Source organism: Myxine glutinosa, chromosome 6 (assembly GCF_964187855.1).
Source record: "Myxine glutinosa chromosome 6, kmMyxGlut1.1, whole genome shotgun sequence".
Classification (NCBI taxonomy): Eukaryota; Metazoa; Chordata; class Myxini; order Myxiniformes; family Myxinidae; genus Myxine; species Myxine glutinosa.
In genome coordinates this window covers 96,636,311-96,780,489 of record NC_136266.1, presented here as the reverse complement: position 1 = coordinate 96,780,489, position 144,179 = coordinate 96,636,311, and the positions used below count along the sequence as shown (strand labels likewise).

Sequence of the window (144,179 nt, the reverse complement as noted above, 5' to 3'; positions counted from 1 at the left end):
AAGGCTTTCATCCGCAGCTCAATGGAATACTGCTCTCTCCTCTGGGCTGGTGCTCCTGCCTCACACCTAGCTCGTCTTCATGCTGTTGAAACCAAAGCATTCAGAATCATTGGAATCTCCCGCGATGAAGCTAACTCCAAGGGCCTCTCACTCACTCACCGCAGGCAGGTTGGTGGTCTTTCCGTCTTCTACCGACTCCTCTCTGGCCTTGCCCCCCCCCCCCAGCTCTCTCTGGGCTCTGTCCCGCAAATATTCCTACAGGTCGCACAAAATCTGCCTGCAACCCTCTTATGGTCAAACTGCCAAAATCAAGACTCTCTGCTCACCTTCACTCCTTCATTCCTCTTTTCTCCGGCCTCTGGAACAAACTCCCTCACTCTCTTCAATCCCACTCCACCCTCCAGGTCTTTAAAACAGCTGTTCACCACCATCTCTTATCTTCCCCCATCCAAAACCTTGATCTTTTCTATGCCCGCTAATTTCACCCCAATTCCACTTTTTTGAAATACCAACTTCTGTCCTGGAAGTCCTTGGTGTCCTTGTGTTTTATACTTCTCCCTCCCCCTTCCCACGCCTCCTCCCCCCTCCACACATCTCGCTGCTCTCAAATGTTGTGTTTGTGTGCTTCCCCTTCTCTCCCCATCTTGTTTTCCGCTCCCTCTTTTTATATATTTTGTTTATCTGGTTGATTTGTTTGTGAAGTAAATGTTAGCTCTTTCACGAGCCTCGATTCAGTATACAAAAAAAAAAAAAAAAAAAAAAAAAAAAACCCCCAAATACCCAAAATTTTGGAAAGACCCAAAGACCCTAAGACCTCAAGGACCCAGAAGACCCCGAAGACCAAATAGATCCTAATCACCCAAAATACCCAAAGACACAAAATACCCTGTAGACTGTTAAAGACACAAAAGACTATGAATACCCAGAAGTCACCAAAGGCCCAAAAGACAGAAAAGTCATTGAAAATGCAATTAACCCCAAACACCCAAAATACCTCGAAGACCCAAAATATCCCGAAGACTCTTAAATACCCAAAAGACCACAACACCCCAAAAGACACTGAAGACACCAAATTCCCCAAAGACCCATAAAGACCCTGAAGACCCAAAATACACCAAATACCATTAAAGACCACAAAGACACAAAAGACACCCAAAGACCCTTAAATACCCAAAAGACCCCAAAGACCCTTAAATATCTAGAAGACCCAAAAGACCCAAAATACCCCAAAGACCACAAGACCCTTAAATACCCAAAATACAACAAAAACCCAAAAGGCCCTGAAGACCCAAAATTCCCCAAAGACCCATAAGGATACTGTCAGGGAATTTGTAGTGGGGGACTCACAGGACTCCAATGACCGGACACAGGTTACAAAAGGTCTAGTTTATTAACTGTATTCACTTCATCCAATTACCAAAATGATACCGCATAATATAATGGATCAGGTTAACTCTTTTCGCTGGTCCTTCTCGTTCATCCGACACTCCCGTTCGGTCAGCGCTTCACGTAGCAAGTACTGTCGACTCCACGTTTGCTCTAGTTTATATGGACGAACTGGACTTAATCCTCTGTCCGCTGAAACGTTAATCCTTCTTCCGCTGATGCCCCGAGGTCATGTATTGCACCAAGCCCTGGCATCAACTCGCTCCCCTCCTGCTGTGATTTCCATTTACACAGTAGGAGGGTGCTCCAGCCTGGGGCTGTGACCAGGTGGACAAGAGATTACCATGTTCGGGCACATTCCTGACACTCATTTACGAACTCGGCTTTCACAGAGGTTGCAGGTAAAATGTATCTGCTTCGTTACCAGTCTTAATCAATAAGTTACCAGTGCCAATCAATAAGTTACACTGAATTACACTTCCACAATTCCCTCATCTTTTTGTTTTTGTTTATATTAACCATTAATCTAAACATCAATATAAGTAAACAATCAATCACTACAAGTAAACATCATTACAAGTATAAGTAAATAATCAATCACTGCAAGTAAACATCATTACAAGTATAAGTAAATAATCATAACTTTGGTAATCAAATTCCCTTAGGCATACACCGTCATCCTGCAAGAATCACAAAACATTTCGTTGGTCATTGACTTCTTCCATATCGTTCAATCTATTGCATTTGCATCACAAATATATTTTCAAAACAACACTTCACCATCACCAAGATACAACAATTTCACTTCATTTTCAAGTTTTGTAAAGCATCTGCACCATCTGGCAAAAAACGTTTGCCTCCACACAAATGTTGACTTTGTTTGAAAGGAAGGGCTGATCACTTGTGTTTGAATCCAGGTATGAAACATTTTCTCCTAATGTCTTCATAGCTCCTGCACTACTTCGTGTAGGATTTCGCTGTTGTGGTAACACTGCGGAGTCATAGACTGACCCTTCTCTCCATGTAGCATTCTTGCCACTTTTTGCTGTGAACCATAATGATTCCTTGAACAAGGCCTTCACCCAGTTGTAGTCGACTTGCCTCCTCCCTCATTGTGAGTGGGCAGCAAGTATTGGTGTGACGTTGATTGGCCAGCAAGATGTGGAACAGGGATGCCGGATGCATCCACACTGATGTTGGGACCATGGTGTTCAGGTCATTCATGGTCCTTACCAGGAGCAACCAGCAGAATCGTGCACAGCTGTTGTGACAAGGGCACAGCCGTTTTTGCAGCTCCATGCTGGTTCCCCGGACGTTGGTGAAGTAATAACATATGTCCCCGCATTTCACAGAGGTTGCAGGTAAAATGTCGTTGTCCTGCAACTTCTGATGTGGTGAATGTTCGAAGTCTTCGAACAAGAGTAAGTGATCGCCTTTCTTTCATATGTTGCAGTGTGATCCAGGCAAATGGTCACATAAATTTCCTTGGTGAAGGTAAGCATTCATCTCCAAGTTACACGGGAGAATGTCTTCATCATTCTTTGAGAAAGAGGGTGTATGCCACGATTAACTTCATTTTTTAGCCACAAATTTTCTTTCTCGAACTTCTTCCCAATTCCGTTAGCAATCCCTCCAAAATGTGATCTCGTCTTATCTTTATGCTCAGTCATATCTGAATCTGCTTTCCGCACACACTGAATCAGATAGGGTACATCTTACCATGAAATCAGCATAATCATGTATATCTTCCGACAGTTTCACATTCAACAATTTGTTGTTTTTCCTTAACTCAAAAAGTTATATTCATTTATATGCGTCACACAAATAATATTCAATCAGGTATGTATTTTATTACTAAACTAAGAATAGCAGTGTATATGATTACAATCACAAACGGGAATACCTAATTCCCAACAACAATTTTCCCAAACCAACAAATTAAGCATAATGTATTATTACCATAATTCCTCTCCACTTTTTCTTTTCCCTCTTTTTTTTTTTTTTTTTTTTTTTTAACAGTGTGTCACTCGTGGTGATATGAGTTCATTGATATTGTAATTGACACAACTCATAACATTGTCGTTATGCCATTATCTTAATTCTACTGTTTATGTTGCCATAAAAGTCTTCCTTTTCTGGTTCCACATTTCTTTCCTCATTTGTCACTTCATGCGTTATCATCGTGTTGTTGGTTACCTTATTCAAACACACCGTCACTAAGGCTTTCAAGCAAGCCACCACTAAAACAATTGCCAATATAACTACTAAACCAACAAACAAGTCTGCTACTCCTTGTATATGTTCATACCTATGACATAGTTATATGTCGATGACATTTAACATTATATACCAAACTAACAAGCTTCCTAAAAGGTAAATAAAGAAAATCCCTTAATATGTAACATAATCAGATTATTTGTCTTACCCTGATCCCCCTATCTCCCGGGGTTGAACTCAATCCCCTGATCATGAGTGTAGTTGTGATACATTTTTTTCACTCATGCTGTATTAATATCAGTAGATAATTGTATGTCATGTAGGCAAATAAATGTCACTATTCCAAGTAGGAATATCACATGTTGAAAATGTAATGTTTATCAATGCAAGGGGTGTTAAAATGTAATTCAAATGACTGTAAATCACGACTATCATTTTTCTACCACTGAATGTTCTGCTGGGCTGCTAGGTGCAGCCTCATTTTCTGTGGGATCGTCCACCTTAGCCCCATGTGCTTGCTTGCAATGAGAGGCATGAATCCAACTTTCTATTTTGGGTCCATATTTGTTTCTATTCTTATCAATCTCCTATGGTTTATCAATTCGTTCCAAGATACCGCAACCAAAGGTTTTAACCAAAGCTCTACCAAACTATTTCCAATTTGAACAAAAATGCCAGTGAAACAATGATTCGAGGAATTAACTTCAAGGGGTCAATAAATTTATTCTATAACCAGATCTAATTTTCCCATCCAATAGTTTGCCTTGCCACATGTCATATTATAACACCTTAATAAACCTTCGAAAAAATGTTTCCCATCTCAACAAATTTCCTTTTTTACAAATAGCCATGTGTAACTTACGTATTTAACTACAATTTCCTCTCAATTTGTTTGGCCTAACTGGCCGCAAAAGTGGCTGCCAGCATGCAGTACCGTTTTTTATCTACCAAGGAAGTGTTCCACACAAGACCTCTACCAAAATGTTGTTTGTAAAAACAAATCTGGGATTTCTGATTACATGGATGCACACTCTCAGGACATTTTCAGGCTGCTGTTAACAATCCACTACGATGACTTAATTCCTTTACCCACAATCAAATAATTAGTACAAATTGAGGATATTATCCCTATCACATTCTTTTATAGATTCATTATGTTGGATCTAATTTTTTCCAATAATTTTCCACTGCTGTAAGGCGGAACAATAGCTCTCATAAGTCTTAGTAATATCGTACTTAATTTGCCCAGCAGAGAATAATTTATTTACTATCCTTTCTCATCTGTTAACCAGTGACTTTGTTTAAACTCCAGAACTGAAAACCCACAATAGTTCAAACCAGCAAAATTTTCTTTACTCTTTTCCCATATCATCTATGCCTAAAACACATCCATACATACAGCACAATTTATATGCTGATAAAATTCAAGTTTATATATATAAAATCCATGAGCAGAGTATTCTGGGAAGTCAGTGTAAGACCTCTCCCAAATTTGGATGATTTTGTACTTCCTCATTTCCTTTTATGAAGCTCATATCCATAAATAGATGTTATTCTCATATACATTCTATCAAAAATGGAATCCCAAAATTACTCACAATTTTACTATTAATTAATGGCTGCTCATAACCCAGCACATCAAATTTTTATATTCCATTTCCCTTGACAAAAGAGATAATGTTCATAATCAAATTATATTTCTATTTTATTTTACGGATTCTCTGGATATTCAATCCCATCCACATATCCCAATCCCATCCACATATAACTATCCATTTCCAGACAGGCACACTGTCGGTGTCAACAATCTTGTAAGATTGATACACAAAAACACTCACACACATGCATTATGCATATTTGTTTGCGTTGGAACCATTATTTACAGATCAGATGGGTGTCAATTTTATTTCAATTTCATAAAATTTGTCAATCAAATTAAAAATGCTTATAGACAAATAAACCAAAAGTCCATTCTTAGAAAACCCTTATGATGTCACATTGAAATTACCCTTTCTGCCTTCACAATAATCTATCCAAATTTTGACTACACACCCATTTGCATGTCAGTCGACCATTGACCTATCAATCGTGCGGAACAATAGTCCGAAATTCCCACCTGATCATCATGTGACTCTTGTTACTTGGTTTGCCAAAAATTGCAACGCAATTATTCCAAACTTTGTAAATTTAAAATTGCTGTGCCCAAAATAGAAGATCCAATTTTGGCATTTGATCAATTAATTATTAATTTGTTAACAAGCAAAAAGAAAAAATGAATCATTCTTGCTCTGAAAACTTTTCAGACACAAGAATCATCGACAGTTATTCATGTTTGTCCAGTAATCGAATCTGTTGAGGCCAATCATCATTTGGGATTTGCAGCAATGAAGGCCTAATCATTGTCTGAGGTACCGGTAAGCACTGGTACCCTTGATCTTGGTTTGCCCCATGACCTTGTCTTCCTGTTGACATACGGACATCTTCTTCTCCAATGTCCCATCTTTCCACACTCGAAACACCGGTTTCTGTCGTTGTCTGATCTGTGCACCTGTGCACTTGTATTGCTGGGCTGCATCTCTACATCCCTGAGTTGCCACTGCAATCTCTCGTTATCTCCTGAAACACGAAAAAATTCTCTGTACCGTCCTTTTTGGGGAGACAACTGGAAATCAGATGGGACAACTGTGACTTTCATTCCTAATTTCGAGGGCAGTTGTGCATTTGTCTCCTCCACTGTATCCTGTATCCTTTTTATTTTAAGTTCTAGTTCCGTTATCCGTTCTTGCTGTTCCCGTTGTCTGGATTCACCATCCCAAAGATGGAATGCAAGCCAGTCTACCGTTAGATTCTGTCTCTTCCTGGCTTTCAATCTTTGTTCCAATCTTTCCAATCGACTTCGCTCAAATGTACCATCTCTTGGAAACTCCTCATCATGTCCCTTTGTCCACAAATACCAATTCTCGACCTGCCTTATAGCTTCTGCACCATAACGGTCGTACATATGATGTGTACAAGTACCTTTTTTTGGAATCTCTGGTTGTCCTTGTGTATTCTTGCAGGCTCCATTTCCCATTCTGCCTTTTATCAAAGTAGCGTTGGATGTGTTGTAGCTTGTTCCTCTAAAGCTTCACTCGTACCTCCAGGAAGGGTCTCTCCACCTGTTCGCACGGTGATTTCCAGAGAATCTCCCTCAGCCGTGGCTTTTGCACAATCCAATCTCACAGATCAGTATTTGCAGATGAGCCGGAGGGTCAGTATGAAATGGGTGAATCCTCAGGTGTCCGCTCTGTTGACGGGGAAATCACACAATGGTAACCGCACATATATATCTGTATATAAACTCACCACCTTGCTCAATATTCCCAGGTTGTCTCCACATTGTTAATATCACGCAAAGATATCAAAGCTTCTTTCTTGAGACCGCATTTTCATCAATCAAACAATCAATATATTCAATTCAATTTATTCAGTTCAATTTATGCAATTAAATTCAATCAATTAGATTCAATCAATTAACAATTCAATCAATTATTCAATTTCAATTAATTCATCAATATTCATCAATAAATCAAATTAATCATTTTGAATGACTCCTTGCATAAGCCCTTTCCCCAATGATGTCAGGACAGGTCCATCCATTGACTGAGATCGACTCATCGGTCGTCACCTCTGGTTCGTACCTCATGTCAATTGATGAATCACCGTCCTGTCCTAGGGTCATATCTGACATATTTCCCCATTTTGCCTGGTCTCCACAAATTTTCTTTGCAACCACTAAAGGCAACTCATCCTTCATTCGTGAGACAGCCAAAATGGATGGCAGATATTAAAGTTCATTGGGAAAAATATCTCATCATTTTTCTTTTAATAGTATCCAAAATCTCTTGGCAATATAAATTTCGTAAAACTCCTGAAATAAGACTGTAAAATTTCTTCAATCATGCTAAATTTTGAAACTCCATCGCTTGTAATACCCAATTTATCCCATAGGGCTTGAAAGTTCTTTCCCAAGTTCATGCAGCATTCTGCATTTGAACCCTATGATATCATTCATAATAATCATCATGATTTTATAGTCATGGTCCTATCATAATCATCTATTTAAAACGAACATTTCCTTTATCACCACAGCTATGTGGTATAATCAACAATAGAATAAAACTGTACATAGCAACAGGCTACCTCATGGCCACTTAGTATACCTATTGACAATAAGTCATAACAATATCGAATAATCACTGAACAATTCAAAAATCGCTTCCCCTGCTCCAGCCGCAGCATCCGTGATATTTGTTTGCTCATTCACTATTCCTGATTCGTCATCAAGGATCTCCATCATCAACACAGCGTACTTAATTCCGCATTCTAATGAGAATTCAACAGGATTTTACGACTCAAAGGAAAAGAACGAGCAGACCTTTTGCAGGATGATCGTTACAAAAATCGTTACATATATTAAAGTATTTATGATGTCGACAAATCATATCTTAATTCTTACAAGATTTTGGTTCTTTGAATAAATCACAGCACCGGGAGAACCAGCTCCAAAAATGGATCTTTGTGTTTATTCAGCACCCTAGTAATTGGTTCTTTGTGTACTAATTACACAGCACCCAGGCCCCGCTCATATGGATCTTTGTGCAGCGCTACACAGCACCTGAGCAAAAGGGGTTTCATCTACATTTTCCCTATCTGGTGTACCATCCGTGATATTTGTCTGCTCATTCACTATTCCTGATTCGTCATCAAGGATCTCCATCATCACACAGCATACTTAATTCCGCTTTTTAATGAGAATTCAACAGGAATTTACGACTCAAAGGAAAAGAACGAGCAGACCTTTTGCAGGACGATAACTGGAATTAGTCGTGAAAATATATCCAAATACACAAAAATACACACCCACACAAATAAACAACATTTATTCCGTTTAACAGAACAAACATTTCCTCTATCATGACATGCATGTCTTCAAAATTATATGCCCAAGAGAAAAAGTAAAATTAATTAAAACTGCGGGCAGTGATGATCCGGGGACCATACCGCTCCATCCTGATTGGACGAGTGCGTGCTAGAGTCGTTAACAACGACAGTCCAGATCCGATTGTTCAAAATTTCAACTCAATCGATCGAAAAATGAACGCAGGGATGCATTTTAAAGGTGCAGTGGCACTAACTGAGTTGCCACGAATATGGCCACGAAATTGCCAATATGGCCATCGCAAAATATTTTCCTTAATCAATTGGCTCATAGCATAACCAATCTGCAAGTATTTCATCCGAAGATGTATCTCTGAGGAATTTTAATTAAATAAGTCATTTATAAATCAACGAGTTAATTTATTAAATGATTAATCAATAAATCAATATTTTCCTTGACAGCCACATCACTTGGTCAGTGTCATGTCCAAATATCAGCTTCCTTACTCAAAAGGTGCCTGAGTTAATGTAATGTAATTACTGTAATAAGATTACTGCAATTACTGTAATGATTACTGTAATTACTGTAATTACCGGAACTGTAATTACTGTAATTACCTCAGGTAATTACTGTAATGTAATTACTGTAATGTAATAAGAAATGTAATTAATTAAATAAGTACTTCATTAATCGTTAATAATGAAATAATTCGTGATTTCTCATTCGATTCACTTGACATTCGAATGTCCCCAAAACGTTGGAGCAAAACGTTGCAACAACGAAAGTGAAACGTTGTAGCGACGTTGTGGAAACGTCGGCAAAACACAACATTTGAATGTTCCCAAAACGTTGGAGCAAAACGTTGCAACAACGAAAGTGAAACGTTGTAGCGACGTTGTGGAAACGTTAGCACAACCCAACATTTAAATGTTCACAAAACGTTGGAGCAAAACGTTGCCACAACGAAAGTGAAACGTTGTGGCGACGTTGTGGAAACGTTAGCACAACCCAACATTTAAATGTTCACAAAACGTTGGAGCAAAACGTTGCCACAACGAAAGTGAAACGTTGTGGCGACGTTGTGGAAACGTTAGCACAACCCAACCTTTGAATGGTCCCAAACGTTTCAACAACAAATGGTCACAAGTCATTATCACATTGCAATGACCTCTAAACATTCCTAAACCAATATCCCATTAAAAAATCCCATTAAAATCCCATATTTTATCACCCTTTGCATTGTTGAAAGCAATTAATTCCATAACTTAATATTACCTCAATTTATATATACTAGGGCGTGCCCGCACGTACGTGCTCGCCCGTACGTGCTTGCAAAAAACATGCGTGCAAACAACAACAACAAAACTTTGAAACCACGTGGCAGTAACGACCACAGAACCCCCCCTTCTATTTACATGCAATGGTTTGGTCCATTCGCAAAGCCAAAGCGAACGACCACAGAACCCCCCTTCTATTTACATGCAATGGTTCGGTCCATCCGCAGAGCCAAAGCGAACGGCTTGCGAGTACGGTGACCATACCTTGGGACCCCCTTGTCCGATTAATTTCAAACCTTGACAAATTTTCCATTCCTTCCCTTCCTGATCTTTCGATGTAGGGCTGGGTTCTTTTTTTAGGATCATGTTGCATCGAGCATTATTTTCCAAAACAGTGTGAACATTAACCCACACCAAAACCTCTGACATCCCACCATTAACACCTATTGTAAGCGTGCCGAATCAGTAAGCATCACCCCTTCTATGAGCCTCGACCAGAGGGTGGTTGTCACCCACAAACACTCGTCGCGAGCTGTTCCATTGTCTGTTGATTCCCATTCTGCTGTTTTTTGTCTCATAATCAAGATAAATTTGGAACAGCCCTTAAACTAACACCAAGCAGATCAATTTTTATATTTAAATATAAAATCATTTCCTCATTAATTCATAATCATAAAATCATTTAATCCGTGTCACCCATGCTATTTATCTAGCAAATTTCGTCAAAAAAAAACAGCACTGGTTCCGTGTCACCCATGCTATTTATCTAGCAAATTTCGTCAAAAAAAAAACAGCACTGGTTCCGTGGAAGCGTCCTGCAAAACGCTTTGCTTCTCGCAAAACGTCCGCCAACGGGAAGTAAAGGGAGGGAAAAAGAGCGGGAGGAAGAGACAGGGTGCCGGAATGGACATGAGGGACAATGAGGGACAGTGAGGGAGTGTTGGTATGCAATTTTTTTTCCCAATCGCCATCTTTCACAGTAATTCTGGACCGGCATGAGGTGGGATTGTCTGTCATGAATTTATTTGTTGATCGAACGAGTTTTAGTTATGGTGGGAAAACTGAAAAAAAATTCTCTATTTAAAACGGGTGTACACGATTGTACACGTGTACGGACCTTACCGAACCGGCAAACAAGTCGCTTCATGCACATCAGTGGTGCGTTTCTTCGTGGCGCGTGTCAGAAGAATTACACAGCGCAGGAAAAATACGTATTTACAGAAATCGTTAAAAAAAAACTCGGATAATCGCTAAAATCGTTGTGGCCGGTGTACCATATTGGAAATATATATATATATAAATATAATTCCGTTTCCCGGTTCCCTGTCGCTCGCCGAGCGCCGAGCAAGTCAAGTGCTTCGAACAAGTGCAAAAAAAAAAAAGTAGTACTTTATACGTGTGCGGGTGGGTAAACGAGTGTACCGGCCTTACACGTCCTGGAAGCAAGCGGTCGCAAGGTGCACACTTGCTCCGTTTGCTTCCAGGTCACAGTAAGGCCCTTTAATAACCAGCGCAAAAATACGTATTTACAGAAATCATTTAGAAAAAAAACGAATAAATTGCTACAGTCGTTTATCGAAATCCCATTCGTGATGGCTCACGCCACCTATATCGCGGCATCGGTGCGCAAAGAAGCCCCAGACCACCTGCTCCCCCATGTATGTACCCATAACTTCCAAGTTCGTAAATCATATTGGACCAAACAAGACACACTCACCTTTTAAAGACTTGTTTGTGTCCAGTTGATGTCAGCGGTGCCTCCAAGATTGTCAGGGAATTTGTAGTGGGGGACTCACAGGACTCCAATGACCGGACACAGGTTACAAAAGGTCTAGTTTATTAACTGTATTCACTTCATCCAATTACCAAAATGATACCGCATAATATAATGGATCAGGTTAACTCTTTTCGCTGGTCCTTCTCGTTCATCCGACACTCCCGTTCGGTCAGCGCTTCACGTAGCAAGTACTGTCGACTCCACGTTTGCTCTAGTTTATATGGACGAACTGGACTTAATCCTCTGTCCGCTGAAACGTTAATCCTTCTTCCGCTGATGCCCCGAGGTCATGTATTGCACCAAGCCCTGGCATCAACTCGCTCCCCTCCTGCTGTGATTTCCATTTACACAGTAGGAGGGTGCTCCAGCCTGGGGCTGTGACCAGGTGGACAAGAGATTACCATGTTCGGGCACATTCCTGACACTCATTTACGAACTCGGCTTTCACAGAGGTTGCAGGTAAAATGTATCTGCTTCGTTACCAGTCTTAATCAATAAGTTACCAGTGCCAATCAATAAGTTACACTGAATTACACTTCCACAATACCAAAGACCCAAAACACTGAAAAGACCCCAAGACCCTTAAAAACCCATAAAGACCCCAAATACCCAAAACACTGAAAAGACCCCAATACCCTTAAATACCCAAAAGACCCAAAATACCACAAAGACCCTGAAGATCCAAAGACCCCAAAGACCATTAAATACCCAGAAGACCGAAAAGACTCCAAAGACCAAAAAGGCCCAAAAACCCAAAAGACCCCAGAGACCCAAAATATCCCAAAGACACCCCAAAAAATCGAAAAGACCCAGAAGACCAAAAAGTTCCTGAAAACACAAAATACCCCAAAGACCCCTAACAACCCCACAGAACCAAACAATCCAAAACACCAAAAACACCCTTAAATACCAGGACCCAGTGGAGCCCAAAGACCCAAATTACCCCCAAAAGACCCAAAATACCTAGATGACTGAAAAGACCCGAGGACCCCAAAGAGGCAGAGAATGCAAAGGACTCAAATTACCTAAAATACCCTGAAGACCCAAATGAACCTGAAAATCCCAAGGATGCAAAAGAGCTTGAGCACCCAAAAGACCCAAATTAACCAGAGGACCCAAAAGACCCCAAGGACTCCGAAGACCCAAAAGAAGAGTAATTATGTCTCTTACATTGGAATTGTAGACGGTGGCTTGCAAAACGAGCCTCAAGGTCGGTGTATGGAAGCGCTTTTTTTATCACAATAAATACAAGGCACAGGGAGGTGACATTCGCTGAACGTGACGTGCAAAGTGCGCAGAGTAAAACAAGTGTGCATTTACGTCTGTAGGATGTCTAACAAATAAAGACTAGCGGAGTCACCCGTGGGAATCCCACGGGCATGGATGTGTGTGACATTTCGACATATTGAGTTAGATGCTGCACATTCATTTTTACAAAATGGTTACTGGCAAGTCATCAGATCCAGAAATGGTGTGATGAACACAATTTATTTATTTCACATAATATGTGACCCCTCACTCCTCTCCACCTGACACTCTCCTGTCTCCACCTGACACTCTCCTCTCTCCACCTAGCACTCCTCTCCTCTCCAATCCCTCACATTCCTCTCCTTTCCAATCCATCACCTCTCCAATCCCTCACACTCCTCTCCTCTCCAATCCCTCACACGCCTCTCCAATCGCGCCTCACACTCCTCTCCAATCGCTCCTCACACTCCTCTCCAATCGCTCCTCACACTCCTCTCCAATCGCGCCTCACACTCCTCTCCAATCGCGCCTCACACTTCCCTCCAATCACTCCTCTGCATTCGCGCCTCACTCCTCTCCAATCGTGCCTCACACTCCTCTCCAATCGCGCCTCACACTCCTCTCCAATCGCGCCTCACACTCCTCTCCAATCGCGCCTCACACACCTCTCCAATCATGCCTCACACTCCTCTCCAATCGTGCCTCACACTCCTCTCCAATCGCACCTCACACTCCTCTCCAATCGCGCCTCACACTCCCCTCCAATCGCTCCTCACTCTCCTCTCCAATCGCTCCTCACTCGCCTCTCCAATCGCTCCTCACTCGCCTGTCCAATCGCTCCTCACTCGCCTGTCCAATCGCTCCTCACTCGCCTCTCCAATCGCTCCTCACTCGCCTCTCCAATCGCTCCTCACTCGCCTCTCCAATCGCTCCTCACTCTCCTCTCCAATCGCTCCTCACTCGCCTCTCCAATCGTTCCTCACTCGCCTCTCCAATCGCGCCTCACAGGCCTCTCCAATCGCTCCTCACTCACCTCTCCAATCGCTCCTCACTCGCCTCTCCAATCGCTCCTCACTCGCCTCTCCAATCGCTCCTCACTCGCCTCTCCAATCGCTCCTCACTCGCCTCTCCAATCGGCTTTCCCCGTCTCGTTTTTCTCGTTTTTCCCCCGTCTCGTTCTTTTTCTTGCTCCAAATCGGCCCGTCTCGCCCGTCGGCCCGTCGGAATCGGAAATCGGCCCGTCTTGCTTTCGTGCTTGCGCGTAAATAAATTGTGTTCATTACACCATTTCTGGATCTGATGACTTGCCAGTAACCATTTTGTAAAAATGAATGTGCAGCATCTAACTCAATATGTCGAAATGTCACACACATCCATGCCCGTGGGATTCCCACGGGTGACCCCGCAAGTTTGCATTGACGTTCGTCGATGGACTCGTTCGCCCGTCTCATTCGTTTTCTTGCTGCATCCTGTTCAAGTCTGCGTTCTTCATCGATCGTCTCATTCATTTTGGAAATAGAAGTTTCCACGCAGCGCATGAATTGTCACGATCCTCAAGAGGAATTTGTCTCGTAATCATCAAATGATAAATGGCAAGTAAATTATATTGTGGAAAATTAAAGATTTCAAATAAACCTATTTAAAGTGAATGCGCACATAACTAATTTTAAAAAACGAAGAAATATCTCTCGGTAATTTCCTGAAACATATTTTACTTCCGGATAATAATGTTGAATGAAATAAAAACGAAGAAATATAGTGGGGTCACCCGTGGGACATTTCGACATATTGAGTTCGATGCTGCACATTCAAAATGGTTACTGGCAATTCATCAGATCCAGAAATGGTGTAATGAACACAATTTATTTATTTCACATAATATGTGACCCCTCACTCCTCTCCACCTGACACTCTCCTCTCTCCACCTGACACTCTCCTCTCTCCACCTGACACTCTCCTCTCTCCACCTGACACTCTCCTCTCTCCACCTAGCACTCCTCTCCTCTCCAATCCCTCACCTCTCCAATCCCTCACACTCCTCTCCTCTCCAATCCCTCACTCTCCTCTCCAATCGCTCCTCACTCGCCTCTCCAATTGCTCCTCACTCGCCTCTCCAATTGCTCCTCACTCGCCTCTCCAATCGCTCCTCACTCGCCTCTCCAATCGCTCCTCACTCGCCTCTCCAATCGCTCCTCACTCGCCTCTCCAATCGCTCGTCACTCGCCTCTCCAATCGCTCCTCACTCGCCTCTCCAATCGCTCCTCACTCGCCTCTCCAATCGCTCCTCACTCGCCTCTCCAATCGCTCCTCACTCGCCTCTCCAATCGCTCCTCACTCGCCTCTCCAATCGGCTTTCCCCGTCTCGTTTCTCTCGTTTTTCTCCCGTCTCGTTCTTTTTCTTGCTCCAAATCGGCCCGTCTCGCCCGTCGGCCCGTCTCGCCCGTCGGCCCGTCTCGCCCGTCGGCCCCTCGGCCCGTCTCGCCCGTCGGAATCGGAAATCGGGCCGTCTTGCTTTCTTGCTTGCGCGTAAATAAATTGTGTTCATTACACCATTTCTGGATCTGATGACTTGCCAGTAACCATTTTGTAAAAATGAATGTGCAGCATCTAACTCAATATGTCGAAATGTCACACACATCCATGCCCGTGGGATTCCCACGGGTGACCCCGCAAGTTTGCATTGACGTTCGTCGATGGACTCGTTCGCCCGTCTCATTCGTTTTCTTGCTACATCCTGTTCAAGTCTGCGTTCTTCATTGAGCGTCTCATTCATTTTGGAAATAGAAGTTTCCACGCAGCGCATGAATTGTCACGATCCTCAAGAGGAATTTGTCTCGTAATCATCAAATGATAAATGGCAAGTAAATTATATTGTGGAAAATTAAAGATTTCAAATAAACCTATTTAAAGTGAATGCGCACATAACTAATTTTAAAAAACGAAGAAATATCTCTCGGTAATTTCCTGAAACATATTTTACTTCCGGATAATAATGTTGAATGAAATAAAAACGAAGAAATATATGTCGGCATCATTGTTGACGTTTTTGTGACGACTGTCATCAAACGAAAAAGTAATATATTGTTGCGGATATGAGGATGGTATTTTTTTTATTGTGTGCTTTATTATTATTATTGTCTATTCTGCGCCTCCTGCCTCCAGAGTTGTGTAAAGGTAAAAAGGGCGTCCCGGTAGTTAATTCCATGAAACACCACATTGAAGGACACTATAATACCCTTGTTCAGTAGTTTATATCCTTATTATGTGTTTTAGGGTAAGGCCTTGTCTTCCATTAACATGACACTCCATTGTACCAAGTGAGAGATAGATTCCCTTCATTCCCATTCCCAAAAACCTCCATTTCCCCGTTCGTAATGGCCAAGCCTCAAATTGTCAATTACATCCCCTCCAATTGCCGCCATTGACCACGAGGCAGGGTTGGGGAAGAAAGGCGGGTCCCCACCTCGTCATAGAGGGGAGGAGTGAGTCAGCCCCACTCAACCAACCACGAACAAGGGGTTGGACTTGGAGAGGGTGTGGCGAGAAACATCAAGGAGGTTCGCGAAGGTTGAGGGGCGGGGCCTATATAACCCGCCGCGGGACGTTCCCCAAAGAGAGTGGCAAAAAGGTCCAAGGCTGAGCTGAGCTGCGTGGTGGTGCAAAGCAGATGAGCTGAGAAGGGAGATGAGCTTTTATGAGATGAGCTGAGAAGAGAGATGAGCTATGACAAGAGCTGAGTTGTGAGGTCCAAAAGCAGAGATCATCCAGGGAAGCGCAAAAGCCTGCTATTCGTCACCTTGTTCGCCAGCGGCAGCGTCCCCAGCAGCAACACTCGACAGCCGTTTGGGGCCTGGACGGCGGTTTTGAGCAGGGCCGCGAAGGGACGGCGGCTGCCGAACGCGCCGATCGTGCTGCCAGCTCCGGACCTTCCTCTCCTTTCCAGCCATTCCTGCCTGCAAGTTACCCATTCGTGTACGTGAGTTTGTTTTGTTCGTTCTGTCCTGGGTAGTCAATTAAGTCTGTATAAGCTAGTAATTTGCACTGTGTCACCTGCTATTTCATGTCCCTGTACATAACCGTGACTGCTCCTTTTTGCTTGTGTGTGTAATAATAAATCCCGTTACTCTTCTGTACGTCTTCTTCTTCCTCTTTGCATTCGGTCGCTTTAGAGTTTTCCCACATTGAATAGCTGTGGCGCGATACGGCCAACGTCTGGGTGAATCGGGTGAGTCGGGAAAAAACTGTTCGGCCGCGGTGCCTCCGCTCGGTAAATAACATCTAATCCGCGGACCGTAACAATATCTTAACGGAAAAGCAAAAGCGAATTTTTAATATATGTCGACACGTTGCCGTCGGTGTCATGTTGGGCGGTGTATGATACACCATGACGCGATTTTTAAAAATATATCTCTGCATTTTCCCGCGTGTGTGGAATGTTCTCAATTATTGCTGACACCGAGTCTAAAACCATCGATAAAAATGAAATCATATGGTGAGTTAGATTGGAGATAAAGGCGTGAGAGAGACTCAATGGCCTTGAAGTTACAGGCGTTTGAGAATTCATTTCGTTCTATAAAGGGCAACTTTCATCGGATTTTCTTCCCGTTTTTTTTTCAACCGAGTCTAAAACTATGTTAGCGACTGTGAAAAATGAAATGATATATCGAATTTGATTTGAAATAAAACTGGGAGAGAGAGCAAGACACCACGGGCCTACAAAACAGGCCTCAAAGCTATGCGAGTTAATAAAATGGTGGATATTTGTTTATAATTATATGAAGCCTCTCCCAGAATGGGTGGAGCTATGGGTGGAGCTACTCTGCAAACCGAGTAAGCCACACCCCGGACAGACACCCAACAGACAGATAGACAGACAGACAGACAGAATCATCTACGGCTATTATAATATAGATGATATAAGCACCCCTGACACTAGGCCCAGACTTCGGCATGCTCACGCCGCTGTACCGTCAAAAACTGTTTCAACCCGTCATTTTTGACAGGCTTCATACTCGTCTATATATAATAAAACCAAAAAACACAATAGGTAGGTTTATGCTTCAGTCACATTTGGCTCGGCGGCCGTAGGGTCTAAAAAATCTACGGCCACTAGCAATTATAGGGCGGCCGCAGTATTTCCACGGTCACACAATGTAGCAGTCACATATGTTTTTATTTTTCGGGTAGCCGCACGGGGTATTTAGAAATTTGGGAGACCGAAAACGTGGGGGTGCCATACGGTCTTTGATTTGATGTCGCACGGTGACCTTAGGGCGTCCCTGCAGCGGCCATATAATTTTCAAGGCAGACGCAAGGTAGCCTCAAGGTGCCCGCAAGGTGACCGCAGGGGGGCCCTAAGGCGAACGTGCGGCCAGACGGACGGTAACGAGTGGGTATATATACCAGTTCTTTTTCATATGTATAACAGCACTTACAGTTGTCATGGCTATGGCCTGTCGGATTGCTACGGCCGACCTAGAAATGAAAAAAGTTATAACTCCGCGCTATAATTCCACGGCGACCCCTACGGCCTGTAAAAGATAGCCATACGCCCTAGGGCCACCCTGAGGCCACCTCAGAAACTCTGCGGCCGCCGCACGTTTCTGTCAATTTAGGGGGGGGTACGGCCGCCGTATCCTAGCCGTAGAGCAAATGTGACTGAGGAGTTAATCATCAACTGCGATGTAGCATATAGTGCCAACTGGTGGTGATAGTGGGTATTACAATGCAGCTGTGGTGTAGTGCAAGTTCATTACTGCATTTCGCCAGAAGGAGGGGGTATTACTCTATCGGAGGGGATGTTTCATACCAGTACCATCCTGAGTTTCCCTGCCTTATTCATTTCGTATTAAAATATTGTTTTGAATCAATCAAAAAATGTCTCTCTTAATTTTCATGGCTTATAATACAAACGACATCACACCAACTAATCTTTCCCTTTAAATAATGACCCTCGTAATGAAATCCTTCAGTTCTCGTGTTTTTTTTTGTTTGTTTTTTGTATACAGTATCGAGGCTCGTGAAAGAGCGAACATTTATTTCACAAACAAATCAAACAGACAAACAAAATATATAAAAAGAGGGAGCGGAAGACAAGATGGGGAGAGAAGGGGAAGCACACAAACACAACATTTGAGAGCAGGGAGATGTGTGGGTGGGAGAGGGCTTGGGGCGAGGAGGTGTGGGAAGGGGGGGGGGGTGGGAGAAGTATAAAACATAAGGATACCAAGGACTTCCAGGACAGAAGTTGGTATTTCAAAAAAGTGGATTTGGGGTGAAATTAGCGGGGGTAGAAAAGATCAAGGTTTTGGATGGGGGAAGATAAGAGATGGTGGTGATCAGCTGTTTTAAAGACCTGGAGGGTGGAGTGGGATTGAAGAGAGTGAGGGAGTTTGTTCCAGAGGTGGGAGAAAAGAGGAATGAAGGAGTGAAGGTGAGCAGAGAGTCTTGATTTTGGCAGTTTAACCATAAGAGGGTTGCAGGCAGATCTTGTGCGATCTGTAGGAATATTTTGGGGACAGAGCCCAGAGAGAGCTGGGGGGGCAAGGCCAGAGAGGAGTCGGTAGCAGACGGAAAGACCACCAACCTGCCTGCGGTGAGTGAGTGAAAGGCCCTTGGAGTTAGCTTCATCGCGGGAGATTCCAATGATTCTGAACGCTTTGGTTTCAACAGCGTGAAGACGAGCTAGGTGTGAGGCAGGAGCACCAGCCCAAAGGGGAGAGCAGTATTCCATTGTGCTGCGGATGAAAGCCTTGTATGTGGTGAGGAGCTCAGGTGTGCCAAGGAAGGACTTCGCACGACGGAGGATGCCCAGGCGGCGACTGGCTTTGGAGGCCAGATTTGAAATGTGGTTTTCCCAGGAAAGATCGTGGCAGATATTGAGACCCAAAAGCTTGAGTGACAGAACTTCTTGGAGAGGATTATTCAGAAAGTGGATGGGAGGGTTGTCCAGTCGGTCTTTTCGGAGAGACATCGTAAGAGTGTGAGATTTGTCAGGATTGAAAGACATGTTCCACTTGTCAAGGGAGACAGCTCTAATTTCCTGTTTGGCATTGAGGACCTCCATCCATTGTTGAGAAAGCAGAAGCAGCATGTCCAGAGTAGAGTGACCAGGTCTGAAACCAAATTGATGATCAGAGATCAGGCCATTGGAGAAGAGGAAAGATTTCATATCCGAAGCAATGATGGATTCCATGACTTTGCTGATAATTAGGAGAAGGCTGATTGGTCTGTAGTTGCTAGGATCTGTTTTTGCACCTTTTTTGTGCAAAGCGGTGATGTTGGCTGATTTCCAAGCAGATGGCAGATGACCTTGAGCAAAAGAGAGGGTGAAGAGAACAGAGAGAGGGAGTGAAAGAGCGGAAGAACAGAATTTTAGGACCCGTGGGCTGATGCCGTCAAGGTTAGACATTAATTTACTGCTGTCTATAGTCACTCTCGAGGCTTCTGACAGGGAAAACAACAAGAACATTCAGATGCCACGCCTGACATCTGAACAACGTTTAAGGGCAATTGGGATGCTTGAGGCTGGTGTAAGCCAGCGAACAATTGCCCAACGTCTTGGTTGCTCACAGCCTGAAATTTCCAACCTGGCCAGGCATTATGGTGAAATTGGAACTGTGAATGATGGTCCACGAAGAGGAAGATGATGGGTAACCACCCCAAACCAAGACCGCTGGATTGTGCTGCAGCATCTTCGTGATCGTTTCCGCCCTGCGACGCAAACAGCTGCAGTGACAAAAGGTCGCCACAACAATCGCATCAGTGCGTCTACTGTGCGGAGGCGCTTGAGAAGTTGGGGCCTGGTGGCAAGACGTCCTTGCAGAGATCCAGTGCTGAACACAGTGCATCGGCAGAACAGACTATTAACATGGTGTCTGCAGCATCGCCGCTGGACACAGCAGCAGTGGAGTGCAGTTTTGTTCAGCGATGAGTCCAGATTTTGCCTCCATGCTGCTGATGGGCATCAACGGGTATGGCGCAGAGGTGGGGAAAGGTATGCATCATGCTGTATTCGCCAGATCAATCGTTGGGGAGGACCCAGTGTGATGGTATGGGCCAGCATTTCCACCCATTTCAGGACATCAAAGTCGTCATCAAAGTGGTCATCATCAAAGGCAATCTCACGAGTCAACGTTATGTCAATAAAGGTTTGAGACCTCATCTGCTGCCATTTCTCCAGACTCATCCTGACATCGCAGTTTTCCAGCAAGACAAGGCTCGACCCCATGCTGCTCGCCTGACCACCAACTTCCTCCAGGAACAGGGTGTTGAAGTGATGCCTTATTCTCCTGACCTCAATCCCATTGAGCATTTATGGGATGAGCTTGGTCGACGTCTTGCATCGAGGAGATCAACGGCTGTCAATCGGCAAATGCTCATTCAAGGCTTGCAAGAGGAGTGAGACAGACTTCCCCAGTACCGCATCAGACACCTGGTACAGAGCATGCGTCGATTGCGTCGGTGTACACCCTGCATCACAGCTCAGGGAGGACACACACGATATTGAGGACTGCTGTCATTCCGTCCTTGACTGTTAGGAGTGTTGTGTCCATTCCTGTGTCATTTTGTTTTGACTGTATTCAGGTGCGTGCCTTTGTGTTGCAGTGCTGTGACTTTTGTTGCACCACCTGTTACGGGGAGCCTCACCGATCTCCTGGTCTCAGTAAACCTCCAAACCCCGTGAGGAGCCCCGGCAGAAAAAAATATGTTATCCGGTGTCAAAAACAAATCAATGGGGGAACCACACCCAAAGATTGTAAATGAACCGATTGTATTAAAAGCACACAGGAAAAACATACAGCAATGAAAGCAATCAGTCATACAATTAACCTCAATATGGTACCACCTTATTACGTAACATAAACTCACAGATCCCAGTCCCAGCTCAGCAGCAGCTCGGCAGTGATCCGCGCTCCCAGTGAATGGAGCCCAACCCTTCAATGTCTCTATAACTCAACGGAGATGAGGCGAAGATGCGGATGCGGGTACGGCGGTGTAGGGGCATGGACCGTCACGTGGTCTAATCCAACAGCAACCTGACCGTGGACAGGGAATCCCAAATAAGCGATCCGGATGTGCACCTTCCCCGTTCAGTCAACGAACCGCAGGTATCTCCCAATCTTCCGACAACGCTTTAGTGCACACACCTATTTCGGTAAATCACTGGATGGCGGGACCCGCGGATGTGGCCAACCCAAGGTTCCGCGAACGACCCGTGAGGTCCCGGTAATGGCGGCTGGCTCGTCCTCGAGCCGTCACTGCCAGGCGAAGATTCCCCGGAATCACACCTGTACCTGGCTTCGCCGGCTTTTCCACAATTCCAGCGATCACCAATCGCTCAAGATTCCCTTCCCAGACTCAAAGTTCTCTCGCCATGCAAGCTCGCCCAAGCCAGGTGCGGAGCTTTGTCAGACCTCCTTTTCCTTTTTCTCACGTCCTCCTCCTCTTCCCTCGACCTCTTCCGGCCCACTATGCCATTTCCGGTATTATTTTATCATGAGCGCTGTTAAACCTTTTAACTATAATAACCCTTTCTCTTCAACCACAATCACCAGAATACTTAGAACCAACAACAATAATCATAACAACAATCATGAGGGCCGAATCCGTAACACTTCCCCCCCTCAAGAAAGAAAGCTTGAACACAGCGAAAACTTTCTTTGCATGCCCTCTTCAAACAAGCAAGAGTAAATTCACAACCCAAATCAGCAATCACCGTGGGCAACAATATTCAACCTTTCCCAAAAATAAAGCAACACAATTTTACACAACCCCAAGAGCTTTCCAAAGTTAATTCCCTCTGGACCAAGCGTCAACAACGACATCGTCCCTGCCCCTCTGATTTTTACTTCTAGTTTCTCTTGAATGAAGGTTAAGGGGTTGTGATCAAAAACCCAAAGCCAGCAAATCTATAGCACTTTCCCCGGGAGGCCGAGCTGAAAGCCAGGTTCCAGGGTGGTTGGGTGGTGAGGCCTGGAAGTATTCACTACATGGACGCCTTTAGGAACGTGGAGTTCACGGTTAGTCCGTGCAGGAAAGTTCACTACCTGGACGCCTTTAGGAACGTGGCGTTCACGGTTAGTCCGTGTAGGAATCTTGGCTCGGCGGCTCCGCAGCATTCAGTGCTTCAACTTTTCCGGACTCCTAATAATTACGGTGGGACCACTTGTCACAGTAGTCACCTGACTGGCTGTCTCCTTCTCGGCCACTGCTCTGATAATCCTTCCTTCGGGAGCTGTCATAACTCTGGAAGCCTCCATAATAATATCGCTTGCGGCCACCACCACTACTACTCCGTGGTCCTCCTCTGTAGCCCCCTCGACCCCTAGGAAATGCCTTCCCTACTGTGATGGTCCGACCCTCCAACTCCTTGCTGTTCAGATCCTTTTCTGCCTCTCTGGCGTCCTTTGAGTTTTCAAACGTGACAAAGCCAAACCCTCTGGACTTTCATGTCTCCCTGTCTTTTATCAGCCGCACTTCCAAAAGCAGACCATAGTTGCTGAAGGCAGACTCCAAAACATCTTCCTTTGTTTTGAAGTTCAGTCCACCTTCAAATAACTTGCTAAACTTGTCGCCATCCCTAACTGGTGTGGTGTTATTTTCCCTACTGGGCTTTTTAACAACCATCGGGTTACCATAAACTTGACCACCGGCCAAATCATTCCCGATAACAACCGATACTCCCTCTACAGGAAGCGTGGCTTGTAAACCGACGGTGACCGGTCCTGACACCAAATCGGACTCCAAATGGATGACATGAAGTGGAGCACTAACACAGCCACCAATTCCCTGTAAACGAACACTATCCCCAGTTTCCGTCTCCTCGGACCATGGCAAGATGCCTTCAAGCATTAAAGATTGATGTGCTCCTGTGTCCATCAATATCCTAACCGGTCTCCGGTTAGTCGAGGCTCCATCCAGTGACACAAGCCCCTCGGAAATAAATGGTTGGTAACCCTTTTGAGGGCGATTTCTCACAATGGCCATCGCATTTGGAGTCGTACTAGTCGAACTCCGCTCCTGATTTTCCTTTCCCAGAGCATAACAGTTGGACATCCAGTGCCCATGTTTATGGCAAAAAGTGCAAGTAGGCCCGGAGGAGAACCTCGTGGTCTGCCAAGGCATGGGGGCGGCGGTCTGCCTCGAGCCCGCCGGACGATAGGTCTGTCTTGGAACCGCAGTCTTCTGATTTCTAGAAGTCGTGGTGTCAAAGTGGACCTCATTTTCATCCCGAGGCCACCCCCATGGATTTTCATTCTCCGCCCCTGATGTACCATAGCTCCCCTGGCTAGGTCTGGGAGAGAAGTTCGGTTTGTGGAACCCCATCCTGTGTGTTAAGGCATAGTCATCTGCCATGGTGGCTGCCTCATACAGCTTTGGTACTTTCCTTTCCTCCAGATGTACTTTAATGTCCTCGTGGACACACTGTTGGAATTCCTCCACCAGGATCAATTGTCGCAATAGTTCGAAGTCTTTCCCAACTCCTTTTGAATCACACCACCTATCAAACATGGTTTCCTTCACTCTGGCAAATTCCACATGTGTCTCACTCTCCCTCCTCCTGGCATTCCAGAATTTTGCCGGTAAGCTTCCGGGACCAATTCGTAGGCTTTGAGAATGTGTTTCTTCAATACCTCGTAATCTGCACATTGGTCAATCGGTAAAGCCGAATAAATCTCTTGAGCTTTACCCACCAGAACACTTTGCACTAGTATGGACCAGTACTCCTCAGACCAGTTTAACTGTCGAGCCACTTTCTCAAAGTGTGGAAAAAATTCTCTCGCCATGTAAGCTCGCCCAAGCCAGGTGCGGAGCTTCGTCAGAACCTCCTTTTCCTTTTTCTCACGTCCTCCTCCTTTTCCCTCGACATCTTCCGGCCCACTATGCCATTTCCAGTATTATTTTATCATGAGCGCTGTTAAACCTTTTAACTATAATAACCCTTTCCCTTCAACCACAATCACCAGAATACTTAGAACCAACAACAATAATCATAACAACAATCATTAGGGCCGAATCCGTAACACACTCCTTGTGACGTTCATGCTTTTTGTTTTTTTGTGATTGAGGCAACCTCTTGTTTATTGACATGTGTTTAGTAAAGATAGCTGAACCTTACCTGTGTTCAAATATTTTTCATTTTTGCATGGAGGATTTCAATGAGTGTCCTTCTAAAGATTTGATGTTGAGTTTATATGTATACATATATACATATATACATTAGGGTGATTTTTTAAAATGAAGGTTAGAAAAGTCATGCTCCTAACACTTAACAATTTTTGTGTGTATGAAAAAACCCTTGTGGTGAAATTTTAAGCCATTTGGACTAAATTGAGGGGTTGCACACAGAGTTTGTAATTTCACATATTTGACTCGCATAAATGTTTGGAGTTGATTATATATTTATTCTCCACTGCTATACTTGAGATTTTGACCATTACAGTTGACCTATGACCTTGCTATGTACTGCACATTTTGAAGTTGTTTTTAAGTTAATTGAATACAGTACAGCTGTACTCTGATGTATGCAGTTGCTCTCATTGAAGAGTACAATCGTCTCCTGACAAGGGATGAACAGCAAACCCAAATCTGCTTCAAGTTGTGACAGAACATCGCAGGAGGTTTCCCGATTGCAGGAAATCAACGCTTATCGGGCACAAACATTGAGTGGCTGGCAACCATGAGTCACTGCGCAACTCCTAAAACTTGATGTATTCAAAAAATATTTCACATGCAGAAGTTTTACCTCAATACCAAAACAATGAAAGGTTAGGAGTAAAACAATTCAAAAATTGATTTTGCCTTATGTAGCTAAGAACCACTCTAATATTATTAATATTATATATATATATATATATATATTGTTACAGATCGCGGTTAGGATGTTATAGACCGAGCGGTGGTTTAAAACCGCGACCTAACAAAACTCACCCGATTCCACCCGAACGTTGGTTGTATCGCACCCTAGCTGCTCAATGAGGGAAAAGACAAAAGCGACGCAATGCAAGAGGAAAACGGAGACAAAAAAAGGTTTGAAATACTACTACATTTATTCCTACTATTTACACACAAGCAAAAAGACAGATGTCACGTTTATTTACAAGCACAAGACGCAGGTGACACAGTGCAAATTTAGCTTATCTACAGGCTTAACTTAACTACCCAGGACAGAACAAACAGAACGCTGACTCACGCGGGGAATGCCAGGGATGGCAGAAGGTGGATGGCTGGAGGGAGAGGAAAGGTCCAAGGGGGGCCCCGCAGCACAACCGGCGCGTTCAACAGCCGCCGTTCCGTTTCGGCCCTGCTCCGAACCGCCGTTCAGGCCCCCTTTGGCGGTTGGGTGGCGCTGCTGCGGCCGCCTGCACTTGCCTTGCCAGGCCTTGTCTCACTCGTCACCACCGACTCCTCACCACCGCAACCAACTGACCACCGACTCCTTTCTCTGGCAACCGACTGTCACCAACTCCTTGCAACCAACTCCTCCTCTCTTTCTCTCAACCGACCCAGACCAACCCAGAGTGCATCTCTCTTTCTTCTTCTCCTGGTCCACTTCAGGTTGCGCCCTTTTATAGCGCCCCCAGCGATCACGCCCCCCGGCGCTTTGGACACGCCCATCGGGGGTGCTCACCTCGGCCCTGGTTGGTCGCGCGACCCTCGGGCTCCGCCCTGGATGACGACGGGCGGCGCGCCCCTCCTCCCCTCTGACGAGGTGCGACACGCCTTTCTTCTCCGACCCGAGCCTCGTGGTCAATGGTGGTTATTGGAGGGGAGGTAATATGGGCAATCGAGGCTCGCCAATGACGAGAGGGGGATGTAATATGAGGTCATTGGAGGTTTTGGAGGGGATGGAAAGGGAGATTTTTGGGGATGGGAAGGAAAGGGGGTCTATTCTCTTTCACTGGTGCAATGGAGTACTTTTAATTAATGGGAGACACAGCCTTATCCTAAAACACAGAATAAGAGATAACTATCAAAAGAAAAGATATATCGTGTCCTGCATGTATGTTTTTTATGGACTAACTACGGGAACGCCCTTTGACCTTTATACAACCACAACGGAGGGAGGAGGGGTGACATTTTACAACAACCTTTTACAACAACCTTTTACCACCACAACAAAATAAAAAAACATTCTCATATTCACAACAATATATATATATATATATATATATATATATATATATATATATATATATATATATATATATATATATATATATATATATATAGTTGCGGATATGAGGACTGTATATTTTTTTGATTGTGTGAATTATTATTATTGGTTATTCTGCGCCTCCTGCCTCCGGAGCTGTGTAAAGGTCAAAGGGCATCCCATAATTAGTCCATAAAGCATCCACACCACAGCCAATCATAGAATACCCCTGTTCAATAGTTATATCTTATTCTGTGTTTTAGGGTAAGGCTGTGTCTCCCATTAATAGAAGTACTCCATTGCACCAAGTGAAAGAGATAGATTCCCTTCATTCCCATTCCCAAAACCTCCATTCCCCCTTTTCGTCGATTAGAAATTACCTCCCCTCCAATAACCGCCATTGACCACGAGGCAGGGTCGGAGAAGAAAGGCGTGTCTCCACCTCGTCATAGCGGGGAGGAGTGAGCCAGCCCCACTCGACCAACCATGAGCCAGGGGTTTGGCTAGAGAGGGCGGAGGAAAAGCGATCGGGGAGGTTCGCAAAGGTTGAGGGGCGGGGCCTATATAACCCGCAGCGCGACGCTGCCCAAGCAGTCGAGCTTTGAAGAAAGAGATGAGTACTGAGCATTGAGATGAGAAGAGGCTGCGCTTTTAAAGAGAGGCGCTGAGAGGAGGGAATGAGCAGGCGTGACCGCAGCTAAAATCCGCAGCGCGACGCTCCCAAAAGAGAAGCTGAGACAAGCTTTGGGAGATGAGCTTTTACTGGCAGACAAAAGGGAGCCCAAGCCGTTGAGAAGAGAGAGGGTCCAAGAAGCAGAGCTGAGTTGTGTGGTTTTGGTCGTCAGTGGTTGCGTTGTGGTGGTCAGTGGTTGCATTGGTTGCATTGAGTTGGCGGTGGTGAGGAGTGATTGGACCAAGAGAACATAGAGAACATCCAAGGAGAGGACATCCCAGAAAGCACAAAGCCTGTTGTAATCCTGGAAAAGCACGCGACGTCCACAGCAGCAGCAGCAGCGGCGGCCACAGCAGCAACAACACTCAACAGCCGCTTGGGGCCTGGACGGCGGTTTTGAGCAGGGCCGCGAAGGAACGGCGGCTGCTAAACGCGCCGATCGTGCTGCACAATACAACTCCAAGCCATCCTCTCCTTCCAGCCAATTCCTGTCATCATTCCCCATGTGAGTCTGTCTTTTGTTTGTTCTGTCCCTGGGTTAATTAAGACTGTAGGTAAGCTAGCGTTGCACTGTGTATCTAATCTCGTCTGTAAATAAACGTGACTGCTTTCTTTTTGCTTGTGTGTATAATAAATCCAATTACTCTTCTGTCCGTCTTCTCGTCTTATTCCTTTTCCTCTTTGCATTCGGTCGTTTTAGAGTTTTCCAGATTGGGCAGCTGCGGTGCGATACGGCCAAAGTTGGGGGTGAATCGGGTGAGTTGGGGAAGAATCGGGGGAACTGTTAAGTCGCGGTCATACCAACCGCTCGGTCAAAAAATAACATCTTAACCGCGACAGTAACAATTGGTGTCGAGGAGTGAGATTCGAGGCCCGAACCAAATTTAAAAAAAAAAACATCTAGGAAAAGATTTGGTCAAAATTATAAAGTACCGAAATTTGATTTTGTTTTAAAGAAAAACCCGAATTTTGAAATTGCGCCATGGCTGGTCAAGGCGATCGAATGCCGGTGGGTGAGCTAGAGGAGGGGTTAGGAGTAACCCAGGATCAGAGGGACGAAGTAGAGGAGAACATTTGCAATATGGTTGAGGGGGTATCAGACGCACAAAATGGCGCTCTCGCGCACGAGGTTTCAGGCGCGCAAAAAGGCGCCTCGCACATGCGCGCGGTAGCCGAGCCCGCTGTATCAGCGGGCTTTAACATGCAGCCGATTGACATGCAGGCCCTCATTGCGCAGCTACAGGCAGCTGTACAGATAAGTATGGGAGACCAAATTGGAGGTTTGAAAAACAGTATGGGGGTAATGAGGGACGAATTGAGGGCAGATAGTGAGCGAATGAGGGACGAAGCGAGGGCTCAGAGTGAGCAATTGGGGGTAATGAGGGACGAAGCGAGGGGTACCGGTGAGGGGTTAGACAAGAAATTTGGGAAGTTAGACAATAATTTTGAGGGGTTAGACAAGAAATTTGGGAAGTTAGACAATAATTTTGAGGGGTTAGACAAGAAATTTGGGAAGTTAGACAATAATTTTGAGGGGTTAGACAACGGGATAAAAGAGGTGAAAAATGGGTTAATGGGGTTAGAAAATAGGATGGAGGACAAATTGCGGGAAATAGGGGAACAATCTGCCCGGGAAATCAAACGAATGGGGAACCAGATAGAGGAGGTGCAAATCGGGTTAGAAAGTAAACTGGATGCTCAGAGGGATGAATTGGGACAGATGAGGGTGGCATCTACAAAAGAGATGGAGGAGATGAAAGAGGGGATACGACGAGGTGTAAGTGAGGAGGTTTCGGGGCTACGCGAGGAGGTAAAGCGAGGGGAGAAGCGTATGGAGAAAGAGGTGAGAAATAATACGGCGAGGTTACAGGGGGGAATAGAGGGTCTGACGAAGGGAGTAGAACAGCTGACAGAGGGACAAACGGAGTTAGTGGAGCAGGTTCAAAGGAACACTGCGGGACTAGGAGGGTTAAAGGCGACACAAAAAGAAATTAAAAATGACTTAATAGCGACACAGAGGCAATGTCAGATGGTACGTGAGGGACTGACAATGAGGGTGGACGAGGTGACAGAGGTAATGGAAACGAACGACCGGCAGGTAAGGACGCACATAGAACCGGTCACGGTAGCCTTAGAGGACGAACTTGAGGAGACGCCCCGGGAAATAAAAGAGGTGAAGCAAAAATTAGAGGAAGTGGAAGAAGAGGTGAGTGAAATTAAGAAGGGACGGACAGAAACTAAGAGGGAGATAAAGGAGGAAGTAATGGAATTGGTACAAGGTCTGTGCTCGAATCGTGATGTGCTGCTCACTAACCAAATAAAGAGTTTGCAGGTGGCAAAGGAGGTGCGGAGACAAGGTGCCAAGGTGAGTGGCGATATATCGGAAATGTACATGATGTGAGGAAAGCTTCAGTCGGCTTGGGGATTGGTTTGGATCCGGGTGTTCGTGAAAGGCCGTTGGTGAAGTGTGTGACAGGTCAGGTGTGCAAAAAAAGAGGTGTGCGAGAATGTCCGACCATGGGGTGTGTGAGGAAAAAGTGCGCACCGACCAGTGAGTGTGCTGTCGAGAGTGAGTCGGTCGTAGCGCGTGTGCGAGGGGGTACATGGAAGCGCGGTATGGTAAGTGTTACGGAGGAAGTAACGAAAGAGTGTGCGCAAGAGGATGCGCGAGAAAGGTGTGTAACGGACAGGTGCATGGGGAAAGAGTGCGCTGTCAAGAGTAAGGGGGAATGCACGCCTGTGGTGAGTGTTACAGAGGATGTAATGGGAGTGTGCGCAAGAGTGTGTGCGAGAAAGGTGTGTAACGGACGGGTGCATGAGGAAAGAGTGTGCTGTCGAGAGTAAGGGTGAGTGCGCTGTCAAGAATGGAGGTGAGAGTAGTGAGAGTGACACGGAGCGTGAGTTGGTTGTGACAGGTGAGCGAGGATGTACACCTGGAATGGAAGGATGCACACCTGGAATGGTAGAGCGTGTGTGGGAATGCACACTTGAGTTGGTCGTGAGGCACGTGGTTGGGTGTGCGAGTGACAGCACACCTGTGATTGTCACAGAGGAGGTGACCGAGGAAGGGGCGCGAAGAGGTGTGTTGGTGAGGTGTGCGAACAACGAATGTGTGCCAAAGTGTTCGGTGGTCAGGTGTGTGACCAAGTCTGTGAGTGGAATGAGTGTACCGAGGTGTGTAAGGGAAGGTACGAGGAGCATGGGAACAGCTGGAGGTATGAGCAAGGAAGGGGTAGCGTATGCGTGTAAGCATGCAGGTGAGGCATCGACGGTAACCGGGTTAGCGGTTAGAGCGACTTATAGCCGAATCGGGCCCTCGGTGCGTGCCGGGCTTCGCGTGCCGCGAGAACCAGCGGGGATCCGAGCCACGGCGGGTTCGAAAGGACCGCCGTACGCGATCCACGCTGTGCCTCGCTTGGAACGGCCGCGTCCGGGCTCCACTAGGCGGAGCGGGCAGCCCGATAGGAAGGGTCGTCATGGCGACCACTTTTTATTGAGACATTCCGGCAGGTCGAGATCGGGCAATTGGATGGCTCCGCGCCGAGGTGGTGCGTGGGATCTCGGCACGGGTAAGCCCCCGTCCCTGCACCGAGTGCCGGACGCATCCAGCCGCCGGCACCAAAGAACCCGCGTTCATTGCTCGGCTGTACGAAGCCGAGCTTTAGAAGGGAATTGGCGCACCGAGAGGATCTAATAAGTAGACGAGTGATGAGGTTAGTGTTTTGGACCCAAAATTAGAAAAAGGCAAAATTTGATGATTGGTACGGTGATTGGCAGATGATTGGCAAAAATTTTGATTGGCTGAAATTTGGTGTGCCAAATTGATAGTAGGACCTCCCCGATGTGGTGGGATGGCAACTCTGTCATCCCTCACAAACGGGGGGGCAAAGGAGCACTAGATTATGGGGTTGATGGCAGTGAAAACTAGCCCGGGTGGGTTAGGATATTGTGTGTAGGGATCTAGCGAAGATGACATTAGGTGACGTTAAGATTAGTTAGTGACAATGATACCTGTAGTGGGGACGCAGGTAGATTAGTGTGGATGATAATGACGAGGGAGCGCAATAGTTTAAAGGGACGACTGGGAAGCGCAAGTTTCAGAGGGGAGTAGTTAGCTGAGATGATGCCGTGTGTTTGAGGATTGAACAGGTGTGATTGAACAGGTGTGATTGCACAGGGGTGCAACTGAACAGGTGGATGGAGCAGTGTATGAGTGAGTGATGGTGATGTGTATTTTGATGACCAAATGGTCCAGGAAGAAAGGAGGGTGCAGGTGGCACCAGGTGTGAGGGCACAGGTGTGCAACAACAGGTATGGAGAATGGTAGTGTGGAATAAATGGAGTATTGGAATGGATGGTCATGGAGTGAGTATGGTGGAAACAATGGAGTGGAGTGGATGGTGCGAAGGTGTGAATGGGGGAAGAGTGGACCCCCATCACGGATACCCGGGGCGGGTAGTGTAAAGTGTGTTAAGGTCATTTAGAGGATAGTTAGGATTGGAGTCTCCTCGCACCATCTGCATCCACTCACCTGAGGTGACAGGTACTCCACACCATGCCATGGTTTGATTTATTTTTTACTGTGCAAATGTTTTGGATTGTGAGACGCATCATGACGTGGGTGTGACATTGTGCGTAATTCCATCTCTCCCTCCTTATGAGGATTGATGACGAATTGGGTAATGGCAAATTTTGGATAGTGGGGGAGTGAAGACGAATTTGGTATAAGGGAAATAAGGGGAAGACATGACAGTAGCGACGGATTGGTAATGTGTAGATTTTGTACATATGGGGTAAGGGCAAGGGTAGTGTAGGTGACAGGGGGGTGACGTACGGTAGGGACGAGCTTTCTCACTTCACCCTTCGTACGCATTTCGCCTTGCATTGCCTTATTGATGTGTACCCTTGTGACCTTACCCCTCGCTCAATTGTCTCTTTTGTCTCCCACATGACCTGTGCGCCATTGGGCGCCGAGGGGAGCGTGCGTGAGTCGGCCATTGTGCGCCCGGCACTCTCAGAACCAGCTGTCTGCATCGATGCACCACATTATGGACCACATGTCTGTGGCCGAGCACCACTTATGGACCCCATGGGTTGGGGCATTGCCCCTCTGCTGGAACCGGCCATGAGGGCCCGAAATCTTGCTGGCGGACCTTGGCCACAGGGCACCGATGCCCCACAGGTGAACCACACGTAGTCGGCCCTGTGGGCCATAAATAAAGAAAATAAAATGGACACGTTGGGCACACTTTATTGCAAATAGGCCGCCAGTAAGAAAATGAAAGAAAGACAACATCTGGAAGAACAAATAATAATAACCAGCAGAGGGAGCCGAAGAGCAAGAGATCACCTGCAGGGTTAGGGGTTGTTTGGTTATTTTTATTATTGAACACTGATGAACTGTGGTGACTGCACCGATTGGTGCTTGGGGGTGTATTGGTGCGGTTTTGGGTGCTTTCATGGTGCATTGATGCAAAGCAGACTGTCTCCCCCCCAGAAAGAACAATCACAGGTCCTGGGTTAGTCTTGTAAATAAAAATAGCGTCATTGTAAATAATGCTCCCCACCGTCAGTGTGTAGTTTGAAGACCATTCCGCAATTCGGTTAACTGTGGGCGTAAGTCTGTTAGGCAGGGTGCAATGGAGCAGCGGGACACATTTATTTATGTTTTAAAACTGTCGCACTCAGGGTCAGGTTAAAAGTAGAGGGAACTACACCTACGTGTCACACTAAATAAAAGTTGTAGGCCCGGGACGTGCCTAAGAGGAGGAGGGTGCAGTGTTGCGGATATGAGGACTGTATATTTTTTTGATTGTGTGAATTATTATTATTGGTTATTCTGCGCCTCCTGCCTCCGGAGCTGTGTAAAGGTCAAAGGGCATCCCATAATTAGTCCATAAAGCATCCACACCACAGCCAATCATAGAATACCCCTGTTCAATAGTTATATCTTATTCTGTGTTTTAGGGTAAGGCTGTGTCTCCCATTAATAGAAGTACTCCAATGCACCAAGTGAAAGAGATAGATTCCCTTCATTCCCATTCCCAAAACCTCCATTCCCCCTTTTCGTCGATTAGAAATTACCTCCCCTCCAATAACCGCCATTGACCACGAGGCAGGGTCGGAGAAGAAAGGCATGTCTCCACCTCGTCATAGAGGGGAGGAGTGAGCCAGCCCCACTCGACCAACCATGAGCCAGGGGTTTGGCTAGAGAGGGCGGAGGAAAAGCGATCGGGGAGGTTCGCAAAGGTTGAGGGGCGGGGCCTATATAACCCGCAGCGCGACGCTCCCCAAGCAGTCGAGCTTTGAAGAAGAAAGAGATGAGTACTGAGCATTGAGATGAGAAGAGGCTGCGCTTTTAAAGAGAGGCGCTGAGAGGAGGGAATGAGCAGGCGTGACCGCAGCTAAAATCCGCAGCGCGACGCTCCCAAAAGAGAAGCTGAGACAAGCTTTGGGAGATGAGCTTTTACCGGCAGACAAAAGGGAGCCCAAGCCGTTGAGAAGAGAGAGGGTCCAAGAAGCAGAGCTGAGTTGTGTGGTTTTGGTCGTCAGTGGTTGCGTTGTGGTGGTCAGTGGTTGCGTTGGTTGCGTTGAGTTGGCGGTGGTGAGGAGTGATTGGACCAAGAGAACATAGAGAACATCCAAGGAGAGGACATCCCAGAAAGCACAAAGCCTGTTGTAATCCTGGAAAAGCACGCGACGTCCACAGCAGCAGCAGCAGCGGCGGCCACAGCAGCAACAACACTCAACAGCCGCTTGGGGCCTGGACGGCGGTTTTGAGCAGGGCCGCGAAGGAACGGCGGCTGCTAAACGCGCCGATCGTGCTGCACAATACAACTCCAAGCCATCCTCTCCTTCCAGCCAATTCCTGTCATCATTCCCCGTGTGAGTCTGTCTTTTGTTTGTTCTGTCCCTGGGTTAATTAAGACTGTAGGTAAGCTAGCGTTGCACTGTGTATCTAATCTCGTCTGTAAATAAACGTGACTGCTTTCTTTTTGCTTGTGTGTATAATAAATCCAATTACTCTTCTGTCCGTCTTCTCGTCTTATTCCTTTTCCTCTTTGCATTCGGTCGTTTTAGAGTTTTCCAGATTGGGCAGCTGCGGTGCGATACGGCCAAAGTTGGGGGTGAATCGGGTGAGTTGGGGAAGAATCGGGGGAACTGTTAGGTCGCGGTCATACCAACCGCTCGGTCAAAAAATAACATCTTAACCGCGATAGTAACAATATATATATATATCTATATATATAAAGTAGAGTTGGCCTCTGTGTCTGTATCCTGATGTATCTACGATCTCTAAGATCTCGAGAACCCGTGGACGGATTTGCGAGCGGAAAGTACTATTCGACTCGGGATGGTCCCAGGAATGTCACGGAGACATAAACATTTAAAAAATTTCGGGTTTTAAAATTAGCGTATTATTAGCACTAGCAGAAGAGAGAGGGATTCGAAGGGAGGGAGCGCAGCGCTTCTAGCGCTTCTGACTACAGCACACCTTAAAATTAAAAAAACTTCGGGTCTACAATCTCTAAGATCTCGAGAACCCGTGGACGGATTTGCGAGCGGAAAGTACTGTTCGACTCGGGATGGTCCCAGGAATGTCACGGAGACATAAACATTTATAATCACTTGCTAGCGAATAAATAATAACGCATAAATACCTTTCAGCAGCGCGTAAAATAATCTTTCGTTTCAAGTCACTCTCACAAATAGCTTTCCGGAAATGACGGGTCGAAGTGGTCGAGCTGTTAGCATGACGCCTTATCTTTTCAGAGTCCGGGGTTCGAATCACCCCTCTGACATTTATTTTTCGCTTTTATCACGTCCTTTCCCGCACAATTTTTGGGACAGATCCCGTTGAGTGTTTTATTAAAGTTATTGTTTTGTCATTTTCTTATTGTTTTCATGTTTATTTGGCTTGAAACAAAAAAATTATGCCGCCGTTAGGCGTTATGACATCCGATCATAATGCAGCTAATTAGCTTCTAAAAACCAAGAGTCTGCCGTCTATCTATATATATAAAGTAGAGTTGGTCCTGATCTATGTATCTATGATCTCTAAGATCTCGAGAACCCGTGGACGGATTTGCGAGCGGAAAGTACTGTTCGACTCGGGATGGTCCCAGGAATGTCACGGAGACATAAACATTTAAAAAATTTCGGGTTTTAAAATTAGCGTATTATTAGCACTAGCAGAAGAGAGAGGGATTCGAAGGGAGGGAGCGCAGCGCTTCTAGCGCTTCTGACTACAGCACACCTTAAAATTAAAAAAACTTCGGGTTTTAAAATTAGTGTGTTACGCGTAATTAGCGCTAGCAGAAGAGGGAGGGAATCTAAGGGAGGGAGCGCAGTGCTCCCTCCAGCGCTTCTGTTAGCGTAATTAGCGTATTTCGGAACGTTAATTTTTCAACTTCATTATTCGGAATCAGTACGTCCCAGAGAACCTTCGTAACGTTAATTTTTCAACTTCATCCGATTGACATGGGACCAACGGCATGTGACAAAGAGTGAAACATACAGGCTACATTTATTTGACGACAATGAGTTCCGACTTCCGACCTCGGTGGGATGACAGGCTGAGTCAACCCCCCTGGTGTGAAGGGGGAGGAGGAGGGGAGGGGGAAGAGAAGGGGAGGGGAACGAGGGGGAAGGGGATGGGAGGGGGGAGGGGGAGGGGGAAGGGGGAGGGGGAGGGGGAAGGGGGAGGGGAGGGGGGAGGGGAAAGGGGGGGAGGGGGAGGGGAGGGGCCCTTCTTCCCCTGGGCACCCCCGCACCCTTCCCTCCCCCCTTCCCCTCCCCCCTCCCCCCCCTTCCCCCTCCCCCCCATTCCCCTCCCCTCCTCTTCCCCCTCCCCTCCTCCTCCCCCGCTTCCCCCTCCCCCCTCCCCCCCGTTCCCCTCCCCTCCTCTTCCCCCTCCCCTCCTCCTCCCACTCCCGTGCAAAGCCGGGTACCTCTGCTAGTATATATATAAAATCATCTACGGAGAATAATATATAGATTCCACGCTGTTCTCTTACCTGACACCAACGCCATGACGTAAAACAGACACCATCTCGCAGCACTTATTACAAAGATGTTACATGTAATATCATGATGTCACAAATGAATGAAAAATGCATTTACTGACCGGTTTTGCCCTTTTAAGGGCATTATCAGGGCAATATAGAAAGTTTCCTTCCACTTAATGACTGAAACATTTCAGTTATAAATCAGTTAATGTGGCACTCCAAACAGTGAGTGTAGAGAACATCAGAACAGAGGCATATACAGCCCTTACTGCACGAAACCGGTAAGTGCATTTTTCATTCGCTAGTGACAATCAAATTACATGTAACATCTTTGTAATTAGCACTGCAAGATAGATCTTCCAGGGGCCGCGGACATAGCGTGCATCATGGCGGTGATATCACGGTGTTCGTGCCTTGTTGGAGAACGGCCTGGCATATCTATCATTACCCCCAACAGCATTCAATGATGACTCCAGGTTGTGCATGGTGAAGCAAGAGATAATGGTCCGCATGGCAGGCGATGCTTATTTCTCCCGGTACTCTGCAGCAAGGGATTCGGTTCCAGTGCTCCCACCACTCACTGTTGCTGATATATACAGTCGTGGCCAAAAATATTGGCACTCTTGCACTTTTTTCAAATAACTCACAATGTTCTCCAAAAATAAGTTGAAAATGACAAAAGTATTTGGTCTCCACAATTCTTTATTTCTCTGTTAATATTACAGAACCTTTGTTTTTGATTCAGAACTTAATATATCCTTTTAAATCAGAAAATAAAAAGAAATGGCATTGACAAAATTATTGAGATGTTGAGAATGAACAGCATGGACTTTATATTTGGTAGCACAGCCTTTGGACAAAATAACTGCAGCCAAGCGCTTCCCATTGCCATGAATGTACTTCCTATACCTCTCTACTGGCAGTTTGGCCCACACTTATTGTGCATACTACTCCAGTTCTCCCAGATTTGAAGGATGCCTTCTCCCAACTGCTGTTTTCAGATCTCCCCACAGGTGTTCAATGGGATTTAGATCTGGACTCATTGCTGGCCACTTCAGAACAGTCCAGTGTTTTGTCTTGAACCATTCCTGAGTGCTTTTTGAAGTGTGTTTGGGGTCAATGTCCTGCTGCAAGACCCATGACCTTCGATGGAAACCTAGCTTTCTGACCCTGGGTTGAACATTGCGCTCCAAAATGCCCTGGTAATCTCCTGATTTCATGATGCCATGCACACATTCAAGGCACCCAGTGCCAGAGGGAGCACAGCAACCCCAAAACATCACTGAACCTCCTCCATGTTTGACTGTAGGGAAGGTGTTATTTTCTTTGAAGGCTTCATTTTGTTTTCTGTAAACATAGAGATGATGTGCTTTACCAAGAAGCTCTAATATGGTCTCATCTGTCCACAGGACATTTTCCCAGAACGATTTTGGCTTGTTCAGGTGTGTTTTGGCTTGTTCAGGTGTGTTTTAGAAAACACTAGTCGGGATTTTTTTATGTCTCTCTCTCAGCAGTGGAGTCCTCCTGGGTCTGCTACCATAGAACCCCGTTTCATTGAGTTGGTGACGGATGGTGCGAGTTGAAACTGTCATACCTAGTGTTGTGGAAATCAACCAGATTCACAACGTGTTCCATATGTATGGTTTAATCTCAATCAGATCTGTACATCATCCTGTAAAGTACATCAAGCAACATACATGTCAGGATCTAGGCATCATATGAGAAAGATTGAATATATCAGTCAATGCAAGCAAACCTAGAATATAGGCGGGTACGTACCATTCAATTCTACATGGCATTGTATAATGATGTCGCAGGAGTGGCCTCGAGTCGCGGACGTCCGAGGTCTTACAGACACCGCCCAGCGGTTTAAGGGAGCACCAAACCTGGGTTCAACTTTGGTACAATTTCATCACATTCCCCCCACCGTTAGAACTATACTGCCGCTCGGCAGGAAGCGAGTGCGCGTCAGCATTAATGGATTGAGGAAGTCATCATTTTATTATTGGGGTGTTAAAGACATATTTCCCTATAAAGTCAGTCGGTCCTTCCATAGCGGTCAGGGTGGCGAAATTACCCTGCCAACACAGGGTCGGAAACTACCGGGTACGACATCCCCAAGCCCGGAGTCCCCCCTGCTTCGGAGTAGCCGCTGGAGGCAGGTGTCGGAGGGGCACCTCAGTGCCTTCACTGCTTCAGGCGGGGGTGTATCAGGCGAAGGGAGGGACGGTCACGTGGGTCACAATTGTCTAGTCTTACAGCGGGGTCATCGGCACAGTAGCTAGATAGGATACGTTGTACCTTGGCGAAGAGCGAATGTCCATTCGTCGCAATGCAACACATGTGTAAATCAGTAAGCCTCTTTACAGTAAGCTGTAACCGTAAGTAAGGTTACATGACAGGAGGCCATTACAGTAAGTCCATTGCAGTCTGTACCTGCCTAGGCTCCCAAGGGTACATGATCGATCCATGTTAGGTCCATGTCATGGAATTACAGTAAGCAAGTACAGTAAAGAATTACAGTAAGCTGTAACAGTAAGTAAGATGACATGACAGGAGGCCATTACAGTAAGTCCATTGCAGTCTGTACCTGCCTAGGCTCCCAAGGGTACATGATCGATCCATGTTAGGTCCATGTCATGGAATTGCCGAGGGAGAGAATCGATGAGAGCCATAACGAGAGTTACTCGACACCGGCAGCGGCCCTGTTGAATCACGAGACTCGAGCGTCCTCTGACGGCAGCTCATACGCATTACAAACTCTTGTTTCGGCACGTGAATCTACCGTTGGCAGCGATCCTTCGCACGAGACACGAGCGGCCTCTGAAGGCTGCCTGGACGACCGGCATGGCTGATTACGACGACGCACAAAACGACCAGAACGCGCCTCCCCAGCGGAGCGTGCAGAACCTCCGCGATGCATACGGCAATCCCGTCCTGCAGTACAGCGCTCGGAGGATCGGAGAAGACCGGCTTTACCGGCTGCCGAGAGAACGTCCCGGATGGACGACAAAAACGACCGAAACGCGCCTCTCCAGCGAAGTGCGCAGAACCTCCGGGATGCATATGGCAATCCTGTCCTGCTGTACAGCGCGCGGAGGATCGGAGAAGATCGGCTATACCGGCTACCGAGAGGATGCCCCGGATGGAAGGATTGTCCCATTCAAAGCGAATTGAATTGTCCCATTCACAAACTGAGAGAGTCCCGGCTGGACAAACCTTGTTTGTCTCAGCGTTGTCCCGGATGGATTGTCTAGATGTCGAGATGATTGTCATGCTAGATGTCCCGGATGGATTGGCCATCCACGGATGTCCAACCGATCCATCCATTCAACGCCTTCATTGCATGGCACGGATCCAGCCGGACCGCGGATGGATCGACCATCCACGGACGCAAAGACTCAGAGACCCAAAGACAGCCATCGCCCCGGATGGACTGTCCATCCATGCTAGATGACCCGGATGGATTGTCCATCCACGGATGTCCGACCGACCCATCCATTCAACGCCTTCATTGAATGGCTCGGATCGACCATCCATGGACTCAAAGACTCACTCAAAGACACAAAGACATCCATGGACGTCATCCTGGGTCCCCACAAGGGGCGAGGTGGGAGTCGTTATACCGAACGGCATCCGGATCGCGGATGGATTGTCCATCCTGGGTCCCCACAAGGGGCGAGGTGGGAGGCGTTATACCGAACGGCATCCGGATCGCGGCATCCGGATCGCGGATGGATTGCCCACCCCCCCCCCCCCCCCCCCCACCAAGGTTGCAGCAGCGCGCTGCATACCGAAGTCAGACGACCTTCACAGTCTGGGTCAGTCTGAGTCACAGTCAGTCTGGGGCAGATGGAAAATGGAATCAGACGAGGCGTCTCGCAGTCTCGAAATGTGCGTGGATACGAGCCAAGAGCTCTGTCCGATAAACAACAAGCCCAGAGTCAAGGGCGAGCAGGCAGTACGGTGCCCCCGTTACTTGCGCAGGAGACAAGGGAGTCGGGCGCGATGCTCAATGTCACCATTTCACGAGGTCACCGTGTACTCCCTAAACGGCGCGGGCGCGCGACCTTGAGGTAGCGCCGCGTTACGTAGTTTACGTCGTTTACGTAAAGGACATTTGGTACGTAGTTTACCGAGGTACATGGAAATGTAAACGAATCCCCGATGAAGAGATCGCGTGAAGCACGCAATTACGTTAATGACGCCGTAGAGCAAACGCGTGATTAGTCGGTGACGTCATCAATTGGTTCGGGCACGTGCGGTTCGTTGGCGAAACCGAAAGTCATCCTCGGCCTGTCGAGCCAGCGTGGCACGCTGAGACGAGAGGGCGAGCACGCTGGGCCGCAATAATTTGCACGGCCTGAAGTAGCGTCTCGTTCGATGGCTTTCGGGCAGGGTTTGTCTGGGGTTGAAGCGGGGAATAGCGGCAGCAGTGCGGTAGTTATCAACGGTATCTAGCATGATACGATACATCACGCCAACACAAATCACATTTCACAAATCACATTTCACAAATCCCCGAGTGCCGTGAACCCCTTAGAACCCTTTTAAGATTGTTTATTAAGGTTATGACAGCGGAAGAAGATGAAAGTTTAGGAAGACCATGCTCGGCGAGTCCCCGAGTGGAGCCAAACGAGCCTCACGCGTTGAGGCGAGTCCGGGCAGCGGTGTTCGCCGGCCTCGCTGAGAAGCCAAGCGTAGGTGGGATTCCGACCAGCAGCAACGGGGCCACAGAGTAGTGCCAGCGAGGGGAATCGCATGCGCTTCGCGTGAAGAAGGGGTCCATCCAGCGAAGATGCGGCGCGCGCGACTGGCGCGTCGTGCCTAGTGAGGATGCCATCCAGCGATGGTGCAGCGCGTGATTCGTGCGTGAGGAGGTGATTCCGGCGAGCAGCGATAGGAATCGCCGGCCTCGCCGAGTAGGGCCCGCGAAGGGAGCAACGTGCGGCTTCGCGGCGAGGTGATTCCGAGCAGCGATCGGAATCGTCGGCCTCCCAGAGTATTGCACGCGATGGGTGCAGTGCACGATTCGCGCGGAGGAGGTGATTCCACCGAGCAGCCGGAGTGAGCCGGCCGTGTGAGGCACAGCGTGATTCCGACGAGCAGTGCGCGATTCGCGCGGAGGAGGTGGTTCCACCGAGCAGCGAGGGGATTCGCGTGGAGGAGGTGATTCCACCGAGCAGCCGGAGTGAGCCGGCCGTGTGAGGCACGGCGTGATTCTGACGAGCAGTGCGCGATTCGCGCGGAGGAGGTGGTTCCACCGAGCAGCGAGTGGTCAGGGTGAGCCGGCCGTGTGAGGCACGGCGTGATCCCGACGAGCAGTGCGCGATCCGCGCGGAGGAGGCGATTCCACCGAGCAGCGAGTGGTCGGAGTGTGCCGGCCCGCGCGGAGGAGGCGATTCCACCGAGCAGCGAGTGGTCGGAGTGTGCCGGCCCGCGCGAAGGAGGCGATTCCACCGAGTAGCGAGTGGTCGGAGTGTGCCGGCCGTGTGGAGGCATGGCCGACATGGGAGTCGTGATCACTCGTGTGGGAATCTCATCTCGGGCCGAGGCACGCAAATCTAGGATGATTCTCTCGGACGGAGCCGTTAGCGTTTCGAGCAACCGAGGCTAGACTCGTACCTTCGGCGCCAAGCGGGTCCGTCGTTCCGACGGGGTTGCGGCCCAGGACATTTCCCAGTGGCCTCCTTCAGCAGGCGCCTTGCCGGAGTCCGTCACGCCTGCTCCGGCGTCCGGGCCCCAGGAGAGCAGTTCGCACTTTGATGGCGCGGTTCCGCAAAATGCTTGCGCTTCCGGTCCCGTCGAGGTAGACCGGCAGCGAGAGTCGTCGGAGCTCCGTGGCTGGAGCTGGCTCGATGGGCTCTCAGCTGGTCATTCTTCTCCGAGGTGGGCCGCGCAGGAGCATGGAGAATGTCGGGAAACGCTCGTCTGAGATCAGCGTTCATCCGGCCATCGCCAGACTCGTGTCTCACCATTCCCGAAGATCTTGATTGAGATTAAGTGTTGTGGAAATCAACCAGATTCACAACGTGTTCCATATGTATGGTTTAATCTCAATCAGATCTGTACATCATCCTGTAAAGTACATCAAGCAACATACATGTCAGGATCTAGGCATCATATGAGAAAGATTGAATATATCAGTCAATGCAGGCAAACCTAGAATATAGGCGGGTACGTACCATTCAATTCTACATGGCATTGTATAATGATGTCGCAGGAGTGGCCTCGAGTCGCGGACGTCCGAGGTCTTATAGACACCGCCCAGCGGTTTAAGGGAGCACCAAACCTGGGTTCAACTTTGGTACAATTTCATCACACCTTGTATCTGAAGGTCAGCTTGAATCTGTTTGGCAGTTGATCGAGGTGCTTTCTCTACCATCCTTCGCTGCAATCTTCGATCAAGTTTTCTCTTGCAGCCACGTCCAGTAAGGTTGGCTACAGTGCCATGGGCCTTAAACTTCCTGATAACATTGCGTATGGTGGACACAGGAACATCAAGGTCTCTGGAGATGGACTTGTAGCCTTGAGATTGTCAATGCTTCGCTACAATCTTGTGTCTGACCTCCTCAGACAATTCTCTGGTTTTCTTTCTTTTCTCCACGCTCATTGCGGTACACACAGTGACACAAAACAGCCGAATGACTCCTTTTCTCCATTCAAACTGGTTGAAGGAGTGATTTTTATATGGCAGGCACCTGCAACTCACCACAGGTGAGTTCACTTCCAAAGTAAAGGAGATTCGCCTGCTTGAAATGTAATTATTTCCAACAACTTCTAAAAGGTGCAAAAAATATTGTCCGGATCATTTTAGGATTTCTGTGTGGAATAAGCTAAGATTTAGTAATTGTTTCAGCTTTCTTTGTTTGGTTCCACTGCAAACCAAAGAAACACAAATGTGGCTCCCAAAATATTTTTTAATTTCAACAATTTTCTGGAAGAAATGGTGCATTATTCGAAGAAAGTGCGAGGGTGCCAATATTTTTGGCCACGACTATATATATATATATTCACCGTTAGAACATAACAGATCAGGACGCAACATAACAAAATGAACAGCACAAAGAGGGGTGGGTGGGGGGAAATGCCACCAACAACAGGGCCGACAGAGAAAATAGATGGAGACAGACAAAGAAGGGATGCAGGTAACGAGGGATAGGAGAGAAACGCCAGGGGTGTACAACAAGATGGATACAGAAGTAAAATTTGAGGGCCAGTTTACTGGGTGTTGAAAAGATCATTGTTTTGGATGGGGGATGATCATATGGTGGTTATCAGCTGTCTTGAAGACCTGGAGAAGAAAGATGAAGAGTGTGGAAGCTGGTTCCACAGGCAGGAAAAGAAAAAAAAAAGAGGAACAAATGAGTGGAGTTGAGCAGAAATTCTGGATTTTGGGAGCTTTACTCGGAGGTTGCTGGTTAACCATGTACTTCTTTGCGAGGGTTGTTGAGAAAGTAGATGGAAGGGTTTGCGGTACGGTCTTTCAGAGAGAGAGTGTATGTGTTGGATTTCTCAGGATGAAAAGACATTGCAAGTGTTTTACCAGTTTGTGATTTTTTTTGTTAAGGTCTGAAGATAGCAATGAGTCTGCTGCCCTTGTGTCAGAAGGATGAGGGATGTCATGGCAGAGAGTGGAGTCAAAGAGATAAAGATGATTTTCCAGAGAATCAGAGAGATCGTTGATTAAGATTATGAATAGGATGGGGCCTAGAATTTATTGGTCTTGGGGCACTCCAGCCTTGACAGGGAGAGAATAAAGGGTTCAGTTGAGAGCCACACGTTGACTGTGAGAATGGAGGAAGTCAGAAACCCAAGCGTGGAGTTGGCCTTGGACGCCATAGGCACAGAGTTTGGAGAGTAAGGCGGAATGCCACGGACTGTATCGAAAGCACAACATATGTCTAGAGAGAATGGCTCAAATCTCATGTCTGATATCCATTGTTAGATGAGTTGAAGCAGCAAATCCAAGGTAGAGCGACCTGGTCTGAATCCGAATTGATGATCTGAGATGACGTCATTTGAGAAAAGGAAGGATTTCATGACCTTGCTGATTGAAAGCAAGCTTATTGGTCTGTAGTTAAGGGGATTTGCCAATGTTGGGGATTATCGGGGGCTTCGGCTGCCCAAATCTCAGATTCCTGCAACCCTCAACTCCTTCATTTTCCTTTTGACCCACCGATGTGAGTCTGCCAATGTTTTCCGTCCAAGCCTACAAGATGGTGACCCTCCCCCCACCCCTGCCATTTCATTCTATTCCAAAACCACACCCAGCCATTAACTAGTTATTTTACCCCTACCCTCCCATGTTTTGTACCTATCTGACCTTTGTACACCCTTTGTAGACTCTACTGTCTATTCAGACCTTTCATCCTCCATCCTAAAAAAATTGGCTTGCTGTGCATGGCTATAAACAAGTGCCTATCATCACCACATACGCGAGAATCCATCTGTATTATGTCTAACCCAATATCGGAATTCATCTACCTGGTGACAGTTGGCTAAATCCATCATCTCATGCTCTTCTACTGTCTATTGCCATCTCACAGAAAAAAAAAATTGCATCTGTTGTGGTTTCCAAACTATGTCAAAATTACTTAATTTTACCCTGAAAATATTTATAACCAGTTTGGTGGGAGGTGGGCTGTGGCAGGGGACACCTTTAAAACAAACAAACAAACAAAAAAACTTTAAGTTATTTCTTGTAATTGCTTCACCTGGCAAAATTACACTTAATTTTATTTTAAAATAAAATACAAATAAAACCAACGAACATTTCACCAATTTTGCATCTGTTGTTGACAATTATAGTTTCAAAATTATGACCTACAAAAATAGAGATTGTGGTTAATTTCAGAACACCATAATAACCTGCCTTATTTAAATAAATACAAAACAGAAACAACATTGATCCTGCTGTCTGGGTGAGGGGAGTTGGCAGCTCCATGGGAAAAAAAAAAAATCATTATCGTAATCACAAATACGATTCGTATGCCCAATGGTATGGAGTGGAGGGTGGTGGGGGGGGGGGGGGGTGTGGGGGGTGGGCACCATGGAACAGCATTGATTACAATTATTATCAATCAATGCAAAGAGCGAATTATTACATTTCAATATTAATGTTATAATTACCGTATAACTTGGGCGAGGATTTAATCTTCCATAGCAAAAGGGATTAACATACCGCCTTGTAATGATTGGCAACAGGCCCGCACATCAAACGCAAATGATCCATACAGAAGTAAATCACGGGTACAGTGAACAAACCAAATTTTTATTTGGATTTATCACTTAGCCAGCCCATACCTCGACGCACTTTATCCCAAATAAAGAGGAAGAGCTTGAATAACTAACAAAAGGGTCTCGACTATTCATTTGTGTGTTGAAGTCAATGGCATCGAGACATTCTAATCCCGAGCAACCATATTCTTGATGAAGCAGGCAGAACATGGTTGGATTACATCACCAATTTCATGGATCTCAAATAAAAAAAATCACAGCTACATCACCAACGAGGTCCACCTATTAAAAAAAAAATCACTTGGCTCACTGGAGCCTGCCAGCCGGTAATGTTGCAAACAAGCAACCAAGAAGACCTTCCAAAGACTAATTAGAACAAGTTGCGATGTCGAGTTTCCGTTACTGTGCAATCATGCCTGCGCGGTCATTGCATGGCAAACCACTGAGCATGCTCTGCCCACGGAGCTGCCTCGCTGTCACTAACTTCGAGGTCTCCTTCATTCTCCTCTCCACTGCCTCCTTCCATCTCCTCAGCCTCACCCTCTGAAGCTCCTTCACCTTGGCCTCCTTCCTCTCGTTCCAATTTCTGCATTGCTTCTGCTGCTTTTGAGTCACCAGGATCCAAGCTGCAGTTGAGAGGGGGGGGGGGGGGGGGGGGGGTTTGAGGGGTAAGGGAAGAATGGTTTGTTTAGTTGAACAATCAGCATCAATTGAATGGATGGTTAGGAGCTGGTAAGGGAAGAGACAGTTGGGAATCAGGTAAAACATGGCACAACGAAGAAATCCAACAAAGGTTACAAATACCATTTATCAAAATGAACTGCTGGAAAGGAAGAGAGACAGAGAGACAGAGACAGAGAGACAGAGAGACAGACAGAGAGACAGACAGAGAGACAGACAGAGAGACAGACAGAGAGACAGACAAAGAGACAGACAGAGAGACAGACAGAGAGACAGACAGAGAGACAGACAGAGAGACAGACAGAGAGACAGACAGAGAGACAGACAGAGAGACAGACAGAGAGACAGACAGAGAGACAGACAGAGAGACAGACAGAGAGACAGACAGAGAGACAGACAGAGAGACAGACAGAGAGACAGACAGAGAGACAGACAGAGAGACAGACAGAGAGACAGACAGAGAGACAGACAGAGAGACAGACAGAGAGACAGACAGAGAGACAGACAGAGAGACAGACAGAGAGACAGACAGAGAGACAGACAGAGAGACAGACAGAGAGACAGACAGAGAGACAGACAGAGAGACAGACAGAGAGACAGACAGACAGAGAGAGAGAGAAAGCATGACAAACCTGAGTGCAATACTGTACTGATCCATGGCTTCTTGGACATTGTTGCAAGCAACCAAAAAGTCTGCAAGCAACCTGTGAAGCAAACCCTGGCTCCGTTGAGCCAACACCTCACGCATGAATGTCACACCCTCTTCAAATTTTTGCTCTCTTCCTGCACAAACAAGAGCAGAGGTTTACGTCAGGAGATTGTAATAAAATAAAGTGACTGTGCACAAGTGCTTTCAATAAATATGGAAACCGTAGCCCATTTTGCAATATAAATACCTTCACAAAACAAGCCCACAACTCGTTAATTTGTGAGAATGGCAATTAGTCATCCCCGTACTCACTTGCCATATTTACTACCCTGATTAACGCAACCCTCTTACTTGGAGATGAGTGTTTCCCCTCACCTCCTGTTTTTCTGTTCATTCATTCGCTTGCTTTTTGTGTCCACCTGTTGCTACCACTGTCAGTTCGTTGCCTTTTACCCTCAGTTATCATGCTCTTTCATGAGCCAAGATATTGTATACAATGTAGGGGGAAAAAAAAGTAAACCTAATTAAACTTGCAACAGTATTACACTTTTTATTTATCTTGACAAGAAAAAAGGAATGAAGAGTAAAGATGCAATTGTAATTACAATTATTCTATTGACATTTTTAATGCAATTGTGTTTTTCACCAATTTGGTAAATTGTATTCGATTTTGTACTTTTTGGTTCAAAAACACAGATTATAAATGATATCCTCACCACAGGAATCCAAATATAAATCATAAATAAAAATAAACCTCACTCAGCAAATCAGATTTGATGAGGATGGCCTTGAGAAGTATTGGTTTGCACGAGAGAGCCCGTTCCAGAAGGGTGCGAGCTTTCTCCTGAAGTCCCGGCATGTCCATGCACGCAGTGGCATAGAGCACCAGGGCAGCGGGGGAGTAAATCAAGGCTTTGCACGCGGCATTTGCCACCGTGAGAGCATCGCGTGGACGCTGCAATACCGAGTAGCACTCCACCAAGGCTGGAGATGGGTGGGTGGTGTGTGGGGGATGTAGAGGAAATGCTAGAGAAGACCAATTTCACATATGTGTAGACACAATTTTAGCTCTACACAAATTGTGGTTAAGTGCCATAGTATGCCCAGTAAGACGCATAGTTAGTAAGAATTCTGGTGAAGTGCAACCTTGGACAAGTGAGAGGAAAACCATAATCTGAATAGTTACCCTCGTAGCACTCAAAATGATGCGGAGCTAGGCGACTCGCCTCACGAATATGCAACACAGCTTCTTGCACGCTGCCCAATTCCACGAGTGCTGCTGCCTTCAACATGAGTGCCAGAACGTTGCTGCCGCCACTGAGCTGGATAGCGCGGGCCGCTAGGAATACGGTACGAGTATTCTTTTTCAGTGCGTAACTGTGATAACTGTCAAATTTTGAGACACAAAAGGGCAACATGAGGCACAATTATGTGTACAAACCCCATCGTGGTTTCTTACAGTGGGATACAAAAATTTGAGTCCAAAAGCCAATTTATTAATTGAGACATGATAACAAAATAAATCATTAGAAGTCTCATATACGTATATGAAACCAAAAGCACTTACAAGGGATTCAATGAACTCTTAATATGCGAGAAAAAAAAACAACACTTGTTATAATAGGAAAACAAGACTGGAAGTCTAACAGCGGTGCAGCCAGGCTTGTAAAATATTATAAACCACAAACACATATGATTAGCATTTTAAACAGTTGTTAATGTTGTTTATAACATTAAACAAAGAAATTTGGAGGAATCCCGACAACCGTGAGGTAAGTTTTACTTACATAACTGAGGGAAGATCTACTGTAATCTATATACCCCACAAGGGTTGGGTAAATAACATGACCCTTCTGCCACTAAAGTGGTGTTTTTCGTAGTGGTCTTTTGAAACCCACCAATTAAGGTTTTGTTTTGAAAACCACCAATGAAACCCACTTTTCCTGCTGTTTAACACAAAACTGAAAGGGAGGAAGACCGGGGTGTGCTCATTTACTGAGCAGCTAGCTAGAGCTTGCCAAGCCAGCCATTCCTTAACGGTTTTGAATGGAGTGCTTACTTGAATGCTTAAACCAATTGGCAATCTCTCCACAAGAAACTTGGTAAATGAACACACACCCAATGTTCTCAAGACCTGACCATAGATCGACTGTAATCTATATACCCCAAAGAGGAATGACCCTTCCTGCTGCTAGTAAGCAGGTGTACTTGTAAATTAAAATGTCGGTCGGCTGAGCTGTCGTAATGACATCATAGACATAATGACTGAGCGTGACGGCCAGACACAAAACTGCCGCTACTTTAATATATAGAAGATGATATATTTTAACCTCCAGTAACTTTGCATTCACTACAAACTTATTAGTGTTATGATTAGATTTACTATAATATTAACGTTACGTTATCATTATTATGAAAATGATATTACTCAATAAAACATAGGCTAATTCCTTACTTCCGCATTATTTGTACCGTACACCACTTATCATTGATTCATGAACCATACACTGCTTCAATCTAGAAACTTTGCAATAATGACAAAGGGATTGCAGTGTTATGATTATATTTACGATATTATTAGTATTAACACTATTAATATTATTACGAAAACAACACTATTGTATTAAGAACCCTGGGCTAATTTGTCCAAATCGGCCTGAAGGTATGAAGCCTAAGGCCTATATGTATGCCTACTGTGTCGTTGGAAGATCCGTAATGTCTATGCTTTCGATATTTGATGATCATTTTAACATTCGGTTTGTTTTCGTTTCACACTGAATGAAAAACGTAAAGGTAGAGCATGGCGATTGTGATATATGACAGGTTCGACGATATGTTCGGCCTGAACAACATTGGAATCAAAATGCCGGAGTGCTAAGTCAGCCGTTGTACGCTGTAATGACATCAGACATAATCACATCACCCTGTCATATGACCAGATCCTCATCTCTGATTGGTATATCTTTGAGGGGACATACATTCATACATGAGGACGGATAAACACTGTTCTAGACTGATTTGCCCTATGAGTTACGCTCTAATCAAGCTTGTTTTTTTTACATATTAAATCAGTGTGACTCCCTTTTGCCTTGACAAATTTCATTTGGGATTGATTGAATTAGTTTATGGATTATGATCGAGTCCATTTTTTCCCAACAGTTTTGCAATTCACACGAGAGCATAAATCAGACTGCTCACAAACATTTGGCTCTCTCAAATGTACTGACCCTTCATTTACTCTGTTTCAGTCAATCATCGAAATATAATGAAGCAAATGTATATATATGTCTGCTCTTCAGCCATTTGCTGGACAGCTGACTTGACACCACCCACAATTGTAACCTAAAATAATTAAACTAAAGTACCCAGAGGACCCAAAAGACCCCAAAGGCCCCTGAAGACCAAAAAGACAGAAAAGACCCAATGGACCCCAAAGACCCCATGTACCCCAAGAGAGCCTGAAGTCCCAAAAAAACCCGAAACCCAAAAAGACCCCAAAGACCTAAAAGACCCTGAATACCTAAAAGACTGAAAAGACCCAAATGGACCATAAAGTCCCAAAAGAACCAGAATACCTAAAAGACCCAGTGGACCCCAAAGACCCAGTGGACCCCAAAGACCCAGAGGACCCCAAAGACCCAGAGGACCCCAAATACCCAGAGGACCCCAAAGACACAGAGGACCCCAAAGACACAGAGGACCCAAAAGACACAGAGGACCCAAAAGACACAGAGGACCCAAAAGACACAGAGGACCCAAAAGACACAGGACCCAAAAGACACAGAGGACCCAAAAGACACAGAGGACCCAAAAGACACAGAGGACCCAAAAGACACAGAGACCCCAAAGGACCCTGAAGACAAAAAAGACTGAAAAGACCCAATTGACCCCAAAGACCCCTTGGACCCCAAAGACCCAAAAGAGCCTGAAGTCCCAAAAGACCCCAAAGATGCAAAATACCCCAAAACCCCCAAAGACCTAAAATACCCTGAATACCTAAAAGACTGAAAAGACCCAAATGGACCATAAAGTCCAGAAAGAACCAGAAGACCTAAAAGACCCAGTGGACCCCAAAGACACAGTGGACCCCAAAGACCCAGAGGACCCAAAAGACCCAGAGGACCCAAAAGACCCCAATGACCTAAAAGACTGAAAAGACCCAATGGACCCCAAATGACACAAAAGACCCGAAAGACCTAAAATACCCAGAGGACCCAAAAGACCCTGATGTCCCAAAAGGTCCCGAAGACCCAAGACCCAAAATATTGAAAATACCCTGAAGACCCAAAGACCCCAAACACCGAAAAGACCCTGAAGACCCAAAAATCCATGAAGACCATAAAGTCCCAAAGTATTGAAAAGACCCAAAGACCCAAAATATCCTGAAGACCCTTAAAGACCCCAAAGACCAAAAAGACCCAACATATCCAAAATACCCCAAAGACCAAAAAGTCCCAGAAAACCCAAAATATCCTGAAGACCCCAAAGACCGAAAAGACCCAGCCCGCACACCAAAAAAACCCAAAAGACCATGAAGACCCAAACATACAAAATATCCCAAATACCCAAAAATCTCCAAAGACCCAAAAGACCACAAAAGACCCCAAAGTATCCCAAAGACCCAAAAGACACCGAAGACCGAAAAGACCTGAAGACCAAAAAGACCTGAAGAACCAAAAGAGACCAGGAAGACCCAAAATATTGAAAACACCCTGAAGACCCCAAAAAACACAAAGACCTATAGAGACCCACAATACTGAGAAAGACCCAGAGGAACCAAATTACTTCGTAGTTTTTCTCATTATAATAATAATCTATATATAATGGAGCAAGTGTATGTATGTATGTATGTATGTATGTATGTATGTATGTATGTATGTATGTATGGTATGCTCTTCACCCATTGGTTGGACAGCTGACTTGACGCCACCCACAACTGTAACCTGAAATAATTAAACTAAAATACCCAGAGGACCCAAAAGACCCATCCCTCCCCACCCCCCCCCCCACAACCTCCCAAGGACCCAACAGACTGAGAAGACCCCGGGGACCCAAAAGACCCAAAAAGACTGAAAAAACCCCAAAGACAGTTGTCATACCCTTCCTCCCGTCCATGGTACACGGAATCTTGTGGTGAGGCTGTTGCCCAGAAACAACTTGCCTTCGTCTCCTGGAAAGCAAATCCAACGGAAGGAAATCTCATTTCCTTTCACAAAGCCCGAAACAAGTGTGTGTCCACCCTCAGGAGAGCCAGGAAACAATATCTCTCCGTTCTCAAGACCGAACTCTCTTATCTGTCTCCCTCTTCCAAATCCTGGTGGCGTCTGGTCAAATCCGTTTCTGGTGTTTGTTCCCCCTCCATCCCCTCCCTTACCTCAAACGGCTACACAGCTGACTCCGCACGTGAAAAAGCTGAATGCCTCAACTCTGTGTTTGCCTCTAAATCTTGTGTCCCAAACCCATCCCTCTCTGTACCCACCATACCCAGTCGTACCCTGCTGCTCCTGGACTCCGTGTCCTTTCCTCCTGACAAGGTGGAAAAGTTTCTGTCAACCCTCGACTCTGATTCTGCAACTGGACCCGACGGCATCAGCCCACGGGTCCTAAAATCCTGCTCTGCCGCTCTATCTCACCCTCTCTCTGTTCTCTTCACCCTCTCTTTTGCTCAAGGTCAACTGCCATCTGCTTGGAAATCAGCCAACATCACCGCTTTGCACAAAAAAGGTGCAAAAACAGATCCTAGCAACTACAGACCAATCAGCCTTCTCCCAATTATCAGCAAAGTCATGGAATCCATCATTGCTTCGGATATGAAATCTTTCCTCTTCTCCAATGGCTTGATCTCTGATCATCAATTTGGTTTCAGACCAAGTCACTCTACTCTGGACATGCTGCTTCTGCTGTCTCAACAATGGATGGAGGTCCTCAATGCCAAACGGGAAATTAGAGCTGTCTCCCTCGACATATCACGTGCCTTCGACACGGTCTGGCACCCCGCTCTGCTCACCAAACTCTCCTCCTTTGGTATCCATGGAAATCTCCACGCATGGCTGGCGGACTTCCTCTCTAGTCGTCGTCAACGTGTGGCCCTGAATGGGTTTCTCTCATCTCCTCTTCCTGTTCAGGCTGGAGTTCCCCAAGGCAGTGTTCTGGGCCCCGTGCTTTTTCTGGTCTTCATCAATGATCTCTCTGACTCTCTCGAAAATCCTCTCTATCTCTTTGCTGATGACTCCACTCTCTGCCGCTCCATTCCTCTTCCCTCAGATCGGCAGTCTGCTGCCTCCTCACTCTCTGAAGACCTGGACAAAATCACAGACTGGTCAAACAAGTGGAACATGTCTTTCAATCCTGACAAATCTCACACTCTTACTATGTCTCTCCGAAAAGATCGACTGGACAACCCTCCCATCTACTTTCTCAACAATCCTCTCCAAGAAGTTCTGTCGCTCAAGATTTTGGGTCTCACTATCTGCCATGATCTTTCTTGGGAAAACCACATTTCCAAGCTGGCCTCCAAAGCCAGTCGCCGACTGGGCATCCTCCGTCGTGCGAAGTCCTTCCTCGGCACACCTGAGCTCCTCACCACATACAAGGCTTTCATCCGAAGCTCAATGGAATACTGTTCTCCCCTATGGGCCGGTGCTCCTGCCTCACACCTAGCTCGGCTTCACGCTGTTGAAACCAAAGCTTTCAGAATTATTGGAATCTCCCGCGATGAAGCTATCTCTGAGGGCCTTTCACTCACTCACCGCAGGCAGGTAGGTGGTCTTTCTGTCTTCTACCGACTCCTCTCCGGCCTTGCACCCCCAGCTCTCTCTGTGCTCTGTCCCCCAAATATTCCTACAGGTCGCACAAGATCTGCCAGCAACCCTCTGATGGTTAAACTGCCGAAATCTCGGCTCTCTGCTCACCTTCACTCTTTCATTCCTCTTTTCTCCCGCCTCTGGAACAAACTCCCTCACTCCCTTCAATCCCACTCCTCCCTCCAGGTCTTTAAAACAGCTGTTCACCACCATCTCTTATCTTCCCCCATCCAAAACCTTGATCTTTTCTACCCCCGCTAATTCACCCCAGATCCACCTTGTTTGAAATTCCAACTTCTTTCCTGGAAGTCCTGGCAGTGTCCATATGTTTTATACCTCTCCCACCGCCCCCTTCCCATGCCCCCCCCCCCAAAGCCCTCGCCCTCTCTCAGATCTCTCGATGTCTCCATGTCTCTCGGTCCCTGCTCTCAAATGTTGTGTTTGTGTCCTTCCCCCTCTCTCCCCATCTTGTCTACCGCTCCCGATGTTATATGTTTTATGTGTCGGTTTGTCTTTCTGTGTGATTAATGTTCGCTCTTTCACGAGCCTCGATCTTGTATACAAAAAAAAAAAAAAAAAAAAAAAAGACCAAAAAAACCCAAAATACCATGAAGACCTAAAATATTCCAAAGACCCTTAACGACCCCAAAGACCATTAAATACCCCCAAAAACCCAAGAGAACCAAAAGACCCTGAAGACCCAAAAGACTCCAAAGACCCTTAAAGACCTATAGGACCCAAAATACTCCAATGACCCTTAGAGACCCAAAATACCCCAAAGATCCTTGAAGACCCAAAATACAAGAAGACCCTTAAGGACCCAAAATGCTGAAAAGACCCAAAGGACCCAAAATACCCTGAAGATTCAAAATACCCCAAACACCCAATCGACCCCAAAGAACCAAATATCCTGAAGACCAAAATGATCCCAAAGACTATGAAAGACCCAAAATACCTTTAAAGACCCTAAAGACCAAAAGACTGAAAAGACCCCAATGACTGAAATGACCCAAAAGACCCTCAAGACCCAGAAGAATGAAAAGACCCAAAAGACCATAAAGACCATAAAGACCCTTAACGGGGAACCCAAACGCAATTTTTTTTTCTTCTGAAAAACCATTAGCAATCATTAATCAGTCTAATTTGAAGGGATTTTTTTTTTTATTTGCCACTCACAAAGTGCCGAAAAAACCCCCTAGACTGTCGCTTTTCGAGTTTGCCAGAGATGTCACATTGCAAACTCACCGTGATCATGCCGGCGAGGGTACATAGGTAAACGGTGCATTGAGAACTCGGATTCTGACATGGTGGAGGGGGGTGTGGACGGAGGGGGTGTGGGGTGGTTTGGGGGTATTGTTAGCTAGGGTGACGGTTGATGGGGGAATGTGAGGGGTGGTGGGTGGGTTGAGGGGTGTGGGGTGGTCATGGGTATTGTTAGCTAGGGTGATGGTTGATGACGGATTGTGAGGGGATGGGGGAGGGGGGGGTAAGGTGGTCGTAGGTATTGTTAGCTAGGGTGATGGTTGAAGGGGGATTGTGGGGGGAAGTGGCGTGGTGGGAGTGGTGTGTGGTTGTTATGGGTATTGTTAGCCAGGGTGATGGTTGATGGGGAATTGTGGGGGGAAGGTGGAGTGGGGGGGAGGGGTGTGGGGTGGTCATGGGTATTGTTAGCTAGGGTGATGGTTGAAGCAGGATTGTGAAGGAATGGTGGAGGGGGGAGGAGGGAGGGGGGGCGGGGGGAGAGGTAAGAGGAGGGTGTGGGTTGGCCGTGGGTATTGTTAGCTAGGGTGACAGTTGATGGTTTTTTTCTGGAAAATTGAGATGCCTCAAAAACCGAGGCCACCTAAGCTGAACAGAAATCAGCAAGAGCAATATTACCAAAGGAAATCAGCAAGAAATCCAAGTCAAAGCAGTTGTGTCAGCAGAAAATATTCGATGACAGAAAAATGTGTTGCTCGCTTGGAACAAGATTGCCCATAGGGCAGGTACTTTGCTCATAACTATAAATAATGCATGAAAAAATATAAATAAATATCTCCAATATTATGAAAAATTGCCGTTTGAAATCGTGGTACACAAAAGCTTGGCAATGATTAAAGTGGACTCAGACTTTTGTACCCTCCTGTATACGAGGTACAATTATTTGTCTTGGGGAAACTTGAAAGCTGACACTATGGCAAACATTGCAGCCTAAAACCCAATCCCATAAATATTACATTTATGATACCAGCAGGCATGCATGCTATATGGGGAATAATGCTCAATAAACCATTACCCCATTACAATCCACGGCTCAGGATGATTCTCCGACAATGTAAACAGCCGAATGCCAAGTTTCTCCAAATCCTCCACATGGTCATTTTGGGCGAGCAGGTAACCATACATGTCCATCCCTATATGAGGATGAAGGGGAGGTGGAGGAGGAGGGTGAGCAAAGATAATGTTTCACTGACGGAATGGTAAATTATATATATATATATATATATATATATATATATATATATATATACATACAGACATCCCTTGCTACAAGGTGTCCGTTTTACATTTTTCCGCTCAAAAGGCTCTAATTGATACCGTATTCCATACAATGGCAGAAAAATGTTTTGAGGTCTCGCTAGAATGCCTATGACAGAATTTCAAAGCACTTCCACTGCACAATTTTAAAGTTCACCTATAGCCCCATTGCATAATTCAAAGCACCTCTCGCTGCTTAATTCAAAAGTCCTGGAGAAAGCAAGTCAGCAGCTGACAAATGAAATGAGCAGGCCTGAACATTAACATCTCATCCAGCACCGAGTGCAGAAGGCCGATTGCAGCGGGTCTCCATGGCAGACCACAGTTGCAGCAAAGAAACCACTGCTGAGACCACATAATAAGGTGGAAAGACTGAAATTTGCAATGCAACATCAAGATTGGGTGACTGAACAATGGAATTGAGTAGTCTGGTCTGATGGATCAAAGTTTGAACTTTCTGAATCCAAGAAACACCAGTTCATATGCCAAAGACATTGAGAACGTTATAACACACAATGTTTGCAGCCTAGTGTTAAACACTGGGGAGACTCTGATTGTCTGGGATTGTATCTCACCTTTTGGTGCAAGAAAAGGTTTGAAAATAAATGGGATGCTTCTTCTTATTCTTTCGTATGATCTTGTAGACAATTGTGATCGAATATCTAGTAATGAGAGTCATTTGACTACAGCATCAGTGGCCCTGTGTAGGTCTGCAAAGGACCTGCTGAATATCCTCTGCACACAGTCCTGTACTACATGTAGGACTGTCTTATCTTGATGTCCACAGGTACACACTGGGCTCTCAGTTTGTTTTGACTTATAAATATTATGGGCGGTCCTTGCATGCAGGGTTCAGTCAGTTAAGACTACTCCACTGGTGTATCTGTAGGTCAAAGCTGGGGCTTCTTCATAAGATCTTGGATTAGCTCGCTATTTTGAACTTATGCCTTTTCCTTTTGCTACCACCACAACTCTTTATCGTTAGTATTGGATACTGCAGGCCCCCTAATCCAGAAAGGCTTCCCTGACTTCAGTCGAAGTCTTGGAGCGACCAGTAGCTCTTAGTGAATTGGTAGGTCAGCATTTGATTGTATCTGAAGGTGATCTTCTCATGTACTTCTGTGACAAAACCTGGCCAATTGGCTTTACGAAAGTTCCATTGAGGGGAAGGCTTTGATGAGATGAGGGTACTTCAATCCCAACTTGAATGATGGCAGGGCAGTGTTGGCTGTGAGGGAAATGGAGGAGCATCTTACGCAACCCCATTAAGGGCTGTGATGACTCATCAATTGATATAAAGCAGAGATCAGGGTTGTCATCCCTACACCATCTACATGAATATGAGGAGCCAAGTCGTTTGGCATCATAAAGGAGGAAACAGTCATTAGCTGAAGCCCAATCAGCCAACCGTTCACCAGCAATGTTGTTTTTGCTGTATCTCCAGGAGTGGTGATGGAGATTGAAATCTCCAAGGTGCTGTGACACTGGGACGGCAGAGAGTGGCCAAACACTAGCAGGTGGTTTGTAGATGCTGATTTGTAAGCAACCAATCAGATTTTGGAAGTGTTGGACTCAGATATTACAGTCAAATCAGATAGTGTGTGACCAATTTAGGGAGCAACACCATATTTATCAAGATGTACCGCAGCAGAAAGTTTAAAACTGCAGATTCGATGAGAAGGAGGTGGTGGGTCGGCAAGGTGTGTTTCCTGGAGTGCCCATAACCCGCACACCCGCCTCATGCCAGAACAGAATCTGTTAAGCCAGTCTGATGGGTAGTCAAATTTAACTCGCGACAAGCCTGCTACATCGAGCTGTAAGATCCGCAAAGTCCCTCCAATGCTCCGGAGAGATTGGCCCTGAGAAGAGCTATTGGGGTTGGATCTAGAGATCAGCATACAAGAAAGGATATATAAATAGTCGACTTGATTGATTTGATGACATTAATTGGGCAAAAAGCATGCAACAGGGTGGACCACAAGAATGTTGTCATCTTCCACCCCAATACCAAGACGCTACCAAAAGAGAAGTACGAGAAATTGACTCGGTAGAGCGCATACTCTGCCAGGCTGAACAATTTACATTTTGTATCCCACCGATAGGCCTAATCAGCATCCACATCGTCACCAATTTTTGTCTGAATCCTTAGGAAATACCGCAAGAGGCACGAGCATGGCAAGGCACATGTCGTGCGACAGACTGATCCTGGCACAAGAGAAGAGCGGGTGCGGCTTGCTTGGTGGGGCGTGGTGAAGATGGCAGCAGCAAAAGTTGACAGTTCAGGAGGAAGGGGAAAACCCCTCAGCTAAATCGCCCGGGCATATCCTGGGCTTCCACCCGCACACCCGCCTTTATTCCCTTGGTCCCATCACTCTCAGTTAGCCCCTGCTCTCATGGGCGCTATTGTCCATGATGTCCCGGTCGGTGTGTGGGGGCGAACCCCCTTCCCCGACATTTCACCCCACATTGCTAGGCCTCTTGGTCCTGAAGAGAGGATGATGTTTTGCTGTCTACACTTGGTGCCTCGTAACCTAGCAAAATGCTAAAAGACACATTTAAGACACAAAACTGACGGTAAAAACATCAAATAAAAGGTCAATAGGGTTGAGATTTTTTGACACAGACAATTGGTTGGATGGACATCGTCTATCTAAACATAATGTCGATGCATATCTAATATCACATTTAATTACTTTTAGGCTTATTCTAAACACTCATTGAGAAATTAACTCCACTGTATTAAGCATTTATCGACACCAAGCCATATAGAGTCATTTCTTTTCCGCTTCCGGTCCGGCCTGGAGAGGACGCTGGCATTACTTGTTGCCGCTTCTCCGACTGGCTCATTGTACATAGTCTGCTTTTCTGGTGGTCGTGGCGGCTTTTTGGCCGTTGGGTCTGCCCTCTGCTCGGTCCCGGCTCTGCTCCTGGCTTCGCCTGCCCGGCTCTTCCACTGTTTCCTCAGGCCCGCTCCCGTTGTTTGTGGCCGTTGTTTGCGGCTGTGGCTGTTTGCCGCTGCGGTCTTGGTTTGCTTGATTAGCGGCTGCGGTCGTTGGCCGCTGCGGCAAGGCCTACTCGTCCTCCTCAACCTTGGCCTCTTACTCGTCCCTTCGCTCCTGCCTGGCATGGCTCTAAGGTACTCCGCCGCAAGGCTTCTTCTGCTCAATACTCACTCCACCCCATCATGCATCTCTGCAATCAAATCCCACGGACTCCTGCGACGACCCAGATTTATTTACAAACAGGTCACTTCATTCCCGTACTCTGGTCGGCTCAGCGCACTCCCACTCATCGTCCCAGCGCACCTGGTCACAGCAACGCACACGATCGCACCTCCTGTCTGCAAACCCTGGCTAAATCACCTGAGTTCATCCCCACCATACAAAGCAACATCAAGCTCACCCTGTTCAATACCCGGTCCCTCAACAACAAAAGCCTCATCCTGAACGACTACATTCTGGAAAATAAACTGGACTTTCTCTGTCTCACTGAAACCGGGCAACAACCTCTGGACTACTTCTCACTCAACCTCACTACACCCAATGGATATTCTTACATCAATAAACCACGCTCGGAGGGCCGAGGTGGTGGAATTGCCGTAATTCACCGACAGGACATCAAGACCAGCCTCATCTCCATCTCATCTGCTCCATCATTTGAACACCTGGCTTTTAAACTCTGGTCACACACAGTCAGTCATGGCTGTCGTCTACCACCCTCCCAAACCACACCCATCATTCCTGTCTGACTTCTCCTACTTTCTGACCCAGCTCTGTTCCCTCTCCCCCTCAATCCTCCTCCTCGGTGATTTCAATATCCACATGGACTCCACTGACTCCACAATAACCACAGACTTCACTGATTTACTCACCTGCTTTAACCTCACTCAACATGTCAACTTTCCTACCCATAACCATGGGCACATTCTGGACCTTGTCTGCTCGACTGGATTAATTTTGCACCATCTCTCTGGCTCCGACCTCACCCTCTCTGACCACTTAGCCATCACTATGACCATCAACATCCCCACCCCAGCACCAAAGCATTATCGCACTATCAACTTCCGTAAACTAAACGCTCTTTCACCTACCTCATTCTCATCCACCTCTCTGAAAAAATGTCCACTTCTCCCTTCGTTGACCTCCACACCCCTTCTGACCTCATTGACTACTACAACCACACTCTCTCCTCCTGCCTTGACCAGCTTGCGCCTATAAAAACCAAAACAGTTTCTTTCTCCCATTCTGCTCCCTGGTTTACCCCTGAACTCCGCCTGATGAAAACTCGTGCTCGCCAACTTGAAAGACTCCGCAATAAAACAGGTCTCACAATTCACTCCCAAGCCTACAAGGACCACCTACAACACTACAAAGATGCCCTCTCCCGCGCCCGCTCCGCCTACTACTCTCAAATTATCCACTCTGGCTCTGGAAACCCAAAAGCACTCTTCTCTACAATAAACAAACTCCTCAGCCCCCTGGACACCACCACCCAGTCATTCACAGTAGACAACTGCATCTCCTTCCTTTCATTCTTCCAAAGCAAAATTGACAACATCTACAGCAGCTTAACCACCACCGCACCTGCTCCCCCTCAAACCACCTGCCCCACCTTATCCTGCCAACCCCTGTCTCAGTTCTCCCCAGACTCCCCTACTGACCTCTCTGAACTCATCGGAATGAAAACTGCCACCTGCACTCTTGACCCCATCCCCTCCAGCTTTGTCAAGGCCTCCCTTCCTGCTCTCTCTCCACTTATCACTGCAACAATAAACTCCTCCCTGTCTACAGGCATCGTCCCACCATCCCTCAAAATTGCTGCTGTTACCCCCATTCTGAAAAAAGCTGGACTCAACCCTGACACCCTAAACCTAAACAACTTCAGACCCATCTCCAACCTACCCTTTCTGTCAAAAGTTTTGGAACGTGCTGTAGCCACTCAACTTAAACATCACCTCTCTGCCAATAACCTGTATGAAACATTCCAATCCGGATTCCGCTCCAACCACAGTACTGAAACTGCTCTCCTCAAAATCACCAACGACCTTCTCCTCTCCTCTGACTCCGGCAACCTCAACATTCTCATCCTCCTCGACCTCAGCGCCGCCTTTGACACCATCAATCACACCATCCTCCTCACCCGACTTGAAACCACCTTTAACATTACCGGCACTGCCCTCTCTTGGATCAAATCATACCTCTCCGACAGACGCCAGTTCATCTCCATCAATAACTGCAAATCCCCCACTGCTCCCCTCCCCCAAGGTGTCCCCCAAGGTTCAGTTCTTGGCCCCCTCCTCTTCATCCTGTACCTGCCCCCCCTTGGTCACTTAATCCGCCGTCATGGTCTCCAATTCCACTGCTTCGCCGATGACATCCAGCTTTTCATCTCCACCAAGTCCCTCTCCACCGCCACCCACTCTATCCTGACAAACTGCATCACTGAAATAAAATCCTGGCTTCAAATCAACTTCCTCAAACTTAACTGTGATAAATCTGAAATAATCATCATTGGCCCAAAAACGCTCACCAAATCCACCCATAACTTTGCCCTCAACATCGACGGTTTCCCAGTATCCACCTCCCCTCACATCCGGAATCTTGGCATCATCTTTGACCAAACCCTCTCCTTCGACAAATACACTAAATAGATCACAAAGACAGCCTTCTTTCACCTGAAAAACATCGCCCGTCTCCGTCCATCCCTCTCCTCCACGCCTTCATCACCTCCCGTCTGGACGACTGCAACAGCCTCCTCTTTGGTTCACCCTCAATAATCATCAATAAACTCCAATACATTCAGAACTCCGCTGCCCGTCTACTCACCCATTCCCGGACCCGTGACCACATCACCCCCGTCCTTTACAAGCTTCACTGGCTCCCCATCCCCCAGAGAATCCAGTACAAAATCCTCCTCTTGACCTACAAAGCCCTCCATAACCTGGCCCCATCCTACCTGACTGACCTCCTCTCCAGACACACTCCCACCCGCAACCTCCGCTCTGCTGGTACCAACCTCCTGACCCCCCTCATGCGGACCAAATTCAGATCCTGGGGGGGACAGGGCCTTCTCCATCGCTGCTCCCACCCTCTGGAACTCACTACCTCACACCATCAGAGACTCCTCCTCACTCACCACATTCAAAACATCACTCAAGACCCACCTGTTCAACACTGCATTCAACATTTAACCCACAGCATTTAGCCCCTGACTATCTCTTCTCCTTCTCCTTCCTTTTGCTTTGATTATTTACCTGTTGATTTTTGTCTTTTTGCACTTGTTTTTTTGTACTCTGTCAAAGCGTCTTTGGGCTTCTTGAAAAGCGCTATATAAAATAAATGTATTATTATTATTATTATTTCCACAACAACATATTAGAAACGAACATACATGAAGATAAAGGAATGTGAGGGATTAATGACAATATTAAATGCTATGTTAAATGTTATAACCACATTAAATATCTTGCCAGAACAGAATCTAACAAAGAGGGGAAAACTTCACTCAAACAAAAGGAAAATCAATGAAATTTAGTGACTGCAGATAGAACCTTGATGGGAGAACTCAATGACAGACAAAGTATAGAAAACGTCAAGACCTTTGAGTAGGTATGGATCACGAGCATGGGCTTGCTCAAACTTTAGGATTGCATTGGGATGATCTCCAGCACGAAAGAATGTCTGAGCCATGCTCACCAGAAGGTCCACACAGTCCTTCAGCAATGACTTTCTGTCCAAAGAGCTAAATGAGACAAGTGTAAAAAGGTCAGGTCATGAGGAAAAACCATTTAAATAAGAGGTAAGTCAACTTTACCAAAAATATTTATCACCACGCTTTTTAAAACAAAATAGGACCGCGGGTGCTGAAGCTCACCTTGATCAGGAGTAAGAGTCACTCAACCCTCCCCCCCCCCCCCCCCCCACAGACCCCTCTTAAACCCTGATTTTTTTTTGCCACGACCAAATAAGCTGGTACGCATTTTGCTGACCTCTGAAGGATGACACTGATATTTATGAAATCTTCAGCATCGTCCCACAACCTCACAGGAGGCTTGCCCCTCGTCCCACAGCCTGACAACTCCCCTACCCCTCCTCCCAACTTCCACATTCCTGCACCCTGCCAACAGCACCTCCTCCCCATCCCGAACTGTGTGGACCTTAAACAACTGAAGCCTTCACCCTAAACTGATGGATCTCTCAATCCAGGAAAGTGGTGATAAACTGGAAATCATCTGTTTAACAAAATCCTTCCTCACAAAGGATGTCCCTGACTCCTCCGTGTCTCTCCCTGGCTAATGTCTCCTCCGGTTTGATAGGCCTAAATGTACCATACCCAGTGGCATAATGTTTAGAGCATTCTCTCTGAGTCAGGGGTGTGGGTGGTTCAAACCTTGGCCGAGTCACACCAAAGACTTTTTTTAAAATAGGGGCAATGCGCCTGGGGCTCACCTGGTCTAACCAGGGAACCACTGTTAGGTGTCGATGACCCACAAAATATGTAACGGTGAAAAAAGTTAACACCTATTTTGAGGGCCAAGCCCCTGATTTTTTCATGCCATGAACAAGCTATAGTACTTCACGGGTGATGAAGGTTGTGGCCAAGTTTCATCGAAATTGTGTGTGTAGTTTCAGAGAAGAGAGCAAACACCTATTTTGGGGGATGGGGGGGGGGGGGCGGGAGTCAAAATAACCCCCATTCACCCCATTAATGAGCACAGATTTTGATGAGGTCAATACACCTTCATTATGCATCTGGTATGAAGCTTGTGGCCAAGTTTCATCAAAATCATGTGTTTGGTTGAAGCGATAATGACAATGTCTTCGGCCTCACTCACTGCTTGATCACATAAGCTCACCGGACTAAAGTCCAGGTGAGCTAAAAACAAGGGCTGATAAAACAAGGGGGGATGTAGTAATAGTTTCTGATCTGCCTCGAGATATTGGCATGACCCAAATATTGGTGAGCTATTAACGTGGAACAAAACGATGTATAAAAACGCTTTTTTATTTTTGCATGCAAGAGCAGTTGAAGGTCTACCTGCACTTTACTTTCCACACAAATAATTTTCAAAAACAATGAAACATTCACTATTTCTGAACATATTACACTGGCTTTAGGAGCCTTTATGTTGGCTGGCTGACATCAAGGGTGGCAGTGTAGCAGCTGACGCACTGTTTTTATACAGTGGACTTGTAATGTCTCTATACAGTGGACTTTATACATTGGAGTTGACTTGTAATTTGGACAGGTGGACATGTTAATGCACAATTTGTATGTCAGAGATCGGTCTTCCTTGAGGCTTATAAACTGCTGGGGAGAGGGGCGGGGGGGGGGGGAGAGGGGGGGGGGGAGTATCAAGTACATTAAAAAAAACTAGAGAGTTGATAGAACACTTTACTCCAAGCAGTTTTGAGAAACAAGGACGTGCCAAATTTTATTGATCGGGTACCAAGTACTGCTAAATGGAAGGATTTTGAAAGTTGCAAAAAGGCGATTTGTGCTCTCGTGTTCAAATATATAATTCAATTCAAATAAAATAAGGATTTTAAAGGTTGTAGAAAAAAACGAATGTGGAAGTTTACCGCCATCGATGCAGTGTATTTTACACCACCTTATTTAACACGGTGCATTAGTTATTCGTGCCCATGTCTGATGACGTCCTTAAGAACAGGAAGTTTCCTGTTTGGAATGATTTTCAATTTTGTTTGACTGCCAGACAGGCAGACAAGGTAAAAAAATTTTTTATCTCACTCCTCTCTGCACGTTTGTGATCGGGACAAATTCAGAGCCAAAGTACTGCTAAACTACAGGTTTGTTTTCCGATTCATGTTCAAAATATAACATTCAATTGAAAGCAAGTTGTCCCTCGAACACAAACTGACATTTGTAGACAATCAGACAGAGTGAACCAATTGTCTAACACTACTTTTAGCTTTGTGGGCACAGGGTAATTATACATTTTCTCAATACAAAACAATACAGAGACAAGCACAATACATAGGGCTGAGAAACAAAGCTCACCTGAAGGTGGCAATGGCACGGGGATAATCCTTAGCATATGAAAAAGCGTAAGCCTTGATCCACGTACTCAGCCATTCAATTGAAGGGATGCTCTGGATTGTGTTCACAGTTAGAGATGCAACTTCTGCGCCCTTTACGGACAGAGAGAGCAGGCCTGGAGCAGGTAAGATGGATGTACAAGATAACAAAGTAGTGACAGCGATTGTTGATTTGCTTACAGTAGCACCAGGGGCTAAATGCAGTAACTCGCCAAACAATTAGATTTACTTAAAATAAAATGGAAACATGCACAGTGCACACAGGAAACATCCATTCCACTCGCCACGTCTCTATCATATTAAAATTTTATTTACTTAAAAGCCATTTGCTCAACTACTTTCAATCGCATTGAATATCCACAGCTTTAACTAAAGTTAACTTTCACCTCCGCCATGTTTGATAACGCACGTGAGATATCCAGCGACCTCAATATCCTGGGAAACTGGAGGCCTAAAAATTGGCAACTTTATCAACGTTGCACTTAAACTTCACATCTCCAGTCAATAAGCATTTCCTTCTGTATCCAATGTCCATTGTCCACCCCATGCATCCTCTCCTGCCCCTCATTCCACCCCACACCCATTCTTTGTCCAAGTGTCCCTCTATCTTGGCCTTCAACTCTGCTGCTTCAACTCTACTGGTGTCTCCCCCTCTCTCTACTGCTCCTTTTGCGCACATGTCTACTATTCGTTTTGCGTCTGTTTTTGTCTGACGTCCTGATCCGTTCAGTGTACTAGCTATTCCAGAAGCCGTGACCATCTACAAAAAAAAAACAAAAAAAAAACTTCAGTGCCTGCTCACCGATAGCCTACAAAAACACAACGAAGGTCTCTTACCAAGAATGGCCTCCAGGGCCAGGGGGCACTGCCGTAGCACCTCCTTGTAACAGGTGATGGCCACTCGCTCTTGACCAGCCTTCCTGTATAGGCCAGCTAAAGTCATGTTGATCTACAGCGCACGCAAGTCCACACGCCATATAATCCTTTAAAAGTGTCACTGAGCCAGTGGCTCCCCTCTCACCCAAACAATTTGTACATTTCATGGCAAATCGAGGCAATGACGTAATTATCTTGGCAAATTTCCAACCTTCTTGCTCTGTACTTGGTGCAGGAGAAAAATAATTAACGGTTTTATCTAACAAAGCAGCATACAAATGAGCTTTACATCAGCTTGCAACCACGACATATTCTTGTCACATTTCTGTAATAACCGCAAAACCATCAATGCTCAAACAGGTTCACCTTGGGAGTTCTGTGTTTGGCGGGGATAGTGTCCAGTGTAGCAATAGCATCTTTATCCTGTTTCATGTTCAGGTAACACTCCGCCAGGTGGTATTTTATCTCCGCATCCGAAGGCAATGTCTGAGAATGTTTCATAATTTCATTACATGAGAAAACGAATGATCTACAACAAATCATAAATTGCCTGCAACAGTAAGGACGTACATTAGCTAGTACATCCTCTATCCAGCTTAAAAGCACACAGTACTGTGAAATATTTGGCTTCAACTTTTTCCTTTTTGGCTGTTTTGATGTCAAGTTTCTAAAAAACCAACATTCCCCCCCCCCCACTCCTCTGTAAATGTTTCTGAAACTAAAATCAGAATGACCAAAAGTACTCCTCTCTCTGGACACAAGCAAGGGATACGGACAAGATGGCATTCTTCCTCGTGTCTTGAAGGAGTGTACCTCAGAACTTGCTCCCATGCTTGCTCGTTTGTTTTGCTTTTGTTTAAAAACCCAAACTTTTCCTCTTTCCTGGAAACAAACCTTACTACAGCCTATTTTAAAGAAGGGTGATCGTTCAAACCCTTCCAACTACCGTCCTAATGCTCTGACTTGTACTATTTCCAAAGTCTTTGAATGTGTTCTCAATTCCCATTTCCTTAAGCATCTGGAATCTCACAATCTTCTATCTGACCATCAATATGGCTTTTGCAGGGCAAGATCCACCAGTGATATCCTTCTTACATTACGTATGTCTGGGCCTCGTCTCTGAGAGACTTTGGGGAATCCTTTATTGTAGGCCTTGATATCACCACCATCTCTTACCCCCCCCTCCCCCCCCCCTCCTTAATTCACCCCAATTCCACTTTTTTGAAATACCGACTTCTTTCCTAGAAGTCCTAGCAGTGTCCGTGTGTTTTATACCTCTCCCACCCCTCTACCCCCCATTCCCACGCCTCCTCCTCCCCCCAAGGCCTCTCCCTCCCACAGTTCTCCCTATGTCCCTGCTCTCAAATGTTGTACTTGTGTGCTTCCCCCTCTCTCCCCATCTTGTCTCCCACTCCCTTTATTATATGTTTTATGTGTCGGTTTTTATTTTTTTGTGATTAATGTTAGCTCTTACACGAGCCTCGATCTTGTATACAAAAAAAAAAAAAAAATCTCAAAAGCCATTGACAGAGTTTGGTATCGGGGTTTGATATCCAAGCTTCCCTGTTTCGGCTTACCTCCTTCACTCTGCTCCCTCATATCAAGCTTTCTCTCTGACCGCTCTATCTCCGTAATTGTTGATGGTTCAACATCTTCCTCCTTCACTATCAACAGGGGTGTCCCTCAGGGTTCTGTCCTGTCTCCAACACTCTCTCATTTTTATCAATGACCTCCTTTCTTCTACAAATGACCAAATGCACTCGTATGCTGATGACTTGACATTACATTCCTCCATGTTTTTCCCATCTGCCCAATCTTCCCTCACTCGTTCTACATCGCGTTTGATCACAGCCACCACTTTAAATTCGGATTTGGACAAGATTTCCCAGTGGGGCTAATGTAATCAGGTTAAATTTAATGCTTCTGTAACTCAATTTCTTCCCATATCTCTATCTCTATCTCTATATATATATATATCTCTCTCTCTAAAACTCCTTTAAACACCCCCAATCTCCTTTGAAAGCTCCACAATTACACCATGTGATACATTCAACCTACTAGGTATTACCCTTACATCAAATTTATCCTGGAATCCACACATTACAAAAATACCTTCGTCTGCCTCAAAGAAACTAGGAATCCTGCTCAGATGTCGAAGATTTTTCCCCTCTCAAAAGTTGCTTCAACTATATAAAGGATTGATTTGTCCTTGTATAGAGTACTGCTCTCACATCTGGGGAGGTTCTAGCTCCACATACTGTACTTATTGGACAAAATGGAATCCAAAGTAATCAGACTTGTCAACTCTCCCAATCTGACCTCAAAACTTGACCCGCTCAAATTGCACCGCAAAGTTTGTTCTCTTTCTCTTTTCTACAAATATTACTTCGGTTTCTAATCCCAATAACTTGCTGTTTGTATAGGTATAGGTAAGCAATACCATTAATGTGACCACGGAATACTCAACAAACCACTAAACGCATGATTATTGTGTCGCCATTGGCATCTCAAGGGTAGGCCGTTATGATGTTTGTTTCTTCCCCACTGCTGCCAAACTCGAACTCTTTACCTTCTTCCCAAACACTTGTGATCTTCCCCTTTTCAAAAAGCAGATTTTTTTTTTACTTCCTCAAAAACTCTTAGATTATTCTCTCTTTCTTCACTTTTCTATGAAAGAAAGAAAGAAAGAAAGAAAGAGACAGAGAGACGACAGATGGATGATAGAATGTCAAGGATTCACATTTGGCATAATGTATTTCTGAAAATACATACATGTGCAAAAAATATAAGGGAGAAAGAACCAGGGGAAAAAAAAAGAAAAAAAAAAAGGGTTTTTCTTTTCCATTTCAGGAGTGAAACTTCTTTAACCTTGACCCTCTTAAACTTCTTTAACCTTGACCCTCTATATAATTTACATGTTATTTATTCTTCAACATTTTCACTCCACCATTGCAGAGGAGCATTACCATGAAAGATGTTGAGGGACATAATCACACTAGGTTGTCTCCCACCAAATATTTCTGGTCCATATTTTAAAACAAGGAATACCGGAATTTGTGTGTGGGACGAGGGAAGGCGCAGCTTGCTGTTTTTGGTCAAAAATTTCTTCTGCTGAAGCACTTGGCGGTACACGGCTTCGGCGTGGCGGTACTCCCTCTCGTGACGAAGTGCATCTGCTTGGTACACAAGTAGTTGGAAGCGGGACACAGGGGGGAGCATATCCCTGTACAGGAAGGAAAACACAGAAGTGTGTGATAGTTCAATTACATACTGTTATATATCGACCTCGGGGCACGGCAAGCTAATATACCAGTTACCCAGAGGGTGTCATGGCAGAAAAGATAAATGGACAAACAAAGTGCCCTGGTGTTGCTTTTAGGGTGAAACGAACAAACTGCAGAAAATGGAAGGGTAATGTTAGCTGTAAGTATTTAATAAACTCTAATGTAATAAAATAATAAATAAACCCTAATGTTAATACACCCAAATAATAAACCATAAGCACAATACCATAAATTAACTGTACAAATAACTGACTTGCCCAAGAATCGAAATGAAACAAGAGCGCAAATTGCTTTGCAATACATGTCCCCTACCGATGTGATATTTTCTAAGTCCAAAAAGGGAATAACTGTGAAAAATTGATAAACGCCCTGAATCTCAAACTTTCTCTGCAACTTATCATAAAAAGGCCATGTACCAAGTTACGTTGAATATGTTAAAGGGTATTTCTTATGTTGAAGGCTCCAGTCACAGACTATATAGTCCTCATCGAGGCCAGGCTTTAAATAAATAAAATGGGGAGAAAAAGTCTGAAAAACCACAGGTGGGACGGACAGGCAGACTGAGAGCAAACCTATAGTCCCCTCCGGTGAAACTGGTAGGGGACTAATAAATATGAACCTCACAAAGAGCAATGCAGCTATACGGGAACTCATGACTCTCGACGTGGAAAATCAGCTTAACTAAGCAGGTCCCACATTAAACCCATCCGGTTATAAATGGGTGAAAGGTTGACAGAAAGCCCCGTTGGTCTTCTCAAAATCTGGATGGTGCGCACAAATATTGAAGCCAACACAGGCAGTCAATCAATAGTCCTCAGAAGGTGAATTCCCAAATCACCGAAGCATAGAGCAGAACCCAAATCAACCGTACCACTGGTAATGAAGAAGGGAAACTCCAAGCTGAAAAGGATTGTTTGGTTGAAGGACAGGAGAGGTTCCACGGATGATAAGCTCCAAAAGGATTTAATGGTCAGGATGCAGATTGCCTTCTCGGAATGGCACGCGAATCTCAGAGATAACAGAGAAGTGCAATGTCCATCAGGCAGGTCCAACGAGTAGTCGTGAGTTCAGCAGAGAAAAAAATTTCTCAAAGGGTAGATACAAGAAGACATGCTGAATCTCCTCCACAGTGCAGCGCACAATGGGTGGGAGTTGAGCCGTTGTGGCAAAAGTACCGGTGAGTCATAGAACCTTCACAGGTTCTCATCAAGAAAACCCAGATTTCGTCTTCACTGTGGTTGGTGGCATTAAACCGAATGCACCACCAGAAACAAACCGTGGCCACTGAAGGTAAGTCCTGAAGGAATGTGGGCCTCTATTTCCTTCGTACTGCCTCTCCTCTTTTCTCCCGTCAATCGTCGCCATCGTTATTGCGACTCTTTTCATCAAGTATGGAAAATAAATTAGCTTCTAGAGTTCTAAAATATTATTATTCTGCAAGCTGTGTAACCGTAACCAATCATAATTAAATCTTAGAATAAGGAACTTTTACCCAAACAACAATCGCAATCTGAGTTAGCTAGAAGTATAACATGGTGTGAAGGGATATCAAAGAATGCCAGACTACTTGCTACCCACAGTCTAGACAGGACTTTGTAATTTGTTCAGGGTGCCGGCGATAACTTCATTACTCTTCATGATGCACACCTTGTGGTCTTTAACATCCACCAACAACAACTCAGCCTACCTGCCATCACTGCGACCACTGACCTGGCCGACTCAACCCTGGGACACCTGCAGATGAAAACATCTATGGGGATATCCATAGCACACACCACCACCAGCGTTATTGTGGAGGAGTTCACATGGTCATCTGTGATATCTATTCCAAATGGCGTGAAGTCTTTACAGTGGGATCAGTCACCTACCAGACAATAATCACCATCCTGTACAGTCATCTCCCATTGATGGCTGCCTCAGGTTATTACAACAGATAACAGGCCATAGTTAATCTCTGCATAGGCTGCATCCAAAAGCTTACCCTCCCGCTTTAGGGTTTGCCAGGAGCACCACACGAAACAGTGGTTCAACAGAGCTCGCAGAGAAAGCAGTCTGGCATAAGCATCTCGGACTGGGTCTGAGATGAGGGACCCCACTGTAAAGACAGGCACCAGTCCTTCTGGTCCTCCCCGCTGCACATCAGTCACCAGCTGGGTCCAGCCACTTTCCAGCTCCAAGACAGGACCCAGTGGCGTGCAAGCAGGCTGTGCAAAGTGCCACCTCCGGAACTTCAGCCAGTACCCTTTGACCTGACCGATTGGGGGAGGGGCTGAACCTGTTTTAACTACAGCATGGCCCGCACGGGTTAACAGTGTCTGGGCTACCAACAGTACATTCTAACCTTTTACCACACCTAAACTGTGTGGGTGAGTTAGGGGTGTGGGTGAGTTAGGGGTGTGGGGGTGGGGGGGGGGAATGTTCCTTGTTCCGGATCAAGATGCTGGACCCAGAACCCAGCTGGTTCCGGTGTGTGTGTGTGTGTGTGTGTGTGTGTGTGTGTGTGTGTGTGTGTGTGTGTGTGTGTGTGTCCTTGGTTGTTATCTCCATCTGCGGGTTTCAGGAGGTGGAACGGAGTCCTCCCAGTACACAAAGTATCCACCTCCTCTTTGGTAAGGGATCACAGTTCATGGACCAAAGCTGTTTAACGTTTTCAGAGTTTTGTTCCAAGGGCTCTTTTCAGGATCTTCACTGAACACCGGATTGCCTCCAGTTGTGGTTCATTTGTGGTAATATGCCCGGGGATGGAGGATGGATGGTGTGTGTATATGTGTATGTGTATGTGTATGTTACCGTAAGTGAGTGGGTTGTCGGAATAGTTTTTTTTTTTTCCTTACACCATAACATTACCTTATCAAAAGCTTTCTGAAAGTCTGGATAAACGACATCAACTGCACTTCCCATACCAACTCATTCAGAAGCTGATTGATAGTTATTGTTATTAAAATGAAAGAGGTTGTATTCGCAAACACCAAATGAGAAACCCAAGCACCAATAATATTTGTTTGACAAGGAATTCTATAAAAATAATAAACAAATAAAAAACGAAAAAACATCAAAAGTAAAAGCTAAACTGTTTTAAAGAATAAACACACTTTGATTGAAGTTTAAAAAGTGTAAAAATTACAATAAAAGGAGCAAAAAGTAAGCATTCATGATTCATAACAAGGCATAAAATTTCTCCATTCGTTCAAAGACCCTTTTCTTACGGATTATTTTCGGCCATGCAGAGGAGCATCCCACCGAGTAAGCGCACGTCCGCGAACAGGCCAACGGCGTGCATCTCCCGCATGTACTCGAGCAAACTCATGGTGGAGTTACAATGGACACCGACCACGCGTACTGTGTGCGCAGCACTGATATGGGGGATGTCAACCGCTGATCTAGTGATAGGGCACAGCACAGGTAATACCAAGAACATTCAATCCATATCCAACCGCTCAGCAACGTTACTCAAATGGCACCTACTCCTAAGGTAAGTTATATTTATTTATCACCCAGGAAAGTAGTTGTAGCAGAAAAAAAATCCAACATTAATAATACAAAGAAATAGAGAATTTAGTGTTTGGTGATTTCAAATTTTAAAATTTTATAAATGGACAGTCACTTCCGTTTCCTTTTCGAGTGCGTAACAAGTTTTTTTTTTGTTAAAACAACCTACTGTGTAGTCACTTAATAACAATTTAATCTGATTGCTCAATTATTTATAAAAAAAAATACTGTAAAAGTGACATTGAAGACAAAGTGAAGCGAACAGCTTATTTTGAGTTATACACCACCCTGTTTCCTCACAAAAACAGGCAAGCTGCATAAGGTTTAGAATTAGATAAAAACACAAGCAACAAAAAGCAGGCAAAATGCATTACAAAATATATAGTCGACAATAAATATCGGTAAAAGCAGACAAACTGCTTTATAAGATATAACCAACGATAAACATCGTGGAAAAAATTAATGTGGACGGAAAAGATAAAATTTGAGGAAAACAATGAAGTGAAATAATTTTTTCGGAAACTTTTATTTAATTATTTTTCCCTCCCCTTATTAAAATAATAATGGCAATGACTGCTGTAATAGAATTTCAAGTGCTTTGAGGTGTATACAAATAGTTTATGTGGGACGTGCGTCGCAAAATTATACATTTAATTATCCGGAAATGAAAAATAAAAACGATATGATACTCTTCCTCAGAAGTTTATCGATTGAGGAATAAATTTTATCATGGGATTATTATTTATTCCTTGAAAAACCATTCTAAGTTAAAAAAATTCATGGAGGAACGGCGGTTGCTAAGGTAACGAGATCGGAGGCCTTTTTTATTTAATATTTATCAGCGTCTGATTTGATGTTTTACGCGCTCAATATTAAACATTATTACAAATAAATTATTGTTTGATTTATAAAACGCATCTTCTCATTCCTTCTGGAGTAAAGGTAGGAACCGATAAGAATTGCAATTCTGTTTTCGGTAACTGTGTATAATTATTGTTTGTAAGTTTATATGACTTGGATATACCTGAATCTCGTCTTTCACCTTCAAGGCCAAGTGAAAGGTGATGCTGATCTGATGGGAGCTGTACATGAAGGTGCAATCGTTTGTGAAAAAACTGTGCAAGATCGAGATAACGCTGATGATATAATTTAATTAACACTTTTGGCAGATATGACAGAAATCCTTACGACATTACATTTACTATCTGTAAAGATGGAAGAAACAAACCAATCTTTTGGTTTAACAAGAGGCAAAAAATAAAGTGAACTAAACTTGGTGAACAAACGAGAACAACAAATCCGAAATATAAAGCGTAAGCATAGGACAGGTTAAGAAATATCGATTGAAATAAAGAACTCATTCTGTCTGAACTTCCTTCTTTCGTTCATTCTTCATTCCTTCCTTTTCTCAATACAGTATCTCCAAATAAAACCAAATCTTGATTGAATGAAACGTTTCTTCCTTTGAAAGCTTTTTAAAACATTTTAAAATGCTTCACTTTATTTCGCCATCAGTAAGAACACACCATGTGGTCTTATTTTTCTTCTTCTTCATCATGATATTGAAGCGTGAGCGTGGTGTTACGCGCACTGCTTGAAAGCAAGGAGGAAGCGGACAACGCGGTAAGTTGTAAGAGTCTTTATTCAAGAGCTCCACTGTAACACTGGAGCGTTCCGGCTCCGGGCTGCGCGCCCGGTGTATATCCCGCGGCCACGCCTACCCCTCGGGCGTGGCCGCCGCCCACTTGGCGCGCGGAATGATGTCATCACGCCAGTGAGCTTTCGTGTCCGCCACATGCGCCCCCCCAGAATTCCCGCGCACCTGGAGGGCCAGTTTGCGGGGCAAACGGATGACCCGGCCGAAGCGCCCTCTGGCGACTGGCGGCGTCCGGGGTGCAGGGATGCCAGCTGGGATGCCCCCGGCTGCACCCGGGATGGGTGCAGGCTCGGGGGGGGGGGGGGCGGCGTGCCGGCGGGGCCGGGCGGTGCCGGGGGTCCGCCCGCCGTGGGGCGGCCCCGACGCGGGGGCCGAGCCACCGGCGGTGGGTGGTCCACGTCGAGGTGGGCCGGCTTGAGGCGGTCTATGGAGACACGGTCAGGAGTGCCGCCGATGTCCAAGGTGAAATGTTTCACCCCGGTCTCCAGCACGCGGAAAGGCCCGTCGTACGGGGGCCGCAGTGGTGGGCGTCGTGCCGGACGAAGACGTACTCCGCGGTGCGAAGCTCCAGGGCGACGTGCATAGGTGGGTGCCCGTGGTGTGCCGTAGGCACCGGGGCGAACCTCTGGGCGGTCTCCTGCAGCGCGGAGCGCTCCTGCGCCGCGGACCATGGTGCCGTGGAGTCGGGGAGGAACTCGCCCGGCACCCGCAGCGGCTGCCCGAAGACCAACTCCGCCGCGGATGCGCGCAGGTCGTCCTTGGGCGAAGTCCGGAGGCCCAGCAGCACCCAGGGGAGCCTGTCGACCCAGCCGCCGTCGCGGAGGGTCGCCCGGAGCGCGGCCTTCAACGAGCGGTGGAACCGCTCGCACAGGCCGTTAGCCTGGGGGTGGTAGGCCGTGGTGTGGTGCAGCTGGACCCCGAGCCCCCGCGCGACTGCCCCCCAGAGCTCCGAGGTGAACTGGGGGCCGCGGTCGGACAAGATGTCCGAGGGGGCGCCGAACCGGGCGACCCAGGTGGCGATGAACGCCTGCGCGACATCCGCCGCCGGGTGGTGCGGTCCATCATGGTCAGGACATGGGTGAAACCCCGCGAGGGGGGCAGAGGTCCCACCAGGTCCACGTGAACGTGGTCAAACCGACATTCCGGCACCGCAAACGGGGCCAATGGGGCCTGGGTGTGGCGGTGCACCTTCGCGCGCTGGCACGCGAGGCACGTCCTGGCCCAGCCGCGGACGGCCTTCCGGAGGCCATGCCAGACAAACTTGTCAGCGATCAACCTCTGGGAGGCCCTCGTGCCCGGGTGGGACAGGCCGTGGATGGCGTCGAAAATCTGGCGCTGCCAGCCCACGGGCACGATGGGGCGAGGCCGCCCGAGGGAGACGTCACACCAGAGGGCCGTGCCCGCGCCGTCGAACGGCACCTCGGTGACGCGGAGGCCCGTAACGGCGGTCCGCAAGGCCTGGACGTCAGGGTCGGCGGCCTGGTCCGCCGCCATCCGGGCATAGTCGATGCCGAGGTGGACCGCGTGGGCAACGGACCGGGAAAGGCAATCCGCCACCGGGTTGTCCTTCCCCGCGACGTGCCGGATGTCCGTCGTGTATTCGGACATGGCCGAGAGGTGACGCTGCTGCCCGGCCGACCACGGCTCGGCGACCTTGCCCATCGCGAACACCAGTGGCTTGTGGTCGACGAAGGCCGTGAACGCACGGCCCTCGAGCAGATGGCGGAAGTGCCTGACCGCCAGGTGGAGCCCGAGCAACTCGCGGTCGAAGGTACTGTACCGGCGTTCGGGCGGGCGAAGCTGCCGGCTGAAGAACGCCAGCGGTTGTCAAGCTCCACGCACCCATTGCTCATGCACCGCGCCCACCGCGTAGTCCGAGGCGTCGGTGGTGAGGGCGATCGGTGCATCGGGCGCCGGGTGCGCGAGCATGGTGGCGTTAGCCAAGGCGAGCTTCGCGCCCACGAACGCCGCGTCCATCTGCTCGGTCCAGGTAACGTCACCTTTGCCCGGCTTCCCTCGGAGGGCCTCGTGCAGGGGGCGCAGGAGCTGGGCGATGCGGGGCAGGAACCGATGGTAAAAGTTTACCATGCCCAGGAACTCCTGGAGCCCCCTGATCGTGCGGGGCCGCGGAAACCCCTTTGCCGCCTCCACCTTGGCCGGTAGGGGGACGGCCCCGTGCCTGGTGACACGGTGCCCCAAAAAGTCGATTTCAGTGACACCGAACCGGCACTTGGCGGGGTTCACGATCAGGCCATGCTGGCCCAGACGTTCGAAGAGCATGCAGAGATGGTGTAGGTGCTCTTCGTGGGACGCGCTTGCGACGAGGATATAATCCAGGTAGACGTAGACGAAATCCAAGTCGCGCAAGACGCTGTCCATGAGGCGCTGGAACGCCTGAGCCGCATTCTTCAAACCGAAGGGCATCCGAAGAAATTCGAAAAGACCGAACGGCGTGATGACAGCCGTCTTCGGGATGTCCTCCGGCTTGACAGGGACGTGGTGGTAACCGCGTATGAGGTCCACCTTCGAAAAGAAGGACATGCCCGCCAAGCGGGCGGAAAGTCCTGAATATGGGGGACGGGGTAGCGGTCGGGGGTGGTGGCGTCGTTGAGACGGCGGTAGTCCCCGTACGGTCGCCATCCCCCGCCGGGCTTGGGCACGATGTCGAGCGGCGACGCCCAAGCACTCTCGGAGCGCCGCACGATGCCGAGCCGCTCCAGCGTAGCAAACTCGGCTTTAGCTACCGCGAGCTTCGTCGGCTCGAGGCGGCGTGCCCGGGCGTAGACCGGTGGCCCGGCGGTGGGGATGTGATGTTCCACCCCGTGCTTGACGGTCCCCCCGAGAATGTGGGCCGTGTGAGGGCCGGGAAACGGACGAGGCGGCGGGTGAATTCGTCCGCTGCCGGAAGCGTACAGATGAACCTGGCCGGAACCGAACCACTCAGCAAGCCGCTCGGCGAGCCGCTCGATGAGCTGCTCCGTGAGCTGCTCAACGAGGCGGGCAGTGCGCAGCCGCGCACGCGAGCGGGCTGAACGTCTCAGCCTGGACAAGCCTTCTGTGCTTTACGTCGACCAACAGGCCATTGGCACAGAGGAAGTCCACGCCGAGCAGTGCCATAGGCACGTCGGCAGTGACGAACGACCACCGGAAAAACCTGCCCTCCGAACCGCAGAGAAAGGCAGCGTTTTCCGTACGTGCGAATGGACGTACCGTTGGCAGCAAGCAGCGCGGGGCCCACGCGCTGCTCCTGCGCAGCCCACGGACTGCTTGTCGGACGTACCGGCGGGAACGACACTCACCTGCGCTCCCGTGTGTGTCGCACAGGTAACGGCGCCCGGATAAGGTGTCCGTTATGTACAGGAGGCTGTTTAATCGGCCGGCGCTCAGTGCCACTACCGAGGGCCGGCCTGGGCGTTTCCCGACCTGCCGAATGAGCACGGCGGGCGACATTGCCGAGCCTCGTGGCCGAACCTAGCGTGGAAATGGCACCAGGTTTGCGGCGAAGCCGGAGGCCGCGGTTTCCACGGTGGTGGTGGGCGAGGCGTGGCGGCCGCCACAAGGCGCCCCTCAGAGTAGGGGTGGGCACCCGCAGGAGGTTCAGCGGCTACGCGGTGCGTCGCATAGTAGGGGTAGGCACCCGCAGCAGTTTCGGGCTCGGGAGCCGCTACGGCCGCACCGAAACTCGCCTGCATGTCCAAAGCCGCGTAGAACTTGTCGGCCTCGGGCTGCGAGCGCTCGGGGTTCCATTGTCGCAGAACCGGCCAACGCGAGGCGTACTCATGCCGGCAGCTGGCGTCGAAATAACGCCCGGAATAGAGCGTTCGGGGTTTCGTTGCCCATGAGCGACAGCATATGGTCCATTCGGACCGACGGTCGCGTGTCACTGAGCTCGGGGAGGTCCAAGAGGCGATCGGCCCGTGCATCCACCGTGAGGCCGAACATGGCGAGGAGGAGACGCTTCATCGCCTCATACCTGTCGTCGGCCGGTGGGTTCCTCAGGACCGACACGACGCGGGCGGCCGTGCCGGCCCCGAGGGAGGCGACCACGTGGCAGTAGCGTGTCTCGTCCGCCGTGATGCCTCGAAGCCTGAACTGGGCTTCGGCCTGCAGGAACCAGATCTCCGCCTGAGCTTCCCAGAACTCGGGGAGCTTTATCGCTACCGCGTTGGTTGCCATGGCTGTGGTGGGTTCGGGTGGTCAGTGACGACTGACCAGAACGTCGGAGGTCACCAATGAAGCGTGGTGTTACGCGTGCTGCTTGTAAGCAAGGAGGAAGCGGACAACGCGGTAAGTTGTAAGAGTCTTTATTCAAGAGCTCCACTGTAACACTGGAGCGTTCCGGGCTGCGCGCCCGGTGTATATCCTGTGGCCACGCCTACCCCTTGGGCGTGGCCGCCGCCCACTTGGCGCGCGGAATGATGTCATCACGCCAGTGAGCTTTCGTGTCCGCCACAATATAATCATATTATTATTCTTCACAAGGCTTATTTTGCAAACTTGTCTCACTACAAAACTCTTGGTACATCAACCCTCCACCTGTACCTACAGGCTACAGCACCACTTTCCTCCGTGTCTTCAACAACCATTTATTTCACCCCTCCCTTCTTGATGTCTGTCTCCATATATCGAGAATGCGGATCTTGAAAAGTCCAGTTTGCAGAGGTTGTCTGCACATGACCATAAATTTCCACTCATGTCCATTAGCAGTGTCAAACCCCTCAATGTCAGTACCCATCCCCCACATCTCTTATCTGTCCACGTCCTTCCAACCCCACCCCTTCTACATATATGCATTACAAGATGAGGTCATCCTTTGTTAGCACTCGGCTTCTTCATCACTGTTCTTTTTGTACACCACTCTTTTCCTATTCCATCTCCAGGTGGTGTATGACGTCATCGCCGGGCACCAAAGGGGGCCTGGCGATGACGCCCGCTGAAAGGGAGTACTCAGTTTTCACTCAGTTTGTTTGTTTTCTTTCTTTCTTCTTTGTTTGTTTGTCCGGGCGATACGCCAGCCATCTGTTGAGCTCGGAAGCTGAAATTTGGGCACAATAGTGAACACGTGCTTTGGCAAAAAAACAGTATTTTTATGTTTTTTGATTAATTAATTGTTTAATTACTTAATTATTATCAATTTATTCAATACTTATTTATTTTCTTTCTCATCTGGGCAAAATCTCAGGCTCCTTTTGAGCTAGGAAGCTGATATTTGGACATGACAATGACCAAGTGATGTGGCTATAAAGGATATTTTTGATATTGATTGACAAATTAATTGATTAATCAATTATTTATTTATTTTTCCCCAATTAATGACTTATTTAATTAATTTTCAAAAAGTTACAGCTTCAGATGTAACACTGGTGGTTTAGGTATGCTATTTACCAATTTATTAAGAAATTATTTTACGATCACTATTTATTGATGTTAATTACGCAATCAATCAATTATTGTACACCTCTCCCTCCCAATACCGTGTCTATGTGCTGCATGGCGTTATCGCCATGCACCGAAGGCACCCCGGCAATGCCGCATGCTGGAAGATGTTATTTATTTGGCATGGGAGCGGTGTACTTTGAATGTATCTGTACTTGTCTTTCTTGTGATTTATCATTGACATTTTGGTGTTGCATCGTTCAATTCTTTGGAAACCACAACTTAATGGTGCATTGCGTATACCAATTCCTAATGAAATTTGATGTTAGAAATTAATACACTTGTTTGGGACCATGTTCCCCTCCCTCCTCCCCTCGCACAACACTCCTTCCCTCCCCTTTCCCCTCCCACACCACTCCTTCCCCTCCCTCCAGACTCCCACCCCTTACCCTCCCTCCTACCCTCCCACAACACTCCTTCCTCTCCCACACCACCTCCTAGGTTTAGTCTTTTTCAGCAGGTTGTGTCAAAATATAGTAAAAACTCAAACAATTATTCAGATCAATCTCTTTAGAAAGTACCACACAAGGTTTCATAATTCATGATGATTTCTCCAAGGAAGGTCATACATATATTGAAATAAAGTGCTTGGTCATCTTCTCCTGTTTTACAAAGTGTTTGTTGATAACTTTTGTCCGGTCTTACAAAATCGTGGCTTAGCATCAAAATCTCATCGTAAATTCCAGGTCCTTTTGTTCAGAAAAAAGAAGCCACAGGAATAACAAGACTTCTTGACTGCGTAGCAGAAGTGCAGAATGAACAAACAGCTGAAATTCGTCGTGGAACAGCTGAACAAGGAACCATTCCACAAAGGTCTAAACCTCTTCTCCTTTGACTCTCTCGAGCCTCTTCAGCTGTTGCAGTTGCTGACTGATGTCCTTGCTGCCATTGACAACAAGGTGAGTTTGACCATCAAAAGTAAGGTTAACATTCCTTTGTTCTGTTTCAGGTGCTATCTATTTTTTATGTGTGCACAGGGAAGATGATAAAGGGTATTGGGAGGATAAATTGAGAAATTTAAAATTAAGAGAGAGAATGGAAGAGGGGGATGATAGATGGCAGACAGAACTAGAATGGCACTCGGTAGAGCACATACCACCGCCAGGCTGAACAGTTTATGATTTGTATCCCACTGATAGTCCAGATCTGGATCCGGACCTGAATCAAAATCAAATCGGCTTGTTCTTGTCTAATACGCAACCAGTCCACCAAGTTTCTTCCGAATCCGTCCTTAACTTTTTGAGACGTCGTGGTATATATTGGTTGTAGCTCCATCCAAAGTATGATCGATTCAAAGGTTGTAGATCTATTCAGATCTTCACCAAAATCTAATCATTTTGTCCTTGTCACAAATCCAGCCTCTCCACAGAGGTGAAAACATAACCTCCACTCGCCTTTGATGGTGGGGGTAATTAGGAAGGTAATGGAGGGAATGGAAGGATACTTGGTGGAATATAGTAATAAGCAGAGGGTAGTGAAGGTCATATATGGTGAAAGTGTCAAAAAGTCAGCCGTATTTGCACACATAATAAATAGCCCCGATTTATAAAACTGGAGCTTACTTTTGACATTTCTGTCAAATATTTCAAACAATCGGCGCTTTGTTGGACGCTTTCAAAGCTGATTGTTTAACCTGACAGCATCTTGTTGATGACATCTTGTGATTACTACGTGGTTTGTTTCCAGCACAATGTGGATATCAGAGAGGAAAGTCTGGAGCAGACAACCGTGCGCATACTTGGTGCACTGCAGATCCTGAACTACAGGCCTCCAGAGACTGGACCAGATATGTAAATCATAGATATAGATAGCAGTGTTGTACCATAGTCAGCAGTATATTCATTGTAAAAAATGAAAAAGAAACATCCGTGAAGGCACGATGCAAAGTAATCAGCCCGTCCCCTGCGCAGCGGCAATCACGTGTGTGTCATTGGTTTTATCTCGATAATTTGGGTTTTGAAAGATGGAACAGTGTCCTCCCAGGTCTCGAAGTTTCCACCTTCATTTTTGAGAGCTTGGTATTTGGTAATTTTCTTGATTTCTACGTTGTTTAGGCCAAAATCGCTGGGGACTGACAACTCAATTAGCAATGCCTTCATTTCTTTTTTGTACCTCAGTACTATATCCAGCCGTAATGCCCTGTTTTCTATGTTCACACTTAATGGGATTATTATGTTATACATGAGCATTACTTCGTTGTTTCCAGTGATTGCTTTTGGTTCATGTTTCCACAAGATTTCTGGAATTGGGATATTGAGACATTTGCAGATGTGCCAGTGGATTACTCGACATACTTTGGTGTGCCTTTGGGTGCACAACTGCTTTGACATGAGTTTTTTTTTTTACATCCTGATAGGAGGAGGCTCGTACTTTCTGTTTCTACCTTGCAGAACCTACACTTGTCCGATTGACTCAGTGCCATCATTTTCTTAAAGCCATTGGTGTAGTGTCCTTGGTCTTGGGCATTTATAATGATTTGTTCTCCATCCCAAATGAGCTGACCTCTTCTTAGCCATTCCAAAGAGCCTTCTTTTGTCTACTCCCAAGTCCTTTTTTTTATACCTTCCTCCTTTTTTTTGTCATTTTCCCAGTTGTCAGTGCATATCTGTTGATATTTCGATTGATATTTTTCTTTCTTCTTTTTTTGCAATTGTAGGGGCTGACTTGTTTCGGTTTATTGTGTAACATCTTCAATTTGCACCTGTCTTTGGACATTTTTTGCTCGGTGGGTTAGGGATACCTTCTCTGGTATGTTGTCTTTGCTTACAAATTGGATTTGGTAGTCTGTTGCACTTTTTACGTATTTGGCCAAACCTACAATTGTCATTCTCTGCACTTGGTTGAGCTCCATCAGGCCGCTACCTCCTTCTCGTCTCGGCAAGTACATTCTCGGGGTGAATTGATTTTTGTAAGCCATTTTGTAGATGGTGAGTGGTTTCCTTGTTTTGATATACAGTTTATTCATTTCTGATTGTGGCCAGTTTATTATTCCACAGCTGTAATGGAATACTGGTATTGTGAGTTTGTTTATGGCTTTGGTTTTATTCCTTGGAGATGCAGTGTAGGTATGTTTTCAGGATCTAAGCAGGTATTCTTTGGTAATTGTTTTGCGCATTTGTTTGTGACATATTTGGTGACCCTCTTCTACTCTGATGTATTTGTGTGATGCTTTGTTGTCTAGGTCCTGTATTGTTGTATTTGGATTAATTTTTGTTTTGTCCATTTTTGTTGGTCTACCTTGTGTAAATGTGCACTTGGCACACCTATCCAGGCCAAATTCCATTTGAATGTTGGCAGAGTACTGTTTCACTGATTTGAGTTGTTCTGCCAATTCTTCCTCATTTGGTGCAAAACATTTTAAATCCTTCATGTAAAGTCGATGTGACACCTTTTTGCCTTGGACGTTCTCTTATTTGATGCCAGGGTGCATCCTTGTCCTTGCTCATTAATAAGGTTGCTCAGTGGGTCCAGGGCCAGACAAAACAGAACGGGGTGAAATGCTGTCTCCCTGGAAGATTCCTAGATGTATCTTCACTCTTGGCATTTCGATCTTTCCTTCCGAGTGCTGTAATATCAATGTGATATTCCAAAGCTTCATTGGTTTCTCTATCAGTTTGATTATTTGGGGGTTGATTTTGTACAATTGCATGCATTGTGTCATTCATGAATGTGGGACGTTAGCAAATGCTTTTTTGTAGTCTATCCTTGCTGTGGATAATTTTGTTCTTGTATTGCAATTTTCGAGTATAGCCTTGTTTAGTAGGAGGTGGTCGGTTGTTTTCTATCTTGTATAGTCGTGGTCATGATGTCACTCCCATCTCCACTATTATGTTTCCCAGTTCCTTCCTCTTCCAGTCTTGGCTGGTCATCATCATCCTCATCCTCCTTATCATCTTCACCACTCTCTTCTCCTCACCCCCTCCCCCCCCCCCCCCCCTCCCGTCCTTCTGCCTGTTATCATCCGCCATTCCCGGTTTTCATCTTCATCCCATCCAACTGTGTAGGTGTTTTCACTCGGTCCACGACTGGAAGTTGGGTCTGTTCCCCCTCCCCATTATGGTGATTCTGTGTCTCCTCCCCCTGTCTCACCTCGGCTTCGTTGCTGGGTCCCCAGTGGTGCTTTGCATTCCAAATCCTTGCTTCGTTACGCAGCCACTCCCCGCACTCTATTGCTGCCATCCATTGTGACCACTTTTCCACCATCCGTCTCTCCACCCCTGGCGAGTGCTTGGCTCCCATCCTCCTCGTATGTTTTTTCTGCTTGTGATCTGGACTTTACGTTTAAGTATTTTATTGTATTTACGAGTACACCCGCTGATTACGGGAGTGGCAGGGAGGGTCATTCCTCTTTGGGGTATATAGATTACAGTTGATCTATGGTCGGGTCTCAATAACATTGGGTGTGTATTCATTTACCAAGTTTGTTGTAGAGAGATCGCCAAGTGGTTTAAGCATTCGAGCAAGCATTGGATTCAAAACCGTTAAGGAACGGCTGGCTTGGCAAGCGCAAGCTAGCTGCTTGGTAAATGAGCACACCCCGGTCTTCCTCCCTTTCAGTTTCGTATCAAACAGCAGGAGCGAGTTTCAACATTTCCCTCCGAAAAATGCCACGGTAGCAGCAGAAAGGGCCATGCTATTAACCTAACATTTGTGGGTTATATAAAGTACAGTAGATCTTCACTCAGTTCTGTAAGAAAACCTTACTTCACGGATGTCGGTATTCCTCCACATTTTTTCATTTAGGTGTTATAAAGAGCATTAGCGACTGTTTAAAAAGCTAAGCATACGTGTTTGTGGTTTATAATATTTTTACTTCCTGTAGAAGCTGTTGCTCCCATGGAAACGCCATTATAACTATAAACCATTTATACACGTTTATCACTGCAACGATAAACGGAAAAACGCCTTTGGGAAGTAGGACATTATTAGTATTAATATTGTTTTGGGTAATGTCGGAGTTTACGGGCGTAAACTGGATAGGTGGTTGTAATGTCGGAGTTTACGGGCGTAAACTGGATAGGTGGCTGCCTTCAAACCAACTGCCTGGACGAATGCTTTGTCGAGTCTTACAGGTAGAGCAGTACCATGTCTTCCCGTCTGATACATCACCACGAGTAATAAAACCACAATGGACATTACATCGAGGGCAAATACAATAATTCTTGATGAGTCTGCGACGTGCACACCACTTAATAATGTCAGGTATTAGAGCCAAATAAGTTATATTATGATTAATACCTGACATTATTAAGTGGTGTGCACGTCGCAGACTCATCAAGAATTATTGTATTTGCCCTCGATGTAATGTCCATTGTGGTTTTATTACTCGTGGTGATGTATCAGACGGGAAGACATGGTACTGCTCTACCTGTAAGACTCGACAAAGCATTCGTCAAGGCAGTTGGTTTGAAGGCAGCCACCTATCCAGTTTACGCCCGTAAACTCCGACATTACAACCACCTATCCAGTTTATGCCCGTAAACTCCGACATTACAACCACCTATCCAGTTTACACCCGTAAACTCCGACATTACAACCACCTATCCAGTTTACACCCGTAAACTCCGACATTACAACCACCTATCCAGTTTACGCCCGTAAACTCCGACATTACAACCACCTATCCAGTTTACGCCCGTAAACTCCGACATTACCTTGTTTTGTAATAACATTAACAATATGCGATTATCAATAATTTTGTTATTAAAAGCGTCTTTATAAAAACGCCACGATAAATCTTCTTTGGAAAAACGCCACGATAAAGCCAATTTAACATTGATATACACCTCAACATGCAACCTCATTGACGGCAATGGTGGGGAAAACCCGCTCGGGGGAGAAAACCCCCTTGGGGATGGGGGCAAATGAGTGCGCTACAACCTTCGTTATATTTACCCTTCGTCATCCTGTCAAGTTTGGTTGAGATTGGATAAGCAAAGACGGAATGTATTGGCGTCAAAAATTCATCAGACAGATGGACAGACAGACACTAAATAGCGTATTTTAGTATGATGTTTAGGAATTTATGTGCCGTTGACGAAACTCTTTCAAATTTGTTGAATGGCAACGTTTCTTCTCTGGTGGTCAATCTGGTCTTCTTGTCTTCTTCAGCTGGTCCATGAATCGAGCTCCCCTACTGGCCATCCCCCACTGTTCATGTCTTGAATATACTTTGCAGTAACAAATGGCTTCCTTCTCCTCTATTCTCCAAAATTTGTTTTTTAATTTCCTCTTGTTGAGCTTCATTTTTGACATAGGTAGCACCTCCACAGCCTCTTGGCCTGGTGCAAATCCCTGTCCCTTTGTGAGTTGGTCTTTCTTCTCACTGGAGGAGGTGCATGCTTCATTCTTTGCAGCGACCATTCCGCCATCTCGGTGATGCCGCAGAAACTGAGTGTAAGGGGTCTTTGTCCCATAATTCGTTTTATTTTCCTTTGTTTCCAACACAAGTTTCATTTGCTCATTAATGAGGTCGGTGTGTGTGTGTGTGTGTGTGTGTGTGTGTGTGTGTGTGTGTGTGTGTGTGTGTGTGTGTGTGTGTGTGTGTGTGTGTGTGTGTGTGTGTGTGTGTGTGTGTGTGTGTGTGTGTCCATTACGTTTTACCATTTGAGCATTTGTCATCAAATTTTCGACAAAGCTTTATTTTGAGAATATGGAGGAGACAAATTGCTAATTTTGTCAAAAGGTCAAAGGTCAGAATCACCTAAGATCATCAATTTACATCCAATTGACCAGAAATTTTAACTTACCATTTGAGTTTTGTCATGAAATTTTCAACAAAGCTTTATTATGAGAATATGGAGAAGACAAATCAATAATTTTAGTCAAAAGGTCGAAGGTCAGTGTCCGATAAAATCATCAATTTTCATACAATTGACCTGAAATTTTAAGAATTTGCATATTGGGTTACTGAATTGGTTCACCAATCAAAAGCTAGAAGCGGATTGTTGTTTTTTGTTACATCAAAAGGTTAAATAAAGGTCAAGGTTGCATAAAAATCTCCAATTTTCATCTGATTGACCTGAAATTTGTGCAGGGTTTGCATATTGGGTCGTTGAAGCCTATTTGTGGTTAGGGTCAAAAGGTCAAGGTCACCTAAAATCGTCAATTTTCATCTGATTGACCTGAAATTTGTGCAGGGTTTGCATATTGGGTCATTGAAGCCTATTTGCGGTTAGGGTCAAAAGGTCAAGGTCGCCTAAAATCGTCAATTTTCATCTGATTGACCTGAAATTTGTGCAAGGTTTGCATATTGGGTCATTGAAGCCTATTTGCGGTTAGGGTCAAAAGGTCAAGGTCGCCTAAAATCGTCAATTTTCATCTGATTGACCTGAAATTTGCACAGGGTTTGCATATTGGGTCATTGAAGCCTATTTGCGGTTAGGGTCAAAAGGTCACGGTCGCCTAAAATCGTCAATTTTCTTGTATGTATTTTTTAGCTGTTTTCATCATGTTTAGCATACAGAAGAAGTCTGAATACAAAGCGGACAGGCTTTGCATATTCAGATAATTTATAGTTTACTTTGTTTTCCAGAACAGGATTCCAGCAAGGTCTGGTTCATGGGGACAAGTCTGTGTTGCACCCACTGCTAGCCTGGCTGCTCGCTCGGGTTCCACAACTGCAAAAACGTGCTTATCTTGCCCGTTACTTGCTGCGTATTGAGATACCATACGAGTACATGCAGGATGAGGATGTAGCTCAGATTTACTCACAGGTATGCCCTATGCATGTATGTTAGCTTGTGCATATGTATATAAGACGAAAAATAAAAGTTTGTTAAAAGTGAAAATCACAAGTGCAGTGGTCTGTTATGTGATGAAATGGCACAGATATAGATACAGCAGCTTTATCCAACCCCAGATAGGCATTTTATTTAGGAGTGTGGAGGGGGAGGCTAGCCTGAGTATTGTTTCTGTTGGGAAATGTTGCTGTTTAGTACATACGAGCCCACACTGTAATCTTCAATGTAACAAGTAAAGCTTAAAGCAACTGTGCTACTGTAGCGGTTCCCGCTGAATGTACACAATCGCCTTGCACCTGCCAGGACGCGGCCAGGGCGCGATCGCCACGCCGTGCTCGTCCGGACGGGCCCAGACGCGCCTCTCCTGGGCATGCCCGGACTCGCTGTTCCCGGGCACGCCCGAACCTCCCGGGCACGCCCGGTCTCGTCTTTCCCGGGCATGCCCGCTCTCGCCTTTCCAGGGCTCGCCCAGAGCGCCCGGGCACGCCCAGCCTCGACTTGCCAGGCCGCGTCCAGGACGCCCGGGCATGTCCAGACTCGCCTTTCCAGGGCTCGCCCAGAGCGTCCGGGCATGCCCGCTCTCGCCTTTCCAGGGCTCGCCCAGAGCGCTCGGGCACGCCCAGCCTCGACTTGCCAGGCCGCGTCCAGGACGCCCGGGCATGTCCAGACTCGCCTTTCCAGGACTCGCCCTTGACACCCGGGCATGCCCGGTCTCGGTTTTCCCGGGCAAATGCCCCGGCATAAATGTGTATATATATTGCTGCCCGATAAACGGGCTTGGGAGAATACCTGAGCTGTTTTGATTCAATAAAGCAACTCGGACGAATTCCGTCTTTGGTCGCGTCAATTCTTTCGACTCGCGTTGGAGCGCAGCTCCTTCACTGGTGACCTACCGACATGGACACGGCAGTGACTCTTAAACTGCCTACCTTCTGGGAGGCTCATGCGGCTGTTTGGTTCGCCCAGGTGGACTCCCAGTTCGCCCTGCGAGACATCACCGCGGACGACACCCGCTTCCACCATGTCATGGCAGCGCTCGGTTCCGCCACCGCGGCCCGCGCCCTGAGCCTCCTCGAGCACCCACCGGCTGCTGACAAGTATGACGCGCTGAAGACGCTCCTCCTCGACGCTTTCGCCCTCTCACCGGCGGCACGCGCACGGCGCCTGCTCGACCTGCCCGAGCTCGGCGACACGCGCCCGTCCGAGCGCATGGACTATATGCTCTCGTTGCTCTGTGAGCACTCTCCGGATTTTCTGTTCCGCGAGCTGTTCCTTCGCCAGCTGCCTCACCCGGTACGCCTCGCCCTGGCTGGCACGTCGATCACCGATCCCCGCGCCCTCGCCAGGGAAGCCGATAAGATCTCCTCGGTGGGCCAACACATCGGCGCGGCTACCTGGAGCCTGCCGCCATCCGAGGCGACGCCCGAGCGCCCTGCACGGTTGGAGGCCGAACTGCCGGTGCCACTGGCGGCCGCCACGCCGTGCCGGCCACTTCCGACACGACGGCCGGGGCCTCCACCTGACCAGGCGTGGTGTTATTACCACGCCAGGTTCGGACACAACGCTCGGACGTGCCAACCCCCGTGCACTTTCGGCAAGTCGGGAAACGGCCGGGCCGGCGTTCATTCCCAGCCATGAGCGCCGGCCACTCGGGAAACTTGCTTTTTATTCGGGACAAAGCGTCCGGGCGGCGTTTCCTTTGTGACACCGGCACCCAACTGAGCGTCATACCTGCCTCCGAGCAGGACAGGCGGGACGCCGTTTGCGGCCCCTCTTTGGTCGCTGCTAATGGCTCGGCCATACGCACTTTCGGCCCGCGCGACGTCACCCTCTGCTTCGGCAGCCAGTGCTTTCAGTGGACCTTTGTGACCGCCTGCGTCCCCATGGCTTTGCTGGGCGCCGACTTCCTCTGCGCGCACGGGCTGCTGGTCGACGTCAAACGACATCGCCTTGCCAACGCCGAGACCTTCAGCTCCCTGGCGTGCACGATGAGCAGCTCCGCACCAACCGAACTGGCGTGCGCCCTCCCGACGGCGAACGAGTTCGCTCGCCTGCTCGCGGAATTCCCGGCCCTCACGCGGCCGACGTTTTCAGCCGTTGCAGTGCGGCATGGGATCGAGCACCACATACCCACTACGGGCCCGCCGGTCTACGCCAGGGCCCGCCGCCTCGACCCGGCCAAGCTCGCCGTGGCAAAGGCCGAGTTCGACGCGTTGGAGCACCTCGGCATCGTGCGGCGCTCCAATAGCGCGTGGGCCTCACCACTGCACATCGTGCCAAAGCCGGCGGGCGGATGGCGCCCGTGTGGCGACTACCGCCGCCTCAACGACGCTACCACCCCCGACAGGTACCCGATCCCGCACATCCAGGACTTTTCCGCCCGTTTGGCGGGACGGGTCATAGTTTCCAAAATTGACCTGATACGGGGATACCACCAGGTACCTGTCCGGGCGGCCGACGTCCCGAAGACAGCCGTCATCACGCCGTTCGGCCTGTTCGAATTTTTGAGGATGCCGTTTGGCCTCAAGAACGCGGCCCAGGCGTTCCAGCGCTTAATGGACGGCGTGCTGCGTGACCTGCCATTTCTTTTCGTCTAGTCCCTGGTGTTGGGCTAGTTGGTGTTGGGCTAGCGGCTAGGGTGCCGGCTTAGGATCCAAGGATCCTGGGTTCGAATCCCGGTCGATCGCTGAATTAACGCCAGGGGGGTTGACTCAGCCTGTCATCCTTCCGAGGTCGGCTAATTGAGTACCAGTTCACTGGTAATTCCCTGTTTGTCGTTAAAGGTGGCAAAAAGGGTTGGCGTCAGGAAGGGCATCCGGCCGTAAAACATTGCTTCAAATAGGGGACCGAAAAACAACAACAACCACGGTTCCCGAAAAAGGCCAACCCCCGCTTTGCGGGGAAAAATGGCCTCTAAAGGTGGTTATTTTTTTTTATTATATATATCTGGACGACATCCTCGTCGCCAGCACGTCCCGCGCCGAGCACCTCCTCCACCTCCGAACACTGTTCGGTCGCCTCAGCGAGCACGGCTTAATTGTCAACCCAGCCAAATGCCACTTCGGCACGACGACCGTTGATTTTTTGGGCCACCGCATCACCAAGACCGGGGCAGTGCCGCTGCCGACCAAGGTCGAGGCCATCACCACGTTCCCGCGTCCCCGTTCCATCAAGGCCCTACAAGAGTCCCTCGGCATGGTGAATTTTTATCACCGATTCGTGCCCCGCGCTGCTCAGCTCATGCGGCCCCTTTACGAGGCCCTCCGGGGCAAGCCGGCCAAGCATGACATTGTTTGGTCCGCGGCCATGGACGCGGTATTCGCCAGCACCAAACGGGCCCTCGCCGACGCAACGCTGCTGGCTCACCCGGTGCTCAACGCGCCCATCGCCCTCACTACGGACGCCTCCAACTACGAGGTGGGCGCCGTCCATGAACAATGGGTGGACGGGGTTTGGCAGCCACTCGCTTTTTTCAGCCGGCAACTCCAGCCGAACGAGTTAAAATACAGCACGTTCGACCGCGAGCTGCTCGGTCTATTCCTGGCCGTTCGCCATTTCCGACACCTGGAGGGCCGCCGGTTCACGGCTTTCGTTGACCACAAGCCGTTGGTCTACGCAATGGCCAAAGTCACGGAGCCGTGGTTGGCCCGCCAGCAGCGCCACCTCTCCGCCGTGTCGGAATTCACCACGGACATCCGGCACGTCGCCGGCAAAGACAACGCCGTGGCCGACTGTCTTTCTCGGGCCAGCGCGAACGCGGTCCACCTCGGCGTGGACTTCGCGCTCATGGCGGCCGACCAGACCACCGACAACTCGGTGCAGGCCCTCCGGGCGGCGGACACGGGCCTCCGCCTGGCCGACATCCCCTTCGCGGGCACCGTCCTGCTCTGCGACGTCTCCCAGGGCCAGCCTCGCCCCATCGTGCCCGTTTCCTGGCAGCGCCGCATCTTGGCCTCCATCCACGGCCTTTCTCACCCGGGCCGGAAAGCTTCTCAGAAGCTGGTGTCGGCGCGTTTCGTCTGGCACGGCCTTCGACGGAACGTCCGCGACTGGACCAACGCCTGCACGGCCTTCCAGCAGGCCAAGGTCCACCGCCACACCCAGGCCCCGCTAGCACCTTTCACCGTGCCTGCACGGCGTTTCGACCACGTCCACGTGGACCTGGTGGGTCCCCTGCCCCCATCGCGGGGGTTCACCCACCTGCTCACCATGGTGGACAGGACCATCAGGTGGCCGGAGGCCGTGCCCCTCACCTCTACCACCACCGCCGACGTGGCGCAGGCGTTCATCGCCACCTGGGTCGCGCGCTTCGGCGCTCCGGCGGACATCTCGTCTGACCACGGCCCACAGTTCACGTCCGAACTTTGGGGTGCGGTCGCCCGCTCGTTGGGGGTCACGCTGCACCGCACCACGGCCTTCCACCCCCAAGTCAACGGGTTGTGCGAGCGGTTTCACCGCTCCATGAAGGCCGCACTCATGGCCGGCCTTCAGGACGACGGTTGGACCGACCGGCTGCCGTGGGTCCTTTTGGGCCTCCGCACGGCCCCCAAGGAGGACCTCCGGGCGTCCGCCGCCGAGCTTGTCTACGGCCAGCCGCTCCGCGTCCCGGGCGAGTTCGTGCCCGACGCTACCAGTCCCTGGTCCGCCGCACACCAGCGCTCGGACCTCCAGGAGGCCGCCCGACGATTTGCCCCCGTGCCAACGTCCCGCCACGGTGGCCCCCAGTCCTACGTCCCCCCGACGCTTCGCACAGCGGAGTACGTCTTTGTGCGTCATGACGCGCACCGGGGGCCACTCCGGCCGCCGTACGACGGGCCCTTCCGGGTCCTGCGACGGGGCGACAAGTCCTTCGTCGTCGGCGGCCGGTCGGACCGGATCTCTGTGGACCGCCTCAAACCGGCGCACGTGGACGTCGACCGACCACCACGGTTGGCCCTTCCTCCGCGGCGAGGCCGCCCCCCGTCCACAGTTCCCCCCGCTCGACCACCCACCACCAGATCGGACCTCCCCCCCCCCCCCCCCACGACCCTCCAGGGGTCGCTTCGGCCGGGTCATCCGGACCCCCCTTAAATTGACCCTGCCGATGCAGGTCGATTCTGGAGGGGCGTGTGTAGCGGTTCCCGCTGAATGTACACAATCGCCTTGCACCTGCCAGGACGCGGCCAGGGCGCGATCGCCACGCCGGGCTCGTCCGGACGGGCCCAGACGCGCCTCTCCTGGGCATGCCCGGACTCGCTGTTCCCGGGCACGCCCGAACCTCCCGGGCACGCCCGGTCTCGTCTTTGCCGGGCATTCCCGCTCTCGCCTTTCCAGGGCTCGCCCAGAGCGCCCGGGCACGCCCAGCCTCGACTTGCCAGGCCGCGTCCAGGACGCCCGGGCATGTCCAGACTCGCCTTTCCAGGGCTCGCCCAGAGCGTCTGGGCATGCCCGCTCTCGCCTTTCCAGGGCTCGCCCAGAGCGCTCGGGCACGCCCAGCCTCGACTTGCCAGGCCGCGTCCAGGACGCCCGGGCATGTCCAGACTCGCCTTTCCAGGACTCGCCCTTGACACCCGGGCATGCCCGGTCTCGGTTTTCCCGGGCAAACGCCCCGGCATAAATGTGTATATATATATTGCTGCCCGATAAACGGGCCTGGGAGAATACCTGAGCTGTTTTGTTTCAATAAAGCAACTCGGACGAATTCCGTCTTTGGTCGCGTCAATTCTTTCGACTCGCGTTGGAGCGCAGCTCCTTCACTACCAAAATTTCCAACAAACCAACGAGTACCCATCCAAACCTGCCCCAATGAAGCCTTGTATGTGTACCCATCCAAACCTGCCCCAATGAAGCCTTGTATGTGTACCCATCCAAACCTGCCCCAATGAAGTCTTGTACGAGTACCCATCAAAACCTACCCCAATGAAGCCTTGTACGAGTACCCATCAAAACCTGCCCCAATGAGGTCTTGTACGTCGCTTGTTCTTAAGAGTAACTCGTATTTTTGCCTCCACTTCCTTCCTTTCCCCATTGTCCACGAATCATGATTACAGTACGAAGAACTCCTTGAGCAGTTCAAAGTTCACCATAAGGAGCATGACAAGCTCAAGGAATCTGGCATCTCTGTGGCAGACATCCGTAAGGTATCTGTGCATCTTCGATGATTTGTTGTGCAAGCTCTAATAGTATCCAAAATGTCTGTTATCTTCCTATCCAACATGTAATTGGGGTTAAAATAAAGCGAATTTTACACTCACTATTTGTTCACGGATACTTGCCAAGACAATGCTGCCTACAGATGCAGTGGTAAGCTATTCAATAGTTTACTCAGGGTGTGTGTGTGTGTGTGTGTGTGTGTGTGTGTGTGTGTGTGTGTGTGTGTGTGTGTGTGTGTGTGTGTGTGTGTGTGTGTGTGTGTGTGTGTGTGTGTGCGTGTTCCAGACAAACCATGTATTACTGTTTTGGGGATTTTGTGCTTTCACTTACTGGACATCCAAATTAATTTTTTTTTTTTTTTAATACAATGTGTACAATGTGCATACAATGTTCAACAAGAAGTTGTTTAAATTTAAATGTTTAAAACAAAATAAATTCCTCACCTACCTACCCTTGAATTTCTGTTCTGTAATATTCTTTGTTGGGCCTAAGCTTTCACAATTGCAGAGAATCCTTTGCAGTGCAATGTTACATTGTGGGGGCTGGCAAGGTAGCCTGGAGGCTATACAGTATACACACTCATCTCCGAGCTGCTCTGCCTGGGTTTGAATCCCGACCCATCAATAAAGTCTCGCTCTGGTGTTTAGCAGGCAGCGCGAGGCAACAATGTGTATGCCATCTTTCGGCTGGACGTTAAATGAATGGATTGTGGTTGAGTGTTGGTTTGGCAACGACCAACCATTGCATTGCAGCAAAGGCCTTTCTGCGACTGTTGTTTTGATCTGATCTGTAAACTTATCAACCTGGATTTCTACTACTGCTACATCCTCCCTCCTGGACTTAATAATGATGAACTTTCCATACAATCTCTTGTTCCACTTCTGCCCCTATTGCCTCTTCTCATAACTTTCTTATCAAGGCTCATATGTATCTGGATTTTGTAAGGGAGCTACCTCAACGAAACGGGATATGGCTGTTCACACCAGCCAACTGGCAGGGACTTCAACCTGTTCTCTCTCAAAAGGATTGGGCCACCATCGCCACAGGACCTGATATTGATTCTACCTGGGAATACTTTCACAAAAGTCCACTTTCACTCATGCACTGGTTCATCCCATCCCATCTCCAGCTTTCCTATCCATTCTCTAGAGTCTAGACTCTAGACAATAGTATATTGAACCCTGTAGAGAGACAGTTGCTTTCAAGCAGCTTGGTTTCTCGGCATGGAAAGATAACCCGACTGAGGCTAAACTTCGTTCATTCCATAAGGCTCGTGAAAAGTGTGTGTTTATCCCGAGGCAAGCCAAATAACATAATCTGGCAAATCTTGACACGAAACTCTCTAACCAGACTCCTTGCTCCGAGTCATGGCGTTGCCTTGTCAAGCCCATCTCTGGTGTATGCTACCCTCTACATGTCTCTACATCTCCATATCTCTACTCCCCTCCCCTCTCTGGTGTATGCTTCCTGAGGAAGTGCCCCCAATGCGGGCGGTGAAAAAGGTGGCACCATTGTTGTGGCGTCACTGGTACCTGGAATATGTGTGTGTCGTTGGTTGTTATCTCCAAATGCGGGTTTCAGAAAGTGGAACGGAGCCCTCCGAGGACTGGATATATTATATCCACCTTCGTGTGTGTGTGTGTGTGTGTGTGTGTGTGTGTGTGTGTGTGTGTGTGTGTGTGTGTGTGTGTGTGTGTGTGTGTGTGTCTGCTGTTCACATCTTAACATCGATCATTATATCTACCATAATCTCCATTAAAATGGCAAGGTACTTCATTGATAAATGGTCTGTCTTGCATGCTTCCTGGTTAAGGGGGTTGTTAGAGCAGTCTTAGGAAGGTGGTGTAAATTTGATAACTGCTTATCATCTCTGAATTTTGCAAATGTAGACCACACTATTCTGAAAATGCAAATAGTCTCGGCATTATAACAATCCAATAACAAATCAAGCGTACAAAAACAGACCCTACCAACTGTGGGCCAGTGAGACTGCTTCTAATTAAAAACAAAGTCGTGAAATCCATCATTGCTTACAATATCAAATCTTTCCTGTTTTTAAGCAATCAATCTGATCTATGACCACCAGTTTGGATTCCGTCCTAGTCACTCAACTGTGGACAGTGGACATTGTCCAGCACCTGTCTCGGCAATAGTTGGAGGCCCTCAATCTCAGACCAGAGATTAGAACCGTCTCCCTTGGATATATCTCGGGAATTCAACACAGTCTAGCATCCTGCTTTGCTTATCAAGCTGTCTGCATGTGGTATAAAAGGCCGCCTTCATTCCTCTTGCCACTGGCTTCCACAACTCATGCGGTCAATGTGTTGCCATCAATATAACCCTCTCCCAGTAGAGGCTGGAATTCCCCAAGGCAATATTTTGGGCCCGGTGCTGTTCCTCATCTATATCTTGTATTTCTCGTTTCTCCCATCTATGAAACACCTTCAAGAGGCTGTTCTGTCTCACTCTTCCCTCCAGGATTCCAAGCAAGCGGTGCCCACCATCTGTTTTCATCCCCGATTCAGACCCGTGGCCTTTATTACCCACATTCCCCTTTCCTAACGCAACCATTTTTCTTGCTAGTTTTCGTGTTTCCTTCACCTCATCCCTATCCTCATTTCCTGTTCATTCACTCTCTTGATTTTTGGCTCGCTGTCGGTTCTACCTTTATCTTCCATGAGCCTCATTCCTGTAAAGAAAAATAAAATCTCCCTTCTGCTTTTAAAAATGTATATCCCAAAATAACTATGCTTCATTGTTTTATTTTGAGGTGATGGGTGAGGTGGGTTGTTTCACGGGTTTGCCGCAGTCAGATTACATCTTCACTTTAATTTTGCTTCATGGTTTTGAATAATGCGAGTTTAATTGGCACCACATGCCATTTGGTGGTTGCCAAGTGCCATGCCATTGCAACAGTACTTAACATTGTGCATTGTCTGGCAGGATATCCAGGCCATGGAAGAGGAAAAGGATCAACTGACTCAAAGGGTAGAGAAGTTGAAAAATAGAGTAAGTTCACCAAGTTAACAGTTGAACCTATATTTTGTTTTCATTTGCTGAAGCCATGTTGGACTCCATTAAGAGATCATTTTACCGCGCACGCACACACACACACACACACACACACACACACACACACACACACACACACACACACGTTTTCTCCATTCCTAGCTGAACTCCAGCTCAAAAGATCATCATTCTCAGATGAGTGGACTTTATCGATAAATTACACCACTGGTTTACCCTAACTTTTTATTCTACTCATGCTTTTAAGTTGTCATGCTCTGGGTGGTACAGAAATCCTTGCATACATGTTAATTACCATGTTAATTACCAGAAATCCTTGCATACAAGCATATTGTGTCTTTATTTGCTGGTTAAATTTTTTTACGCAGGCTCAGCCTTCTTGATCTTGAGCCTGGTGTTGGCTTAGTGGTTAGGGTGCCGGCTTGGGATCCTAGGATCCTGGGTTCGAATCCCGGTCGATCACTGAATTAACGCCAGGGGGGTTGACTCAGCCTGTCATCCTTCCGAGGTCGGCAAATTGAGTACAAGCTTGCTGGGATGATCCCGGTGTGTACCCCGGTTTCGAATAGGTACACCGTATCCCTGCGCATCGTAAGAGCGTGACCAAGGGTTGGCGTCAGGAAGGGCATCCGGCCATAAAAACATTGCCTCAAACAGGGAACCATGATTGTCATGGGGCCCGCAAGGCTAACCCCCGCTCTAGCGGGGAAAATGGCCTCAAAACGATCATTCATTCATTCATTCAGCCTTCTTGATCTTTGGAAATGAAAAGTGATTGTCATATGCTGCATGAAGTTTATGAAAACATACTTGAAACACCTTATTTCTGCATTACCATGACAACCATGCCATAAATATTCAAACATAGTTATGAAATTATGTTAAGAAATTAAGAAATTATGTTCAAATTAAAATTCAAAAGTTATGAGATTATGGCTGAAACCCGAATCCTATCCAGGTTCCTCCTGATGACTCCATCTTTGCTCTTTACTTCTTCTGGGTCCATATGATGACTCCAATGCAGTATTTGGTTTTCCATTTCATTGCAAACAGGACAAATGAAAAGAATGACGTTGATGAATAAATCAGTGCTCTGCACACTGTGCGTTTCTAATTGCTTTTCGACACTGGTTCATGGTAGGTGAAAGTGATGGAAGACCACGATCAGATGTTGGAGACAGTGAGAAAGCTGCACACGGAGAAGGAGAGGAGTGAGAACCTGGCACAGCAACAGCTTGAGCAGAGGAACCAGGTGCTGCTCAGAGAGATTGGCCTGATCCTGATGTACATGGCGACTGGTGTAACAGGTCCATTTGGAGGCCGTTGATAAAACAATTAACTTTAACTTACAGTATTTGGTATTTCATAGTGAGTGGTCTTTGGCTTTGTTGATGAGATTTTTTTTCTTGCTCATGTCTCACTAGATCAAATATATATTATTGTGCTGTGCTTTGTGGTTAGGATGAAAGGCCTACAGCATTGATTAGCAGCATGACCCTTTAATAATGAGCTCACGCTGTGTCTTGTCTTTGTAACATATCATGGTGCCACACTGTAAGCAGCTGATGCACATTGAGCAAAAGCTGCAGCGAATCCAGCAGCAGCTTGGCGCCCTCCATCAAGCCTCGTCCGATGCTACTCCAGACAGTGAGTTCCTTTAAAGTTTGGACAATTGTACCTAAAATGTACAGTCGTGCCCAAAAATATTGGCACCCTTGCACTTTTTTCAAACAATACACCATTTCTTCCAGAAAGTTCTTGAAATTAAACAATCTTTTGGTATCCACATATGTATTTCTTTGGTTTGCAGTGGAACAAAACAAAAAAAGCTGAAAAATGACTAAATCTTAGCTTATTCCACACAAAAATCCTAAAATGGCGCGGACAATATTATTGGCACCTTTTAGAAGTTGTTAGAAATAATTAGATTTCAAGCAGGTGATTCTCCTTTACTTTGGAATTGAACTCACCTGTGGTGAGTTAGAGGTGCCTGCAATATAAAAATCACTCATTCAACCAGTTTGAATGGAGAAAAGGAGTTATTCTGCTGTTTTGTGTCACTGTGTGCACCGCAATGAACATGGAGAAAAGAAAGAAAACCAGAGAGTTGTCTGAGGAGGTCAGACACAAGATTGTAGCCAAGCATGGACAATATCAAGGCTACAAGTTCATCTCCAGAGACCTTAATGTTCCTGTATGCACCGTACACAATGTTGTCAGGAAGTTTAAGGCCCATGGCACTGTAGCCAACCTCCCTGGACGTGGCTGCAAGAGAAAACCTGATCGAAGATTGCAGCGATGGATTGTTTGAATGGTGGAGAAAGCACCTCAATCAACTGCCAAACAGATTCAAGCTTGACCTTCAGACACAAGGTACGACAGTTTCAACTCGCACCATCCATCGCCAACTCAATGGAAGGGGGTTCTATGTTAGGAGACCCAGGAGAATACCACTGCTGAAAAAGCCCCACTGGAGTTTTCCAAAACACACATGAACAAGCCAAAATCCTTCTGGGAGAATTTCCTGTGGACAGATGAGACCAAATTAGAGCTTTTTGGTAAAGCACATAATCTCTATGTTTACAGAAAACAAAATGAAGCCTTCAAAGAAAAGAACACCTCCCCTACAGTCAAACATGGAGGAGGTTCAGTGATGTTTTGGGGATGATGTGCTACCTCTGGCACTGGGTGCCTTGAATGTGTGCATGGCATCATGTAATCAGGAGATTAGCGAGGCATTTTGGAGCGCAATGTTCAACCCAGTGTCAGAAAGCTCGGTCTCCGTCGAATGTCATGGGTTTTGTAACAGGACATTGACCCCAAACACACTTCAAAAAGCACACATGAATGGATCAACACAAAACGCTGGACTGTTCTGAAGTGGCCAGCAATGAGTCCAGATCTAAATCCCATTGAACCCCTGTGGGAAAATCTGAAAACAGCAGTTGGGAGAAGGCACCCTTCAAATCTGGTAGAATTGGAGCAGTTTGCACAAGAAGAGTGGGCCAAACTGCCTGTAGAGAGCTGTAGAAAGCTCATTCATGGCTATAGGAAGCGCTTGACTGCAGTTATTTTGTCCAAAGGCACTACCAAATGTAGGTAGTGTAGGCACTACCAAATGTAGGTAATGTAGGCACAAATGTCGGCACTACCAAAGGCACTACCAAATGTGCTACCAAATATTAAATCTCGGGTGTCAATAATTTTGTTAACGCCATTTCTTTTTATTTTCTGATTTAAAAGGATATATTAAGTTCTGAATCAAAAACAAAGGTTCTGTAATATTAACAGTAAAATAAAGAATTGTGGAGACCAAATACTTTTGTCAATTTCAACTTATTTTTAGAGAAAATTGTGAGTTATTTGAAAAAAGTGCAAGGGTGCCAATATTTTTGGCCACAACTGTATGAATCGTGATCATGATCACACACTTTCAATTATGGCCACGTTTGGAGTGGGGTGGGTTAAGTTGTGACGTGGGAGGGTCGATTCCAATCCACTGGCCAGAGATGTGCAATAGCAGCTTTTCATGTCCTGTTTGCCATGTGATTTTCAATATTTTAAGGCATGTTTCATCTTTCTGTTTTGAATTAATTTTGTAATTTGCTGGTCAATGGGAGCTGATTCAAAGACTACGTCCATAGCAGACAGTATTGCACTGCCATAATGTAAAGTGAAGATTAAAAATCGAACTCTGAACAGCTTATGTGAGTTGAAGCCACCGGTGAGGCAAAGCGGTGAGGATTTACCCGCTCATTGAGGCAAAGTGGTGAGGCTTTACTCGATCAGTGAGGCAAAGCGGTGAGGCTTACTTACTCAATGAGGCAAAGTGGTGAGGCTTTACTTGCTCATTGAGGAAAAGTGGTGAGGCTTTGTTCACTCAGTGAGGAAAAGTGGTGAGGCTTACTTACTCAATGAGGCAAAGTGGTGAGGCTTTACTTGCTCAGTGAGGAAAAGTGGTGAGGCTTTATTTGCTCAGTGAGGAAAAGTGGTGAGGCTTTGCATGCTCGGTGAGGAAAAGTGGTGAGGCTTACTTACTCAATGAGGCAAAGTGGTGAGGCTTTACTTGCTCAGTGAGGCAAAGCAGTGAGGCTTTACTTGCTCAGTGAGGAAAAGTGGTGAGGCTTTGCTCACTCAGTGAGAAAAAGCAGTGAGGCTTACTTACTTAATGAGGCAAAGCAGTGAGGCTTTAATTGCTCATTGAGGCAAAGCAGTGAGGCTTACTCACTCCATGAGGTAAAGTGGTGAAGCTTTACTTGCTCAGTGAGGAAAAGCAGTGAGGGACATTGGTGAGGTGAGGAACTCCATGAGGAAAAGCTCAGTCGATAAAGTAAGTTGCATTTCTTTCATGGAGAAGCCTTGTTGCTTTTGACCTCACTCAATTCTGCAACAGGGCACCAAATACAAGTTTGTGAAATTCACTTTTCTTTCATCACTTTTTCTGGTACATGAGATTTATCAATATTAAAATCATTCAAAAAAATATGGTAGAAATGTCGAGGCTTCGAGTTGAAAATGTTGGAACTGCATTAAAAAATTATTTATTGAGAATGTCGAACCAAACCTGTACATTGAGGTTTGGTTCGACAAAGCATGATGATTCCAATTTGGACAATGGATTTTAGCACTTTTTCATTGATAAAATCGATTGTTTATGTTGTCCACCGATGCAGACTGATGTATTGTTCTTCAGAGACGAGTATTGTTGTAATTTCAATTTGAACCTCTTCATTTTAGATACTGATCTTAACTTTCCTTCAAAAGGCATCCTTCATCGCATGGAGCAAGAGACACGGTTCACAGAAAACCTAGTGAAGGAGAGGGTTCCTGCAGAGCTGGAGATGATACGTGGTGAGGTGCAGGACCTGCAGAAAGTGCTGGCTGAACCTGCCATGTGCCAGGTGGACGTGGCCAAAATTGAGGACAGGGTAATTACAAGAATCAATTGCTTCCTGCCCTTTTCTTTTATTCTCTATTGTGCATTTGTAAGGTGACATTAAATAAATACCTTTTATCCGCATCCCATTTTTTTTTTTTTTTTTTTTTTTCCTTTCAAAGGTTCAAGGCGCATGGATCATTTGAATCTTTACTCTTTTATTTATTTATTTGTTTTAGGTGACAAATAGGGTATTCCAAAAACCTAGAATTTATATATCTCATGATTATCAAACTTTTCCCTTCATCTATCTATAATTCCAGTAATCTCTGTGTGTGTGTGTGTGTGTGTGTGTGTGTGTGTGTGTGTGTGTGTGTGTGTGTGTGTGTGTGTGTGTGTGTGTGTGTGTGTGTGTTTGTCTGTGACCGCTGTTTCTCGACAACCACGGGTCCGATATACTTGAAACTTGCCAGGTATATTGCTGGGGACCCGAGGATGTGCCTTTTCAAGGTTTCATATTAATCGGAGAAGTAGTTACCGAGCTATGGCGATTTATTTACCAAACTCCGCAAGCCGTTCGCTTTGGACCAAACCATTTCATGTAAATAGAGGGGGGGGATTGTCACCGTACTCGCAAGCCGTTCGCTTTCCGTTCACGCAAGCCGTTCGCTGGACCAAACCATTTCATGTAAATAGAGGGGGGGGGGGATATAATTTTGTGCTTATGCACGGGCACGTCCGGGCACGGGCACGGGTACGGGCACGGGATATATAGTATGGGCATGCCCTAGTCTATCTATAATTCCAGTAATCTCTGTGTGTCTGTGTGTTTGTTTGTCTGTGACCGCTGTTTCTCGACAACCACGGGTCCGATATACTTGAAACTTGCCAGGTATATTGCTGGGGACCCGAGGATGTGTCTTTTCAAGGTTTCATATTAATCGGAGAAGTAGTTACCGAGCTATGTCCAAAAAACGATTCAACCAATCAGAGAGCAGCGAGCTATCACGTGTGCCGAACGTGGCGAACAGACTCTGCCTCGGACGGCACATTTGAGAGCGTATTCATTTATTTCACGTTGGCAAACTATGTTGGCGCTATGTTGGCGTTAAACTATGTTTTAAAACTAATTAAAACTAATTTGCGATTCATCGTAACTGCGATATGCGACCTTCCGGACAGTCAAATGAGGACGTCACTTCCGGACTTACGGATAGTCATAGTGACGACGTACTGATGCTGAACGTGGCGAGCAGACGCTGTAAGGTACGATCGATTGTAGTACACGTTTATAATAACTCTGCCGATACAGGCCCGATTAACTGCAGCGCCATCCGAGCTGCGGCGTCGGGACGATACATTCATTGTACGGTCACATCACGCACTTACGGGCACGCCCATGGGCCCATGGGCACGCCCATGCATGCATGGGCGAAGACATTTTTTTTTTTTTTTTTTGGCAAGGAACGGGCACCCACGTACGGGCACGTCCTAGTCTATCTATAATTCCAGTAATCTCTGTGTGTGTGTCTGTGTGTTTGTTTGTCTGTGACCGCTGTTTCTCGACAACCACGGGTCCGATATACTTGAAACTTGCCAGGTATATTGCTGGGGACCCGAGGATGTGCCTTTTCAAGGTTTGAAATTAATCGGACAAGTGGTTCCCAAGGTATGGTCACCGTACTCGCAAGCCGTTCGCTTTGGCTTTGCGAATGGACCAAACCATTTCATGTAAATAGAGGGGGGGGGTTCTACCGTACTCGCAAGCCGTTCGCTTTGGCTTTGCGAATGGACCAAACCATTTCATGTAAATAGAGGGGGGGGGGGGTTCTGTGGTCGTTACTGCCACGTGGTTTCAAAGTTTTTTTTTTGTTGTTGTTGTTTGCACGCATGTTTTTTTGCACCCACGTACGGGCACGCCCTAGTATCATTAAATGCTGAAACAAACTATTAGAGCCTTGGTGAATTTTTCTGATCACTGTAAGCACACACACACACAGCGCATGTGCAAAAGGCCTCATTTAGCATTTATACGCCATTTCAAAAGTCCCATATTGTACAGGGGGTTTGCAACATTCCATGTGTTCATTGTTATAAGGGGGTGATGCGGGGAGTGTGGGTGACATTGGAGTTGGTTAATGGCAGGATATCGTGACATGAATGAATGAATGAATGATCGTTTTAAGGCCATTTTCCCCGCTACAGCGGGGGTTAGCCTTGCGGGCCCCATGACAATCATGGCTCCCTGTTTGAGGCAATGTTTTTATGGCCGGATGCCCTTCCTGACGCCAACCCTTGGTCGCCTCTTACGATGCGCAGGGATACGGTGTACCTATTCTAAATCGGGGTACACACCGTGATCATTCATCCCAGCAAGCTGGTACTCAATTAGCCTACCTCGGAAGGATGACAGGCTGAGTCAACCCCCCTGGCGTTAATTCAGCGATCGACTGGGATTCGAACCCAGGATCCTAGGATCCCAAGCCGGCACCCTAACCGCTAAACCAACACCAGGCTTGACATCCACATGATAATTGGTACCATCTAATGCTATGGTGAATTATCGTAAATAAAATCCTGGCTTCCAACACATGATAAACATCGTGACATCCACATGATAATTGGTACCATCTAATGCTATGGTAAATTATCGTAAATAAAATCCTAGCTTCCAACACAGGACCATATTTAAACTCAAATATTGCAGAAATTCTACCCAGAGCATAGCATTTGAAAATTTTGAGCCATTTAAGGATCAGTTCTGATAATTCTCTCCTTATATATGCTCTTACTCAGATACAGGAAGCTAACAGAGTTGTAGCACAGCTATCTGAGCATCGAATATCCAGCAACACAAGTTCCGACAACAATATATTGCTACTCAGGCAGCAGGCAAGCAATTTCGGCACGGATTTTCAATGTCAATCATACTTATTCTGATAACAGTGATAATTATACAGTCGTGGTTATATTTATTAAAGCAATATTGTGAATAATAAGTTGAACGTGTTGCTTACATACAGGTTGCCATTTTGATACGAAAGAAGGCAAAGAAGGCAGAGGAGCTGCATTTGCTGCACGAGCAAAGAACTGGCGTAGAGAGAGATTCAACGAGGAAGAAGAAGAAGCATGTCATGAGGCTGGAGGGTCATGGACAGATGCTCAGAGAGGACGAGGTTGAGAAGAGTGGGGGAAGTAGCTAGAGGGAGTACTCCTGACTCGTTTTGAATCATTGCTGTAATTATGCATTATGATGATTAGAAAGACAACGATGACTGAACAAATATTGTGTTGCATATTAACAGCTGGTTGTTATAAAGCTTCCCCTGCTCTGTGTGCAGATAAAGTCTTATGTGGAAAAGATCCGAACGAAGAAGTCTCTTTTCAAACACCATCAAGAGAAGTTGTCGAGCATACGTGCCGAATGTGGGGTGCTTGCCCGTACCGAGGAGGTGCTGAAACAGAGGTTGGCTGCTGCCATGGCAAATGTGGTACGCTCGAGATGGAGCAAACCCTCCCATAACCCTGCTCTGTGATCAACAGTCAAATAAGTTATCACCAACTTTGCCAAAATAATACCACTTTACCTCACAGAAAACATTGAAGGTGGAACATGGTATCCTTGATTCAGATGATATCGAGGACGAGGAGAAGAGTGGGATAGAGAACGTTCAAGAGAGTGTACCTGCAGATACAGCTGCAATGGTGAGAGTCCAGTCTGAACACAGCTGTCTATACTCGTGTTTTATGCTCCTATTTCCAAGTCTTGTTTTCCTTGCACTAAGTCAATTAACACTCCAGATGTTCGTACACGTTACAAATTCCCAAAACAAGTCATTTTTTTTCTGTTTGAGATATTCCTGTAATTTTTCAAGGGATATTTGGTGCTCTAATCTTTTTTGTGTCTCTCTTTTTCGGTGCAGCAGCTGCAAAAACTGCTTAAAAAGAAGAAGAATGATTTAGCTCCCCAAATTAAAGAGCTTCGTCCCTTGCGCCAGAGGCATCAGGTAAGCAAAGGAATCCTTTTAGCTTACAATTCATTCATTTGTGTACAGCACCTGGCTGTGAGTTGCATAATTTGTCAAAGTGCAGCTGTGTTTTGATGCCGACCCTCCTGTCAGTCAAGGCCGGAATTTTGAATTTGGCCTGGGTAATGGCAACTCTCACTTTTCGTTTGCGAAATAAACCGTGCGGTATTATATGTTCCCAGCAACCAAAGCAGGCAGACGGGTTCCTGGTTTAACATTGTAACCGATGGACAGCACATACATTGATGCAACACTATGCATGCGAAATACCAGAGTGACAATTTATAGTTGGGCTCACAACCCAACCCAGAATAGACAAAAGAGGAGAGTGAGCTCATTCTCATTCAGTTATCCTCACCCCATTGTTACTTTTAGAGAGAATGTAAGCGTGTACAATCTGCAGTACTCTAATGCTCCAGCACTATATGGCTTCCTGTCTGACTGGCACCGTGTGCTGCCTCCTTTTATTTTGACTTATTTGCTGTCCAATCCACACTTTCACGTTCATAGCCAAGCGATGAAGAAACATCATAAAAGACAATGCGCTACCTGTGAGATATCCTGCCCACCTTATAGTTCCAAATGGGATATCAGCATAACCTCCAACAGATTCGAGTTTGAGTCTCAGACTGCCAGTGACAAAATTCGTCATCGACATAAACATGTGGCCATTTAAGTAGACAGGAACTGTGACCTTGCCATTTTCCTTTGCTCTATGGACTAGTTTTGGTGTATTTATATGCAGGACATGGTCATGCAGCACAAGGAGAAGAAAGCACAGTACCAGAGTTGTGCTGCTGGTTTGGAAAGCAGTCGGTCACTACTAGAACAGGTGACAACAAGAAGGGATGAATAAAGTGGTTTCCTTTTTCATGTATCGTTTGAGTAGAATGGAAAGTTTAGGATTGAAAACTTAAAGTCTATCTTGCAAAAAGCAATGATGAGATCTTAGATTTACATTATATGTACAATGCCCCTCCCCACCCCCCCTCACCCCCCCCCCCCCCCCCAATGTCTCATCATGTCCTTGCCTCACATTTGATGTATTATAAACACCCACTCCCTATGGGAGCAGCCAGGTGAGGTGGGGGCGGGAGGTCCTCTTATTATCCTTATTAGTGTATTGAAGGGTATCCTATTATTTTCTGAAGAGTACCCAATTATTATCACTTTAATTCACTTTTATATTTGTTCTCTTAGCAAACACTTAAGCTATTGATCTAAAACTTTCAACATAGGAGTGACTACCCATGTTCCACATGTACCAGCACTGGTTGCAGGGAGATCACCTCCGTCATCCCAGAATGATTGAATTGATGCCCGGGTAACATGGGACCACCGATAAAGTAAACGGAAAGGTTTATTTCAGTGGGAAAGAGGGAAAACCAGGTTTCCCAGACAACATAGCACCTCTTGGTATGAAATATACCCACATTATGTCTGACCTCACGCTTATATCTACAAAGTACATACGTAGGAAATGTTTTTTTTCATCTTTACAACACATGTAAACAAATATCGCAAAAAAGTGGGATTGCTACCCTTCCCCTAGCATGTAACTATATTAAATACACATGGGAGTGGGGAAGCTAATAGTCCGGTTGCCAAATCCAATTTTTTGGCTGAACCTGGAAATTTTATGCAAAGTTTTTTTTTTTATTGATTTTGGTAGCCTAGGGTCTACTCTTTCAGAATCTGCCGGGTGCACTCCGTGCACCCTTGAGCGTTTTGAGAAATTCAAGATGGCGTCCAAGAAAAGTCCGGCAGAAGTATGACTGAACCTGGAAATTTTATGCAAAGTTTTTTTTTTGATTGATTTTGGTAGCCTAGGATCTACTCTTTCAGAATCTGCCGGGTGCACTCCGTGCACCCTTGAGCGTTTTGAGAAATTCAAGATGGCGTCCAAGAAAAGTCCGGCAGAAGTATGACTGAACCTGGAAATTTTAAGCAAAGTTTTATTTTTTGATTGATTTTGGTAGCCTAGGATCTACTCTTTCACTGAGAATCTGCCGGGTGCACTCCGTGCACCCTTGAGCGTTTTGAGAAATTCAAGATGGCGTCCAAGATGGCTGTCGTTTCAGATAACTCCCTATAACTCCAGTAGTATTTGACCTAGGATGATAATTTTGGTGTCTAACCGTATGTTTTGAGGGGCAAGGTATCCATTGAAACCATTTATTTGACTGGTTGGGGATTGCATCATATAGAAATGCAATATGGCCGCCAATATGGCTGCCATCTATCTATAATTCCAGTAATCTCTGTGTGCATGTGTGTGTGTCTGTGTGTCTGTGTGTTTGTAGGAGTAAGAGTGGACATAGCCAAAAGGAGTAAGACTGCCAAACTGTGGGTGGACATGTTAATCAAACCAGTGTTCCTTATGATGAGGTTTGTCCGAGCTGAGCGGGAGGCTGATTGGCTGTTGCATCTTGAGGCATGCAAACAAATGCTTCCCTATTTCTTTGCCGCTGGCCATGTGCATTATGCAAGGTATGGGTTGTGCTACCTAAGGGCAATGGAAGCCCTCCCAGAAGAGGTACTAGTCCGGTTCATGAAAGGGGAGCATGTGATGAGGCACCAGCGCGGGCTATGGAATGGCCTGTGGAGTGATATGTTTATAGAAACTACTTTCATGAGATATGGCCATGCCCCAAATGGCATCATAGGAATAACATTGAAGCCGGATACGCTCAAGGTCTGGGCATTTAGTCTTCATACATGTAGTACTGTGGAGGCTGCTCTGGACGAAATGCTTGGAGACTCTGGAGACCAAGGAAGTGAACATAAGGAAGAAAAGAAGGCACGGATAGAGAATGACAACAAGGCCCGAGAAGCCATAAGGAGGAAGCTTCAAAAATGTATCGATCCACTTGATCCCGAGAAACATCCACAGGATCTAGTGAACATTGCAACTGGTCTACATGGAACCCCGGCAGTGAATGTGCAGGACGCTGTGCAGAAAGGATTCGAACAGATGTGCGAATTTGGAGAGAACTTACCTGATGGCTTACATGAAACAATTCACAAGACCGTGACTACCATGGTGGCTACAAAGAAACATGTGAATGTGGGAGGTAGTAAAGTGTACGACATGAATGTCATCTACTCCAGGGTCATAGGCCAACAGTCTAGAAGTGGGCGTGATGTTGACATAAAAGATGTCCTATCCTACGAATTGGCCCCAGTACCAACGTCTATGTTTGACCCCACAGGAGAAATGAGAGCTGCAACATCAAAGTCTTCCTTAAAGCGACAGCTTCTGGTTGAGGTATCTGCTCGGACAACAGCAAGTAAAACTTCAGTAGTTGTGATTGATGGTTCAGCCCTACTCTGGGTGATTCCTTGGCCTGCAGAGGGCACCACTACACACTACGCAAACAACTTGAAACACGCCATTGCCAAGAGACTAAAAGTTGGGGACGTTCACCTAGTGTTCGATCGGTACTACGATTACAGTACTAAGAGTGTCACCAGAAGTGCTAGGGCCACTGGAGTTAGCCGAGTCCACGAGCTGCAGTTGAACACCAAGTTACCACCTCAAGAGACTGTGTTGACGGTGACCGAAAACAAGAAGCAGTTGATAAACCTGATTGTCAAACTTCTGATTGAAGACGAGTCATTCCATGAATACACCCAAAGCCACAAGTTGATAGTGTTTGGTGAGGACGCTGCCCCATTTGAGATCAGCCATGGTGGTGTAGTGATCAGAAGGGCGGACCTTTCAACTAGTCATGAGGAAGCGGACAATATCATTGTCCAACAGGTGCTGCTGTCTGCTCGAAATAATGAAGAGAGTGATATAACTGTGATATCCGATGACACTGACGTTTTCATTCTCTTGCTTCATTATTATCACGCTGGAAGCATGAAAAATCGTATCACCATGGAATCACCAATTAAGGAACGAACAGTCATTGACATTGGAAAAACCGTAGAGAAGCATGTGTCTTTTGTGAATGAACTCCTGCCAGCCCATGCTCTTACTGGGTGTGATACGGTAGCATGCTGCTATGGGGTTGGCAAAGGTACTGCATTGAAGGTTCTGAAAGATGGTCACTCACTGTCACTTTTAGGGGTCATTGATTCTCCCATAGAATCAGTGATTGCGCAGGCAACCACATTCATGTCAGCCTGTTACGGTCAATATTCTATGAGTAAATCAATGTCCGAAACACGCTGGAAGATGTGGGCATCCAAAACGGGTCGGGCCTCCGCGGTACCACCAAAACTTTGTTCCCTTCCTCCTACAAGTGAGGCATTTAAAGAGAATGTAAGAAGGGCCCATCACCAAGCCATTGTGTGGCGTTCACTGGAAGACAGCAATCCACCTGAACTTGATGCAGAAATGTACGGATGGGTAAAACACTCGAAACTGAAAACGCTACAACCGGTCCTCCTTCCCGCAAATGTTGAACTCGCCCCAGAAACTGTCATGCGTATGATCAGATGTGGATGCAAGAGTGACAACCCCTGCAGAACGCTTTCTTGCAGCTGCAAGAAGGCTGGTTTGAAATGTACAATATTCTGTGCTTGTTATGCTGCAGGTTGCAGCCAGACTCTTACTTAGCATTTTAATTCAATTGAACAATGTCACAGATTCTTGTGATGTAATTCATATGCATCTGTTTTAATCACTTAAATGGATTCTTTGTCCACGAAACATATGGATAGACACCAAAATTATCATTGTAGACCAAGTGAATGTATTTGAATAAAAGTGAATACAAGTGAATTTGTTTGTTTTTGTTTGAAATTTGTAATATGGCAGCCATATTGGCGGCCATATTGCATTTCTATATGATGCAATCCCCAACCAGTCAAATAAATGGTTTCAATGGATTCCTTGCCCCTCAAAACATACGGTTAGACACCAAAATTATCATCCTAGGTCAAATACTACCGGAGTTATAGGGAGTTATCTGAAACGACAGCCATCTTGGACGCCATCTTTAATTTCTCAAAACGCTCAAGGGTGCACGGAGTGCACCCGGCAGATTCTCAGTGAAAGAGTAGATCCTAGGCTACCAAAATCAATCAAAAAAAAAACTTTGCATAACATTTCCAGGTTCAGTCATACTTCTGCCGGACTTTTCTTGGACGCCATCTTGAATTTCTCAAAACGCTCAAGGGTGCACGGAGTGCACCCGGCAGATTCTGAAAGAGTAGATCCTAGGCTACCAAAATCAATCAAAAAAAAAACTTTGCATAACATTTCCAGGTTCAGTCATACTTCTGCCGGACTTTTCTTGGACGCCATCTTGAATTTCTCAAAACGCTCAAGGGTGCACGGAGTGCACCCGGCAGATTCTGAAAGAGTAGATCCTAGGCTACCAAAATCAATCAAAAAAAAAACTTTGCATAAAATTTCCAGGTTCAGTCATACTTCTGCCGGACTATAAGTTGAGAAAAGGAAGAGATCAGACTCGGTGTTGTAATAGTTGCAGCATCCGCTCTTAGTCTCAGGAGATTGGTGGTTCGAACCCGACCGAGGCCGAGTCACACCAAAGACTTCAAAAATGTGACATCCTGTGTCCTTGCTTGACCTTCAGCATTTAACAAGAATATACCATGGACAAACAACCTTAGGTTGGCAATGATAGTGCAGCCTTTGATGGGCCCAATGACCTCCTTCTGTGTTGAAGTTCTTTGTAAGATGATAATAGAGTGCAAAGAGGTTGGGGTAATGTGGGAGAAGAGATAAGGGAAGGAAGTTTGGAGAGAATAGTTGTAAGGGGAGGAAGGAAAAATACATGCATGGGGCATATTGATGGAGCAGTGGAGGGAGAGGGAGAGGGTCAAAATTCCAGGGGAGGGAGATAGCAGGGAGCAGGAGTGGCATTCATGGGTGTCTACTTTGTCAATAAGGAGAGAGGTTAAAGTGTATTTCAGACTAAGAACAAGAAAAAGAGCAATCAGAGATTGCAAACCCTCACCAGGATGTATTTTCAGTGGTTTTTAAGGCTTTTGTGTTAAAACAAATATGGCGGCCGAACCACGTGACCGAAGACGTCATCATTCTTTTTTTTTCTAAACTAATTTATTCCTAGATTATGCTCAAGAAATTTCATCTTGATCGGATGAAGTCTTGTACTTGTCGAATTATGACGTCATAATGGAGGCACCTATGACATCATCATTAACATATTTTATTCCCAATGGAGAGTTCTTTACAATGAGCGATGCCTCAATTTTTTTCTATTCAGCGCTTTCGGAGATATAGAGGTGCAAAGTTTTTCGGTTTTTCCAAGATGGCGGCCGAACCACGTGACCTATGACGTCATAATTATCATTAAAAAATTCTACAGGTGGAGTTGCACCTGTGGTGAAAATTTCCTGTCAATCGGACCAACGGTTGCAGAGAAAATCACATTTATTCTGTGCGGACAAACAAACAAACAGACAAACGGACTCGAATGCAATGCCCTCTCCTCAGGTGAGGGTAATTAAAAAACCTGATAATTCTCTTTAATTCGTTGCACAAATCTATTTTAAACAGGTAAAACCTTTGAGGTGTTGGCTTTGTGATTAAGTCTCTTAGTCTCTATCACTGATGATATTAACATCAACAAACTTTCGAGCAGAGTTCCTGATTAACATCGGGTATGATTTATTTCATGGTTATAAATATTATTGAAAGCCCGAGGTCATAGTGCGTGAACCATCAGTGATGGCGTGCTGTCAGCACGATCCATCTGCTTGATGGCATCCTGAACTGGCTGTGATGGTGCCAAGCTTAATGTATCTTGGTGCATTTTGGCCCACAGGATGTGAAGTGTCTGTGGGAAGAGGTATCCGAGTCTGAGAGCCAATATCATCTCCTGAACAGCAAGATTAAGGTACAGGTTATGCTTAGGACCATGCTTCCACATTACTCTGCTTCACCGTGAAGAAACGGTCTCCTTGCTTGATGACATCGCATTCAGTGCTTTAACTTTGACCTCTTCGCAGTTAGTGCATCAGCAGTTGCAGAGAGCAAATGACGAGATAAAGGCCTATGCTTCATCGGATCCTGACGAAGGGAAGTCATCCATACGGTACTCAACATGGAGCTACGATTTGCAAATCTCCCCGTCACGAAAAAGGACTGTCAACAAGTCGTGCAAAACTACTTTGTAAACGTATTGGTAACTTTGCATAGTGCACGTGCTTACATATACAGCAGGGATGATTCATTCGTTGGTGAGGCTTGTCGTGTTTGCACCTGATATATACTCAGCAAGTTCTTTGATTGCATCACAAAAACCATAGTTTTATCCGTATACGTCATAGTCCGTAGATTCCCCGATCCTCCCCCTTTATTAGGCGAACATTATTCACACATAACTATTGGATGGATGCTGATAAAACGCACTGTTTGTGTAAGTGGAAATCATCCGACACTTTTCACACCGGCTTATCGTCATAAATTGGTAGGATAGCCTAGACTAGTGCACACTCGCCTCTTCACAGCATAGCCTAGACGTGTGCACACTCGCCTCTTCACAGCATCGCCTAGACGTGTGCACACTCGCCTCTTCACAGCATCGCCTAGACGTGTGCACACTCGCCTCTTCACAGCATCGCCTAGACGTGTGCACACTCGCCTCTTCACAGCATAGCCTAGACGTGTGCACACTCGCCTCTTCACAGCATAGCCTAGACGTGTGCACACTCGCCTCTTCACAGCATCGCCTAGACGTGTGCACACTCGCCTCTTCACAGCATCGCCTAGACGTGTGCACACTCGCCTCTTCACAGCATAGCCTAGACTAGTGCACACTCGCCTCTTCACAGCATAGCCTAGACGTGTGCACACTCGCCTCTTCACAGCATCGCCTAGACGTGTGCACACTCGCCTCTTCACAGCATCGCCTAGACGTGTGCACACTCGCCTCTTCACAGCATAGCCTAGACGTGTGCACACTCGCCTCTTCACAGCATCGCCTAGACGTGTGCACACTCGCCTCTTCACAGCATCGCCTAGACGTGTGCACACTCGCCTCTTCACAGCATAGCCTAGACTAGTGCACACTCGCCTCTTCACAGCATAGCCTAGACGTGTGCACACTCGCCTCTTCACAGCATCGCCTAGACGTGTGCACACTCGCCTCTTCACAGCATCGCCTAGACGTGTGCACACTCGCCTCTTCACAGCATCGCCTAGACGTGTGCACACTCGCCTCTTCACAGCATCGCCTAGACGTGTGCACACTCGCCTCTTCACAGCATAGCCTAGACTAGTGCACACTCGCCTCTTCACAGCATAGCCTAGACGTGTGCACACTCGCCTCTTCACAGCATCGCCTAGACGTGTGCACACTCGCCTCTTCACAGCATCGCCTAGACGTGTGCACACTCGCCTCTTCACAGCATCGCCTAGACGTGTGCACACTCGCCTCTTCACAGCATAGCCTAGACTAGTGCACACTCGCCTCTTCACAGCATAGCCTAGACGTGTGCACACTCGCCTCTTCACAGCATCGCCTAGACGTGTGCACACTCGCCTCTTCACAGCATCGCCTAGACGTGTGCACACTCGCCTCTTCACAGCATAGCCTAGACGTGTGCACACTCGCCTCTTCACAGCATCGCCTAGACGTGTGCACACTCGCCTCTTCACAGCATCGCCTAGACGTGTGCACACTCGCCTCTTCACAGCATAGCCTAGACGTGTGCACACTCGCCTCTTCACAGCATAGCCTAGACGTGTGCACACTCGCCTCTTCACAGCATAGCCTAGACGTGTGCACACTCGCCTCTTCACAGCATCGCCTAGACGTGTGCACACTCGCCTCTTCACAGCATAGCCTAGACGTGTGCACACTCGCCTCTTCACAGCATCGCCTAGACGTGTGCACACTCGCCTCTTCACAGCATAGCCTAGACGTGTGCACACTCGCCTCTTCACAGCATCGCCTAGACGTGTGCACACTCGCCTCTTCACAGCATAGCCTAGACGTGTGCACACTCGCCTCTTCACAGCATCGCCTAGACGTGTGCACACTCGCCTCTTCACAGCATAGCCTAGACGTGTGCACACTCGCCTCTTCACAGCATAGCCTAGACGTGTGCACACTCGCCTCTTCACAGCATCGCCTAGACGTGTGCACACTCGCCTCTTCACAGCATAGCCTAGACGTGTGCACACTCGCCTCTTCACAGCATAGCCTAGACGTGTGCACACTCGCCTCTTCACAGCATCGCCTAGACGTGTGCACACTCGCCTCTTCACAGCATCGCCTAGACGTGTGCACACTCGCCTCTTCTCAGCATAGCCTAGACGTGTGCACACTCGCCTCTTCACAGCATAGCCTAGACGTGTGCACACTCGCCTCTTCACAGCATAGCCTAGACGTGCGCACACTCGCCTCTTCACAGCATAGCCTAGACGTGTGCACACTCGCCTCTTCACAGCATCGCCTAGACGTGTGCACACTCGCCTCTTCACAGCATAGCCTAGACGTGTGCACACTCGCCTCTTCACAGCATCGCCTAGACGTGTGCACACTCGCCTCTTCACAGCATAGCCTAGACGTGTGCACACTCGCCTCTTCACAGCATCGCCTAGACGTGTGCACACTCGCCTCTTCACAGCATAGCCTAGACGTGTGCACACTCGCCTCTTCACAGCATCGCCTAGACGTGTGCACACTCGCCTCTTCACAGCATAGCCTAGACGTGTGCACACTCGCCTCTTCACAGCATAGCCTAGACGTGTGCACACTCGCCTCTTCACAGCATAGCCTAGACGTATGCACACTCGCCTCTTCACAGCATAGCCTAGACGTGTGCACACTCGCCTCTTCACAGCATAGCCTAGACGTGTGCACACTCGCCTCTTCACAGCATAGCCTAGACGTGTGCACACTCGCCTCTTCACAGCATAGCCTAGACGTGTGCACACTCGCCTCTTCACAGCATCGCCTAGACGTGTGCACACTCGCCTCTTCACAGCATAGCCTAGACGTGTGCACACTCGCCTCTTCACAGCATCGCCTAGACGTGTGCACACTCGCCTCTTCACAGCATAGCCTAGACGTGTGCACACTCGCCTCTTCACAGCATAGCCTAGACGTGTGCACACTCGCCTCTTCACAGCATAGCCTAGACGTGTGCACACTCGCCTCTTCACAGCATCGCCTAGACGTGTGCACACTCGCCTCTTCACAGCATAGCCTAGACGTGTGCACACTCGCCTCTTCACAGCATCGCCTAGACGTGTGCACACTCGCCTCTTCACAGCATAGCCTAGACGTGTGCACACTCGCCTCTTCACAGCATAGCCTAGACGTGTGCACACTCGCCTCTTCACAGCATAGCCTAGACGTGTGCACACTCGCCTCTTCACAGCATCGCCTAGACGTGTGCACACTCGCCTCTTCACAGCATAGCCTAGACGTGTGCACACTCGCCTCTTCACAGCATAGCCTAGACGTGTGCACACTCGCCTCTTCACAGCATAGCCTAGACGTATGCACACTCGCCTCTTCACAGCATAGCCTAGACGTGTGCACACTCGCCTCTTCACAGCATAGCCTAGACGTGTGCACACTCGCCTCTTCACAGCATAGCCTAGACGTGTGCACACTCGCCTCTTCACAGCATAGCCTAGACGTGTGCACACTCGCCTCTTCACAGCATCGCCTAGACGTGTGCACACTCGCCTCTTCACAGCATAGCCTAGACGTGTGCACACTCGCCTCTTCACAGCATCGCCTAGACGTGTGCACACTCGCCTCTTCACAGCATAGCCTAGACGTGTGCACACTCGCCTCTTCACAGCATAGCCTAGACGTGTGCACACTCGCCTCTTCACAGCATAGCCTAGACGTGTGCACACTCGCCTCTTCACAGCATCGCCTAGACGTGTGCACACTCGCCTCTTCACAGCATAGCCTAGATGTGTGCACACTCGCCTCTTCACAGCATCGCCTAGACGTGTGCACACTCGCCTCTTCACAGCATAGCCTAGACGTGTGCACACTCGCCTCTTCACAGCATCGCCTAGACGTGTGCACACTCGCCTCTTCACAGCATAGCCTAGACGTGTGCACACTCGCCTCTTCACAGCATAGCCTAGACGTGTGCACACTCGCCTCTTCACAGCATAGCCTAGACGTATGCACACTCGCCTCTTCACAGCATAGCCTAGACGTGTGCACACTCGCCTCTTCACAGCATAGCCTAGACGTGTGCACACTCGCCTCTTCACAGCATAGCCTAGACGTGTGCACACTCGCCTCTTCACAGCATAGCCTAGACGTGTGCACACTCGCCTCTTCACAGCATCGCCTAGACGTGTGCACACTCGCCTCTTCACAGCATAGCCTAGACGTGTGCACACTCGCCTCTTCACAGCATCGCCTAGACGTGTGCACACTCGCCTCTTCACAGCATAGCCTAGACGTGTGCACACTCGCCTCTTCACAGCATAGCCTAGACGTGTGCACACTCGCCTCTTCACAGCATAGCCTAGACGTGTGCACACTCGCCTCTTCACAGCATAGCCTAGACGTATGCACACTCGCCTCTTCACAGCATAGCCTAGACGTGTGCACACTCGCCTCTTCACAGCATAGCCTAGACGTGTGCACACTCGCCTCTTCACAGCATAGCCTAGACGTATGCACACTCGCCTCTTCACAGCATAGCCTAGACGTATGCACACTCGCCTCTTCTCAGCATAGCCTAGACGTGTGCACACTCGCCTCTTCACAGCATAGCCTAGACGTATGCACACTCGCCTCTTCACAGCATAGCCTAGACGTATGCACACTCGCCTCTTCACAGCATAGCCTAGACGTATGCACACTCGCCTCTTCACAGCATAGCCTAGACGTATGCACACTCGCCTCTTCACAGCATAGCCTAGACGTGTGCACACTCGCCTCTTCACAGCATAGCCTAGACGTGTGCACACTCGCCTCTTCACAGCATAGCCTAGACGTGTGCACACTCGCCTCTTCACGGGATAGCCTAGACGTGTGCACACTCGCCTCTTCACAGCATAGCCTAGACGTGTGCACACTCGCCTCTTCACGGGATAGCCTAGACGTGTGCACACTCACACATTCACTGGCCTGGATTCCAATCCTGGCCCATCTATAAATTATCACCCTAGGCCTAGTGTATCGCATGCAGGGTGATTCATCAATGTGTGCGCCATCCCTTCCATTGACTTTAATCTGAGCGTCCCGTCTGCTGCCATTAGTTGATGGACTTTAAAGATCTCATGGTATCCTTCGCAAAGAGTATGCGAGTTATCGCCGACACCATGAACAAATTCCGAAATTCCTGCTCTAACCAACAGTGAGCACGTCATCGGTGGCACAGCCGTGCTCCCAGCAAAAAATTGATGCCACCGCCGGGGGCTGCATACGAAAGAAGAAGAAGAATGATTCAGAGCAATCTCATGCCTTGCTTTGCAAACCAAACATCAGGTTATTGGCAGTGAATTGGCACACAACAGCAAAGCAAAGATGATGCCAACTGCTGAGTGCGGTTTGGACCCCAGACTATGTAACGTGTCATGAGATGCGGCATGTTAGATGAGACGTGGTCTTCAAAGGATCTGGCAGAGGCTAATGACAGAGCCCTTAAGTGTGTCCACCAATGGCAGGCAGTTGTTTGATGACACAAGATGAATGAATCTGTTAAATACACATGGTGCTCTGTTACACCAAGTAAGGCAAGTTACCAAAATGTTATGAAGCAGTGTCGTAAATCTGGCCATTATTTTCCTGCCCACAGGGAACAATACAACAAGATCATTGTGGAGCAGGAAATGCTGGGAAAGGTAAACGTGTCACATGCTCAATGCCACTTGCCCCACACTACACTAAAATTTCAGTATTGTTGAGCTACAGTGCAATGTTTGCAGGTGTTTTTTTTTTTGTTTGTTTTTTGTTTTTTTGTATACTTAATCGAGGCTCGTGAAAGAGCTAACATTTACTTCACAAACAAATCAACCAGACAAACAAAACACACAAAAAGAGGGAGCGGAAAACAAGATGGGGAGAGAAGGTGAAGCACACAAACACAACATTTGAGAGCAGGGAGATGTGTGGAAGGGAGAGGGCTTGGGGGGAGGAGGCATGGGAAGGGGGGGGGGGGGGTGAAGGGAGAAGTATAAAATACAAGGACACCAATGACTTCCAGGACAGAAGTTGGTATTTCAAAAAAGTGGAATTGGGGTGAAATTAGCGGGGGTAGAAAAGATCAAGGTTTTGGATGGGGGAAGATAAGAGATGGTGGTGAACAGCTGTTTTAAAGACCTGGAGGGTGGAGTGGGATTGAAGAGAGTGAGTGAGTTTGTTCCAGAGGCGGGAGAAAAGAGGAATGAAGGAGTGAAGGTGAGCAGAGAGTCTTGATTTTGGCAGTTTGACCATAAGAGGGTTGCAGGCAGATCTTGTGCGACCTGTAGGAATATTTGCGGGACAGAGCCCAGAGAGAGCTGGGGGGGGCAAGGCCAGAGAGGAGTCGGTAGAAGATGGAAAGACCACCAACCTGCCTGCAGTGAGTGAGTGAGAGGCCCTCAGAGTTAGCTTCATCGCGGGAGATTCCAATGATTCTGAATGCTTTGGTTTCAACAGCGTGAAGACGAGCTAGGTTTGAGGCAGGAGCACCAGCCCAGAGGGGAGAGCAGTATTCCATTGAGCTGCGGATGAAAGCCTTGTATGTGGTGAGGAGCTCAGGTGTGCCAAGGAAGGACTTCGCACGACGGAGGATGCCCAGTCGGCGACTGGCTTTGGAGGCCAGATTTGAAATGTGGTTTTCCCAGGAAAGATCATGGCAGATAGAGAGACCCAAAAGCTTGAGTGACAGAACTTCTTGGAGAGGATTATTCAGAAAGTGGATGGGAGGGTTGTCCAGTCGGTCTTTTCGGAGAGACATCGTAAGAGTGTGAGATTTGTCAGGATTGAAAGACATGTTCCACTTGTTTGCCCAGTCTGTGATTTTGTCCAGGTCTGCAGAGAGTGAGGAGGCAGCAGACTGCCGATCTGAGGGATGAAGAATGGAGCGACAGAGAGTAGAGTCATCAGCAAAGAGATAGAGAGGATTTTCAAATACATTCAAAGCTACAAGACTCTGCTCACCTTCACTCTTTCATTCCTCTTTTATTCCCACCTCTGAAACAATCTGCCACGCACTCTTCAATCCCACTCTTCTCTCTAGGTCTTTAAAACAGCTGTACACCACCATCTCGTATCTTCTCCCATCCAAAACCATCTTTTCTACCCCATCAATCCACCCCAAAAGCCACCTCTTTTAAATTCCTGGTTTATCCCATGTACCTCACCCCAGCCCTCTCTCTTCCACAGATCTCCTGATGTCCCTGTTCCCTACTGTTGTTGTGCCTCCCTCTCTCACCACCTCTTGTCTACTGCTTCCTTTGTTTTATGTATGCTATTTGTCTTAGCTCTTATACGACCCTCGACTTAGTGTACAAAAAAGTGCCTCCCAACTGCTGAAAATTAAGAGTTGCACAAACAAGTATATTGCTCTGCATCACTGTGGAGAAAGAGTCTACATGTTGAATGCATTATTTATACAATATAATATCACAAATGCAAAAGGAAAGTGATTAACGTTTACATTCCATTCGTATTTTGCATACTCGTCTTTTGTTTTACAAAGCGTTACCCCTCGTTTTCATGCTGCCATTCAGTTTGGCAATGTAGAATTGTGATATATCGTTTCCCATTACTCCGTGGTACTCTAAAAATCAAGTCATGTTATTTGACATGCCATCATGAGCCTGGAGTTAGGGTGCCGGCTTGGGATCCTCAAGTCCTGAGTTCGAATCCCGTTGGATTAACGCCAGGTGGGGTTGACTCAGCCTGTTCATCCGAAGTCGGCAAATTGAGTACCAGATAACTGGTTAATGGTTATAGAGAGGCATTGCATCAGCGGCAGACGCACCCACTGAAAATGATGCAACCAGCAGCCAGGTGGCTGCACACCAACCACCCATGAGCCTGGAGGTCCAAATTGACTATCTCGGGGAAAGATGCGCCACCGCCCCAATGGTCCCGATGACCCAGTCTTTGCGATCCAATTCGCAAGAAGGGCCTGAGGAACCCCTTGCAATTTCGAACATTCAACTTTACCCTGCTTGATGGTCAACATTGTTTCAAGGACTTACACAGAACATTGAGTGGAGCCACTCGAGTTACAAAAATACTTTACTAAACTATTCACAGGCTAAAATTACAATAATGAATGATACTCGGCCTAATTGGGAATCGAATACCAATTTAAACCAGAACGGCACTCGTATAGCACATAGTCTCACCTTGCGTGTTCATTCTCAACAAAAATACCATCGTTAACTGAACACACCACTATTATGGGCCTCTGCTATTATGACCCATATACCTGCAACATCCATAAACCCTATTATGTCGTATAGTTTATTGGCATGGGTTATGAACCTCATAAATTTAATTCTTCACTCCTATTGGGTCATAGGTCAGATATATGAAGTTTCAGAAATTCAATGTCTGTAATACCACTTCTCCCATGATGTCATTGTTATCACCCCATATATCCCATGGGGTTGACATCTGTCAAGTTTCATTTTTTTTAGTTTAGCGGTTTTGGAGAAAATGATGTCCAATTTTTTACCTCTAATCCAATATGGCTGCCATACTATATGATTGATGACATCATATAATTGAATTATTTACTCACGTCGGGTCATAGATCATATATATGAAGTTTCAGATTTTTTGAAAAAGATTTCAATTCAACCAATTATGGCCAGGATAACTCTTCATCCATTATGTCATCATTATCACCCTATATACCCCATGGGGAGTTGATTACATTTGCCAAGTTTAATTTTTTTTGTTAAACGGTTTCGGAAAAAATGATCAATTTTTTTTCCCTTTAATCCAATATGGTTGCCACACCATGTGACATATGATATCAGATTTAGCAATAAAATATTGTCCATGCGGAGTCCTATGTTTGGAGTTTTGCATCGATCGAACAAGTGGTTGCAGAGAAAACAATTTTTGGATAAGGATTTTGATTCAACCAATCATGGCTGGAATACCACTTCACCGATGATGTCATTGTTATCACCCTATACAGTCACGTGAAAAAGTAAGTACACCCCATGTAAAGTTTTGACTTTTTCAACATATTTCAACATACAGCTATTTGATCTTCATTTCAACAATATTGATCGATAAAGGTGATATAATATAACAAATATCATGAAACATTTACATTTTGTAGTCCATTGTATAATTTAAATAAACATAAATGCAAATTTCGCATGTGGAAAAAGTAAGTACACCCTTACATTTATCACGACTTTAAATACCTAAAATTAGAATCGATTACGGATATTGGGGACGGCTCTCCCGTTAGCAAGGGGTGATTAGCCCCTTGTCCTGTTAAGCTGGCCGTCTCCCCGGTCCTGGTACTTGTAACGCTCTCCCGCGGGATGGAACGGATCGGGGTTATGGGTCCAGGGTTTATCCTGAATACCTTTATCCGTCCCCTCCGCAGACCAGGGAGACAAGTACCGCTCGAACCCCGGTTTTAAATGGACTAGTTGCCGAGCGGTTTTAGCAACCCGAAGTTTGAGCCATTAACAGTACTAAACCCGATCCTAACGTTGGCCAAATCGTGCCACAGGTATTCAATGAAGGAAATCACTAAAGCGACCGAATGTGAAGAAGAAGACGAAGGTAGAAAGAACAAATATAATTTATTACTATTATTTACAAGACCAAAAATAACCAAGGAGAATGGAAAGGATAACAAAATAACTGAACAGAAAGAAGCAAGGAGACACAGTGCAATATTAGCTTATATTAAACAGGCTTAACTTATACCCCGACAGGACAACACAAACAGACTCACACGAATGGGGAATTGCAGGTTGGTTTGGCTGGAGGGAGAAGTCAGCCCCGCTTGTTACGGATACGGGGGACGGCTCTCCCGTTAGCAAGGGGTGATTAGCCCCTTGTCCTGTTAAGCTGGCCGTCTCCCCGGTCCTGGTACTTGTAACGCTCTCCCGCAGGATGGAACGGATCAGGGTTATGGGTCCAGGGTTTATCCCGAATACCTTTATCCGTCCCTCCGCAGACCAGGGAGACAAGTACCGCTCGAACCCTGGTTTTAGATGGACTAGTTGCCGAGCGGTTTTAGCAACCCGAAGTTCGAGCCATTAACAGTACTAAACCCGATCCTAAACGTTGGCCAAATCGTGCCACAGGTATTCAATGAAGGAAATCACTAAAGCGACCGAATGTGAAGAAGAAGACGAAGGTAGGAAATACGAATATGATTTATTACTACTATTTACACAATGAAAGAAACCAAGGAAGAAGGAAGGATAATAAAATAATGCAGAAAGAGGGACGGACCAGACGGACACAGTGCAACTCTAGCTTACCTATTAACAGTCTTACTTAAACCCCAGGACAACACAGAAGACGGACGAACAATCAGACTTACACGGGGGATGATGGCAGGAACGAATGGCGGGAAGGATCCGGGTGGTTGGGATGATCGCGGCTCGAGTTGGGCAGCCGCCGGCTCTCCTCAACCGTCTCTCGTACGGCGATGTTGCTTCGAGGCTACAACTTGGTTCACCGCTCAAAGCTGCCGTGGTCAAAAACTGCGAGAGCAGACCGCACCAGTTCAGGTGCAAATGATTAGAACATCGTTAGGGAGGATCTTGGAGGAACCTGTATTATTTAAACCTCAGACATTTAGTTTGGTTTGCCCTTTGTTGTTGAAGTGTGCGGCGTCACCATGCTTAGATCAAAAGAGCTCTGAGGCCTTCAGAAAGAAGGTTATAGATGCCTACGAGTCTGGGAAGGGATTTAAAAAGATCTCCAAACAATTTGAATTCAATCATTCGTCTGTCCGGAAGATCATCTACAAGTGGAGAAGATTCCAAACAACTGCCAACTTGTTCAGGCCAGGCCGCCCCAGCAAGTTCAGCCCGAGAGCAGACCGCAAGATGCTGAAAGAAGTCTCTAAGAACCCCAGAATGTCATCACGGGACCTACAGGTAGCTCTTGCCACTGTTGATGTCAAAGTGCATGAGTCTACCATTAGAAAGAGGCTGCACAAATTTGATCTACATGGGAGGTGTGCCAGGAGGAAACTTTTGCTGTCCAGAAAGAACATCAGGGCAAGACTAAAGTTTGCCAATGAACACCTAGGCAAAGACCAGCACTTCTGGAACAATGTGCTCTGGACAGATGAGTTAAAGATAGAGCTATTTGGCCACAGTACCAGAAAACATGTTTGGCAAAAGCCAAAGACAGCATTTGACCACAAGAACCTGATACCAACTGTAAAGCATGGTGGTGGAAATATTATGGTTTGGGGCAGCTTTGCTGCATCAGGGCCTGGGCAGCTCACCATCATATAATCCACTATGAATTCTCCATTGTACCAGAGGATGCTTGATGATAATGTGAGGCCATCTGTCGGAAAGTTGAAGCTAAACCGAAGGTGGACCTTGCAACATGACAATGACCCTAAACATACCAGTAAATCCACCAAGGAATGGCTGAAAAGAAAGAAATGGAGGGTTCTGGAATGGCCAAGTCAAAACCCGGATCTAAATCCCATCGAGATGTTGTGGGGGGATTTGAAACGAGCTGTGCATGCAAGAAACCCCTCAAACATCGCACAGCTGAAAGAATTCTGCATGGAGGAGTGGGCAAAAATTTCTCCCGGTCGATGTCAGAGACTGGTAGACAGTTATAAGAAACGCCTACTTGAGGTTGTTTCTGCCAAAGGGGGCAATACCACCTATTAAAGCCAAGGGATGTACTTACTTTTTGCACATGCGAAATTTGCATTTATGTTTATTTAAATTATACAATGCACTACAAAATGTAAATGTTTCATGATATTTGTTATATTATATCACCTTTATCTATGAATATGGTTGAAATGAAGATCAAATAGCTGTATGTTGAAATATGTTGAAAAAGTCAAAACTTTACATGGGGTGTACTTACTTTTTCACGTGACTGTATACCCCATGGGGAGTTGATGACATATGGCAAGTTAAAAAAAAAAATTATTCAGTGGTTTCGGAGAAAATTATGTCCAAATGTTTCCTTTAATCCAATATGGCTGCCATACCATGTGACGTATGATGTCAGAGTTAGCAATAAAGCATTCTCCATGGGGAGTCCTCCCGTGGGGAGCAGAATCATACCTTCTATGTTTAAAGATTTGCATTGATTGGACAAGTGGTTGCAGAGAAAAACATTTTAAAAGCAAAAATGTATAGACACTGACACAGACAGACAGACAGACAGACAGATACACACACCCAGACACACACACATACACACATACACACACACACACACACACACACACACACACACACACACACACACACACACACACAGACCTGGGTATTGCAATAGCCTTGCATCCCCTTCAGGGCGAGACTAATTAGAGAACTTAAATAGACCCAGTGGCATTAATGGGTGGGCAGAATAGATTCGAGATATGCGCACTTACCTCTGAGCTGTCGAGCCTGAGTTCAAATCTCGACCCGGCTATAAACTGCCATCTGGGTGTTTCGCATGCATGGCGGGGCACCAATGTAAGCTCCTTCCATCGGATGGACTGGACATTAAACTGTGGGTGTCTCGTCTGCCAGCATTAGTTGGTGGACATTTTAAAAATCCCATGGTTTCCTTCGCGAATAGTAGGCGACTTATCTCCGGCAACCTGCCCAAATTTCAAATTCCTCTAACCTACAGGGGGCACTGCATCCTTGTGCAGCCATGGTGCCCAAATTTCAAATTCCTCTAAGCTACAGGGGGCACTGCATCCTTGTGCAGCATTGGTGCCCAAATTTCAAATTCCTCTAAGCTACAGGGGGCACTGCATCCTTGTGCAGCCATGGTGCCCAAATTTCAAATTCCTCTAAGCTACAGGGGGCACTGCATCCTTGTGCAGCCATGGTGCCCAAATTTCAAATTCCTCTAAGCTACAGGGGGCACTGCATCCTTGTGCAGCCATGGTGCTAAAGAATAACAGCAAACCACAGTAACGTGCAGCATGTAAAGAAGTGCTATTGTTGTTGGAGCATCTGCTCTGAGACTGGAGGGTATGTGCTTCGATTCCAACCCTGGCAGAATCATACCAAAGACTTTAAACATGGTACATGCTGCTTCCTCGCTTGGTGCTCAGCATTTCGAGGATAGAGCAAAGACAAATCCAGTACGTTGGCATCCCATGCGGAGGGAGGGTGGGGGTGAGACATTTCTCGAAACTCGACGTCCCAAGATGGCATCACCAGCACCCAGATTGCCTCGGGAAGCGACATGACCTCCCCAAAGGTCACCGGCTGTGTTTGGCTGAAGTACAGTCCATTGTTGTCTCGTGTCGAAATCTGAATGTGTGAGTAATTTGTCTTCCATGAGTCTTAGGCAATGTAAAAAAAAAAGAAAGAAAACTAGTTCCAAAATCACCGAGCAAAGGTTTTCAGGCAGCGACACATCCATTAAGACCACTTTGCACTAACGTATATCTTGCTGTTGAATAAAGGTTAACACACATACTTTCAGCTCGATCATTCACAAGATCTCTCCAGGACCATCGTCTGTCACCTAGAGAACATACCCTGAGGTATTTCATAACATTCTTGGAGAGTTTGGGGTTTCTTCCTCGACCACTGATATTGTCAGCAGTACCATCTCTGCATACCTTCCCCAGTCTTGCCTCCGGCTCCTGCTGAAACGTGAAGTCGGGCTGGAATCTCCTGCATGAAGTAACCTTCACTAGCTAAGACCGATTGGTATATATCTGCCAGCTTGTCATGTGATGTTTCCTTCCCAGGAGCCATGGTATTCATCACACCACAATGATATGGCATCCTCTACTTTTACAGTCCCTCCGCAGGTGTGGTCCCGTCTCATTGCTTACGTGACGAGCAATCACAGTGTACAAGGGAAAATTGCTTTTTTTCACGTTAGAGGAGATATTATTTGCATTTTGTGTCCAGTTTTTAGTGAAAACCTATAATTATTTATTTTACTCTACATGCTTATTATGGTTTCTTGGTGTTTGACCATTCGGTACAGGTATTTTGAATTTGGCCAGGGTTCCGGGCAGCAATCCACCTACTCTTTGCGAAAGACATTATGGGATCTTTAACGTCTTCCGGCCACCAATGTTGGGCACACGGCACACTCAACTCGATCCTGCAGATGGTGCACTCGATGATGCCACACCCTTCCGGTGAAACACAGGTGGGACAACTTATAGTAGGTCAGGAATTGCCCACAAACTAGGCAGCTCAGAGGGTGGTGCGCTTCCCCTGAGCTATCCTGGCAACCCTATATCTGTATACTAATATGATATATTATTTTTGTACACATTTTAGTTTTCTGCAACAACCTTTAATGATCTTTTTTAATCGAAATACCCTCTGCTCTATTTGATCATTGCTTGAAGGTCTATTTTGTGATGGCATTGTGCTTTTGCTGAGAGCGCTCATGTCAGCTGTTCAGACAACAATGCAGCAGTTGGTTCCCCCTCAGCAACCCAAACAGACGCATGCAAGTTCTGACAAATGCACAAATTGACGGACGGCCATAAATACGAACATGAGCCACTGAGCCAGCCCATGAAATGATGATTATGATAAAATACAAGAAGTATTATTTTCAATGTGGATCCCTTTATCTCCCAATGTGATGTGACCCATGACCTGGAATTCTCATTCGCCAAAACAGAAGCTCCGGGAGCAGCAAAAGTCCGTGCGTGAGACGCACGGCCAAGGACTGCAGCAGGTGCAAATGTGGCGAGATCTGGCGAGTCTGCTCGAGTGCAAAGCGCGCTGCATCGAGAGGGAGGATCATCTGCTGGAAACGGGGCGTGCCGTGTGTACAGATGAGGAGAGATTCCTATTGTGATCCTGGAACATTGCAAGCCAAAACAATGCCATTCTAAGTGTATGGTCGAACTGGTCCAATCTGTTCATGGATGCTTATTGGTATGATTATTATTATCATTATTTGCTCTTGTGTATTGGTGTTTCTCTCTATTTGAAGCAAAACAGTTGCTTGGTTTCAAATTAAAATGATAATCAGGCTTATTGTCTCGAGTGTATTTCTTAGTCTGGGTTACAAAGGACGAAATAGACAAGACACATTGAAAAAGAACCCAAGGCCCATGCATTCAGAATCTTTCTCGTCGCAGTAATACCTTTTATGCGGCCTACTATGAACTTTTTATAGCTTTCATAAGTCAAGGCAGTCATTACAAGTAAACCAAAATTCCATGTCTCACGTCAATTTGTATTTTGCGTATTTTGAACCATTATGTACTTTTAATGACTTGTTTTCAGGGTTGCCCTTTTCACCCCTCAGCCCAAATTGGTCTAAGGGGTATTGTCGTCCGGGCGTCCGGGCTTCCGTCAACTTTTGGTTTCCGTCAATTTCAAGGAGAACGCCTTGTCCAATTAAATCCATTTTTGCAGTGTGTGTTGGGGTTGAGTAGAGGAAGGTTCCTTTCGAAAATGTGCGCGCTGCGATTTTCAATATGGCCGCCACGGCAGCCACCCGGGCGTCCGTCAACTTTTGGTTTCCGTCAATTTCAAGGAGAACGGCTTGTCCGATTAAATCCATTTTTGCAGTGTGTGTTGAGGTTGGGTAGTGGAAGGAAGGTTCCTTTCGAAAATGGGCGCGCTGCGATTTTCAATATGGCCGCCACGGCAACCACCCCGGCGTCCGTCAACTTTTGGTATCCGTCAATTTCAAGCAGAACGGCTTGTCTGATTAAATCCATTTTTGCAGTGTGTGTTGGGGTTGAGTAGAGGAAGGTTCCTTTCGAAAATGGGCGCGCGCTGCGATTTTCAATATGGCCGCCACGGTGGCCATCTTGAAATTGGTTTCCGTCAATTTCGAGCAGAACGGCTTGTCCGATTAAATCTATGTTTGCAGTGTGTGTTGGGGTTGAGTAGAGGAAGGTTCATGGGCACGCTGCGATTTTCAATATGGCCGCCACGGCAGCCATCTTGAAATTGGTTTCTGTCAATTTCAAGCAGAATGGCTTGCCCGATTAAATTCATTTTTGCAGTGTGTGTTGGGGTTTGGTAGTGGAAGGATCCTTTCGAAAATGGGCGCGCTGCGATTTTCAATATGGCCGCCACGGCAGCCATCTTGAAATTGGTTTTTACGTCAATTTCGAGCAGAACGGCTTGTCCGATTAAATCCATTTTTGCAGTGTCTGTTGGGGTTGAGTAGAGGAAGGTTCATGGGCACGCTGCGATTTGCAATATGGCCGCCACGGCAGCCATATTGAAATTGGTTTCCGTCAATTTCAAGCACAACGGCTTGTCCGATTAAATCTATGTTTGCAGTGTGTGTTGGGGTTGAGTAGAGGAAGGTTCATGGGCACGCTGCGATTTTCAATATGGCCGCCACGGCAGCCATCTTGAAATTGGTTTCTGTCAATTTCAAGCACAACGGCTTGTCCGATTAAATCCATTTTTGCAGTGTGTGTTGGGGTTGAGTAGAGGAAGGTTCCTTTCGAAAATGGGCGTGCTGCGATTTTCAATATGGCCGCCACGGCAGCCATCTTGAAATTGGTTTCCGTCAATTTCAAGCAGAATGGCTTGCCCGATTAAATTCATTTTTGCAGTGTGTGTTGGGGTTTGGTAGTGGAAGGATCCTTTCGAAAATGGGCGCGCTGTGATTTTCAATATGGCCGCCACGGCAGCCATCTTGAAATTGGTTTTTACGTCAATTTCGAGCAGAACGGCTTGTCCGATTAAATCCATTTTTGCAGTGTCTGTTGGGGTTGAGTAGAGGAAGGTTCATGGGCACGCTGCGATTTGCAATATGGCCGCCACGGCAGCCATATTGAAATTGGTTTCCGTCAATTTCAAGCACAACGGCTTGTCCGATTAAATCCATTTTTGCAGTGTGTGTTGGGGTTGAGTAGAGGAAGGTTCCTTTCGAAAATGGGCGTGCTGCGATTTTCAATATGGCCGCCAGGGCAGCCATCTTGAAATTGGTTTCCACCATGCACGGGCTGAGGGGTTACGCCCGCTTTGCAGTGCTATTTATTTAACAGTGATGTCAGGCTCATGGGGCATTATGTACTTACAGTTGAGTATATATAGTATCAGTGTTGTTTTACATTGATCGCAAGCATATTGCGAGCCAATGGACAAAATAATTACATACGTGTATTTGAACTTCGAATCCCAGCATTGCCAGCTCCCAGTGTGGCTCAGATGGGAACATCAAACAATTATTGCCAAACCAGATTATCCTGATATCTCAGTTTAAAGTAAATCATGACATCATTGACAACGTGGCTTGCAGATGGCCTAGAGGTAGGCGTACACACACTCACCTATGAGCCTGGGTTCGAATCTCAGCCCAGTTTGCATGTCAAATGTCATCCCACTGTTTCAAAGGCAGGATGATGCCTTTGTTGGCGTTAAAGATCCCATGGTGTCCTTATGCGAAGGGTTGGCGAACTATCACTGCTACCCTGACCAATTCTAAATCCCTGCTGCCATAACCAGCAGAGGGCATTGCATCAACGGTACAGCCACGCCCTCTACCAATAATGCTACCCTACAACCGTGAATATGTACCAGGTGGGATTCGTGGGAATTGAACTCAACCAACTGAATGCTACCCCGCAACATTATGCTGCATACGAACGAAGAAGAAGATCGACAACGTGTTGAGTTTTGCAAATGAGGCATCCTGCTTTATCAGGGCTTCCTAAAATCCTATATATGTGGTATCACACTATACAGGTTACCATTTCGTTACCGCATTTTCAGCTCATTTTGTTTTGCTGGATGATTCCCAAAGGCAGTATAACGTGTCCAACACCAGTGTTTCAAATCCTGAGCTTATAGCAACCTTTCCTCGGTGATTGATTGGGAGAGATCTCTCTTTACATGTTGTTTTCTGTTGTTGCAATAATCCTTCAAAAGTAATTTGTCCTTTCAATAAGACGTTTCACTTTAGATGGTGAAAAAGGAAAAAAGGACCTTCTACAGTATCAATTTCTGTGCAGCAGGTGCAAAGCTTCTTTATCATTAACACAGAGTTATAGAGCAAACAATAGGAGGAAATGAGAGCTTTCAGTGTTGAGCTTCCCTCTGTGGCCATGGCTTGCTACTATACTTATTTTATTGATACAAATGTAGAATAATGTGATTATGGTGCATCTTGGGGAAGCCATGTATTACATAATTATCCATTTCAAAGAGGGTGAAGCATGCAACTAATCTTTTGTCTACATCTGTATTACAAAAGAGTTTTAACTTGCCCATGCGTATATCTCGTGCCATATGGTGCAAACAGACCACAACTGGTCATAAAAGTTTCATAGCTGATAGCTAACCCTTCACAGGTCACTGCTGCATCGCAGGATGATGCGGAAGCAGCCATCATGGGGCAGGAAGTTATAATTTGGTCGGAGTACTTACACACAGTGGCCTACTCTTTTTAAATTGTACTTCCAGGTCTTTAATGTCCACAACTGAATACTACCAGGTGGGACAGTCAATTGAATAGATAGCATACGCATTCATGCAGCAGGAAGATAGGTTTTTTTTGGGGGGGGGGGGGGGGGGCGGTTTGTATACAAGGTCGAGGCTCGTGTAAGAGCTAAGAAGTTTGTATTCAGGCCAGGATTTGAACTGAGACTATATAGCTCGAAGGAGAGTTTGCTAACTCTGAGTTATCCTGTCTGTCCACTTTGTGACATCTTGCGTTTATTCTTCGCAAACAGAATTATTTGCCATTCCTGTGTTTATGATACTGGTTATACTGGTCTTGGTTGTTTTTACCTTCGAAGTGTTGCAGGTTTACTATAGCTCCTCATGGTAGTTGTTGTCGCCTTCCTAGATATCCTCGACAATAACCTTCGAAGACAGACAGGGGTGAAAACATAACCTTCATCCACCTTTGGTGGCGGAGGTAAATAGAAATGATAGCAAGGAAGATTTTTAAAACTACGACGAAGTTAACAATGAGAGAAAATAAAACTATTTTGAAAACAACCAGAAAAGATTCTATCGCAAACTAAAGAAACAAAAGCAAGATGTAACCATGTCCCCTCTCCCCCGAGAAGGAGAGACATGAAAATTTTGGAAAGGAATCTATGAAGAACCGAAATAACATAAAAAGGAGGCGGATTAGATCTAAATCCTGGGGAAAAAGCAACATCTAGAGGAAATGCCCCCAGTGATGATTGATGAAGGAAAAAAAAAACTTGCAAAAATGCCAAACTTTAAAAGCCCAGGCCCGGATGGAATTCCAAATTTCTGGCTAAACCAACTGGGTGCTCTCTGAAATCACTACGCTCAAGCATTCAACGAACTTATCCAAGGGGAGGACGCAATGGATGAGTGGCTCACAGAGGGTAACACCTTCCTCATCCCAAAATCTGAGGAAACCCAACTAACTACCTTATAAATATAGACCAATAACATGTCTACTAACTAGAGAGTTCATCGAACACGGTACCAGTTTGAAAACGACCTGAAAATATTCCACCGTAAACTAGTGTTACAAGCGCAGTGTTACACATGAACACTCGACGTGGGAGGAGCCCATTCGGCTCATCACACCTGTGCCACATCAACACCAGACCAATTTAATCCATCAAAACGACGTAATTCCATTGTGGAAATGTGAATGAGAAAATGGGGCATGCCCGGGGATATCCCAAGGGCGCAAAATAATGATGGGGAAATATATTGATTTTAATTATTTAACTAGGAAAATTAAAAAAAAATTTTTTGGTGTTTTTTTTTTCAGTGGTGGGAGAGGGTGAGCGGAGGCGTTTATTGAGTGAGAAACACACAACATCAACCACACACCACCCCTTGACAAGACCCCGCCGACACAACACTCCGCACAGATGCCCACAATCAGCCATCCATACTCAAGCTGTTGAAGTGTATATCCGTATTAAGATAGTGTTGCGGATCCCCCGAAGCCCGTTCCCGTTACAAAGGGGAGATTAAACCCCTTTTTTCCCCCTGGGACTTCGGGTCCGCGAGACCGAGTCGCCACTTCCGGGCAAACGTGGAAAAGGGTTTCGGGACAAATTCGCACGTACCTTTGGTACCCACGCCACAACGGAAGCGGGGATCGAGCCTCGCACGAGACACGCTTAATCGAGTACGCCCGAGCGGAATGCGTATCTCGTGACTCGTGCTGTTACTTTTCTATTGGAACCCGATTAGAGCGGTTTTATTCATACCATGCGAAGCCAATGATGGAAGAGACAGGACGGTCAAATCAGAAGAAAGAACAGGATTTATTTACACTATGCACAATGATCAGAAGAAGGAAAGGGACACAGAGCAGAGCTTAGTCAGTCTTACTTAAACCCAGACAATGGGCCCACTCACATACACGGGGAGATGGAGAAAGGATGTTCGCGCGCCAAATGCGCCTGCTTCAGTCGCTCTGGGACAGCTCACCCGGCGTGGCCCTCTGGCGGTCACGGCACGTATCCAGGCGAAGGCAGGCAGGAGGAAATAGTGCGTCTGTGGCCCGGCATGGGTCGTCCTTTACAGCGTGCGATTAATACTGTGCAGAGCACCGGGAACAGGGCAAAGTTCGTGTACAACGAGGCAATTCAATTCGTTCTGCCTTCTCGTGCCGTTCGTTCTCTTGATCTCGTATGTTCTGCCGTCTCGGAACTCTGAACTCTCCACTCAACTCTTGGGCTGCGCGACTCATCTGACTCGGAACTCATCTCAGAACTGAGGTGGGGGGAGGGGGGGCTCGGAACAGGGTTATATGGCCCCGCCCCGGCCCGACTCGAATGTTTCCAAACCCCACCTTTGGTCGTCGTGGTTAGCCACTCCCCTCGAGCCCTGATTGGCGGCTCGTGCTTACCGACCACTCCTGCCCCGCCTTCCTTCGGCCTCGGTCGACATGTTCAGGCCTGCCGCGTGGTATTTCAGCGCTAAACCAAAACCAAAGCACCAAAAGAACACCTAATCTCGCGAGCCTACTCAACGCAAAACTAAACACAGGAAAGGGCTACGCTTACATTTACGAAGAAATAACTGAACTATCGCGAGGCTACATGTTGTGGTGTAACTAACTAAGAGGGGAAATTAACCTTTATTTCAAAACCGCAACACTACACCCCTCCCTCGTCAGACTCGTCCCGAGTCGAAACCACCAATGGAACGACCGGTAGAGAGTGACATGCAAAATTAACCTTACTTTTAAATGTGACACATAGGTGTGGTTTCCCCTACCATTTACTCTGACCCATGTGTGCGACAGTTTTAGCACGAGATATGTCCCTCTTATTGCGTTGAGCAGCTGTCTAACAGTTTCACGCCCACAACTACCCGAGTATTTCCGGAATTTTCAAACTAAACACATAGCCGGTGGGCAGCATTCTTATATTTACAAGCACGTATATTTACAATTCTATGACCCAGGACCTGTTCTTTTTGGAATAGAATATTGGAGGGGAGAGAAAACACAAAAACACACTCATAAATGGCATTTGCTGCTTGCTTGTTGCATCTTGCTTCTTGCTTCTTTTGTGTGCATATATCAAACCGGCTGGCCCCTTGACCGGCATACAGGCCATTTGAAACTTCAAGGCCATCTAAACTTGCACATCTTCTTATGCCTAGCACACAATAATAAAATGCACAAATATGCTTTTATTTTGCCAGCAGGGCCGTTCTCACGTGGTCCGACTGTGTGGCATTAACGCCACTCAAACAAGTGGTCCGAAGGTGCAAGATGATTTTGCAGCAAAAATGCACAGCAGAGGTACAAGGCTTGTGGTCCATTGGTGTGGTGAGGTGCAGCAAAAGGTTTGTGGCAGCAAAGTGCTGCACATGTGCAACAAGGTGCAGCAAAAGGATGTGGCAGCAAAGTGCTGCACAGATGTAGCAAGGTGCAGAAGGGATGCTGCACAGGTCGATGGTGCTGCACAGTTCGGCCTCCAAAATGGTCCTGGGGCGGGGGGGAAGAGACAAGGCACAACAAGCAAGCGGAAAAGACGCAATGGCACATAGAAAACAAGGTAACGCGGCGCGAGGGATGCGGAAGAGCGAGCAGAGCAGGCTTGTCCCTAACCGTCCGTACCCCCCACCGTTGGCTACACTACCCTAGTCCCCCTTGTATTTACAATCCGTCTCTACGTCTTGTCTCCAATATCCCCCTCTATACCAAATTCGTCTCCCAATCCCTCCCAGGAAGGAAGGGATGGAACAAACACAATGTCACCCTTACGTCATGATGCGTCTCACTACTCAATCAGTCCACAGAGCCTCGGTGTGGAGCTCGTCCTCCTTGGTGACTGGCTGTGGATGGTGCGAAGGGATTTCTCATCCTAACTACACTACTGACATTTACTTTTAACCTACCCGGGGTCGTACCCTGCCAATCGGCCTCTAAACTATGTGGTTCTAAGAAACCGAATTCCCATTGCCCACTCAGTGGTGCCATCCTGAATTTGGGTCTCACTCCCGCAAATTTTCACTCTGTGCCCTTGCACAATTTCGGGGCTGGGTCGTGTGGCCCTACCAGCAGGTCTACCTACCTGCGCACCTCCGCCTTCTGAAGCCGCCACCCGAGCTTACCTGCTCCTGCGACTACCTAATCGGGGAAGGCCCTCTCTGGCTCTTACCCCCTCTGTGCCCACCTTGGCATCGGGCAACCCGGGTCCTCTCCTGGGATCCTCGGGCCCCACTCAACACTACAACTAACCGGCTCCCAGAGCCTACCTGCGCCCTCACCTGGCCGACAAATTACCAGTGGTGGAGTGCCCCAATAACTATACGCACCAATTAAGCCACACACCCAGCCATGTCACTGACTCCTGCACCTAACAAAGCACTTCTTGCTACTACCCGCACCACAGGTGTCAATATCCATACAATTTACCTATGCCCTCTACCTGGCTTTACACTACCCACCCCGGGCTTCCGTGAATGGGTTCCACCTCCCCCCATTCACTCCTTGGCACCATGCATTCCACACCTTCTATTCCACACCAAGCATTCCACAGTACTTATTCGCACAACATTTATTTCTCACACCACTACTTCCACAAACCAAATATCTTGCACACCTTTTGGCTCGCACACCTCAACACAATTCCTTTTATTTTCCACACACAATTCCTCAAACACTACAACACAATTCCTCACACACACAGCATCATCTAGCTGACTACTTCCCCTAAAACTCGTGCTTCCCCGTCGTCGCTTTAAACTATGCACTCCCTTTTCTTTATCATCCACCTAAGCTACCTACGTCCCCTCTATAGGCCAGGTGTCACCACTTAAATCTTGGTCTCTACTGTCTGCTAGATCCCTAACATTATCCTAGCCCTCCCTCGGCTAGCTTCGGTGCCCCATGGAGGCAACCATTGCTGGCACCTCCATGTGCCTATCACTGCCATCCCCCTAAACTAATGCTCATGGGCCCTGTCTGTGTGAGGAATGGTCACACTACCATTCCCCCACGTGGGGGTACACCACTTCCTCAGAACTATGAGCCCCCGTCATTGGAGGTACTGGGTCCTGCCTCGGCCTCTAAGGCCAAGGCGGGCCATGAGGGCGCCTGCTCGCCCGTGTAGGGTCTCACTCGGTCGGCATCGACGATCCGAGGGAGGGCTCGTGGTCCCATTTTGATTTTAATGACCACGTCACAAATTTGCGCCAGGACGACCCCCGGGCCTTGCCAAGGCAAGGTGAGTTTGGGGCATCTGCCCTTCCGTCTCCAGGGATTGAAGAACCAAATCTTCATCCCCGGAGAATCCTGGCTCCCCTGGCTCCGGTGGGCGTACCTGCGCTTCATATTGGCACCCGCCAGCTGAAGCTGGCGGCGTGCGAAGGCATGGACCCTCTCCATGCCTGCCTCGAGCTGACGTGCATAGCCCTCCCCCGGCGGTCTATTAGGGGTTTCTGGCATGGGACCGCATAGCAGATCGGCGGGAGCCCGCAACTCCCGCCCGTACATGAGCAGCGCTGGACTGCATGCGGTGGCCCCGTGCTGGCTGGTTCGGTAGGCCATTAACAAATACGGGAGATGTTCGTCCGAGTCGTCCTGACAGGTGGTGCTGAACAGGGCGAATTGTTGGACCAGAGTTCGATTGAACCTTTCTCCCATCCCGTCAGATTGAAGTCTGAAGGGCGTTGTTCTTGTTTTCCGAATTGATAGGAGCTTGCACACATCTTTCAATAATTGGCTCTCAAAATTTCGACCCTGGTCCGTGTGCAGCTCCTCCGGAATCCCATGCCGACATACAAATCCTTCCACGAAGGCCTGTGCCACAACCCCGGCTTCTTGGTTAGGGAGGGCATAGGCCTCCGGCCACTTGGTGAAATAGTCCATAACTACTAGGATGTATTTATTACCTTGGCGGGTGTGGGGTAGTGGTCCTAATATGTCCATGGCCACCCGCTCAAGGGGGGCCCCCACCTGGTGTAATTGAAGCGGGTCCCTCATCCTCCGTGCTGGTCCCTTTTTAGCAGTACAGGCGTCGCATCTCCGACACCAGTCCTGTATATCGCGCCCCATATTTACCCAATAGAACCTCCGGCGGACCCGAGATGTGGTCGTTGTTCTGCCCAAATGGCCGCCGGAGCGGGTACCATGCACCTGCTGCAAAATGGTGGTCTTAAATTGCTCTGGGACTATTACCAGCCAGGAAGTTTTCTCAGAGGGAATCTCTACCCACTTGCGGTACAAGATGTTGTCTTTTAATTCCAGGGTTTGCCATTGAGCCCAATATGCCTTTGTTGGTGCCCCAAGGGGGGTGACCTCTTCCCCACTAGGTCTTCTTCCCAATCGAACCCATTCGTGCACCGGTCCCAGTACGGGATCCTCCCGCTGGGCCGTGCTCCAAGCCAAAGTTCCAAATTCCTCATCAGCGGTTAGTGGCAAGATTGGCCCTCTCACCCGGGTTGCACGGACTACGAGTGTAGGGGTGGAGTCTGCCAATTGTTCCCTGTCCTCGTGCCTCGTACAAAATTTACAGTTTTCCCCCAGACAGGGACGTCGAGAGAGTGCGTCGGCATTCCCATGGGCCTTTCCGGCCCTATGGGTCACACTAAAATCGTACTGCTGCAACTTTTCCAACCACCTTGCAATTTGGCCCTCAGGTTCCTTGAACCGGAGGAGCCATTGCAGGGAGGAATGGTCAGTTCGAACAAGAAATTTCCGCCGGTACAAGTACGGGTGGAAATGGCTCATGGCAGCCAGCATAGCCAATAACTCTTTACGAGTGACGCAACAATTTCGCTCGGGCCTACTCATGGCCCGACTATAATACGCGATCACTCTCTCCACGCCCCCCTGTGTCTGGGACAAGACCGCGCCCAATCCCTCCTGGCTTGCATCCGTGTCCAGGGTAAACGTCCCGTCACTGGTGGGGTAAGCTAGAATGGGTGCGGATGTCAAACACCCCTTCAATGCTAGGAAGGCCTCATTGCACTCCCTCGTCCAATTAAACCTCGTCCCCTTCTCCGTAAGCCGGTGAAGGGGCCGGGCTATCTCTGCAAATTTTGCCACAAAACGCCTGTAATAGGAGCAGAGTCCCAAAAAGCCACGCACCTCTTTGATGTTGTGGGGTACAGGCCACTCCTCTACCGCTGTAATTTTGCCTGGGTCTGTTTTCACCCCCTCGCGACTGATGACGTGACCTAGATAGGCCACTTCTTTGGCAAACGAAGTGCACTTACTCGGACTCAACTTAAACCCTGCCTGTCTGAGGCACCCAAACACCTGGTCCAAATGAGCTATGGCTTGGGGAAATGTTTTAGCATGTACCAGGACGTCATCCAGGTACACCAGGCATGACTGCCACGGCATGCCGCCCAGCACATGCTCCATCAATCGCTCAAAGGTGGCGGGGGCGTTACACAAACCAAACGGCATCACAGTGAACTGGTACAGCCCCTTACCTGTGGAAAATGCCGTTTTCTCCTTCCCTGCCCTATCCATCTCCACCTGCCAATACCCACTCTTAAGGTCCAAGGTTGAGAACCAATTTGAGCCTGCAACGGCATCGAGGGTATCGTCAATTCTAGGCAGGGTATACGAGTCTTTGAGTGTCACGTTGTTTAGTTGGCGATAGTCCACGCAAAACCGCGTGGTTCCATCTTTCTTTTTAACCAACACAACTGGTGACATCCAAGGACTTCCAGAGGACTCAATGATACCTGCATTGAGCATTTTTGCTACCTGTTCATCAGCTTCCTCCCTCTTGCTCCAAGGGAGCCGTCGGGCAGGCTGACCAATAGGCCAGGTCTCACCGGTGTGGTTCTGATGTTTCACCAGGCCCGTACGTCCAATATCCTCGGAGGACAAGGAGAAGATGTCCAAATGGGTTTCAATTAATTTGTGTAAGGCCTCCCGCTGGGTCTCCTCAAACTCTACACTACTCCTGTTCACCATCTCACAAATGGGATCGGGCCAATTCTTACCAATTGCTAGAGACTCCCTCCGGGACCGGCTCAGCTGGATGTTCTCGTCCCTCACTGCCGCGACTTCATTAACTGGGGTGTAGCCGGCTATCTTCGTGCCCCGTCCTATAGTGCATGGTTCTGTACTAACATTAATTACTCGGACGGCCACCACCGGCCCGTCCGTTTTTACGAGGGTGCGGCCCATGACTAAACCCGGGACGGACTGCGCCGCCACCGGTTAGACCAGGCCGCAGGACTCCTGCCAGGTTGGGCGAGCTCGCCATCGGGCCGGCACTATGGCCTCGGCCCTCGGGGGAATGGTCACGGCATCAGAAGCCTCCAGTACCATCCTCTCGGCCGTGCTCACCCCGTCCAATGGCAGCTCATCTACTCCCACTTGCAGGGTCCCCCGGCACAAATCGATTTTACAACCGCTGGCAGTCAACAGGTCCAGCCCGATTAGGCATGGGTCACACACCTCCGCCACCCAAACTTCTATTTCCCTTTTAACCGACCCTAACTTGAGGGTTACAAAACCACGCCCTATGATGGGGGCCGTTACCCCGGTAGCCAGCTGCAAACTATGGTTTTCCAGACGCTGGATGTTATCCCAGCCGTCTGCACTCGAATCAAGGACCACAGGGCTGATGATCGTGGCGCTAGCTCCTGTGTCCACTACGGCGTCTACCCCCACGCCGGCAATTTTGCACCGAATTGTCAAGCTACCAGTACCAATTTGGCCACAATAGATGACCTGTCGCGTCAATGAGGGCTCTTCTCCATCCCCTACTGCCGAACACGGCCCTGCATGCTCGGCACCTATTAGTTTCCCGGGCCCTGGCCGAATACGAGTCTTTGAGTCTTTGAGTACTACCAGAGGACTCAATGATACCTCCATTCAGCATTTTTGCTACTTGTTCATCAGCTTCCTTACGGGGTGTCTAGGGTCGGCTAGTCCGATCCGTTTGTGGCAGAGTTGATGGTCCCAGCTGCCGGGTCCGTCCCGGCGCGGGGTTCTGCATTCCCGCGCACGGTGACCCATCCGGTTACAATTATAGCACCTCACCTGGTAAGGTGCATGCCTCCGGAATTCCAAATTGCCCCCCCCTGTAATCTCGAATTGGGGCATTTGATAGTGGCCCACCGCGTGCCACCGCTGGAGACGCCTGCCATGGTCCAGATCCCGCGAGGCGCTGATCCACCAGCCTTCGGATCATGTCCTCCAGGTCCGGGCCCCTTTCAGGGACCCGCCACTAGCCACGGGCCCTACCTGTCTCACCGCCACTGCATGACGCTCGCTCCCCCGGCCCAGGAGCCTCGCTGCCTCCCAACGGGCCGCAGCGTCGGCCGCTTGGCTCAGGGTCTGTGGGCACCACATGGCGAGCTGTTGCCGGAGCCCGGGGTCCGAAAAGGCCTGGATGAAATGGTCCGGCGTCAAGCTCTCTTGGGAGGTCACGGCCATGCCTGCGTGTGCTATCCCCACTGTGTGGTGAATGTTATAAACTAGCTCCCCGATGATCTCCTGGGGTTTTCCTTTTCGCACCGCTAGCTGAGCTTTAACAAGCTCGCTCTGCTGTTCCACGCTGAAACGCTTAATTAAGGCCAAGCGGAGGTCTGGCAAGGTGATAGCACCCGGTGGTAAGGCAGTCAGAACCTCCGCCGCCGCGCCGTGCAGGGCTGCCACGAGGTATATCGCACCTTCGTCCGGCCCCCAACCGTTACCCCTACACACACGGTCGAATTGCACCATGTACGCCCTCAAATCACTCTTGCCGTCATATGGCGCGAGCGGAACCTTATGGCCGCCCGACGTTCGGACCCCGTGCGCCGCTCCCTGCGGGGTTAATGCGGGCCCGAACCATTCGGGCCCCCATAGTACACTACCTCCTGGGGGGCTCACGTGTGTTACCCGTCCCACTAAAGACTACCCCGGTCGGTGTCGATGCCTGGGCCGCCTCTTCGCAACCCGCTACCCACTCCATGCTCGCACACCCCGGTGCACACACACCTTTCGCACACCCCATTATCGCACACCCAGGCGCACACTCTTTCTCCACGCACTCTGTAACAATCGCACACCTCGCTATAGGCCTTTCACGAATGCCCGGGTCTATTCCAACCCCCAAGCTCGTCGAGCCTCCCCTCACACCAAACACATTTCCACCATTTTCGCCACTCACCTCGGAGCTCCTTCCTCCACGCTTCTCCTCCAACACCTGTAAAATTTTTATTTGGTCAGCAAGCACGTCATCACGATGTGAACACAGACTTTGCACATATTCCATCACTTCTTCCTTTATTTCATTTTTAGTCTCCTTTCGTCTCTTCTTAATTTCGCTCATCCCTTCTTCTACTTCCTCCAGCTTTTGCTTCACCCCTTCTATCTCCCGGTGCGCCCCCGCAATCTCACCTTCTAAGACTACCCTGGTCATCTCTACATGGGCCCTGATCTCTCGTTCCCTCGTTCCCAACGTCTCTACCACGTCGTCCATCCTCTTTGTCAGTCCCTCGTGCACAATCTGACATTCCTTCTTTGTCGCTATCACTTCCCGCCTTATTTATTTTTGTGCTGCTTTCAGCCCCCCTATTATGTCGGTATTCTTCCCCACTTGCTCCCTTAATTCCTGTTGTCCTACCGTCAGTTTTTCTACCTCCCGAGTCAGTTCTTCTATACCCTCCTGTAATTTAACCGTACTCTGCTTCAACTCCCTTTCCATACGCTCCTCGCGCCGCTTCACCTCGTCGCATACCACTGCTACTTCCTCGCATAACCTGCGCCCAATGTCCTCCCCCATTTTTGTTATTTCTTTCTTCGACGCTACCCTCATCTTTTCCATTTGACCACCCATTTTGTTTTCCAACTCTACCATGTTGCCCCTTGCTTCGTCCTTCATGTCTTTCAATTCCCGGGTGGTTTTGTCACTTTGGGCGTCCATCCGCTTAGCCATCCTTTCCTCATTACTTCTTAACTCTGCCCTCTGCACCTCCAGGGATGCTTTTATTTGAGCTAAGAGTAGCTTGATGTTAAGCCCGGCTTGCACAGCGGGCCCGGCTTCCGCTGCCACGTGTGAGGCGCGCCATTTTCTTCGCCAGCTACCGCACCCTCATCAATTTTCCCTTCATCTACCAACTCCTCCTGTGGGTCCTGGGTCATCAATTCTTCCTCTTCATCTACCCCCACTGGCGTTTGACCGCCTTGGCCAGCCATGGTACGAATTTAATTTGGTTTTTAAAAGAACTAAATTTCGTCCACTCGTAATTTGGAGCACGTGACACGTGCTAATTTAGGGTTCTAATCCCACTCAACTGACACCAAATTGTTGTGGATCCCCCGAAGCCCATTCCCGTTACAACGGGGAGATTAAACCCCTTTTTTCCCCCTGGGACTTCGGGTCCGCGAGACCGAGTCGCCACTTCCGGGCAAACTTGGAAAAGGGTTTCGGGACAAATTTGCACATACCTTTGGTACCCACGCCGCAACGGAAGCGGGGATCCAGCCTCGCACGAGCCACGCTTAATCGAGTACTCCTGAGCGGAATGCGTATCACGTGACTCATGCTGTTACTTTTCTATTGGAACCCGATTAGAGCGGTTTTATTCGTACCATGCGAAGCCAATGATGGAAGAGACAGGACGGTCAAATCAGAAGAAAGAACAGGATTTATTTACACTATGCACAATGATCAGAAGAAGGAAAGGGACACAGAGTAGAGCTTAGTCAGTCTTACTTAAACCCAGACAATGGGCCCACTCACATACACGGAGAGATGGAGAAAGGATGTTCACGCGCCAAACGCGCCTGCTTCGGTCGCTCCGGGACAGCTCACCCGGCATGGCCCTCTGGCGGTCACGGCACGTATCCAGGCGAAGGCAGGCAGGAGGAAATAGCTCGTCTGTGGCCCGGCACGGGTCGTCCTTTACAGCGTGCGATTAATACTGTGCAGAGCACCGGGAACAGGGCAAAGTTCGTGTACAATGAGGCAATTCAATTCGTTCTGCCTTCTCGTGCCGTTCGTTCTCTTGATCTCGTACGTTCTGCCGTCTCGGAACTCTGAACTCTCCACTCAACTCTTGGGCTGCGCAACTCATCTGACTCGGAATTCATCTCAGAACTGAGGTGGGGGGGCTCGGAGCAGGGTTATATGGCCCCGCCCCGGCCCAACTCGAATGTTCCAAACCCCGCCTCTGGTCGTCATGGTTAGCCACTCCCCTCGAGCCCTGATTGGCGGCTCGTGCTTACCGACCACTCCTGCCCCGCCTTCCTTCGGCCTCGGTCGACTTGTTCAGGCCTGCCGCGTGGTATTTCAGCGCTAAACCAAAACCAAAGCGCCAAAAGAACACCTAATCTCACTAGCCTACTCAACGCAAAACTAAACACAGGAAAGGGCTACGCTTACATTTACTAAGAAATAACTGTACTATCGCGAGGCTACATGTTGTGGTGTAACTAACTAAGAGGGGAAATTAACCTTTATTTCAAAACCGCAACATTAGTTTTGTCGTGGCATTTTCCAAAGCCACTTCTGATATCAAAAGTAATAACAACACTAAGATATACATTTATATTCATGTTTTTAATGATATCCCC

The 144,179-nt window shown here is 47.2% G+C and overlaps 2 protein-coding genes across 8 annotated transcripts; one reads left to right on the top strand and one right to left on the bottom strand.

The window, feature by feature from the left end:
- Positions 1–43,565: 43,565 nt before the first annotated feature.
- Positions 43,566–73,278, bottom strand: ANAPC7 (anaphase promoting complex subunit 7). Its single transcript, XM_068120545.2, has 11 exons — positions 72,981–73,278; positions 69,539–69,713; positions 66,857–66,976; positions 66,452–66,563; positions 65,577–65,730; positions 63,154–63,296; positions 56,314–56,431; positions 48,422–48,621; positions 47,995–48,219; positions 47,219–47,369; positions 43,566–46,531 (listed from the first exon to the last, which is right to left on the bottom strand). The coding sequence occupies exons 1-11, from the start codon at positions 73,190–73,192 to the stop codon at positions 46,330–46,332; spliced, it is 1,812 nt and encodes a 603-aa protein (XP_067976646.1). The 5' UTR covers positions 73,193–73,278; the 3' UTR covers positions 43,566–46,329.
- Positions 73,279–73,909: 631 nt separating this feature from the next.
- On the top strand, positions 73,910–128,244 carry IFT81 (intraflagellar transport 81). Of its 7 annotated transcripts, none has more exons than XM_068120547.2 (19): positions 73,910–74,065; positions 81,043–81,255; positions 82,043–82,146; positions 87,891–88,071; positions 94,128–94,217; positions 97,174–97,239; positions 98,402–98,512; positions 98,823–98,907; positions 102,025–102,188; positions 104,933–105,028; positions 105,160–105,312; positions 105,478–105,627; positions 105,731–105,841; positions 106,060–106,143; positions 106,910–106,996; positions 112,929–113,000; positions 113,113–113,198; positions 118,894–118,939; positions 127,887–128,244. In XM_068120547.2, exons 2-19 carry the CDS (start codon positions 81,112–81,114, stop codon positions 128,064–128,066), a joined length of 2,010 nt encoding a protein of 669 aa, XP_067976648.2. In that variant the 5' UTR covers positions 73,910–74,065; positions 81,043–81,111; the 3' UTR covers positions 128,067–128,244. The 7 variants fall into 7 exon arrangements, 5 of the variants coding, with proteins under 5 accessions (XP_067976648.2, XP_067976647.2, XP_067976649.2 ...); XR_010984990.2 differs by having other exon boundaries at positions 74,056–74,205; positions 113,113–113,288; XM_068120546.2 differs by having other exon boundaries at positions 74,056–74,205.
- Positions 128,245–144,179: the final 15,935 nt, after the last annotated feature.

What these genes read in the sequence shown, in the direction of transcription:
- IFT81 (XM_068120547.2), top strand. Translation starts at nt 81,112, where the DNA reads ATGAACAAACAGCTGAAATTCGTCGTGGAACAGCTGAACAAGGAACCA. An exon ending in GTCCGATGCTACTCCAGACA is followed by an intron (nt 98,908 to 102,024) that starts GTGAGTTCCTTT and finishes TTCCTTCAAAAG; the next exon opens with GCATCCTTCATCGCATGGAG. An exon ending in TATTGCTACTCAGGCAGCAG is followed by an intron (nt 105,029 to 105,159) that starts GCAAGCAATTTC and finishes GCTTACATACAG; the next exon opens with GTTGCCATTTTGATACGAAA.
- ANAPC7 (XM_068120545.2), bottom strand. Translation starts at nt 73,192, where the DNA reads ATGTTCTTGGTATTACCTGTGCTGTGCCCTATCACTAGATCAGCGGTT. An exon ending in CGTGCCATTGCCACCTTCAG is followed by an intron (nt 63,297 to 65,576) that starts GTGAGCTTTGTT and finishes TGTCTCATTTAG; the next exon opens with CTCTTTGGACAGAAAGTCAT. An exon ending in TGATCCATACCTACTCAAAG is followed by an intron (nt 56,432 to 63,153) that starts GTCTTGACGTTT and finishes ATCCTCATATAG; the next exon opens with GGATGGACATGTATGGTTAC.